This window comes from Pezoporus flaviventris, unplaced genomic scaffold (genome assembly GCF_033815535.1).
Source record: "Pezoporus flaviventris isolate CSIRO_AGI_PZ_B2104156 unplaced genomic scaffold, CSIRO_AGI_Pfla_v1 ptg000023l, whole genome shotgun sequence".
In the NCBI taxonomy this organism is placed as follows: Eukaryota; Metazoa; Chordata; class Aves; order Psittaciformes; family Psittacidae; genus Pezoporus; species Pezoporus flaviventris.
In genome coordinates, this window is record NW_026892571.1 from 18,766,653 (window position 1) to 18,876,024 (window position 109,372).

A 109,372-nucleotide genomic window follows, 5' to 3' on the forward strand; every position below is an offset into this window, starting at 1 on the left:
AACCCGTTTGTAACTATTTGGGTGGTTTTGCCTGCAGTCCAGCTTGTTCCCTCTAAATTGCCATTATAGCTATATACTTACTTCTGTTTTCACAGACTATCATTGAATGTCTTAAGTACATATCCACTGGAGATTTTCCTCCTGGCACCAAAGGGAACTCATTTGTTCACGATCCAAAGGTAAAAGTCACAGTGATTAGATTGAATGTGTGTATATTCCTAAGTAAAATACTTCACTGCACTCAGGTTTGTGATGGAAACGGATGCTCAAGTTCTAAGCAGACATGAGCTGACTGCGTTGCTTCAGGAAAAACAGGGAGCTGGGGGACATTGGAACATTATCCACAGCTGGAATGTCCATTTGCATGTGAGCATTGACAAGAATTCCCCTTACTCAGTATTTTGTTTCTACTGAAGGTTGCCAATGAAACAGATGTTCGAGCTCAGATTCGACTGCAGTTTCGAGATGTCAATGGAGAGCTCGTAGCTGTGCAGCGATCCATGGTTTGCTCCCAGAAAGGCAAGAAACCAGAATTTAAAACCCTTGAATCTGTCATTACTAGAACAAAGTAAGTTGTCAAGGTTTGCTTCCTTACTTTGGCGTGGAGATCAGCTTGGGGTTTGTGTATTTTTGTGTGTAAGACAAGAGAAAACTTAATAATGTATTCATTGAAGTAGCCACCAGTGCTCTTAGATGTAGTTATATCCCTTTATTAGTTGATTAAGAAATTCCTCCATTTGATAGCCACTGCTTTAGGAAATACTTACCTGCTCACTTGCATTTCTCTGAAAATTATATTAATAATGATCATTATCAATGATGATAGAGCTTGAAGGTAGCATTGTGTGGAACATGTAGGCATTGCTTCCTTCAGCACCATTTTCAGTTTCAGATCATTGTGAGCCCACGTTTAACTGTGCTCTCCACTATTTGACAAGTGTGTTCACTGCATTCAAGATCTTTTTTATTCCCTCTGGTGGTTCTGCATAGCTATAAAATGTGTAATGATAGCCTTGGATACAGACTCCGACAGTGTTAAATGCATGGGCTGAAAATGGTAATTACGTGCTTAAAAATGGGAGCTTGTTAAGGTTTTTAATCAGTACGTTGCAATGAGATTACACTGCTTAAAATGCACTTTACTGCTTTTACAAGAACTTGCTAGTAACTGCTTTGGGGGTTTTCTTTACCTGTGCTACATAGGCACGGGGAGAAGGTCAGCCTGAGCTCCAAGTGTGCTGAAATCGATCGAGAGATGATCAGCGCCCTTGGTGTCTCCAAATCAGTGATCAACAATGTCATTTTCTGCCACCAAGAAGAATCCAACTGGCCCCTAAGTGAAGGGAAGGCCCTGAAGCAGAAGTTTGATGAGATCTTCTCAGCAACAAGGTTTTTCTCTTTACTGTAACTAAATAACACCTAAGTAAGAAATTGTCTTCCCTAATAATGTAGCTGTTGACAAAGATGCCTAAGGTGTTGTTTTGTACATTGTTACTCTATGGCCCATAGGATCTGAGATGTTGTTTGGTTTACAGGTATATTAAAGCCCTCGAAACTCTCCGTCAGGTCCGGCAGAAACAAGGCTTGAAAGTAAAGGAGTGCCAGACAGAGCTGAAATACCTGAAACAGAATAAAGAGAAAGCACAGGAAATCCAGGATCATCTGAGCAACAGAGAGGCTCAGCTGGCTGCTTCCAAGGAGAATGTAAAAGCAATTGAGAGTCAGCTTGATCCTCTCAAGGTAGTTTGCATCATGATTACGTTAAGACTTTGACACAAAGCAGTTCATAAGTATAAAGAACACAGAAAAGTGGGAAAGCTCGATGAATTTCTTGATTGAGATCTTAGTCTTTTATATTGCGTTATCTACTCCTTTGCTCTGAGGCAGAATCGAGCATACCTCAACAACCCTGGCAGGTGCTGGTCTAGTCTGTAAACAGTCAATGGAGGTTTATGAGCATCCTTTGGGAAATTCCTGTAGCAGCGTTGGGGGTTTATAGCTTAATTTAAAACCTCTCTTTCTCAGATTTAGCTGGTAACTAGAACCATGATAACCTGTAACTAAAATGAAAACTAAAGTAAAACTTAAACCCCCTACCCTTAAAAATAATAGAATCATAGAATAGTTTGGGTTGGAAAGCACCTTAAGATCATCCAGTTCCAACCCCCCTGTCATGGGCAGGGACACCTCACACTAAACCATCTCACCCAAGGCTTCGTCCAACCTGGCCTTGAACACTGCCAGGGATGGAGCATTCACAACCTCCCTGGGCAACCCATTCCAGTGCCTCAGCACCCTCACAGGAAAGAATTTCCTCCTTAGATCCAATCTAAACTTCCCCTGTTTCAGTTTTAACCCATTACCCCTTGTCCTGTCACTACAGTCCCTAATGAAGAGTCCCTCCCCAGCATCCCTATAGGCCCCCTTCAGATACTGGAAGGCTGCTATGAGGTCTCCACGCAGCTTCTCTTCTCCAGGCTGAACAGCCCCAAATTTCTCAGCCTGTCTCCATACAGGAGGTGCTCCAGTCCCTGATCATCCTCGTGGCCTCCTCTGGACTTGTTCCAACAGTTCCATGTCCTTTTTATGTTGAGGACACCAGAACTGCACACAATGCTCCAGGTGAGGTCTCACAAGAGCAGAGCAGAGGGGCAGGATCACCTCCTTCGACCTGCTGGTCACGCTCCTTTTGATGCAGCCCAGGATACGGTTGCTTTCTGGGCTGCAAGTGCACACTGAAGCCGGCTCATGTTCATTTTCTCATCAACCAACACCCCCAAGTCCTTCCCTGCAGGGCTGCTCTGAATCTCTTCTCTGCCCAACCTGGAGCTGTGCCTGGGATTGCTCCGGCCCAGGTGTAAAATACTTCATAAGGTGAACGTTTCTCATGTAGACTGCTGTGTGGAGCAATAGACTGTGGGATTCATCAGCCGTGAGATGTTTTACTTGCAGCATTCTTCCCTTTGCAGAGTTCTCTGGCAAGAGTCGAGCAGAATCTCACCAAGGTCATGAGGATAGACAACGACGTCAAGGCCCTGGAGAGCAGGAGGCGGCAGATGGAGAAGGATAATCAGGATTTGCAGCAGAAGATGGAGAAGGTTGCCTCTTAAATTCCATGCTATCATCCCTTCTGCTGTACAATCGGTTTGTCTTTTGCTACCCAGTGAACTGAGTAGAATCATAGAATGGTTTGGGTTGGAAAGGAGCTTAAGATGATCTCGTTCCATCCCCCCTGCCATAGGCAAGGATGCCTCACTCTAAGTGTATGTTCTGTTATGCATCAGATGTTGGTGAAGAGTATTTCCATAGCCCATGCAACTCACTTGATATTAGCAGCTACTGCAAATACAGCTCAGTAAAGCTGTATTAGTGTCTGTGTCATTTGGGTTAAATGGCTTTTTGTAACTTTTCCCTCCTCCATCATCTGGCTTGTCAGGAAATAGTGGTGATTATTGGTAACAATGCCCTATGGTGGGTAACAGCGTATTTCTCTCTCACAATATGCTGATGACAGCCAGATTGACCATTATGGGATGTCTCCTGGCATGAATATTGCTCATTTCCCTGGAGATTTTTGTCTTTCTTTCTCTTAAAATAAGAAGCAATGGTCAGTCTTTTGTTGAGATTGTGCCAGGGCATCTAAAACCTCCTGGGTAAATGGGAAGAAATCCTTCGGTGGTAAGAATTTAGGTGAATTTGTTTTATCAGGCTGAGAAAAACAGATCTTTTCCCAGTTTTGCTTGTAGCACATTCGGCTTTTCCCAGTGTATGTCTTCATATGGAACTTCTGGATGGGAGGTGTTTATTTCTTATTTCTTGAATTGTGCTATGGCAAAAATGATATGTTTTCTAAAACATCAATAATTGGCTTATAAATGTAATTAATACAGAATCAAGTTAACTTCTTGTGTTTGTTGTACAGGTGTTTCAAGGAACAGATGAACAACTAAGGGATAGGTACCAGAGCCACCAGAAAACAGTGAAGGAGAAGGAGAAGAGATTATTAGACTGTAAGCGGGAATTGGATCGAGCCACTAAAGAATGCCAGAGGTTTAACAGTGAGAAATCGGAGCTCCTTATTGAACGAGGTATTTTAGACTTCATCTCTACCCTTTTTGTGGTGTTTAAAACATACTCCAGTTTCAAATACTTCCAGAAAATGAGTCACAACTCAGCGTATCTCTTCTGCCTCGGTATTTGGGTGCTTATATCATGTTGTCTTGTGAAGGTCGTCTTCAGCTGGAAGCAGATCGTCACCAAGAACACATCTCCACGAGGGATTCATTAATTCAGTCCTTGGCAGCACAGCTGGAATTAGATGGTTTTGAGCAGACACCTTTTAATGAATGGCACATTACCAGTTTTCACACCTTGTTGAAGGAGAGGCAGCAAAGAGATACAGAAGCTGCGCAACATTTGATGGTGAGAATTTTGTTGGTTTAGTAGTGGGGTTAGTATTGGTTAGCAGTGTGATATTGGTCCGTAGGTGCCTTCACGGTGCTGGGAGGAAGAATGTTGGGAGGGAAATGAAGCTGGTTTTCCTTCTGGAATTCTTTGTTATGGGTTGCGTGAATCTTTCCTTGGAAACGAGTTTTGGAACTCGGTGTGGTCATCAAGTGACCTGATGGCAGTTCTTTGGATAGGTTTTTCTCAGCAGCCCTCTCAGGCAGGTGGATTGCTGAGAAGCTAAAAACCCTGAGGATGAATTACAGTGGGCAGCTGGTTTAAAAACAAGCAACTGTTTATTGAAGTCATCTTCAAATGGAGCTGCTCTCACAGAACACTCCAGTGCGATGCATCTGCATCTTCCTGTCGAGAACTTTCAGCAGAAAATCCCTGACAAGTTCTAGTTATCTGCATATTTCAATGGCTTGTATTACAGTGGTGACTGTTCACAAGCTTGTGTGAAGAAGTGTGTTTAAATGCTGTTTCCCTGTGAAAAAATGAGTGTGTTGTTGCTGACTTCTTTCAGAGGGAATTTACGCGAAAAGAAGCAATGAAACAGAAGGAGATAGATGAAAAAAGAGACCAGAAAACTGGATTAGAAAAAACCATTGACCTGAAATCGGGCATTAAAGATAAGAAACAAGTTGAGCTGAAGAATGTGATACACGAATTGCAGCAGTTGGAGGGGTTTTCAGACAGAATTCTGGAGCTGGAGCAGGAGATTGCCAGGACAGTAAGTTCACCTTTCTAAAGCGTTTATAGGAGTCTGAAGTAAAACCTTTTGGCTGTATCATTAAAACAAACAAAAACCTCTTGACGTTTACTCCATCTGCTGCATTTTTGCCCTTTTAATCCCCTCTCTTATGCTTTGTCTGTTTAGATGGTGAGCCGTCTGGGACAGGGACCGTTCACTGCTTTGTTTTTCTATACTGCATGCGTAGGATAGAGTGATGCTGCTTGGTATAAGCAGGGTAATAGCCACAGCTGGGGAATATCATAAGGTCAGTCAGTCTTAGATTATTGGGCCAGAAAAATATGCCAGCATCACAGCCTTTGTCCTTTTTCATCTGTTCTTTACAAATCTTGTGTCATTCCTGTAACAGCAAATGACACTGCTGCCAGGCAGCTTGAGAGCTCTCTTCTGTTACCTTTAGTTAGGACTTCATTGACTGTGTAAGTCTTCTGGGCTTTTGATTAGGAAAAGGAGCTGGAGAAGACTGAGGGCAGCAGCAATGTGGAGAAACTGGAACTGGAAGTAAGGACTCTGCAGAATGAGAAAATAAACCTGGACAAAGCTCTTAGGAAGCTGGATCAAGAGATGGAACAATTGAATCTACATACCACAACTATTACCCAAATGGAGATGCTGAAGAAAGACAAGGTAATTTTTCTATCATGATCTCATGGGACAGGGACATAAAATGAATACAGGGCCTTGAGATTTGTGTGATTTTCAGGTGTTTATCAACAATCGGACATAAAGCTTCTGTCTGACTGCAGAGAAGCCATTAACTGCATGAACACATTGAGTGACATGGGCTTGAAGATACGAAAAAACTAACTCAAAATGCTTCATTTCGCCAGGCAGACAAAGAAGAGCAGATCAGAAAAGTAAAAGCAAGACATTCTGAGGAGCTGACATCACTGCTGGGATACTTTCCAAATAAAAACCAGCTTGAAGACTGGCTTCATAGTAAAAATAGGAAGATTAATCAGACGAGGGATAATCTTGCCAGCCTTCAGTACGTATTAGTTAATTGATTATGACCCGTAAGTATTTATATGACTTTAAATGTTGGGAAGTTTAATATGCTTAATATCCTTGTTACCTTATGATTGCTTATTTAGCTATCTGCAGACATCAAAGAAAGCATCCTGCAGAATTTGTGCAATGTAGGGCTGCCACAGTTTGTGCTAGTTAATAAATCACAGCATGTGTAGCATGTCAGAGGCAGCACTAAAAGCAGATAGTGGAGACTGCTGCTCTTCTGACCTTCTTGTAAGTCACAGTGCTTGGTGACTGTGTGATTACGTTGTCCTGATTTCGTTTGATCATGTAGAGGAGTTTGTTAGAAAGAATAGGTAAGATCACCACAGTGTGTAATGATGCACGTTGCACCTCCACAGAACAACCCCCCAAGACTTTAAGTACAAGCATATGGCATAATTAGGAAGTGTGGAGCACACATAGAAGGGTGCTAGCGTTCTTTGCATAAGAGGTTCAGTAGTAGCTCATAAGCAGTAATTGTTGTAGGGGGCAAAAAGGTTGATATTGTAGTGCTCTGTAAAGTTTTGTATAGCTTTGCTGCTAGAAATGAGCTTCTCATCAGTAAGCAGCAATAAACCAAAAGAGAATGAAAATGAAGCACTTTATGGTGTACTTCAGTCAATAAAACATTGATGCTATGGATTCCCTGAAACGTCACTAAAGAAGAGCTGGTGAACAGCTCTGTAGTATCAATTTCAGATCAACTTCCCAAGTCTTTGTTTTGGCTTAAGCGGTTTGAAATCTGTGGGGTTTTGTGACAAAAGCATCTGTGCATTGATTGATGTTCCAGCAAGCGACTGGCGTCAGTAGAGTATCAGAAAACCCACATCAGCAGTGAGCTGCGAAACAAAGAAGAGCAGTTGTCCCTTCATCAAGAGAAACTCTCTGATGTGTGTGGAAGCCAAGACTTCGACAGTGATCTGAACAAGCTTCAGGATGAAATTGAGAAGAGCTCAAAACAGCGAGGTACCTCCGCATATGGCTACTTCCTTTCCTAAAGCTTGTTTTAAGTGTAAGCCATGGATACTGAGATGATCTCTTGCTTGTGCAGGGCAAACAGTAGGCACAGAAAAGAGTTTTACTGTGTCTTAACTGTTTTTTCCTAATCACTTCTGTTGATTGCAGAGGGATGAGCATGGTTTAATAAAACACTCATAGAAGAATTCAGGTTGGCAAGGACTTGAGGTGATTCAGGGGGAGCACTGAATTCCAACCAGGTCACTTAGAACCATTTCAGTTCCCTACCTGTGTGATTTATGGGTTATAATGTTGTCTTCTTTTATGGTAAGTACAGATGGGATCTGATTACGCCCTGTTTAGTCAACATAAAGTCTTTTCTTCTTAACGCAGCCGTGCTTGCGGGAGCCACTGCCGTTTATTCCCAGTTCATCACGCAGCTGACGGAGGAGAAGCAGTCGTGTTGTCCGGTTTGCCAGAGGGGGTTTGAAACAGAGGCCGAGCTGCAAGATGTCATCAGTGATCTGCAGTCTAAGCTGCGTCTTGCTCCAGACAAACTGAAGTCAACAGAGTCCGAGCTTAAAAGGAAAGAGAAGAAACGCGATGAAATGATGAGTCTGAAACCACTGAGGTAAAGTCCTTAGCGCCCCGGATTGGTGCAAGCTGTTTGCTTTCACATCCTTGGGTTTTATTGTTGAAAGTAATGCAGACATCGAGGAGGATTGATTGTAGTGCTTGTTAATTCATCAGGAACTCTCAGTTGTTAAGTATCTTCCTAGCGTTTGTTCTCCACTCGTTTGGACTTTAATGTTAAACTATTTTATATTCCTGGTATTTCTGGTCGTTTGGGGTGTCTCGTGAGAGTTAGACAGAAAAAGTAGTTCTGTGCTCATTTTCTGCTGATTATTTACACTATAGAGGCACAGTTTCCCTCCTTGTTACTTATCCTTGTGATTTGAAATGGGCAGACTGGTTTCGCCATTACTGAAATGTTTTTTATACCGCATCACCTTAAATATGTGTCTTAACAAAGCTGAAATGGGAGTTTGTAGAGCCAGAATGGGAGCTGAACCTGTATTAAACACCCTTGAAAATTATCTTGATTCATATCTCCCTTAACAGTAGTTTCATATGAACTGGCAGTTTCATATGAACTGTCCTGTTTTAGAAAGGCATCTCTGGATTTTATAGTGGACTTCCCTAGCGCCATTAAAACATAAATGCCATTTATGTTTCCTTGAGGTTCACTCAGCTGCAGCTCCATTGTTTGGGAATGTCTGCCTCTGATACAGACAATCCATAGATTGGAGTGAATTCTGTTATTGTAGTTACTTAACCTTTTTATGTTGGGGTTTGGGTGTTTGGGTGGTTTTGGGGGGGGGTGTGTTTTGAACACGCAGGGTAACACAAAGTGTAGGTAACATTAACAAGTGCAGGAAAGGCGCCTGCGGTATTTCCCACTTTCCAGGCTGAATTAGTCTGTCTTTTTAAAGCTGTGAAAATACTGACAGGCTCCAAAGCATCAACAAATAACACTTGGCCTAAAGAGGTTTGGTCGGAGTCCTGGTTTTCTCTTCTGTTAGCATACGAACAGCATTCAGAGTAAGGGCAGAGTCTGCAGGTTTCCTGCCCGGAGGTGAGGGTGCTTGAGCCTCAAGAAATCCTTTCCTTCACAAGAGGGCACCCTTGCACAGGGGATTTCATCCCTCTCTTGAGCCCTTGCTGCAGTGAAGTTAAAAACCAAAAGAGATTTTGTTTGCTTGTTTCACCTCACTTACCCAACACGAGGGATGCGTTTCCTTAGCTGGGTGTATAACGTCAGCGTCATCAAATACGGGCAAGGTTAAGGGAATTATATTGTCTAAATTTAGTCTTCTGCTATTAGATCCTGTCACAGACTTTGTGATCTTGAATGTCTTGAACTTATGCTGCTGTTTTGACAAAGGAAATCTGATGGATTTGTGTTTTATTCAAGGCAAACTGTGGTTGAACTCCAAGCGAGGGACATACCGGACCTGAGGAACAAGATACAGAATGCAAACAGGGATTTGACAGGCCTGAAGGGTGAGATAGAAGAGCAGGAATCACTCTTGCAGACAGCTTTATCTGAGGAGGAGGGTGCCAAGGCACGTTTACAGGATATAACTCTAATGGAAAGGTACCAGGTATGTTTGGTAATTTCTTTTACTATATCAAATGGTATTCAAGAATAGGACAAAACCTGGAGGTCTTAAGACCTTTGAAGCAAAGTAAAAATACTTTCAAAGACAGCATAGGAGAGGTGAGCTTGGGGCTAATAAAGCTTCAAGCTTTATGCAATGATTTTTTTCTTCTGAGGACCACAGAGTCCCTTGAGTTCAGTTCTGTGCTATAGTAACTGGGAAGAAAGGCATAATCCAGAGCTGGAGCATGACTGGAAGTACACCAAAGTGTATTTCAGTCCTCGCAGTCGTTACAGTGCAGTGTATTCTCAGCTTTTACTCTATGTACTTCTGAAATCTTGTCACATCTTCCTCATTCCGTGCCATATTCTGAAGGGGAATGGATAATCCTGCACTGTTATGATTCTGACAGTCTACATGCCTGTATTACCAGCACAAAATCTTGGCTTGACCAAGAACCACGAGAGAGCCTGGAGCCAGGCAAAGGACTGAGAGCACTTCACGAGTGGCAGCAGCTCCTGAGGCTCCAATGGTTCTCTTGGCACGGGGATGAGTAGCCCATGTAGCTGTTCTGAGGTGGGCTTGGGGTGTCTAAAGCCTGCCCATCCACACTGGCTGTTTTCCTCTCACAAACAGGAATCCCAGATTCCAGCAGCCTGTGGCTGACAGAACCTTCCTGATAATGATGTGACATTGCTCCAGCAGCAGGGATGAATGTGAACGCATTGAGTCATGTGTGCCTCGCGCCCCAGTCACGTTGTGTGCCAGAGATGAAAAAGACATTGTTAAACACTACTACAATAGTAATAGTGCTTTTCCTCATACTTTCAGACTGATATTAGGGATGTTGAACGTAAAATTGCTCAGCAGGAGGCTAAGCTGCTTGGGGTTGATTTAAGTAGGACTGTTCTGCAAGTAAGCCAAGAAAAACAAGAGAAAAAGCACTTGTGGGATACAGGTAGGTCCTACAAGACTGGTATTTTATTTTTGCATTGACAAGAACGTTCCAAGCTTCCTGCCATTAACATTTTAGTTTAATGATTGCTTTGGCCTAATTTAGACTTGACTTTTGATGCGGAAGATAATGTTTGTAATAACAGATTGTTTCCCTCGGTGTCTGTTTTCGTCTGCAGTCACTGGTAAAATTGAGTTAAACCAGAAACTGAAGCAAGACCAACAAAATCAGATCCAGCAGCTGAAGAGCACCGTTAATGAGCTTAAAGCAGAGAAGCTTCAGCTCTCCAGCAACATGCAGCGTCGTCACCAGCTGCAGGAGCAAACAGTGGAGTTAAGCACTGAGGTTCAGGCCTTATGCAGAGAGATCAAGGTAGGAAATACTCATCATTTAACCCTTAGCGTTGTTGTTCTGGGAGAAAACTTGGAATCCTGTTATATTTAACATTGTAATCCTAGAAAATAAGATGTATTTTTAAGGTGTTGCTATTACGTATCTTTGGGAATGTCCAGAATTTATTAATACATATTTTCATGTTTATGAAAACACAAAAAGAGCTCAATAACCACACACACAAAAAGAGCTCAGTAACCACATGACTTTTTTACCACTTGGAAAAATTATGGCTCTTTAATGGAATAAGAAAATAAAAAGGATTTTCTCCACCTACTTTGCAGGAAGCAAAAGAACAGGTATTTCCCTTGGATGCCACTTTAGAAAAGCTGCAGCAGGAGAAGGAGGATCTAGTGAATAAAAGGACTACAAGTAATAAAGAAACACAGGATAAGGTTTGTTTGCTCTTGGCTTAGCTGGAAGATAAGGTTATATGTTGGTTTTCAGGCATGGATGGAAGCTGTGGCAACAAGTTTGCTTTTAGGAAATGGTGACTTTAGTGAGTGCTTTAGATTGGTGGAGCTTTGGGGATAGAAAAGGAGCATAACTAGGTCAGGAGATGAACTCAATTGTAATTAACCTTTGGCTGTCTTGTTAAAAGGACATTTGCCCATATTTAATGACCAGTGATATTAAGAAGCCCTTCCTAATAGACCTAAGAGGAATAGGAAGGGTGACTCTTAACATGTCCTGGCTAAGAGACAACCACATTTTCCCTAGGTGAAGTGACTCTTGTATAAGCTCAAATGAGTGATTTACCATTTGTTTTGGAAGACATTTGCGTGGTGATAAGGAGCATCTGGCCTTCAGAAGCTGAAGGCTTTATAAGTAAATTAAAGGGAATTACGATAAGGAACTGTATTTTGACAGCAGTGTTATCCAGTATCTAATATTTGATACAGGGGATATCAGTGTATCAGTTCTTGAACAAAAGACTGCATTTCATTTGAAATCTTCTCCCTGCAGATGAATGGCATTAATGAGAAAGTTAAAGATATCAACAAGTACATGAAAGAAATAGAAAACTATGTTCAAAAAGGAAGAGATGACTATAAAAAGGTAACCTAAACCCCAGTCAATGAAGGGTTGACATCAGAAATACTTCTGTGTTTAAACTATCTGCTGTTCTATTTCTTTAGCAAAAGGAGTCTGAACTTAGTGAAGTGAATTCTCAGTTAGCTGACTGGGAGAAACAGAAGGAAAAGATAAGTAAAGAGATGGAAACGATTCGACAGGATATTGACACTCAAAAGGTAGATGTGTTGGTTTAGAGTAAACGTATTTTTGCATAGTTTAAACTGATTTCTGGGTTTGGTTTAAGTCTGCCTATGTCCGTGGTGATGCAAAGTTTGTCTTCTCTTGATTTACTTGAGCAGGTGTTAGTCAGAATAGCTGCTCTGTGTGCATTAGGCTGGAAAAAGGCTTGAGATTTGTATATACAAAAGCAGATGCATTTTAAAAGCCTTTATGTGGAGGATACCTGCCCTCTGAAGTGAGGTACCGAACTGCAGGTACCACAAGCTGCTACTTCCTCCAGGTTTTGTCATGTACCTTAAATTCCTGTGTATGTATTTCAAATGCTGTTTACATTCTTTATAGGAAAGATGTCTTTCCCTGCTCTACTGTCTAACATAACAGAACTGACATGGGGGACTAAGTAACGGCCCCGTTTGAAACACTGCATAGTAGTCACACACAGGATCACTCTGTGACAGTAAATCTGTTCACCTGTGACAATAAATACTGTTATTTCAGATTGAAGTATGAAATAATACTGCTAGTTTCCTTATACCCTATTTCCAGCACAAGATGAGTTCTCACTCTGATAATTTTTGTTGTCACCGGTTATTCTATGCTTGCAGCATGCTTTAGAGTTGTGCAGAGCTCATATTGTGTAACTGGGAATCAATATACTGAAGCATTACACAACTTCTTGCTTTCTGTGGAGACAGATACAGGAAAGGTGGCTGCAGGATAATCTTACTTTGAGGAAGAGGAATGAAGAGCTCAAAGATGTTGAAGACAATATAAAGCAACTTGTGAGGGAGATGGGAGAAATGAAAGTCCCGGAAATGAAAAAGTAAGTGGCTTCAAAACAGCAAGGCATGTTCTGCACAAGAATTCACTGGGTGTCTGAATGTGATATTCTCTGGGTTTTTAGTGGGTTTCCTGGTCCACTTCTCTCCCCATTCATGCAGACCACTTCCTCCTCAAATTCACGTTTGTGTAATGTCCCTGTGATGACAACACAAATGAGTCTGTGAATTACATAGTACTTCTGGCTAGCAATACACACGTGCACTTGTGTCCGTGCCTGTTCCAATCTAAGCCATCTTTTTAATGAATTCCATTGCTAAAGCCACATGTAAAAATAACTCGTGTCTCTGGATCAGATTATTTAGTTGTCATTTACAGCCTGCTTATGTAGGTCTCCGCAAGCAGAAAAGCTTGTATTTACTTCAGTAGTTTAATACTAATTGCTTTGATAATAAACACTTTTGAAAAGGAATTAGCCCTATGCTAGTGCTTAGATGTGAACCATTTATTTAGCTTTCAAGGGGTTACTCAATGAATTCCTCTTATTTTGCTCAGCATCCTAATTTACTTCCACCTCTGAAATGAATTGTATGTTTCTACATACAGCACTTTGGCATCCGACCTCTGTAACTTGCTTCTCCCACCCACAATAGTGATTTGAATATGTTCTTCCCAAAGTTAAAAATGCTTTTATTTCAATTATGTCTTCATTTCAGTGACGTTAGGACTATAATTTTAACTGTAGATACAATAAAATGAGCCACCTGCATCAGCTCCGAATTAGAACCCTGACTGATAAATTGTGAAACACTCAATACAAAAGACTTACATGTCAGTTATGGTTTCACAGTGAACAGAAACATCTAGAGGAGAAAATCGAATCTCTGAAAAGAAACCATCATGTTGCCCTTGGTCGGCAGCATGGATTTGAGGAGGAGATTGTCCGGTTTAAAAAGGAACTTCGAGAGCCACAATTCAAAGATGCAGAGGGAAAATACAGGGACATGATGATTGTCATGAGAACAACAGAGCTAGTGAACAAAGACCTGGACCTTTATTACAAGGCTCTTGATAAGTAAGTACTGTCATCTGAGGGCGATCCTTCAATGTTTTAATCTCTGTTACTAATGATAACCTTGATCCAAAAGCAGCTTCAGTTTCAGACTTCCAGGGGTGACTTACAAATAGGAAATCAATACAAGTCTTGGAGATATTTAATGATTTCTCTTTATAAAATCTGGCATTTAAATATTAACATAACGTGACACGGTACAACTGTTAAAGCAAATTAATGAAAATATGCTACAAACTGCACAGGATTGGTAGGATGTAGGAAATTTGTAAGTTAATGTATCTAATGTACATACAGGGAATGCATTGGTAATAACTGGAGTTTAATAGAGTCATAGATAAGTCTAGTGATCATGGTGAATTTATTCTCAGCTCTCTGTAGGACCTGTTTTGAGTTATGGCCGTACGTGTTAGGACTGACATTTGAGTGGTGGTTGGAGAGTATCCAGACAACAAACACATTCAGCTTCAGTTTTCATATGAGGACACATGGAAGAGGCAGTGGAGCTGGAGGCTGCTCCTCTGTCCCTATTCCTCTGTAGTGTTTTGAAGGCATTTTTAGGATGCTTTTGTGTGTCTCAGTGGTGGTTTTCCTTTCTGCCTGTGTCTTGGTGGGTTTTGGTTGTGAGGGAAGTGAAGTATTACAGGATTTGTGATGGCTAATGTGGAGAATGTGCTCTTAAAAGTCTGTCTCACATTATCTCAAAATGCTCCACAGTACGAATTAAGGCAAGGTGGAATCTGGGTTTAAATCCTTCATTATTAACCCATGTCTTTCTTGCACAGTCTCTCATACTCTTCCGTTTCTATAGCAGTATATTTTAGCATCTTCTGGTCGTATCTTGACACAAATAAGATACACCAGGTAGATTTTTTTTGTTCCCCGTGATCTTCTGAGGTAAACAATTGTGTTTGCATGAAAGAATATTACTATACAGAGGTGGCTTTCCCCTGTTTCCACTGTGGGTGGTTTTGTGCTTATATTAGAGAAGGCAAGATGAAAAGCAGCAGGTCTTGCATTTGATGGAAAGTGTAGTCAACTTTGTGATTGTGTCTGCTTCCTCTGGAAGCTGGTTTTCTAGTCTTGGGCTGAGTGGCCGAAAATAGCATCTCATCAGTTGTAAACATACAAAGTAAAAGATAGGGCTCCCTGAAAACCCCCTGAATGTTCAGTTACAATGGAATTGCAGTGAGGTGCTGCAACTTGGTGGGTGATGGGGAAGGATCTTGGAGTCAGTGCATACGTTTTAGGAAGTACAAACTGGTTCTCAGTGACAGAAAGATAAAGTAAATATTAGGGACAAAAAAGAGAAAAAGAAAGAAAGAAGCATTTGGGCACCGTATGAATTCCCAGCACACCCTTGTCTTGAATAGAGTATGGAACTTTGGTCTCCTGCATTGAAAAGGGTCTGGAAAAAGCAGTGTGGAAGAGCAGTAGTGTGGTTGAGCATACAGCATGACGGTTAAGAAGAGAAACTAAGCAGAGGAGAACTTTCCAAGTTGAAAAGATGGTCTAGAGGAATCCTGTTTTGAGCGGTTTTAATGATAAGATAAAATTAAATGTAGAATTAAAATGTAAGCTAAACCATAATGTATTTTGTGAAGATCTAAATGGTTCAGAGCTTGCATAATTCTTCCCTTTCAGCTTAAATGGAAATGCACTCCAAGAACTTCCCTTTTAGAATTCAGAATCTTTCTGTATGGTATCACATCATCTATTGTTCCTATTTAAGGCAAAACAGGAAACCAGTCTGGTAATTTCAAGAAGAATAGATAAGCATCACTTATTGGTAATCGTCTCAAAGATCGGTGAGACAAAATGTTAGCTCTAATGGCCAGAGATTGAAAGCTGTCTCTGTAGCTGGGAAAGCTGACTTTTCGGGTGTTCTGTGCTATCACTTGATCATCTTTATTGACTTAATATTTAGAGGTTTATGATAAATATTGATGAGGAATGCATTCTTGGGTTTGACAAAGTAAACAGTTGAAAACACGGTCTTCTTTCTTCGGACTTAACAAATCCTATTAGAGTTGATTCTTCAGTATTCCCCAGAAGAGGTAGAAGTATTTCTTGTAAGAGGGGAAGTAGGAAAAGCCTATGTAAAAGAAGTCCATTTCAGAAGTATATTTTGTTTCCACCATATTGTTTCATTACAGAATACTTTTGGCTTTAAAAAACTAAGTTAGGAATCCTGTCCTTTATTGAATGCTTTCATAAGGAGTTTGTCTATTATTGAGCTAAAGTCATGCTGATACATTAAGCAGGGGAATTAAATTGGAAATAGTGACATCCTATGTTCCTCTTGCTGCTGAGGAGAAAGGCAGCTCTAGTCAGAATGTCTCTTTGGGTGATTATAAGTTATAGTCTCAAGAAGAATTCTCCACTCTCCTTTCCTATGGAGACCCAGTTATTTGCATTGCTGGGAGACTGCACCAAGGAGTAACAGTACTGCTGTTTTGGCAGCCTTAACATCATGTTTGTCTCCTTGGTGTCAGTCTTAAATATACCTCACATAAATTATCTCTTGCAAATCTTTTTGTCTTCATGACTCTGCTGCTTCTTGAGACTGAGCTGTTTGTGAGAGCAGGGTTATTTATGCAGTCGTGTGTTAGTCTTTAGATACCTCTGCATTCAGATTGAACGCGTCTTTGTTGTATTTTTAGTGCAAGTATTTAGGGATTGGAAAGGGAGCTGCTGCCTTCCTTAAAGCGCCTCCAGTCCCTGGCAGTCCGTGGTCACACCTTTAACAGTTTGCATTTGTTGTTGGTGTTTTAGAGCAATAATGACATTTCATAGCATGAAGATGGAAGAAATCAACAAAATAATCCGTGAACTTTGGCGAAGCACCTACAGAGGACAAGGTATGTGCGATTCTGACTGTGGTAGCTTTGCCCATAGGTGTCCCTTTGATACTGAGCACTGCAGGTGGAAGAGACTTTTCAAAACCTGGAAAATCCAGGATCTAAACCCAGTTGGTTTCATTCTAAAGGCTGCATCTGTTGTTCACCACAATAATCTTTTTTATTACACATATGCAAGTTAGAGGATAAGTAGGGTTGATTTTCCCTTTTCCATGTTTTCTAAAGGTAAAGTTTTGTTGAAGCAGAGGAACTGCACAAGTTCATTCTTTCCCTTTAGGAAAAACTCCTTTTGTAGAAACAGCTATTGGTGGGAGTTCTGAATTGAGCTTTTGTGGTTGCTGCATAGTGGACCTCACCTCCTGGTAACCTGTGGCATTTTTAATAATGTGAAAACTGTCTCCTTCCTGTTTTCAGATATTGAGTACATAGAAATTCGTTCTGATGCCGATGAGAATGTCTCAGCCTCTGATAAAAGAAGAAATTACAATTACAGAGTGGTAATGGTAAAGGGAGGTACAGCACTGGATATGCGAGGAAGATGTAGTGCTGGGCAGAAGGTAACAGCATTTGCTTTTTAAAATGAACTAAAAACTTGCAGGTGAATGCAGGAGAGGGATGTGTTCTGAGTGACCCTGGAGAACAAGTGGCTCCAGCTGTAACTTACAGTTCTGTGCAGCTTCCCTTCATGTGTCTAGATTTTACTCACTGCAATATATGAGCCTGAACCTCTGAACCCTATTTTGGGGTTGTTTCAGTTGAGGACTGGTCTAAGTCCTGCAGGAGTGAAGAGTTCAACTTCCCTCTCCTCAAGTTCAAATCCTCCCAGTCTGTCTCTTGCTAGTTACCACTAAGGTTCCCATAGTTTTAGGTCTGTTGACTTGCTCCTTATTTTTGATGTCCTGAGGGCTGCCCTCGGTCTTCTTTTCAGAACTGCATCTACCTCTAAGGGTGGAAAAACCTTTTTTTTCTCCAAGTTATGCTGCTGTCTCCTGCTCAACATAACCTTTCAGTTCATGTCACCAAATACCACACCATACCCATTGCTGGGTCGTGTTAAGCTCCTTGTCAACCAGCACCCCCAAGTATTCTTCCTTAGTCTGCTCTCCATCCATTCTCTGCCCAGTCTGTTTCTTGGGAGCCAAGCCTTTCCCATAACCAGATGGTACAGGCAGTAGTAGAAAATGAAATCAAGGAATGAAACAAAATTATACACAATACCTTTAAGTGCATACAGCAGTAGAGTCATGAAAGGATGCTTCATCAGAAGGTGAATAATGTATTGTTGCTTGAATATGAAAAATGCTGTCAAATTAAATCCCACATGAGGGTAGGTACTTACTTGGGTTTGAAAATTCCATACAAATTCTAGGGGAAATCCGAACCTTCTAAAACAGCACTATAGGCAAAAAATGTGTCCTTTCCTAAAGTACTCTAGGATGTTACGTTAGAGTCCTATGTAAATGAGAGTGAAACTTGTTCACAGTTTCTTAGCTTACATTCTCAGAATTCTTTGATCGTGAAGTGTGATGCCAGCAGTTGTGATCACTGGAAAGTATTTTTGAGAGCACAGTTTCCATCGAGGGTTCTGTAGTTTTCACTGGTTCAGGAGATCTCGTAGCAGTGCGATTAGGTATGATAACACAAAGCTAACGGGTAAGGTGGTAAATCCTCCTGTGTTCAGGTTTAGGGCATCGTCAGGTCAGTAACTCAAACCTAGTGACACCCGTACAGATTTCCACTGTCCCTGATGTGTTATGGTGGGGCTTGAACAGAGCAAGGTGTTGATGTGGCATCCTTACCTCAGGTTGGAATCCTTACTTCCAGTATCTCTCCAGTTTTGAGTATTTGACTGCTCTGGTATTTTTCCCAACATCACTTTGCAGAACAGCTCTTTCAGTTCAAACTTGAAGTTTTAATGTAGTTTTTCAGTCACTAATTATTGCCATTTTATGAACTATCAGCACATCGTTATGGAAACTTTACCCATGGTTCGTAGTGGCATTAAGAACAGCATGTTACATGTAGATCCTCTGCAAACACTTTGAAGAGTGAGATTTTGGTGGTGATTTTTTTTCCCCTTAGGTGCTTGCTTCTCTCATTATCCGTCTTGCTCTGGCAGAAACGTTCTGCCTCAACTGCGGCATACTGGCACTTGATGAGCCTACTACCAACCTTGATCGAGAAAACATCGAGTCTCTTGCCCATGCCCTCACGCAGTAAGTGATCCCTTCTTGAGAACATTAAAGATGGGTATTCTTTATACGTTAATAGCAGTTGGCAGAAGTTAATTACAGTTTAAGCTGGTGTTATCTCTGTTAGCATCTGCAAATATACATGCAAAGCAGTGGGTTTAGATTCTCTCTCCTTTATCTGGAAAGGAAAAAGGGTTTCTTAAATAATTTAAGGATTTTTATGTGGGTAAAAAAGTTGCTCGATGGTCCTTGTCATTCATTATCAATAGTTAAACATTTTGATCAACAGATATGTTTATCAATAGTTAAATACTTTTGTTCTGTTTATACAAGTCCTCTAAGACTAGGACTAGTAATTAATCACTAGTACCTCATTAATTACTAAGTAACTAATCACTAGTAATGGGGTTTAAATAAATACTACACACTATCTCTTTGTAGGATAATAAAAAGCCGCTCCCAACAGCGTAATTTTCAGCTTCTGGTGATAACTCACGATGAGGATTTTGTGGAACTTCTGGTCCGTTCGGAATACGTGGAAGCTTTCTACAGGATAAGGAAGAGCGTGGACCAGTGCTCTGAGATCATAAAATGCAGCGCCAGCTCGCTGGGCTCATACGTTCATTAGGAATTTAAGTAATTACATGTTACAGACTGACTTGGCTGCCTGACCCTGTAAGGGGTCATATGAAGGCACCTGAAAATACAGTTCTTTCGTATTGTGTTATTGAGGGTTTGTAACAATTTCAGTTAAAACCTAAAAAACTATTGAATTTCTAAGCTTTTGCATAAATCTGTGTCTGGGTTTTAAGGATCACCATAACCTGGACCCATTAAGCACCACGGACAGAGGCAGCCCCAGCACCCACCTCTGCTGAGCCCCACACTTTCATGATACCATCACCAACACCTAAAGGGTCTGGGCATCTGCACCAAAAGAGACAAAACCCAACAACAGCAGAGGTCTGATTCTGCATCTCAGTAGCTGATGTTTTTCAGTGCCTCCGTGGCCAGAGAGTTAGGTGGACCTGGGGAAAGGTGCCTTAAAGGATAATGACACAAACTGAGCACTTGAGCTAAGGATGATTTCCACCTGAATTTTCTGAAACTGCAAGTCACTAGAACCAGGGTGGCCCCGTCACTGGGAAACCACTCAGGTAAGCAAATGAATGGGACTTCCTAGCAATTGCGTTCTTTACCAGTCCCCTGATAAAGCAATTAACACCAGACCAGGAGGAGGGGGAGGAGAAGGCAGAGGAAAATGCTACACCATGCATTACAGATGCAGTTTTAACTAAGAGTCTTCACTGACTCTAGCACTACTTCCTGAAGGGGAATTTTCTTACAGATACAATCAACAGGAAAAAAAAATGACTTTGAATTTTCAATTTTTCCTGCCCTACCAGTTTGTTTTAGCATGACACATACATCCCAGCTCATGAGCATCGCATCAGCTTCAGAAGCACCTCCTCAACCTCTGTGAATTCCGTGCCTTTTCCCCCCAGCCCCAGGTTAAAGCCATGGCTGGCAGTCCTTCCATAAAGTAGTTTGAGCCACAGGAAGCTGGGCTGCAGATGGGCAGAGTCAGCCACCCCCAGCGCCACGTCAGGGGGATCCCTGCTCCACCACCACGCTTCCTGCCTCAGCGCACAGTGACGGCTGCTGCAGCAGCTGCCTCTGCTCCCGCCTGGGTCTCCTCCAGCCGTGTCCTGTAGGTAAAGGACTGAAGGTGAGGGGGCAAGAGGAGCAGGCTAGCAGGGAGAAGGCGTTGTTGCCCTTACGTGATGCTGCTACACAAAGTTCAACGCTGTTTATAGTGCGGAACCAAGCAGAGGTGTTTTAAGGCAAGCGAGGCACAGATTTATTGCGGTAGCTCATTGTGCAGGTGGCAGAGTGGTGAAGAAAGTGGCTCTGCGCTTGCCCTTGTGGTTTGGCTGGATTTCCAGCAGAGGAACCCCGGCACAGGGGTGGCTCTGATCTCCACATAAAAGCATCATAGAATGACAGATTGGTTTGTGTTGGAGGGGACCTTAACACTCACTCAGTTCCAATCCCCTGCCATGAGCAGGGGCACCTTCCACTAGAGCAGGGTGCTCCAAGCCCCGTCCAACCTGCCCTTGAACACTTCCAGGGATGGGCAGCCACGACTCTGAGCAACGCAGGCACACACCTTCACAAGGAGGGCACAGCTGCAGGCAGACACAGCTCGGATGTACCACAATGTAAGAGCCAAAAGTACCAACTAGAAATACCTTTCCACGCCATCACAGAAGCATCACTGAGTACAATTGCAGCAGGCCCAGGAGTCCAACCTGGCACAGTGATTTCAGAGCCAGGGAGGCACCCAGCACCCACCTGCATGGACAAGTGTTGACAGGGAAGGGTTGGCTGGGTATAAATCCCTTCCAAAGGATGGGGGGCTGATGCAGCTTCAGCTGTGGCCAATACTCTCAGAGCCAGGGATCTGCAGCATCTGGAGGGCTGCAGCATGCACCAATGCACCACTCAATTGAGGGACTTCCCTCTCACAGCCTCCGCAGCACTGATTTCTTCACTAACATCACATTTTTGGTTTATCTGCACTTGGCAAGTTGGCAGCTGTTTTCACTAGAACAAAAAGAAGCTTCAGGACACCCCTGTCTGAGCAGTCTCGTTTCTAAGTGGAATTGATGCTATTTAAATGTGTATTTACAGTTAGTGGAAAACCAACACTTCGATTTGCTGATGTTTCTTTCACTATTACTTGTGCAGCGCAGCACTGCTGCCTGCTTGCTGCCTGCTGCAAAGACAAACACGGCCCAAAGCACTTCAGGTACTTAAAGCTTCAGGGAAGATGAATTTGTGCCTTCTTTTCCCAACCAAAACTGCTTTCTGACCTGCTTGAAGCAAACAGCGTGACTTACAGAACATGTAACTTGCTACTCCCTGGAGCAACCTCTGTCCAGCTTCCAGTGGTGAGGTCCCGTTCTGCTCCTGCAGGCCACCTTCTAGGCAAGCACAGCTCTTGCATGCCCTCAAGGTTACAGCTAACAATGCCAATGCAGTTGTCTGCAAATAACCACCACAAACCAAACCAGTAAACAGAGGCGATGCCTCCAAAAGCTTCATCATTTCACTTTGATAGCATTTAAATGTCACGTTAAATATCATTTCTAATCTATTTCACTATGACAGTTTGTTTACTCCCCTACCCCAGAGACGGTGCCAGGAGCCAGCACTTACTGTCTGCTTCCTGCAAGCTTACACCTTCGGGAAATGGGATGCAATTTCCAGTTCTCCTCCATCACCTTCCTCCTGCTTCTTGTAATCTGGTTTCTGCAGAACTCAAGCCCATGGCTGTCGCTGCAGCGCTGGCTCCATGTCCTGGGGCTGAAACACGCGTCTGCAAAGTCAGCCACTGATTCAAGAGATACCACATTGCTGTAGGCACTGCACAGTGACCCACATTTGGGTGGTTTTTTTCATGTTAGAAAATGCTGTGTTAACTTCACCATCTTCTGAACGTTGTGTGGTGGCTTCTCCATGAGGATTTCCTACCAGGCCAAGCTGGAAGAGTACTGGAAAGAAGGAAACGGGAGGGTTGTCCAAAATTAGGCTCTCAGAAGTGATGGGGGAGACCTGGAGGTGTTTGTATCACCACAATTAAAGCGTCCACTGGACCATGTGAGTTCTGACACTGGTTCTTAATGTCATGATCTCAGTCTCTCCCCTCCACAAAACCTATGGCTCGGTGCAGCCGGGACTGCCATAGGGGTGAACTTGGCCTCCCATTGCCAGGACAAGGCATGCTGAGTGCATTAGGGAACCGTGGGAGAAGGAAAGTCAGCTGTGAGCTGGGAATCCCCCAGGAGAAGTGGGGTACGTGGCGCCAGGGGTGGACAAATGCAGCTGGCTGGGAAACCTTCCACTCCTTGTGCCTGCCTCCGCAATGGTGCTGAGGCAGAGCTGTCACCTGCGTGCATGGGAAGGCACAAATTCAACCCATCTGGAAGCACAGACCATTGCTCCCCTTTCCTACAGAGCCAGGGAAGAGAAGGGGACACTGCCACACGGAGCTGCAGCCCCTGTAAGTCTGAGTTATGGCAATCTATCCCATGCCACACGGGTGGAACTGGGTGATCTTCAAGGTCCCTTCCAACCCAAACCATTCTCTGATCATAGCCATCGGCCATACCTGTTCCCGTTGATTCCATCCATGTCCACTGGTACCATCCTGGGGTGGCCACGGCTCCAGCCTGTCCCTTTGCTCTTCCCTTTGTGTGTGGTGCTTATGGGCAACCAACCTTGGCTCACTGCTGGGAAAGGAGGAAAAGAAGAGGAAAAAGCCGTGCCTTTGGGTGCAGAAACGTGCAGTTTGGTTCTCCCTGGGGCTGTGCAACACGTTGACTTCACTGAGAATTAGAAATAGCGATTAAAACAAGGCTAACATTCAAATTCCTACATTTTCTAAAGGAATTTAACAGTTCACAACTGGTTACAAGCCTCTGACGGGGTACAGGGGGAGGTCTGTGGCTCGGTTTGCCCGAGCCAGGGCAGCCGTGCGGGGTGTTGGTGTGAGCAGAGCCATGGGGTGCCCCAAGCAGTGTCGCCTCTGCTTGCAGCAGTGCTTGGAAAAGGCATTTAGGAAACTGGGGGAGAAATGAGCTACTTTAGAAAGTCAACTTTTTCCCTGTGGAATTCCCACTAATAACACACTTCAGCCGTGGTGATAATTGTCGCTCAAAGATGAGGTGGCTATTGCCGGTTTTCTGATGTCCTCTCATGGTTCAACGTAGGACAGCATGGGATGGCATGGGACAGGATAGGATGACATGGGACAGGATGGTCCAGCATGGGATGACATGGAACAGCATGGGACAGGATGGGACAGTGTGGGATGGCAAGGGGACAGCGTGGGACTGAATGGGACAGCATGGGATGGCAAGGGGACAGTGTGGGACTGAATGGGATGGCAAGGGGACAGCGTGGGACTGAATGGGACTGCATGGGATGGGAAGGGGACAGCGTGGGAGGCCATGGCCCACAGGCACAGCCCTGCGTGGGGCTGGAAGGCGCCGCGCCAAGCTGGGTGCTGCAGGAGCCATCCCCACAGGCTGGGATATGTGCTACAGAGCTGAGCAAGTCCTAGCTAAACCCACACACCCACACGGCAGAAAACCCCCTCAGCCGCTTCTTCCTTTACATGCAAGAGGCTTTTTTTTCTTGTCTCTGCAGATGTTCAGGATCTTGATAAAAGTTTTGAGGTTTCTCTTTTCTCTCGGGTCTGACTTTGGCGACCGGAGCTGCTGCTCCTATGGGCGCGCAGCGCACAGCCCTCCAGCAGCAGCCTGCTCCTGCCCCAGAGTGCTGCCAGCGCTCAGGATGCCCTTTCCCACCCGAGCTGCACAGGGCGCTGCGGTCCTGGAGGAGAAGGAGCGACAAGGGAGGAGAGGTCCCCCAGATCAGGAGGTGGTTGGGGTGCCCTGGAAAGCAGCACCAGGGTGCTCCTACCCACATCCCCTGCTGGTGGAATCCCCAGCGCAGGGCACATTCAAGTGCGAAAGCAAGTAGCTGCTTCGGTGTCACTTCATCCCCTGGTTTTCTAACCTGAGCGTGATCCCTGAGCTACAGCCACTGGACACAGACCCACCTGCATGACAAGAGTGGTCTGGCTCCTGGTGCTCGGCCCCAAACTCAACCATGGGGTCATGTCATCCCCTACAAGTCACTGACATCCAGGGCAGAAGCCCAGCAGACATCCAGCCCCACACATCCCAAGGCCGGTCCTTTTGCCTAACTGCTTGTCTTTTCCATTGAGGAGAAAGGAAAGCTTTGCAGACGTTCACCTGCTCATGGCTTGGCTTTGCCCATGCAGTGTGCATGGTTGAGTCGTGCATGTTCATGCAGCACGTTACAAACACTCAATAGTAAATAGATCCTCAAACATCAAAGAGCAATTCTCAACTTCTCATCCCGGTATCTCTCCATCTATCAATTAGGTGATTAAGATCTGCATGGTCGCTGACACAGATCGCACCGGTGAAGGGCGAGAAGCCTTTGCCATCATTACATAATGCCCTTCTTTGGGGCAAGGGCACTTCCCACCGTCTCGCCCCATCAGCACAGGAAGACACCTATATTTGGCAGCCCATGGAGATGCTGGTCCTTCTCCGCTCTATAAAACCTCGGCTGTGCCCAGCAGCGAGGCAGAGGGGCCCCGGCCAGCCCAGCACACAGCAGCAGGATGCTCCCCTGGCTGAAGGCTGCTCTCGCTGTCCTCTCCCTGCTCCAGCTCGTTTCTTCCAGACCACTGATGAATACCTCTCCCAAGCGCACGCTCTCAGAGATCACCCACCGCATCCAACTGCTCAACTCCAGAGCACAGGTAAACGCTGCTACACCTCCTGGCTTTGCTTTGCTTACAGAGCAGAGGAACATTATTGACCATGATAACGGTGATGGTCCTTGGTGCTCAAGGCACTGCCACCACAAGGACCAGTGCCCACCCCTGGCTCAGTCTGCTGCATCCCACCTCCAGCTTTGGGCACTGGTTTCAGCCTGGACATTGGGTGCTCAGCCCTTGACTTGGTGGTACAAGAGGCTGCTGATACAGAGTATATCAGGGTGACAGGGACATGGTGTCCTGGTGCAATGTGAGCTGCTCTGCTCTGGTCCACAGCACCCACTGAGCACCCAGGCACCCTCCTGCCCCTTCCCCTTTAAGGGCTTGCAAGTGCTGAGCAAGCCCAGGTCCCACCTTCCCAGGAGCCTGCTTTGATGCCTCTCAGTGGTGGCAGCATCCAGGGTGCATCCACACCGTGTCCTGCAGAGAGGGATGGGGACATGGCACCTCTTCCTGGTGCATGGCACAGCTCCTCAGGGATGGTCTCATAACGGTGATCTCCTAATGATGGTCTTGTAATGATGGCCTCCTAATGGCAGTCTCTTAACGATGCCTTTCCCTTGTGTCGCCTCCCCAGGTCCCCTGCAATGACACCCGAGTGGCACAGGTCGCCTTCACGGACCGAAAGGTAAAAGATGCTGGAGAGGTGGAGACCGCAGTTGTAATGAGCACAGACGTAGCCAGCACCATCGTCACCGTGGTGCACAGCCCACGTAGCAGGGGGGCTTGTTTTAGTCACTGAGCAAGAGCTGCTCAAGTGCAGTCACTGGGGTGATGCCGGCTGCACCCTGGGACCTGCCTCTGTCCCCAGCTCCCCCAGAAACCTCCCCCCAGCCGTGGACACCACTCAGTGGCATTGACTTAACTGAACTACACGGTGCTAATGATTGCCCTGGTTTACAGGTGTCGGAGCAGGAGCTGCTGTGCCAGGCTGCCGCGGCGCTCAGCGGCATCACGCGGTGCAGGAAGGACTATGAGCCGCTCATCATCAACCTGCAGAGCCTGCACGGAGACACGGTAAGCAGGACCTGCAGCCCCCAGCCCCGGGTGCCCGTGTCCCCCTTCACCCAGCACAGCCCCAGTCCAGTGCCAGCCCCCCATGTGCACCCCAGGACTGATCAAGCCCATACTGATTGTCTGTCATGGGGCCAGGCTTGGGTGTTGTGCTGCTGCAGGGTACTTTGCCTCCATGGGAAGAGGGTGAATGTCCCCACCAGCCCCGGCCATCCTCACACCAGTGACCATGGGGGTCAAATGCTGAGCACAGGGGCCAGGAACTTGTCCTGAGTGAAGGACAAATTCCCAACCTCCTGGGGCAGCACCTCCTAGTATCTCAGAGCAGCTTCCAGTATCTGAAGGGTCCTACAAGGATGCTGGAGGGGGGCTCTTCATCAGGGACTGTAGTGATAGAACAAGGGGTGATGGGTTCAAACTGAAATGGGAGATTTAGGTTAGATACAAAGAAGCAGCTCTTCCCTGTGAGGGTGCTGAGGCGCTGGCACAGGGTGCCCAGAGAAGCTGTGGCTGCCCCATCCCTGGCAGTGCTCAAGGCCAGGTTGGACACAGGGGCTTGGAGCAAGCTGCTCTAGTGGAAGGGGTCCCTGCCCGTGGCAGGGGTTGGAGCTGCAGGAGCTTTAAGGTCCCTTCAACACAAACCAGGCTGGGGTTCTGTGTCTACAGTTCTGTGTTACTCGTTGCATTGTTCGTATGGAGGCAGAGGCACTGGCAACCAACCATGGGTATGGGCCGGTAGCCTGGCTAAGCTGCTGCATCCTGCTGGCAGCTCTGCAGTGACTCTTTTCCCTCCCCAGAGCTGCTCCCTGAGCGATGAAAACGAGATCTACCTGCGCAACTTCTTACCGGAGCTGGGCAACTTCACCCAGGGGATGTACAGGCACCTGGCCACGCTGGCTACACCATGATACCCGAGCACCGCTGCCAGCCCCCAGCCCAGGGACCGTGCTGCTGGCAGCTCTGAAATAGGGTTTGCAGAGGTTTTTTTGCTCCTCGCTGCATGCACTTCCTCAGCTCTTGCCCCAGCCCTCCTAAACCCAATGCAATCCTAACAGCAGGTCCCAGTGGGAACGCCAGGGACCCGGGATCACACCGCTCTGGTGGGAAATGTTCCCTTCCTGGCAGGCGCTGGGCATCTCCCAAGCTTCCCACCCAGTCCTGTGTGTTAGACCTTACTGAAGCTCTGCACGAGAGGTCTTGTCTGGGTAAGGCTGCCCTTGGTGCTCCCTTCGCAGCCCTGCGGCTCTTCCAGCTGGCACCCGGAGGGATGAGACCCCTCAGGAGGGCTCCCATTCCCTGGGAGTGATAAGATTCCCCCAGCCGGGGGGGATCTGAGCATCATGCCTGGATGGGCCATCAGAGGAGGCTGAGCTTCTAATTCGTTCCTGCAGCAGCTACCAAAACCAAAACCAAGTTATCTGCTTCCTGTTCCTCCCAATGAAGAGAGGTTCTTCGCAATCACCATCTCTTCCTAAAGAGATCGAAATCTATGGCTGAAGTGACGCGTTTTGTCACTAACAGGTTGCTACAGCACACAGGGGGATGGCTCCTCATGGGAGCAGAGCTGGGGAAGGGCAGCATCCGAGAGCAGGAGCCAGGAGAGATCAGCGGAGGGAGGGGGCTTCCAGGGCTCTGCACTCAACCTTGAATGGGTCCTCTCCATCGCGGGTGGGCATTTAGGATCATAGAGTTTAAGTTATTACAAGTAAAGGCTGGGAGAGGCTGTGGGACAGCTCTGGACCTGCCGGGTGCTTATCGGCATCACACTTGTGGGGTTTATTTATTGTTCTATTTTATTTAAGTAACTTATTTTTATACTGCATAATCTGAAGATTAAAGGCCAGAAAAGTCCTGGCTGGTGAAAGCTGTTCTTCACTTGGGACCCACAACGTAAAGGGAAAGACACTCTTCAGGTCGTTTAAGTTATACAAAAGCAGGTCTGTGGAAGAGTTGTATTTGAAATACTGCTACCTCATCCTTAGGGAACTCTTACTGCCCGATTGCCTTTCCACGACAAGGGATTCGTAATTTATTGTTCTTCCCTCTATTTAAAGTATTTGTATTATGACAGAGTTAATATATTCAAATTGCACATATTTGGATGCTTCATTTCAACCTTGCACTGATGTTATTAAAATGTCTCAGGGCTTAAGCAATAAACTACTGACAAACGAGCTCTTGCTTTATGCTGTTCATTCCCCTCTTCTCACCTTCAGGAGTTAATGGAGAGCACCGTGGGGTGCTGCCTCCTTGTTCGGTTGCCATGGGGTGGGAAAGGCTGGCATTCTCCATAGGATCATAGAATTGCAGGCGGGCTTGGGTTGAAGGGACCTTAAAGCTCATCCAGTTCCAACCCCTGCCATTGCGAAGGGCACCTTCCACTAGAGCAGCTTGCTCCAAGCCCCATCCAGGTTTTGGGGTGATAAACAGCAAATCTCCTGTTTGCCACTGAAAACAAGTTTTCAAGAAGGCAAAAGGCACCAATGAACCCAACTGTTCTGTGGGGTGGGAAAACACAGGGAGAGAGGAAGGGCTGGAGGAGAGGGGATGAGCTGCAGCAGGTACGGGGGCACAAAATAAAGGGGCAAAAGAGCTGCTGGAAAGCATTGTAAATGCAGGAAACCACAACAACCACACATGATGGGGTGTTAATCACAGCCTTTGGATTTGCTCTGGATGCCCCTGAGCCCTATCAGCACCAGCACCAGGCGTGGTGGGCAAGAGAAAGGTACGAAACCAGCGGCACATCCCTGCCCCTGCAACCCAAACTTACCTGGGCACAAGTGATGCTCTCTCACAGTGCCTGCCCTGGGATGCTCCAGCTCTGGACACGGAACGTAGAGCTGGCGGTGGCAGCTTTCAGTGGAGCCCAGGGTCGGTGGCTGCGGGGACACGGGCAGGATCCTCTGTGATGGGAGATGCTTCAGTCCACAGAGCACAAAGGGGAGGAGGAAAACAGAGAGCACATTTCTGCAACAAGCATCTTCCTTTGGCAAGGGAAATGGCAGCAGTTTCATCCATGAAGGACTGCTGGGAGGAAGACAAAGCCAGGGCTATAGAAACATCCTCCCATCCCACATGGGCAGAGACGGGGACCACATGGAGCTGGGGCCATCGCCCCTGCCAGCAATGGAGCCATTGCTGCGTCAGCTGCATCCCACCCTCAGGAAAGGATGCGGGAAGAGAAGGCTGCTCCATCACTGCCCCCTTCAACTGGGCAGGGGAGAGAAAACACAGCAAAAGGCTGGCGGGTACAAGATGAGGGCAGGGAGAGATCACTCAGCAGTTACCATCCCAAGGGAAACGTGACGTGGGGGTATCAGTTTGTTGCCATCAAATCACTGCAGGGTAATGAGAAATAAACCCAAATCTTCCCCCCACCCTCCCTCCTCCCCTCCTTCTGCACTGACCCTGAGGTCTGTGGGGCTCTTGCTCTCACATATTGTCAGTCCTCCCTTTGGCTGCTGTTCCACAGGGTTTCCCCCCCTTTCTTACTGTTACCGCAGAGGTGCTGCCACCATCACTGATGGGCTCAGCTGTGGGTCCATCTTAGAGCTGCTGGCTGTAGCTCCATTAGACATGGGGACACTTCAAGCAGGTTCTCACAGAAGCCACCCCTGCAGCCCCTCTGCCACCAAACCCTTGCCACACAAACCCAACACAACTGGTGGCTTTCCCATCACCAGTGATGCGGTTTTCCACCATGATTCAGCCCGAGTAGCTCAAAGGTTACTTTTTTCCTGTTAATTTAGCATTTTTCTGTTCATTTACTCCAGTTTTTGAGCTTTACACCACGATCACTGGGGAAGTCACTGTGTCTGCGGGATGGGACCACGCATCCATCCCCTCTTCCAGCATCCACCAGGGAGCCTCCCACCACCACCCATCCCACTGCAGTGGGGCTGCTCTGAGCATCCCAGCAGTGAACCCGGCCCCATGGCCGCCATCCACTGAGGCCACCACCTCCGGTGCTTATCTGCTGCCCCTCGAGATGGTGCGGGTAGGAAACGTCAGCCCTCCACCGGCAAATCCCTCACAAAGGTCTTTCTGAGTCAGTGGCACCAACTCCATCAGGGGCATTTCAGAGTTAGACAAACACAATCACTCTCAGTCTGGCTGCTCCCGGATCAATCGAGCACTCACAGGCTCTTATCAAGCATCTGATGGCAAGTTGCTATTTGAGTTACAAAAATACCTATTAGTTATTACAAAACTCCAAAGTTTCCCAGCTCAGCTCGTGTCTCAGCGTGATTTCCTGCACTGGTGCTGGCTGGTGGTGGAGCAGAGCCCATGGCCTGAACCTCGCTCCCAAGCGGGGCAGGACGGGATGATGGGGAATGAGGTTCAGGCCATGGAGTGATGCTGCTGCTCACAGAGATGCCGGGTGCTGGAGCAGAGGCACAAACCCCATTTTCCCACGTGAGCACCAGCATCGATGCCACAGGACCACGCTGCACCAGCTCCCTGCCCATCACCACATTGTCCCACATACCGTCGTGCTGTTTTGGGGTCCCATTTGGCCAGGAGGGCCCCCAGCCCCAGCAATGCCCTGCTCCTACCCAGGAGCTGTTTGTGCCCCGGGGCCCTGCAGCCTCTGCTGCGCTTTCTGTTTCTCCCCAGCACAAGGTAAGATAAGCAGAGTCAGAAAATCACATGCAGATGAAGGATGCTTTGCATGATCTGGAGATATTCAAATGAAACACAAGGTGGAAGAGCTCACAGGATGGATAGAGAGGAAGGAAAGGCAAAGCTCCGCTATCGGAGCGTGGTCAGATTCGGTTCAGCTGCTTTCACCTTAGGGCGTAGAGAAAGTGTTGGGATACCTAGAAATGAAGAATCCCCAAACCCGAGAGTTTACACACTTGTCTCGTACGTGACCTGACTCCTACCAGCGTTATCTTAGGGTGGAAATTTCCTACGTTGAAACGTAATGCAAGATCAGAAGAAAAGCTTGACTTTTACACCAAAGACCTGTTGTCCTAATTGGATGGGAGCAGCCTTGGAAAGTGCAGGTCAGAGAAAAATGAGATTTTTCCTACAGGTTCAGCAATTTCACAGCCATAAATTGAGATGGTTCTTCCAGAAAAGCACACCCAGGTGTCGAGCACCAAAATATCCAGAACCTGCAGCACAGGGTTCAGTGCACACAGGCCATGAGCATCCTGGTGCCCCTGCTGCTCACCTTGCTGGTGCTGTCAGGCTGCCACACGGCCACTCTGCTGCACACCTCCAACTTCCTGAAGGAGAGCATCAGGCTGCTGGACGAGCTCCTGGAGGCAAAGGTAGGGCTCGTCCTCATGGATCAGCTTTAGGGATGAGTTGTTGCATTGGGCTGGGTGAGAGCGATGCTGAGGCAAAGGCAGGCTCAGAGCGAGCTGTTCACAGCGCACTGGGGGCATGGATGCATGGATGGATGGACAGACGGGTGCCTGCTCGCATCAGGATGGATCCATGTTAGCCCTTTCTCTGGCCTGATCGCTCCTCTCTTTTCTGTCTCCATAAAGGTCCCCTGTGACAAGATGAACGTGACGAATGTTTTTGCAGGCGATAAGGTAAGAGAGGAAAAGTGGAACTTGTCCTTGTTTGACAACAACCATACGGCTGCGATGGGCACCAGGAGAGGATGCTGGGGCAGAGGAGAGCACGGGGTGGCCAGGAGGGAGGTGTGAAGCCCTAGGAGTCCTGCAGCACCGCATGGGAGTAAGGGGCCCAGCAGTGCATCACTGGTGCCCTCATCCACCTCCATCTCCATCCGGAGCAGCAGCGGCTGCTCCTGGCCATCCCGGAGGCACAGGGGAGGCCGGAGGGAAGGGCAGGAATGGGCAGCACGGGTCTGAGCAGCACGCAGGGGTTCTCAAGCTTTTCAGAAGGGAGGAGAGGAACTTCTTCCCTTGCCTTGGAGCAGTGTGCCACCACCTCAGAGGCACCCACACGCACCTATCGCACACGCTGGTTACACACACTATCCCTCTTTAGCCCTTACCTGGGTAAGGCTCCTCACTTAGCAGATTTAATAGCAGATAGTGAAGCCTAGCTCTGCTCTGAAAATGCTGCCTAAGCTGAGCTCCCCGGCCCCAGAGTTCCTGTTTTCACAGAAAGCCAATGCCCTCGCACTGAGCTGCACCAACAGGCACCAGCCCAGGGCTGCAGCAGCCTCCCTGGGGGGGGGCTGAGCATCCCCTGAGGGTCCCTGCACCCTCCTGCCATAGGGAAGGGTCCTGGGAGCAAGGAGAGGTGCTCGGGATGACCCAGCACGTGCAGACCTGTGCTCATGGGGACAGGGTGGTCACTTACTTGGTGGTGTCACTTGGTTTAAAGCCGAGGAGATCTGAGCAGGCAGGGCTCAGTGAACTTCTCTGCGCTGGGGACATCCCCCAGGGAAGACAGCTGAATAGTTTCCTTATCACCAGTGTTTCATTTACCAGCTCCTCATCTTCCATGTGTCTCTGCTATGAGGCTTTATCCCCTCAAAGCACCCGCTGGAGGCAATGTCCCCTCTTCCCAGGGGCTTTTGTTATTCCCATAGAGCCTCTGCCCCCTCAAATCAGCTCCATTCCCATGGAAGCCACAGGGAACAGCTCCCTGAGCACCAGGTCCGCAACAGGAGCACAATGCTCTAAGCATGAGGGTGCTCACCACTATGCTGAGCTCTGCCAGGACTTGTCACCATCAGGACAGCAGCAGACTGGGGAGCTTCAGGGGGGCTCTGACATCTCCTGCTGTACCTTGCACCTGCTCTTAGGGACAGAAATGTGTTATTGTCCCTGCCTGCGGCAGGGGTCGGAACTGGATGAGCTTTAAGGTCCCTTCAACCCAAACCAGGCTGGGGTTCTTACTTGCTCTGGTTTAACCTGCTGTGGATGAAGCCGTGACTGCACACAAGGGTGTCTCAAAAACCACACGCATCTCTTTCCAGCAAGACAACGACCTGGAGACCTTATGCAAAGCCACCACAGTTACCTGGGAGGGCCGGCGCTGCCACAGGCACCTGGAGGGCATCCACCTCAACCTGCTCAGCCTGCTCCGAAGGAAGAGCAGAGTCTACAAGGTACACAAGGGCCTCCCCTCCCTGCTCACGGCATCCGCTTCTCCCTCAGTCACCGCTTCTGCTTTCACCCCTTCACCCCCAGGACCACGCTGCAGAAGCGGATCCCCCCCTAGCAAACACCCTAATGACCACTCTGCTCTCTCCCAGGCCCCGTGCTCCGTGCCAGGAGGCAGCACTACCTCCCTGGGTGATTTCCTCCTGGACTTGCGCAGAGCCCTCCACCGACTGGTAAAAGGGCAGAGCTTGAAGTGAACAGCCCTTTGGTTTGTGTCCGTAACTATAATGCTGTATTTGTCAGAGATTATTTATAATAACTTCTTTAAATAAATGTATTTTTGCACTAAACTTGCTGGCATTGTGCAAGATGCTTCTTGGCTAGAAACTGCCCAGCGCAGCAGCGTGCTGGAGAGCTTGAAGGTGCCAGGCACAGCGTGGAGACCCACCCCTGCTCCTGGTGATATCAATCCCAGCAGATTGCTGAGGGACACAAGGAGAGGTTACAGCTAGGACAGAGGAGAATGGCAGAGCAAGGAAGAAAGAACAGGTATTTTCTATCCATGATGTTGGAAAGGGGCAACAAGGGCCAGGAGGGGCAGTGCTGGCTCCAGCACACTAGATGGAACTGGGACTTCCCAAATAAGGGGGTTTAAAGCCATGAAGTCCACTGTTTTGCAACCTACTATGGCACTTGGGAAAGCCCCAGGACAGTGCAGGGTTTGTTTTGGGCCAAGTCACTAGTCAGGGGAGCTGCAGCATTACCAGAGCACAACCAACTTATTACCTAGTGCATGAGCAGGCTGGAAGCCTTCCAGAGGAAGCGAGCTGAACATTTCCAGTGGCTGCAGGTGAATTCAGAGCATCCGCAGGAATCCAGGGCGACAGGCTTAGGGTGCAGGACAGAGACACTTTGAGGCAGAACAGTGTGAAAAGCATCTCTGCATGGCATAGGTGGTATAGCTGATGGAGGTGTGCAGGAAGAGGCAGAACACAGGCAGCACCCATATTCCAGTGGACAAGCTGCTGCTCCTGCAGTGCTCTGGCTCAGCTGGGCTCTCCTCTTCCTCAGGAGAGGATGGGCTTGAACAGGGGCTCACCATTTCCTTAGAGCATCCCACACTGATCTCCAGAGTCTTGCAAAGCATCCCCTAAGTCCTGCCCTTTCCATCTCTTCCACAAGAGCTGCGTGCCCACTGCCACAGGGCTTGGCAATGGGGTCCCCACACCCAAACTCCCTTCCCCAACTTCTCCAGTGAGTACTGTGCATCACAGAGACACACAGAGTAGTTTACCCTTCCTGATGCATCTTCCGACGTAGACAGCTGCTGTATGTGTAAAGGTATTTGAGAAACATGCACAGAGGTCCAACTAGGAATCCAGAGTTTTATTTCATGGTATGGACATGCTCCAGGGACACAATACTGATATATACAGTGTAATGAATGAAGTTTAATCATAAACCAAAGATTAACCAGAAATAAACAGTTAGAAAACCAATAAATAGGAAGACAAATCATACAGACAGACTAGTGTTTTATCCTATATACAGGACTGGTGAAGCAGAACCCTTGAGAAGGTGAAAGCTGGACACGTGCAGACAGTGTAGTCAGTGAAAGGCACTAAGGACCATCTTCCCCTCCTCTTAAAGAAAGGATCAGGAGCAAGTTAAATACAAAATAATTCATTTACACAACATTAAACAACATAACGCGCCAAAACTCTCAATGTTAAAGTCAATGGTCTGGAATGAGGGGAATCTTCTGGTAGCAAGATGCAAGGAGGAGCACACACTGTATATATTATGGTAATCTGGGTTTTGGTAAATACTCTAGAGCATGCACTGACCTTGGGATGAGAAAGGCTGCGTGAAGCTCTTAAAGAACCCCACACAAACCAAACTCCTTCTGCATTAAAACCCATCATGGATCCATTAGATATTCACAGCCCAGGGCTAGAGAGGGCCCATGTGCTAACCCTGCAAACCAGACTCCCTGGTTCCAAAAGAGTGCCCAGAATTGCAACAGGTCACACCAGTTAAAGGTGAGCCAAGCTGACAGAGCCTAACCATGATAGAGCTCCACTAAAGTCCTCTTGTAAGAGCAGATAATCTGTTCTCCAAGCCCCTGTAACAGATTATAGCCAGTTTCTGCCAATTAAAAGGTGTGCAAGCAGTTATTGTATTCTCCGGCCCAAGGCTCACTTAACTATGTGGAATACTATTGTTCTCAGCAGCAGGATGGCAACTTGATTAAATTGTAAAGCATAGGCCTTTATAGTTAAGCTCTAAGTATTTTAACTGCAGTGCCATGGTTCACAGTGGCATCTTTAAGCCGCTGATGTCTGTCAGGTAAAAGACTTCTTCATGGTCCCTTAGAAAGCACAGTTCAGCAGAAACTCCCTTATAAACAGATCACTTAAAGCTTAGCACAGCCAGACGTAACACAAGGGGAATACAACAATTAGCCCTGGTTTTGTGAACTAGTACAGGCCCAAACCATGCATCTGTCTGCTTGGAGTCAGAACTGGCACAAAGCCTAAGACAAAACAGCACCGAAGCAGTTTGATGTTGTTTGATGGGAAGTGTGTTACATGAGAGCCCAAGTGTATCCAAGCACTCTCAAAGTAAGGTCAGCTCTTCAAGAGCAAAGCCAAATACAGCTGAAATCCACAAAACCTGTGAGTATTTACCTCTTTCAGTGCTAGGCTAGAGAAACCAAATGCCACGGTTTGTATGTGTAACTTGTATGAATTCAGGCAACAAAGCCTGATCTTGTATGAACGTTGGTGACACTGCCCCCCAAAACAGGGCAGTTCTACATCACTGTCCTGAAACACAGCTAAAACACAACAGGGAAGAGCTTACAACTCATTTAGAATAGGACTGAATACATCTCTAGAGCAAAATGTGCCCTTACAAGACCAGTTTTAACTAGTACAGATCCTGTTACAGACCTGCCAGAGCCACAAGGTACATCCAGTTAAGCAGCATGACCACAAGAAAGGGCTATTGACTTTTAGCTACTCTAAGTACTTCACAAGAACACTCTGGTAATTGCAAACGTGGCTATGTAAGAACTCAGGACACCTAAGGAGCTGTCTCGTGCTTTCTGTCATGCTTGAGGACTCTATTTCTCCTATTAGTGATCACAGCTCTCTACATCTCTAGGTAACATGAAGATCACAAGAAATCACAGCTGACCACCCCCACCCTGGCACAGGAGCTGTTCCAGTGCCTGCAGCTCAGAATGCCTTTTCTGTAGCACAAAAGCAACGTATTAAAGTGATACGTGTCTGTTAGCAGCATAAATATCAAAGAAAAGAGCAGCCACCACAAAGAAATGGTTGTTATCAAGAGACCAGGATTTGCTTCCTCTCATCAGAGCATAGCCAGGAACCAGAGATGACACAGGAACACAAACAGCATCAGCTACTTCAAGGGATGATACTGTTCTGGGTAATTCATGCCCGTTTTAATACGGGAGAGACAAATTCACCCTCAGTGCAGAGCACTGGTCCAGTGCCCTTGGAGCCAGGGATGGGAGAATGGAGCCATCATGCTCAGTCCCATGGCTGAAGCCAAGTCCTAGTGTCACAGCATTCCCCTTAAATAATCTCTGCTGCTGCAATTCCAAAACAATTCACATACATGTAAAAAATTCCAGATCAACAGCACAAAAAGCAGCCAAAGCAACGCTGCCACACAGCCTTAACAGGAGAGTAAACCCAAGAGAGCTCTTTTGCCTTTGCATCAGAGCCCCCATTCCCCACAGTGCCAGATCATGGGCATACAGACAAAGATAAAAGCAGTACTTGGACACGTTTGTTTTCTGTTGCACTTAAACAGAGAATGGTCCCTTCCCAGAAGCCTCAGACTTTTGTAGTGCATGTTTCCCCTATGCAACTACTTTTTCTTTGTACAGCAAGACAGCAAAGGAAGGGAAAAGGACTGTGTATTCCATACACAACACCATCAGGTTAATAGCCACAGTGAGGGGCATTTAAATAAAAGGGTTTGATGCTCCTAAAGGTTTGCAGCAACCACATTCAAACACAGATCAGTGCAACAGAGGACAAGAGTGAAAGCTGCCAGTTATGTGCAAAGCAGGGCATAAATCAGATTTACCTGCCTCTAACTGTAGGATTTCATCAACTGTTTTGAGCTAACACGTCTACAGCACTTAAACACGCATCTAGAACCCTTATTTTCTACATCTCAACAAGGACTGCCAGCAACAGTTTCCCTGCACAACACGTTAACACATAGAATTTCACAACCATCATACATACCAGTTTAATATTATGTTAATATAACATACAATATACGGGCAACTAAGGAAAAATACATTTCTTTAAAATAAAGCTCCATACCAGCAAGGTATGGATTTTATAGCCAAACTGTGCCACCTCTTGAACTCCATATTCTGGCCCAATCTTACACACTCACTGATTTATACGGCAATTCTGAACAGGTCACACCTACTGCAGCAGAGAGTCAATGACAGCTCCTGGCTTTGCCGAACGTTTTCTGTTTGGAGAGCAGAAAGGAAAGGGAAAAATAGCACCATACACACATCATGAGGCTGTCTAGGAAAGACAGGGACCAGTCACATCTCAAGTTAAAACTACACAACGTTACTCTTCCAAGTATTTGTCAAAACCAAAAATAACCAAGGAAACCCATGCTGAAATCTCCCCCAACAGCACGTAACTTTCCAGTAACATCAGTCGATGAGTCAGGTGTCGAACTGAACCACAGACCACAGTAAAATAAAGCAAGGAGCCAGAAGAGGGGAATACAGCAAAAGGGCATCAGAAAAACACCCAGACAAGTCTTTCTGGACAAGATCCTGCTGTGGTAAAGAGACTTCAGCTTGGTTCTGTCATACTCAGCACAGATAAACTTTATACCGCGCAAAATGTTAGCATTGTGTCTTCTCACTAAGCAACCGTTTGAAGATCTATGGTCAGTTTGCATGCACAGACTTAAGCCTTCCCCTGGGTAAATCCCCCATATAGATACTCCAAAGTTCTTCACCTTCTACCCGTCTTGGGCCTGGATCTTCCTTTTGAAGTCCTTGGCCTCTCCAGCTTCATCAGTGATTGCCTCAAGCTTTCTTCAGTGTAGGCTAAGTAAACATGGGAAAGGTCCACTTCAAAGGGCTAAAAAGGCAAAACACCCACAAAACAGGCACATCAGAATCATTTTATGCCCCGATCCACAGTGCTTTTCTAACACTAGGAAGACTGCTCTCTTCCAAAGAAGAAATTGGGCAGTTTCTCTATCAATACACAGGCACAGGTAGCAGAATTTGGCCACACACAGTTTAACACATGCTTAGAAAGAGTCACTCACATCTTTTTCTTTCTTATCCAGGACAGGAGTCTGTTTCCTCATGTTGTTCCCTGTATATGCAACACATTTCTTAAAGAAAGAAAGAAGGTCTGTTAGCAGAGCCTGCTGTGCACAGTAAAAGTGACTACAGCTTTAGCAGTTTACTTCTGGGCTCAATTTAACTCCTTAGAAACTCCTGCTAACACTGGCTTCTACAGCCAGCAAACTTACCAGCTGCCATTCTCCAATGTCTTCATTCCAGTGAACATAGTTTTCAATCATTTCCTAGGAAGAAATTAGAACAGTAATTGTTCTAGACTTCTGATGCATTCTCCAGAACATACATCCCTAAAGGCCTGGACAAGCTGCTTAACAACAGTTTTGATCATTGAAGTTGCCTTTAATCAAGACAAACATATCCTGTTCAAACACACCTATTTATACTTTAAAGCCTACAGAAGAGAAAAACACCACTCCCAAATTGGAATTCCCACAAAAGTATGGGCTTCCCATTAAGCCAGTGCCATCAGGATAGTAATAAACTTCACTTGGAAGCCCACCAGGTTACAAGAGTCACTTGTCAGCAGCATCTTTTCTTACTTCAGCATCACCTGGTTCTAACAACCCAGATAATGACACCAACACATGAATGCCACCACGTTGCTTAGCTGAGCCACAGCAAAGGAAAGCTCACAGCAGCATACAACTAGTCATCTGTGCCACAACCTAACAGACAAGTGTCCATCAGTGCACTGTGAACACCTCATGAAGAGACAAGAGCCAACTCATTCCATTCAGTGGACAGAATAAAAGCTGGAGGGCTCGGCATGCACAGCACAATCTTATGCCACAGGCTTTGGTTCTCTGTCTTTACCTGGTAGTCCTGAGGAATGAAGTTGTCTATGATAAGCATCTGAAGACGAAGTTCCCTGCTCAGCTGCCGAATATTCTCTAGTAATCCTTCAATCTCTCTCTGATGCTCTTGCTGGAGATCTGCCATCTGAAAATAAACCAGATGAGAGCATTTGAGAGGATCAGAGCTAGCTTAAGACATGGTAAAAGCCTAAAAGAGAAGAGTCTTCGGCCTATATGAAGATTTCAGGAAACAAAAGCAAACTCTGGTTATAAGTATAGAATATTTTATCTCTGAAGAATAAACCCTCTGGAAAGTTCCAGCTCAGAGATGGCTGAGAGCAACTTTAAGTTCTCAGCTTCATAAAACTGAAGCTGACTTTCTGCCAACCCAAGCTCTGCACCAGCTAAGAGCAGATGAAGAGTGTGAGCCAAGTTATATCCCTGGCAAGATTTCAAGGAAAACCTCTGATCCCTAAGACAAAATGCAATTTTGTGAAACAGGAGCTCAAGATACCAGCCAAAGGACACTTTCGTCCAGTGACTGAGCAAGAGGTAACAAGGGCAGCAGGGAGAACAGACAGACAGCTAAGAGCAGAGGAGCACTGGGCTGCTGCAAAGCAGGAGATTTGGAAAGCTGTTGGCTGGCAGCTCAAACAAAACACCCGGTGTTTTTCCTTCTGTGTGCATCCGTCTCACACATTGTTCCTTTCAGCCTGGGCTGGGGGAATGCTCTCCAACATGCCCCTGTGAAGCTCTGACACCAGACTTCATTAGATCTTTGTGTTACAAAGCTGATGGCTTACCCCCCTCCCAGCTGTAGTCCCTCATGTGATCCCAGGCTGAGAGCCTCAGACACTAACCTCTGATTTTGCAGCCATAAGCATGGTCCAGACTTTCTTCAGCTTTTTGGTTTTCCCCTGTGCTTCTTCCTGGAGACTGGTGTACTTCTCCTCGATGTCCAAGCGTTCTTGCTGTGTGCAAGATTCAACACAGACATCCATACATCAACATAACCAAAGAAACTATCTGCAATGCTATGAACAAGAAAAGAAACTACTTGAACAAAGGAAAGCATTTGCCAAGGGCCTGGAGCCCTGGCTATGCCCCACAGTGATTGCAGTGGCATTGTGTGGCCTCTGAAGCCATTCACTTCTGCTACATTTTTCAGAGCAGAGCCATGTTTCATGCACAGGAGCAATGCTAAGGCACAACACTGCGTCCTGCCACTGCTGTTTTCAGACAGCTACAGCATATAACCCCACCTCCTTCTCCTCAAGCTCCTTGCGAAGCTGTTCTGCTCTCTTCCTTCGTTCTTCCAGTTCCATATTTGATTCTTCTAGAAGCTTCTCTTGCTCCTCTGCTTTTGCCAGCAAGTCCACTCCTCCTACAATCACTTTCTTCTCCAGTGCAGACAGTTTCTCCAAGAGGGACTGGTGCTCTTGTCTAGAGACAGGCAAGTGTAAAACTTTCTATCCCACAGTGCTCACAAGGCAGCAGGTCCAGCTCAGTTTTACAGCCCAGACGGCATTTGCAGGGCTGGAAAAACTTGTCTTGCTGTCAAGGGTTTAAGTGGGGGTGAGGCAGCGCAAGTGAATGCAGGGAGTTCCCTGAGCTCCAGCTTTCCCACAAGCAAACTGGGTCAGCAGAGAAGTCTCTCTAGCTAAAGCCCCTCTGTGAGGGGCTGGGAGTCCACAGTGACATTGCCTGGATGCCCAAGGCACCCCCTCCCCAAGGGCCCCGCCAGCACAGCAGTGCCCAGAGGCAGCTGCAGAATGGAAGTGAATGAACAGAGATCAAGGCAAGGCAGCTGAGATGCCAACCAGGAATGCTGGCTGCTGCTGAAGCAGCCTCTGGCAGCAGGACTACCCTATTTCCATGGGCCACTGTGATCTCAGTGGCTTTTCAGCTGTTCAGTTTATACAAAGGCACCTCACCAGGCATTTCCAGATATCCAGAACCGAGTTGTAGTTAAAGAATGAAAACCCCAAACTGCTCAGAGAGGGATACTCACTGAGCTTTAAGCAAGTCTTTTTCTCTCTTCTCCAGCTCAGCTCTGGCTTTATTTCTTTCTTCTTCTTCCATGTCAAGCTTAGTTTCAAGAGCTTTTCTCTCCTCTTCAATCTTTGCTTGCATCTCTACCATCTTATCAGGGGAAACTTTCTTTTTGCCTTTGGAAAGAGACAGGGAAAACAAATCAGTTCACAGACAAATAAGACAGTTTCTATAGCATGGCATTTTATTTTTCCAGGTTCAGATTCAATACTTGCATTTAACATATTTAATTAGATGTCAGCTCCAAGCCAGGCACAACTCAGTCTTTCAAATCCCATTTTAACATTGACCAGTTGTCACCAGTTCCTACAGAGAAGGAATGCTGCATAACTAAAACATAATGACCTCAAAACAGACAACACAGAACACTTGGAGAAGGACCACTGCCCAAAGTCTGAGCTGGAAACTCTCATGTTCTGACTGGGTACATTACGGTGAATAAAGGAAAACAAAAGCTGCCTTGACCTACAGCTACGAGAGCCAAGCTATCAAGAGTTACATACTCAAGTTTCAATTGGCATTCCCACTGCAGGAAGGTTTGCTGAGACTTATCAACTGTGCCTTTACAACATTACTACTACTTCACTACTACAGCAAACCAGGTACATTTCACGGAGGGTTCCAAAGGAAGTGGCCAGAGCAGCTCACTGAGCCCATCGGCCTGAAGGGCTGGTCCCAAGCACCTCATTTAGAAACAAAGTGTGAGGCTGCTCCTGGAAGTCACTCTGCAAGTCCTTGGTCAGCTTTCACTGTAATCCCAGGGTAACACCAAGACCCAGCCTACACGCATTTCCTCAGATCCACAGGTCTCTCTGAAATCCTACATCGCCCTTTAGTCACTACAAGCAAATCCTTTGGTTTCTGGTTTTGTTCTTCTCCAGACATGAAAAAAACCCCATAGAATCCAGATGCCTAGAAACTAAGAGAAGCCATTGACTGTCAAGGGAGTGTTTTTGCATGACATAGTATGTATGCTCAGAACATGCTCAAGAAGTTGTTCCCAGAATAGGAGAAAAAGGTGAACTAAACCAAGCTGTAAGGCACTTTCCCAAGCTCTACAAGGGTATTCTGAGGAGGTGGAAATCCATTACACCAACCTGCTTGATCTTGCATTAAGAGGAAGTAGAAAGCAAATCGTGGAGAGGCAGCATACCATAAAAAGAGGAGGAAAGAAAATATATTACTGCTTTGATCATTTTGGACAGAGATCATCAGCATCAGAACAAACAACATTTGTTTATGCATGTTTCTAGAGTAGAAAACACAGGATAATCATCACTTTAAAGAACTCGATTAGAGGCAACATGAACGCATCGTGATTTTATGCTAAAGCAGAGAAAGTTTCTGTACTTCAGAGTGCTTTGCATATCCAGGATAATCTTCAGCTCACTCTTGCATTCTCCTGCCCATTCAATGCAATGCAGAATCTAAGTGTACATTAGGAGCCTGCCGCAAAGATCATGCCCTAAGAAACAATTAGAGGGTGGATTTCTTCAACAAGAGACTTAATGCTTTCCCTCCCACTCAAGACAGCCAATTCTGTTATATTACCTGTAAAATATTAGCATTCAGCAGACACCTTCACAGTTTTAACCAAGGTTTCAAGCCAATTCTTTGCAAGATACATGACAGTTGCACATAGGGAGTCTCAGCACAAGATTTCTCCATTTAATTACACAGGGTATTAGTAGGTTAATTTGCAGTAACTGATGCTTCCATAGAGGTATATAGGCAGGTTTGGTTATTCAAGCAAGGACAGCAAAAAAAGGCAGGACAGGAAGGGGATAGTGAAAGACACCACATGCAAAGGGGTCACACTGGAGGACAGTTAATATCCCAAACCACATATAGCCACACTTATCCTAAGCACCAAAAGCCCAGTGCAACTTCCACAGCAAAGCTCTCTCCAAATCCACAGGAGATGCACTCATCCGTCCACTGCCACAGCAGCAGTTTGCTATTAACTGTCCTCACCCAAATAAAATACTCAGGTTTCAAGCAAGCTTTGAAAGAGCAAGTTTGAAGCAAGCAGATTCCAACCCAACCACTGCAGACCCACTAAGGGTCTCCCTTAGGTTGTGATCCTTCCTAACCTGCTACCATGTTTTCTCTGAGCTGATGCTTTCCACTAATGTAACTAGGGTAAGTGTGATTGAATTACACAGCAATACTTCCCAGACTCTCCACACAGTGGGGAGAAGGGACTGCATCTATTCAGGATAACCACAAAAATGGGTGAAGTCTCTAAAAGCAGAGTCCCAAGATGTGATTTATTTCTTCAGCCATCACTGACTGTAAGGGTTTTAAAGGCACAGAGCCCTCTCTCTGGCCAGAAGCAGACCCGACTTGCCTTCTTCTAGACCAAAATGTAGACCCTTGTTCCTCTGAACTAAGTTCCACAATGACCAATAACTTAATGCCATGGGGCAGTTAAACCCCAACCACCACCAAGCATTAGATGTTTTCTTCGCAAGTATAATCCTAAACCTTATGTTGATTGTTCACAGCTCCATCTGCCTTCTCAAAAACTAAATTTGAGCAGGCAGAGTGCAATGTACCATAGCACAACCCATGTCACCTGCCTAGCTGCCCTTTTAATGAACTCATATTGGAGCAGCTCCCATAAAGTTAGCTCAGACTTTCCTGATATTTTAGAAGGATCATTTAACACAAGTTGCAAACTGGGTTGTTGGTTTTTTTTTTTAACCTATTATTTCTTCATTGTCTTTAAATCTTGCTCAAGCAGCGCACCCAATTGCTTCCTATTCTCTCACATAGCTGGCTAACAAAGTGCACACTGAACAACTGTTTCAAGCATGGAAGCAGCAAAGGAAAGGCATGCTTTAGCAGAGCTGAAGGTTCAGGTTCATCTTTCCAACAGACACAGCAGGAAGCACGCAGCATTGCGAAATGGAGTGTGCGGATTATGAAGAGGCCAAAGCTTAAAGGACTTAAGAGCTCCCACTCACTAGTGAAGGACTTATCCAGAGGTTTCTCTATGACAGAGCATGTAGAGTCTGAACTACTGCTGCTGCTACTGCCTGGAAAACAGAAATGCATCCCACAGAAAGACCCAGAGAGGAAGAAACATGCAGATGGGAAGTTAGTTCTAAAGGGAAGAAACCCAGAAGGGCCAGCAACCTATTTCAGAAAGGCACAAGTTCCCATTAGGAAGCATTTGCTAGGATCCCTCCCAGATTCAGCTTGCAAAGCCACCATTTTCCCAGCACAAAATGGCATGCTCAAAAAGACACTTCAGTTAAAACCCATCTTAACCAGCCTACAGCTTGAATCAACATGCCAAGGCAGCTTCCATCTCAGGCAACAACAGCACAGAAAACCAGATCACAGTGGAGAAGGCTGTGGATATCTGCAGCAGCAGAGGATTCTGTGACCAGGAGTCCTTTACAGTCTTATGTAGATGGCAATGTACATGTTCCCCTCTAGAAGGCAGAATCAGCTTACACGGGGACAGCTACTGTGTGTACTCCTAAGTAGCACCCTTACATAGGGAGCTTAACTAGAGCAGCTTGTTTGGAAGTCAGTTGTTTGTCCTGCTAATCCAAGCAAGATTTTGAAGGCGTTCCCCTCTTGGGAGGAGATTTGGGCAGGGTTTGGTTCTTGATGGAGACAGTGCTCCATCTTTTTGTTTCTAGAAATTACCAAAAGGTGAAAAATGAAGTACAAGTTGTTACAACTATCACCAAAAGCATTAACACCAAAATAGCAAAGGGCATTTACAACTCCACTTGGGCAGACACCAAAATGTCAGTGCATCTGAAGCAGGAATGCTTTAACAGCAATCATTTAAGAGATGCAAGTGCTTCAGGACAGGAAGGCAGTTTGAATGTCAAAATTAGTTTACTAGAGAAGCTGTAAGTTGAGGTGTAGCACTGGACTTCTCTACTCCCTGTGAAGGTTTTAGGGGCATAGCAAGCTCCCTGGAAGCCACAGCATCCCATGGGACACAGTGACCGGCAGTTCTAAGTCCAGCAATATCCCCTGGGGTTTAGATGTCACACAGTAGTTCAGCACTGATGCAGGACAAAGTCCACTTCACCACAGGATTCCCAAAGTGCTCCCAAACAAGGGATGCGCAGTTCCCATTCAGCTTTTCAGCTTGCAGAGATACCCAAAGGTCAGGTTTTTCCTCTATCAACATAAAACAGGACACCAGAAGAGTCAGTTACTGAACATCCATAAGACAGACGAATCCTTTGCCTAAACCACAGCCAAAATTCCCCTCCAACCATTCCCTTGGTTATAAAAACCACATCTGCCTACCACTGATGTTAGGTGCCTTCTTCCTCCCACCTCCATGAGCAGGGGAAGTTCCACACCACCAATCACAAGCCATACACAGCCACCTTGCGGCAACCAAGGAGCCACCACAAAGGAGATGTTACCACAAGCACAGCTACCCAAGTGGAAGCAGATTCTATACAGGTCCAGAGCTGTCCATCTAACAGAGACAGTACCAAACAGCTTGGTTTCTAGGAGAGGCATGATAATTGCAGCGGCAGTAGGGCAGCTTTATACCTCCACTTTTCCCCACCTGGCTCCAGCTACAGTTCCTGGCACCAGCTCCTAGACAAGAGGAGGCTGGTGGCACTGACAGGAATCTCTACTGCCTTACCTCGCCGTTTCTTCCGCTTCTCCCCATCCTCTCCAATCTCCCCTTCATCATCTTCATCCTCCTCTTCAGAGTCACTGCTCTCAGAACCAGATATCTCTTCCCCTAGAACAGAAGAAGGTGCTTTTTGATGTGCTTTCCTTCACCTCATTCAGCTTTTCAGTGTGACTGCAGCATCTGTCCAAACCCAGCAATGTCCAACACCACCTGCAGAAGTCATTCACTGTTGAACACAGACAGCTGGCCATAGCTCAGGAACTTCAGGAAAAATCAAGATAAGCAGTCAATGTGTGTATGTTAAAGCTCAAGTGGGTGTTTTTTATAGGAAATAAATAATATTTGCACTGCTAAAGTGTTAAGCTACAAAGTCTTTCTAGCAGGATCTTCCCATACCCGAGATGGAAGGGAAGACATTCAGGGGAACAAAGTTCACACAGACCTGCAACTTAATCACACACTTGTATACATGAAGTTCAGTGGCTGTTAATTGAGAAAAATATCTAATTTCACAAATGCCTGTCACTGTTGCCATTGCAGACATAACATTCAGATGTTTCAGGCTGAATTTGGAAACCAAACTGAATAGAATCCAATATTTAACACCACAGAATCCCAGACTGGTTTGTGTTGGAAGCGACCCTAAAGCTCATCCAGTTCCAACCCCTGCCACAGGCAGCGATGCCTTCCACTAGAGCAGGTTGCTCCAAGCCTCATCAAACCTGGCCCTGAACACTGCCTTTGGGGCACCCAAGATAGCTGCTCTGGAAATGCTAGTTACATGCTCAGCTACAGCACCTGTCACTGAGGGTAGTGTCAGACCTGAAACCCATTTGATCTAGCCAAGTCTATGCAACACCCTTCGTCTCCAGGAACCCAGTAGGGCCAACAGAACCAGGATACTGCCCTGCACCAGCTACCAAACTCCTGTGACATATCTTACACCAGCAGAGAATGTTCACACTCAAGCAGAATGAGCATTGCCATGAAGAGATACACCAGGAGGAAGGAGAAACTCACCTTCCTCCAGTTTCCTCTTCAGCTCTTCAATTTCTTTCTGAAACTGGCGAAGCAGAGCATCCTTAGGATCCTCATTGATCCTGGCTTTGTTCTTGATGTTCTTGGCTCGGTTTGCATACCTGAGAGTGCTGATAGTCTCATCATAGTTGTAGTCAGCTGGTCCAATGTTTGCACACTGTGACACAGGGAAGACCAAGTTACCAGAGGGCAAAGGGGCAGAGCCCAGAACAGGTAATTTCAGGGACCTATCCCCAACCCTGCCAACCTCACATTGCTACTCTTCCCTAAGCTTCCCTACACCAAAGCTGCTTTTGGCTACCCAAGCACAGCTTCTATTAGATCTTACAAACACATGCACATTTGCACTGTGGTTTGAATCTCGTCTGTACAGAGGCAAAAAGTAGAAAAGGATGCTCAGAATGATCTCTAAGCTGAACCCAGCTCTAAATCAAGAGGTAAATGCCACACTGTCCTCATGGCAAAGTCACTATGCTATCCCTGTACAACTTGCACCTCTCAGCTTACCATCATGGTTTTGGAATTGCCGCCCAGAGAATCCTGAAGGAGCCGTGTAAGTTTGGAGTTACGGTAGGGCACGTGGGTGCTCTTGCCATCCACCAGTGCAGAGATAACATTCCCCAGTGTGGAAAGAGAGAGGTTGATCTTGGTAGCTTCCTTCAGGCGCTGCCCTGTGGCTCCAGTTTTTGCCTGTCTTTCAGAACCCTGGAAAGGGAACAGGAAGCAGGAGTTACAACAGATCATTTCCCTCCAAATAGGATCAACTACACCCGAAGTGCTGCCAGCAGCCATGTCACTAACCACCTCCTCCATTATTAGAGGACCTGGCTAAGCACCTCACACATTGTTAAAGAGACAAGTTAAATAGATCTTAAATGAAGCCTCAGTGCCAGAAAATCCTGGATTGCTCAAATTAATGCAGATTTTGTCTCCATGAACAGAAACATTATGAGAAGCAAGGCAGCAGTTATGAGGCACCTCAGGTGGAGCTGCCAGGCACTACCTCCAGACTTTAACAGCAGATCAAGGGAGAAAAGCCACACTGCAATTATTTTTGGAGAGTTTCCCAGAGTAACCTAAATATACACTATGTAAATAAGGTTAATATGTAGACATTGAATGCCTGTAGCCTCCACTTGCTGCATCTTCTCCAAGGAAAAATACTCCAGTACAAAGCTGGGGCTAAAGACGCATTGTACCAGCACAATTACACTGGTTCAAAGTGAGTGGCAGAGGGAGGGAACCCACAAGTGATGAACTGCACGCTCACAACCCTCTTACAAGAAAACCCCCACTCTTGCAAAGCCCCAGCTCTGCTGCCCAGAGCAATTTCTAATGTAGCTTACCCATTCAATGGTAGCTTACCCATTCACTTATAGAAGCAAGAGAACCCTTTTACTGAGACAGGCTTTAGCTACATTAGAGACTCTTCCTGGTACACTTCTAATTTAAGGCCTCGAATGAATACTTCACAGAAGTCGAGCATCAAACAAGTTGGGCTCTAGCTGCGAACGCTTTCCTGTACCTTCAGCAAGGCACACACGAGCAGCCATACCCACCACCCATTATGGCAGACCCAGCTGGTCCTACTCACGGCGAGGTCCACGAGGTGCAGCTTGCCCATGCGCACGTGCATGTTACCATCGACCCCCTTCTCGCTGCACTCGATCGTGATAGTGAAGATGGCGTGTGAGCGAGAGCTGTGCTCGTTCATGTTTGTGGCACCAACAGAACCTTTCAACAGAGGGAAAAAGCAACAACGCCTTCAGAATTAGTCACATGCTCCTGGAACATTTCCTGCTCTCAAAGGAGACTTATCTCCACCTCTTTACCCAACCCTGGTTTTTCATAAGAGGGATGCTCAGACTCAGCAGCAAACCATATTCTTGGGCACATCTCCAATCTGGACTAGCAGAAATGTTACAGCCTGCTGTAACTCTACACCCACCACAGACTCCCTTCCCAAGAACAGCAGTAGTTCTCATCTGTTTCTTTAAGGCTACGAAGATCAGTAGCCTAAAGGTACTCACAGCTGATCCCTGAGCAATAAGAACACAGCAATCCATGCCAAGAGCAACAGTAGTCAAAATTAGGTCGTAGAAGGATCTGAGCCTAATTAAGAAATCTTCCAGAAAACATAAACCACCTCCCACTGACAGCACAATGATAGTTCATCCTGACCAGAACTGAAGGGGATAAAGGAGCAGGACACACACTAGCAATCCTGACATCACTGACTGCCCTCGCTGCATCCTCCCCTTTGCCACTGCCACTGGCCAATGTGAGAGTCACAGCCTTCTTTACCTGCCCCTGCATGAAAGAGCTCTGGGGGGAGATGTCCTTTTTGCTGTGCTCAGCTGACCAAGCTTTCAAGCATTAGGACTTGGCTCTCTTACTGCAGTCTCATAACCAGACTTCATTCTGACCGAGCTATACACCTGCCCACAGCAAGGCTACGTACGGTTCTTGTGGCCCAGAGTCATGATTCTGTCCATATCATCTGCATTGTTTACGACATAAGCTGAAAGGTCTTTGATATAAACTCCCACATCAGGTCTCTCTTTAACCTAAGAGAGAAACAGTTTAGAATGAGCCTGCTTTGGAGATCCCCAACAGCAGTTTCCCATGGTACAGTGGCTTTTAAAAGCTAATCGTGCTCACTGATTGAAAACTGACATCACACTCAGAACTACAGCTCACCTCTAATCTCTGCGTCTGGTCTTTTCCTAGCAGGTCCCTCACTTCTTCATTGTAAATTTCCAGGTAAGAGACACGAACTAAAAACCTGAGGACAAAGAGTTGGGCAGCTTTCTTAGTGAGACAGCTGCTGAAGTCCAACAACCACAATCACAGAGTGCAAAGATAATGCGGTGATATAAACCACAACCCTACTTCCCCATTGAGAACTGCCTCAGCAGCAGTCTTTCAGTTAGGGTCAGAGATACCATTTCAGTTGCCATTGTTAAGGTCAGGCTCCTGCTATAGACAGACACTCAAGACTGAAGCAGTGAAGAGAAGCTGCTTACCTTGTGTCCCCCTCTGCCTTGGCAATGTGACCAAATATATGGGCAAAGGAATTGGGAATGATGCCTCGAAGCTCAGGAACTGCTCGGACCCCTTCCATGGTGAAGGTTTTGCCTGTTCCAGTCTGCCCATATGCAAAAATAGTACCTGAAGGATAAGAAGATATACAAACAAACTCTAAGAAGTTGCTAACTTCAGTTTTACTCCATTCCTTCTTAGCCTGATAACACTAAAACCTCTGTTGTTACAGAGCTGAAGTTTTCCACCAACTCCAGTAGATGCCGTACAAGGCCAGCAACAAAACAAGTGCTGGGCAACCACCACAAACAGGGCTGAGACACTGGCCTATAGAGCCTGCAAGACACCCAAGAAAAAGCCAGCTTGGTTTAACTCTGCAAAGTTATTAAAGCATGGAGTGCAAGCACTCTTAGGTCTCGCACACAAGTAATTAAGGCAAGCCCAATTAATAACATGGTCAATTAGAGGAAAACCATTATATACCAACTGCAAACCCAACCATTGCTAGCATCTTAGCCACAGCAGAAATAGCACAAGGCTTTTACAGCAAAGGCCACAGCTCAAGCCCAGTTCTAAACCTACCATAATTTGGACTAGAGAGACAGACTGAAACCTTCCTGAGATCCCAGACTCTGCAGAAATACACTGGATCTTACGTTCAGCCTAGCCCTGCTGAAAACTCCAGTTTTCATTGTCAAGCTACTCATGCTGCAGCTCAGCAAAGCTGCATGGATTACTTCAGTTGGAAGAGACCTACAACACATCTCCAGTCCAACTGCTTGACCAGTTCAGAGCTGACCAGAAGTTAAAGCATGTTTTTAAGGCCATTGTCCAAAAGCCTCTTAAATACTGACAGGTTTGGGGCATCAACCACCTCTAAGAAGACGGTGCCAGTGTTTAACCACCCTCTCATAAAGAAATACTTCCTGATGTCTAGTGTAAACCTCCCCTGGTGCAGCTTTGAACCATGAAATTTTGAGCCATGAATTTTCATCAGCTGAAACCCAGGTGTGTTAGCACAAGAGCTTATTAGGCACTTCACAGACCTTTAAGAACTTTGTAATGTGTTGTTGTTTATAGCATACTGTTATGGAAAGCAGTAATTTGCTTCCTTACTAGCATTTGCTTTCCTTTACATACTACATTTACATGCATAAGGACACACACGCATATTCTTCCCAGCACTAGGAAGCAAAAGAGTATCTGTGCGTAGAGCAAATGTGTTTTACTAGTCATCTTAGCTTAAAACAGCAAAGTTCAGAGGAGAAGAGGTAGCAGTTATATGCATAAGCCTGGTACGCATACCTAGTCACTGCAGGACCCTGGCAGCTGCCTGGGGGCTGAAACTGTACAGTGAAGAACCGCTGAGAATTCTGGTAATGAGATAAAGTGCAGATCCTTTGCAAACAAGACACAGAATAAAACCACAGAGCTACCTGACATCAGCTGAGTCTTGGTCATCATCGAACTCCCACTGTTAAATGATCATAGGAGGCACAACAGCTGAGTACTCAGAACAGCAAGTACCTTCAGGCTATTTTAAGTTAGAGGCAACAACAGAAACAACGCAGGGCTATAGCCCTCAGGAGGTGAAACTCCATTAAAGAAGATCAGCAGACACTCTAACAATGCAGAGAACAGCAGGCGGGATCCTTGACAACAAGGGACTTACCATTATATCCTTCTAGGACAAAGTCAATTATAGGTCTTGCAGTTAAATTATAGACATCCAGCTGTTTACTCTCTGGTCCAAACACCGTGTCAAATGTAAATGTCTTGGGAGGCTCATTGGATGAGTCTGTTTTATGAACAGTTATAGTTCCTCTCATTTCATCCACATTCACTGCCATTTTGTAGCCTGTGGCTTTCTCTCGTTCATTAAGAGGCCGGCACCGAACCACGACCTTGACATTATCGCAGCTCTCTGGCTTGTCCAGCTTCTCAGGCTTGTTGATCTGTAATTATTAAAAGAGAAAAGGAAATACACAGGCTGTAACACTGCTGTTAACATACCTGTGTGATTCAGCAGCGTTCGTGCCTCATTAGATGCATACATCTCCTTAGGATCATGAACCTGGGGACTTAAAACCAGAACTGGTTTATAATTAAAGCTGAGAGAACAATGTACACTTAGTGCAATCTTCTTCTGCTTCCTCACACGGAAAATGATTGAGTAAAACTTTAGAATTTCACATTCAGGATAACTTAAGATTTTCTTCAAGGAACAATTTCATGCTTGCAAACAATGGACAAACAGTTTGCTGGAAGTTAAGCGCAGCCATGCCGTTCTCTGACATTAACACTCACTGTGCTCTCTCACTGGAGCACACAAGTCCCAAACCTTACAGATGGCATGAGCAGGCACCAGCAAGCACCGCCAGAAGGGAATTCATTTAAGTGACAAGCTTCAGTGTACCTGCTGAATCTGTGCACAAACCTTTGCTTTCATGAAGCAGTTACAAATTTTGAAGCACCACTGAGTAATTTCACCCAAGAATTGTTTGGGTTGAAGGGACCTTAAAGCTCCTCCAGCTCCAACCCCTGCCACGGGCAGGGACCCCTTCCACTAGAGCAGCTTGCTCCAAGCCCCTGTGTCCAACCGGGCCTTGAGCACTGCCAGGGATGGGGCAGCCACAGCTTCTCTGGGCACCCTGTGCCAGCACCTCAGCACCCTCGCAGTAAGGGTGTCACATAATCAGGGGACTGGAGCACCTCCCGTATGAAAACGGGCTGAGAAAGTTGGGGCTGTTCAGCATGAAGAGAAGGCTGCATGGAGACCTCAGAGCAGCCTTCCAGTATCTGAAGGGGGTCTATAGGGATGCTGGGGAGGGACTCTTCATTAGGGACTGTAGTGATAGGACAAGGGGTAACGGGTTCAAACTGAAACAGGGGAAGTTTAGGTTGGATATAGGGAGGAAATTCTTTCCTGTTCGGGTGGTGAGGCACTGGAATGGGTTGCCCAGGGAGGTTGTGAATGCTCCATCCCTGGCAGTGCTCAAGGCCAGGTTGGGCAAGGCCTTGGGTGAGATGGTTTAGTGTGAGGTGTCCCTGCCCATGGCAGGGGGGTTGGAACTGGATGATCTTAAGGTGCTTTCCAACCCTAACTATTCTATGATTCTATGATTCTCCCGATTAAATAAACCCAAACCCCATCTGATCTAGCAAAGTCTAAGACACTACTGGCAATAGATGCTGTGGTTGAGTCCCTAACTCCTTCCAGAGCAACCAGCTTGGGTGCCCACAGGAAACAAACCGTGTTTCCAAGCGCCTCTCCCACCAGCTGCCATCTGCCTGGACTCCTCCCAGGCCTTGGCAGAGGCCAGGAACGCTTCTGTTGCTGCGCTGGAAGCAGGGGCTGCTTTGCCTCAGCCTGGCGGAGGCGGGATCCTGCTGCACCCCTGCTCCACCTCCGCCCTGCAGAACCCCCGGGATGGGGGTGTCAGGACGGGCCGCCCGCCACCGCTCAGTCCCCGCAGCCTCCGCTCCCCACCCGGCTCACCCGCCCCGCCGCGGGGAGCTGGAGCCGGGCCAGCCACCGCCCCTCGCTGCCTCAGCCGGGGGCTCGCCCCGCCCGCACCCCTCGCCCCACCCAGCCGGACAGGACGGCGCACGGCATCGGTGGGGGCCTGCGAACCGCACGGCTCCCGTCAGCCACGGGCCGAGGAACGCAGCGACGGGCGGCACCGGACAGCGGCTCCCTCCCCTCCCGCAGCCCCGGAGCTCACCGGCATGGCGGCGGCAGCGGCGGCGGCACCGGGCGCAGGCACCCGCCGAGCGGCACAACGGGACAATAACAGCACCGCGCCTGCGCCCGCCCCGCGCCGCCGCGGCCCGCAGCCAATCCCCGCGCGCTGCGGAGGCCGCGCAGCCAATGCCTGGCGAGGAGAGGAGGGGCCCGGCCTGCCCCTCGCGGCCATTGGTGGCAGAACGCAACCAATGACCGGGGCGGAGCGGCGGGGGTGGGCGGGGCGTCGCCATGGGAACGGCGGAGGGCGAGGGGCGGGGCTGGAGGCACTGCGGCGCCATGGCGGCGCTCGGGGCGGGGACGGGCGGTGTCGGCAGCGGGGTTCCGGCAGCGGCTGGAGCCCGTGGGGCTGACGGGGCTCCAGTGGCTCTTACGGGGCTCCAGTGGCTCTTACGGGGCTCCAGTGGCTCTGACGGGGCTCCAATGGCTCTGACGGGGCTCCAGTGCCGCTTTGCAACGCACCAAACTGAGCAGATGAATCCTTTCCGGCTCTCCCTTCGCTCAAATGTCCTGGGAAGTCGGGGTTGGATGCTGCGACATCCGGCGGCAGCACAAGCCAAAGTCACGCTCGGTTCCTGCTTCCAGGGAGCACACACATCCCAGAGCTTCAGCTTTAGAGCCGTTTCCAGAGGGTTCATGCAGCGCCGGGGTTTTTAATGGAGATAATGGAGATAATAGCCTCCAGAAAGCACTGATGTGGAGCCCACATCCATCCCTGCTTACAGAGAGCAGCAGACATTTTATAGCTATAATGTCTTCTTTCTGCTGTCACAGACACCACAACATGAGCACTGAAAAGATCCCTTTCAGGCTGAGATGGTCTCTCTTACAGGGTATTATTTGGAGATGGTTATTTCATACAAACACCTGCCCAGCCCGGACAGTGCCATTTCCGATGCTGTTGTATGCCTTTGATAGAAAGATTGAACTGCTTTAAGGAGAACTGTTAATAGGAATTAATAAACCTCCAAAGAACATTCATCTCTGAGCTGTTGTGCAGAAACAATAGACCCCTGCTTGCCAGAAACTGGCACTGAGGGGATAACAAATTGCAGTTTAACAGCTCTGCAAACGGAGAGCTGAGCGTGCGGAACGAGATAAACCAGCAACAGGCACTGCTTGCCCCAGGGTTACTCAAGCAAGACTTCGGACAGAGCGGGAGGGGAAAGCTGGGCTGCACGGCGCGTAGCAATGGGACGGCTTTCATGATGAGCTGCCCCTTGGGGGAAACGGGGGACAGGATCGCTCTGTGCGCAGCGAACACGTCTGTGGCCGCTCCTGACCTAGCCCCCAGCGCTGAAAGGGCACCGTGAGAGGAAATCACTCTGAGTACGAGGACTGGCATTGCTTTTTCATTCTCTTGGTTTGGCAGCGTCTCCCACCAGGGAAGCTGGCTCAGGGAGCTGCTGTGAAGCGCCCTGGACCTCCAGAGAGCCAGAGCCGCTCACCCTGAAGGTGTCTCCCTGTCCGTTTGGAAGTCCCTAAGGGACCGCAGGGATGCAGTGCTGGCCCTGCCATCCCATCCACCTGAAAGCAAAAGTCATCCTCCATGGCCTAAGCTTAAGGAATGGAGGGGAGAAGGGTCTGTGCTTGCCCTGCTGTACGTCTTTTTAATGCTCTGTATAAACCAGGTGCTTTATGTTTCGGTTTGACTCAAGTAGGTTTGGGAGATGTGGTGGGCAGGTAAGGACAGCAAATCAATGGTAAATACATAAATACAGCACGTCATTAATTGTGCTTGGAGGAAATTGAAGGGCTGTTAAATCAAAACCTGCTCCTGACTCCAGGAGGCTTCTGGAGGGGGAAACAACAAGCAAGCTCAGCACCTTGTCTGCAAGAGCTCAGTCTGGGGCTCACATGCACTGTGCAGGGGGAGGGCTGGGTGCTTCCCCATTCAGTGCTCCTGTACAGCCCAGCACCAAGCCCCCGTGAGCACAGGTAGAGCCTGACTGGGTGGGCAACACCACCGAGTGTGCTGAGCTGCTCCAAACCTTGCCCTTGCCCTCACTCTGTAGACACAGCCAACAGCTTTCTCCATTCCAAGCCTGCAGACATCCGAACTGGTAATTAGAGTGCCTGGAATGAGCTGAGCCTTCCTTTGGAGATTTGTTAACAAAATCATCAAAGCCCTAACTGTGTTTTCCTGCTGACTTCTTCTTCCCCTCAGGGCACAGATATCTCTGGCACGGCACAGGAGAGCAGTTCTGTGGATTGTAGAAATGAGCTCTCAGTTCCACTTCTACCCCAAAACCTTTGCCTTGGCTACCAGCATCTTTAACGGGTTCCTGGCATCAGTAAATGCAGAGAATCCCGGTCCCCTTTTCCCCACTAGGTTACTGACTGGGATGTAAGGAGCACGTAATCAGTTTATACACAAAGCAGGCACTATGTCTGGCAGCAGATTTAGGGAGCAGGCAGGGGCTTTGCTGGGCAGGCTTTGAAGCATATATATTTATATATGAACTGAGTGTTTAATGAGGTTTCACTGATGTGTAGTCCTCGGTAGGAGTGTTTGTGTGAACTGCAGTCCAAACGCTGGGCTAGGCACAAAGAACCCTCCTCTGCCTGCCTCTGCTCAACAGAAAACATTTGCATCATCGCTTTCAGTGTTTTAGTTTGGAAACCACTGTTTTTAACCAATGAGGCCAACTTTTCCTGCCACTGAAACAACAGCAAAGTTAGGAGTTGAGCTGAGCCTTGCAGCTCCCAGTTCTATTCAGATCAATACTCAAGATTAATAGCATATTAATTAGTATCTCAGCTGAGGAGCAACACTGCATTGTAAGTACTGTGGCACTGCATAGTGAGATACATGAATAAAGCTTGCAGCAAGAAGAGGACTTGTTTTGTTTCACCTTGGATTCCTTTGCTCTGTCTCCGGCTTCCAATGAAGCTTTCTGCAGCTAAACTAAGTCAGAAGCAACTGTAACTGAAATGAAGGTTCGAAACCTGCGCATCTATTGTAGCATGGCAATCACTTCCCCCAGCGCTGTCACCTTCCTTAGTCAGTGTTTTCTTCTTCTCCCTTCACGCCCAATTAAAGTATCTTCAGTGCATTGCAATTTCCTGCCTTATCCTTGCAGCAAAAACCAGTGAAGACGATGAGGTCTGTATGTTCAGTTTTAAGCACACTAACCTCATCTCCTGTGTTCAATGTGTTCATGTTTCCAGGTCTTTCAACACCTTGGGCATAATGAAGTGTTGTTTACCCCAAGTAGTCCTTAAGGGCTGGCAGTAACATTTTCAGGCCTGTTTCATCCCTGTTTGGAAGAATTGTGACCTTTAGGGATGAAGGACTTGTGTTTGCTTTTATAATGGATGTGTTTCCCTCCTCCTGCCCTTAAAACTCTCCCCTCTCTTCAGAATGCACAGCTCACAGTAAGGCTTAGTCTGGGGGGAACAGTCAGGATGCAGATGCACGGCTTTGTGTGCACAACATCAGAGTGCTGTAATTCTGTTGCTCTAGGTCCTGGCAGGGAAGGCAGGCACAACAGAACAGAGGTTCTTCAGAGGAAGCTCGAAATAGATGAGTTTGCTCGGAGTCAAAACTAGTTTCTGAACCTAGGGAGGAAATGACTCAGGTCTGCGCCTCGAGGTGAGCACGTAAAATCAGCACCTAGCCCTGTGAGTGTGAGATTACACAGGCTAACCTCTCACGGCAGAAGTGCACCGATAGGCTCCTTCAGTTACAACCACTAGCCACAAGCATTCCACACTGCCTTCCTGTTCATTCTGTTTCGACAAAGAACAGCAAACCCGGGGGTTAGTGTCAAACATGGGTGTCTTCAAACACCGCCCAGGTGAAGTGCTCCTCAGAGCCTTTCTTAGCACGTGTCTTGCTGAGGCTGCTCTTCCTCTCACCTAAGAAGCAGCTGCATCAATGACCACAGGAAACAAGACAAGCACCAAGGGCCCATGGAACAGGCCAGCAGGAAGCCTCCTCCTGGCTTGTCAGAGGAGCAAACCCTGTGACACTGGTAGCAGGGACCGTGCCTCACTGATGCAGTGTTGAGGGAGCTCGTGGGGTAAGCCATCACCTGTGGGGTGAGGGGCATGGTTCATGGCGAGCATCAGTGGCCCTCATTTAGGACAGGAGTTACGTAGGAAATGCTGCATGAGCTTAGCACTCTGGGGGTGTATAAATTTGTCAAGATACAGAGAAACACACAGGTGTAGGACACTGGCTTCTTTATTATTTGCAATGACTTCTTTTTACAGGTAATACCATCGGTGAAGATGCTTGCGATGCAGAGTGCTTGCAAACGCTCTCCAGCTGAGATCTTGCGAATGGGAAGAGTTGTACTAGGTAAGCTTCACTGGGACCTTTACACAGCAACACCAATGGATTTCTTACACATTGTAAGCACTAAGGTTTGCAAATTGGTTTTCTCCAAAGAAACAGCTCCTTATCAAAGAAGACTAGAAAACACAGAGGCACACACATACACACCCCACACATCCACCCCAAGGTGCTCTGCAAGCTCCCTGTCGTTAGCTATCTGCAAGCCTTTTGAAGAATGGTACACTGAGGTTTATTAATTCATATTTAAAAGTTTCTACTATTTAAAACCTTTAATTCTACTCAGAAAATGACTCCCCTCATAGAATCACAGAACGGTTTGGGTTGGAAAAGACCTTAAGATTAGCAAGTTCCAACCCCCTGCCATGGGCAGGGACTCCTTAACACTAGACCATGTTGCCCAAGTCCAGCCTGGCCTTGAGCACTGCCAGGGATGGGGCATTTACCACTTCTTTGGGCAATCTGTTCCAGTGCCTCACCACCCTCACAGGGAAGAACTTCTCCCTTACAAAGAACTTCTTCCTTCTTTAAAGGACAACTAAAACAGACATTAAAAAGATTCTCGTATGCACCACTATATGCCATTTTTATTTTCTTAAATACACACTGCAAAAATATTTCTACCTATTTCCCTCTATTAATACTGTACATAGAAAGCTGTCAGAGTTTTGCTACATTTCACACACAGGTTTTTCTTAAACCATTTTCCTTTTCATCCTGCTAATGATCCACCCCTGGTTCAGGCAATGAGACTACCCCAATCTGGCACTTAGTTCACATTGCAGGTACTAAACATTTGATAGAAACAATTAAATTTTGTCTTCAAGAAACGATCATGTGCAAGTAAGGCAAAAATTATGTGATACAAACACATCCTGGATCCCTTTTCTTAAGGTTATGTGCAAATATTAAGCCATCTTAGGCTGCTGATTGTGAAAACTGCCTTTTTAGGTGCTTGTTTCCTTGGTAAATTCAGAGTGCAGTCGCTGTTATAGGTCCTATATCTGCTTCTATTCATATCTGCTGGCCTGAATTTAATCTTCTGGATAGCAATCTGGAGAACGCAGACACTTCAGAAATCGTTAGGAAACACAGACCTTGTACATTCATTTTAAGCTCAAAAAAAAAAACAAACCCAGTTCAATGGTTGGCAAGTACAAACACAAAACACCCAAAAAAAGTAAGGTGTGGGGGGGAACCCTTTAGGTTTCCTGATGTGAAATGAAATTAGTCTGTACTTCTGATTGATAACATAGGAAAACATACAAAGTCCACTGACCTCGGGGAGGGGTAATATATATACTTTCTCTTCTCTCCAGTTCCATGCCATGGTGATGTCCAACTGGCCCCAGCTACTACAGGGGCTGCCTCAGAGAAATCCTTCCCTCCACGTCGCGCTCTTGACCAGACAGCTACAGCACTGTATGGCGTGCCACCAGCTATTGCAGTTTAAGGGCTCCACATTGGCCTTGGTGATCATCACCTTGGAGCTGGAGAGGCAGGCTCCTGATTGGCTTCCTGTTATTACTGCTCTGCTAAAGAAAGCACAGGTAGGAATCAAAATGGCCTTTGGACATGGAACTTGAGGCTGGGACACTGATTAATAAAGCACAGGTGTATTTACAACCAACATTGCACTTTAACAGCCTCCTGAGCATCACGTGTGCATGTTCTGTTGCTGCAGACCTCACCAGTGCTAACAAAAGGTGGAATGAAACCGCAGTTAAGGGGTGGGAATGGGAGAGAGCCCTCTCTTGGGTAGGGAAGGGAGGCTTCCAAACTGTTTGGCCGCAGGTAGCCCCTGACTCCCATCCTCCTGCAGTGGGAGTGTCTGAGAGCACCTATAAAGCTGCCCACCATGTCCCAGCCTCCCACTGAGCACTGTGGAAACCTCTTCAGTACAGTTACACAGCTTTCACAATACAATCAGTTTGGCTTCTGATGACCCACATTAGAGGCAAACCCTGGGCTTTGGTCTTTTAAAGCTGTTCTCCAGCTTCATCAGACACATGCCTGCTGAGGCACTGTACCTCGAAGGCTGAACACCGCGGCTGTTGGGTTTATATCCACCCATTTGTGGTCTTGCATTTGCCTGGCGTAACCCAGCCTCCTGCTGCCCTCCTGACCAACGGCACCTCCTAAAAGGAGGCAGAGCTTACCCACCTTCTGTGCAGTGCTTCAGGAGCTCCTGGTGACGTGGTCTGCAGCAGGGCCAATATGCATGTTGCTGACATGAGGCATCAATGCAGCCTGTCGCTACCCTCCCCATAACCCCATAACTACAGAGTTACAGGAGCAGCAGCCAGGAGACAGCTGAACTTCCACAAGGTCTGCATCTTTCCTTACAGGTTAACAGCACTGAGTTCAGCTGAAGAAAGCGTGTGGATCAAGAGCTCATGTGCCTGCAGCCACCCAACACTGTTTGCATTGTCTACCCCATCAGCCAAGCCACCCAGGGCCATCCCAAGGCAAGGCCACTGTACCACAACCCTTCCGGACTGAAGAATGCCCATCAAGCACGGCTGAGGGTTGCTGTAAACCACCTGGGTTTAGCCCCTTGCACACCTCCTACAGCCCAAATTGCTGATGACACCACGGGGACCGATGGATGCTGCGGTGGATTCAGGCCCCTGCACAGTGAGGATGTGGGAGCGAGTGATGGGTGGGTGCACACGGGTGGCTGGTGCCTCAGCAGAGGGCTGGGAGAAAGCTCCCTACATCCTCCCCCGAGAGGGACCAGTGGGAAGTTACTGCCTTGGAAGCAGCAACAGCAGAACCTGTCCCAGAGAACAGAGCAGACAACGCAACACAGTGGAAGCGCTGCTGTTTCTCAGAGGCTAATGACACATTGGTATTATCTCCCTATTTCTTATGTCCTTCCTGAGCAGTGTGTGCTGCCTCTTGGTTTTAACATCACGTAAATTCAGAGAGCTGGGGGAAGGACTTGGTCACGATCCTGCACCTCAGGGACCAAGTTGGCAGAAGGCTGAGAACTGCACCAGAGAGACTCAAAGGAACCTGAGACTGTTTTGGAAGCAGCTGTGATGAAGTGTGACAGGCTGAGCCTTTCATCCAGCTCACTGCATTGTCCTCTTATTAGAGCTAATCCCACTTGCCCCATGGGAGAGCCACAGGAGCTGCTTTCGAGGAAGCGGGAGCTCCCAGTGCTGCTCTGAGAGCAGTTCTCAGGTGGAAGCAAGGTTTTCATTCAGCAGCGAGAAGGCTGCGAATCAAACCTCCCCTTTTCCTTCAGGCTTCCCCTGGAATGCAGGGCTCTGAAGTCTGTGCCCCTTCCTGGTGAAGCCATTAAGGACCCAGTCCCAGTGCCTACAAGGTGTGGGAATAGTTACTTGGCCCCAAGCACCGTTACCTCGGGCCCTCACCAACCAGCGCGTGCTGCTCAGGGATTGTCAGAGCCAGTCAGGTTTACCACACAATACAAAACGTCTTTGGAATTCCAGCTCAGAACCCACGGCTCCTCAGACCCAGTCCGGCCAGGCCCTGCCTGCTTCTCCCCTGGTCCTGCTGCCACTGCAGCCTTCCTCACGCACTGCAGGGATGAGTGATGTGGGGTGAATGTGCTCGTCACAGGGTTCAGTCCCTGCTGCCTGCAAGGGGTGGGAGTCTCCAGAACATCCCCATGGGCCCAGTTTGGTTATTTCACCCCACGTACTTGTTTGATGCTGAGATATATCTCCCAGTTCTAGTCTATGTCAAGGGCATCCAGAGGTTTCGGTGACTGCCACGTGCAACGCACCCAGGGGACAAGAGCTCAGTGCCTGTGGCTGCCAGTGCCTCGACACCATCCTCTCCATCCCAACTCGCTCCTGGGTGGTGACAGCACAGCCTGCTCAGGGGGGAACCCTGTGGGGGTCCTGGTGCAGCCCGCTCCAGTCACCCCATCCTGCTTCTGTCACCCTGTCCCACACAGGGTGCAAGCTGCCCTCAAGCATCCTACCAAGGACTGGTTTTCTGCTGGTCCAAGGCCGGAGCAGCTGGAGAAGGGGAAAGAGGCTGCTGGCCCCAGATGTGTGGGGCTGCACAGGGGACATCACACTGCAACCCCAGATACACAGGGCAAGGGGGTTACAACAGAGGGAATCTGGAGTAACTTTGAGGGTGCTGAATTCGGCCACAGCACTCTGCCGTGGCAGGGACTGTAACTGATGCACAAAACATGGTTTTAACAGGTATTTGTTAAATAAGTCAGTTTTGGTTTTATTAAACCCAACTTTGGTACAAGCAGGTCGTTCCTGAGATTCATTTACAAGGTTTGGTTTAAGACAAAGAGGAACTGGGGCCTCTCCCTGCTCTGTGTGGAGTCAGACTGGGGCACAGACGTCACGCTTCGGTTTAACCTGTTGGGCTTTTTAAACAGGTATGTGTGTAAGGGGAAGTCAGTCTGTTACAAACACAGCTCGCAGCCAGGAACACCCGCTCTCCAGCTTTAAACCATTTCCGCCTCCGTTAACACAAAACCTTTAGCTGTCCTTTGAAACAGCTCCCTCCTCACCCACCGCACCCCACCGGTGTTACCCATCCCGAAGCAGCGGTGGGAGGTGGGCAGGGTTAAGGTGTGAGGCACAGCTCTGCAGCCCTACAACAAAGGCTGGTTTGGTTAGAAACCTGTGAGTCCAAGGAGAAAAGCTACACGGAAGAGTTATTGCCAAGAAACATGAGAATGCAGCGGGAAGGGATGTTAGGAGGTTCCCCAGGTCCATCCCCAAACCAGAGCGAGGGAGGACACACAGAACCCCCACTGCAGCAGCAGCAAAGCCGAATGCTCCCCTCGCACTATCCCGCTTTGTCCCCCGTCCCCATGGAAGCTGGGTCAGTGTTAAGTGCTCTGTGCCCTCACCCGGAGATCGGAGCTGTGGGTTTAGTGCAAGCCATGCAGCAGGCTCCATTAGCAGGTTTATCTTTGGGCAAGTTATCTTAGATTTCAACTTTATCAAGAAACCTGATGGAGCAAACTGTTCCCAATCAGAAGGCACGGTGCATCTTAGTCCTTGCTATAAAATCTCTTCAGTGCAATACAGTGCAAGCTTAGAGGTGAAAGCACCAATTAATTTCTTCTGCATGAGATGTTTTGGCCTTAATAAATCTTCTAATTAACATATCTTCCCGATGCAATGGAGCACGCACTGGGCAGACTAAAAAAGCTACAGAAAGAACAAGAAGAGAATCAGTGTTTGAGCTTCAGTTACTCACATTAAGACAGCATGAAGGGTCAAGGTACGGATCTAACGTGTGGGGCTGGGTGCAGGCGTCTGAATTTAAACCATCATGACCCAGAGGAGCTCTCATAGCTGCCAAGACCTTGTCTGGAGCCAGTAACCAGAGGATGGACTGGAAGCTGGAATGAGGAATGGCTGCTGGAGCAGACATCTGAGGAGCTGTGGGCTGTGATGGGGTGGGAGAAGGACAGAGCTGTCCCAGCCTGGCCAGCACACACAGCCTGGGCCAGTGGCTTTGTGCTTGTCCTATAGAACAGCCAAGGACAAGAGGACCAGGATGGGATTTGGGCTGTCTCCTGAAGGGATAGCACCGTCCTGGGGCCTCAGTCACTGGGCTTCAGCTCTGGAGCTGCAAAACATGGTCAGGACCTACCTCGCTGCTGAGTTTAACACCCTCTGCATTCCTCACTCTGTTGTAAGCATCTCTAGGGGCTTTGCATGGATATTAATGAATAACCTTAACATTGCTCCTATGGAAGATCACTTGCCAGTGCCCATCATCCTGCATCACCAGGTGGCCCAGCTTTAAAATGACTCATCTCTGCCACCTTAATTCCCCAACTGATTCACTGGGTCGGTGATGGCTACAGGCAATGTCCCACCAGCTCCAGCCACCACTTCTGGTCACCTCAGTACCAGAGCCTGGCCCGGTGCAAAGGTGGGATTCCAACAGGCAGCACACAGGACACACAGAACTGCCCAATGCTTTTAAAGCAAGCTGTGTATTAAAAGCAGGCAGCAGAGGTCTCTCACACCAACCAATTCCTGCAGCAACAGCACAGTCCACCTGCACATTCCTAAGATGATCTTGGAAGCAGCCAGGATCCAGCCAGGATCCAGCCAAGATCACTGACTTGCTTTTGTGCTTGGAACTGGGGCTGCACGAAACACTCCATCAGCAGCAGCCCTTCAGCAAACACTGCATCAGCCAGCTCCACTTGTTGGCTTGGTCTGACTGCGGCATTGATCTCAGTCCAGTAACAAATAAAACCCAGAGAGACCCTAAATTACCCCAGAATAACTTTATATGTAGCGATAACACAGAACAGACTCCAGGGACAGGCCTAAGGGTAAAGCTTCAGCAGCAGCACTCTGAAAAGGAGCCCCAGCCTAAAGCTGGGCTTAGTTTTGGCTTTAACCTAAGTGTACTATGTGGAAAAAGCATCCAGCTTTGGAAGTACCACTGGGACACCCTCCACCTCGCTCCCCTTTCACCCCACCCTTAAACCACCTCTTTGGGCAGCATCACATCAGCCAACCTGCTGGTACATCTAAGGTACCCAGATCTCCCATCTACCCAGCCACCGGATCCCACAGGAGTCGTGCCAATGAGCTGGAAGGCTCCTTTTGCTCAATTAGGGATGGCATTTGAATGAATAGCATCACATCTCCCCCCAGTTCCAGATGAGGCGCCTTTCCGCACGCTGCATGATTAACTAATTGTTAATGAGCTAGCTGATTTCAGTTTGGAATGCTCCCAAGAGTCACAAGACATCCTGTGCCTGGTGACACTTCCAACCGCGCCACGCTGTCCTTTCAACAGAGACCCACAGGAAATGCGCCACTAAATAAACGACACCACAAGAACTCAAAATGCACGTGACATTTAATAACAGAAAACAACGTACAAAGTGAGGGGAAAGAAATGAAAGTCAAAAAAAAACCCACCCCGAAACCAACCAACAACGCCCACATTCGGATGGCAAAAGGCAGGGATGCTGCAGGTCGCCAAGGCTCTGAGCCAACCTCTCCAGCTCCACCCTGGGGCATCCACCATAGCCAGACATGAAGCCTACAGAGCTCAGAGCCCCACACAACACGTTTTAAATTAGAAAGCAGACAACATACATGATGGTAAATGGTTAAATGATAAAAACAATGGATAGCTTTTTCCCATTAATACCAACCTTTTACAGATAAATGTATAAACCAACTGCAAGATGCTTAACCGAACAGTTCCGGTCAGTTCTGAAGGGGTTTTCTTTCACTTCTTTTAGCCTACAAGATGTAAGTCTTGGGACTGGATCGAGATTAGCATCACCTTGTATTTGTAAGTTGTTAAATAAAAACAAGATCAGAACTACTCTACATACCACACTGTCTCAACTAAAGGGAAAACCAAGTACTAGAGGAAAAAGTATGACTGAGTCCCATTGGGGAGATTATGGTGTTAAGCGCTCTAAAGAACAAGTAACTAAAAGGAAAAGGGATGTCTGTCACAACATAAAGTCAATGTAATATAATAATCATCGTCATTAAAATATTGTTACATACATTCTGAATGTCTTCATCAGAAAAAGCTGGGAATTTCTCCACAATGCCCATGGACTTGAAGGGTTTTCCTCTTTCATCATTGCTCTACATAACCTAATTTCCTAACGCTAGGACAAAAGGATCGATCTCTGATGAGCCAGGGCAGTTAAAATCATTTGCATAGATCTTGCTGGCTGCAGCATGAGATCGGGAGAGAACGACCGACTGGAAAAGGCTCTTTGCACAGCCAGGATCATCGGATGTGCTTTTATCCCGGCCTGCACAGCAGCAGCCTTGAGAAGTAAAACTAACAGTAAACCAAACAGTGCTGCTCCCTCGTGCAATCAGTGCACCAGAGCTCCCCTCACCAGCAAAACACCAACGTCCTGCCCATCATTCGCTCCGTGGTTGGACCGTGGTCAGAGTGAGCCGGAGTTGTCTCCTTGCATGTAACAACAGGTTGGGGTCCTCGTCCATCCTTGAGAACAAGACATGACCCCTCCTATATTTGACTCTTTAAGACATCCACCTGGAGGCACAGCCTTGAACATGAATGCTCAGCTTTCAGCAGACTCCTAAGGAGCACACACAACTCTGCCTCTTTGACAAGCAGCCTGTTCCGGAGGGTACCCGTGAGATCTGTGTGAGGATCTTTCTCCAGCCTCCAGTAACACTGATTTGCAGTACATCCAAATGAAAGGCCGTATGAAAAGAGTTTAACACCTGAGCATGTACTGAGAAAGGAAAATGAACAAGAAACAGCCCCTGCTCTACTGGGATATGCAAGTTAGAGAACCTCATCTTAGAATGCAGCAAGGGCTGCCCTCACACAGGCTGTAACAGCTGAGGCACGAGGCTGCTCTGTACCTCAAAGAAGGAATCTGCTGACAGCTTGAAGACAAGCCTTTAAGGGAGAAAGCATTGGAAAAGCCCTGTAACATGGATAACTAGATGAAAACGCACACCCTCACAACTAACAGCCAGCCAGTGCTCTCATACACTCTCATAAAGACACTATGTGGGGCTTAATGGAAAAGATTTGCTTTCTTTTAGCCCGTTACCTGTTGGATGGATGGAACTGGGTCCAACTGTTTTTCCATGACAACAGAGCCAGTAAGCCTCTGTTCAGCTATTGTCCTGCCTGATCACACAATGGTTTGAGTGGAAGAAATTAACATTGATCCTAACTTTCCCTCTGAGCTGAGCTGCCCAGGAAAACCAGGCTGTGATTTCCAGGCATGAGGAGTGTTAAGGGAAGCACCTTCCAAGAGGAATAACGCCTATCCATATAAACAGGGTGCATAGCTCAAGATTAGGGGAGTTTCCTTATTAGGCACATAGTAAGTTTAAGGTTAAAGAGTAAAAGTAAAGATGACTGCTTAAATAGCTTTGACACACAGTAAAGTACATTGGTAAATGACAACTGCTGCACAAATCCTGCAGCTGCACATTATACAACACACTCTTATGAAGAATCTTTCTCTATAAATGTTCTACTTTAGCAGTAAACTCAAAACGTCCCATGGATTTTATAACCACTCTCCTTACATATATATATATATATATTTCTTATAAATGATGTAGAAAGTGTTTAGAGTAATTCAGGAGTAAAATACAGAAGTACTGGAATGAGGGTTACTCTGAGCAGGGTTCCCAGGGCAGAAGGTCTGAGCGCTGTGTTTGAACTGACTCAAATGGAGGGCTTTGTTAGAAAAACAAAGGTTCGAGCATCCTTCACAGCACTCCTCCCGTTTGTGCACGTACAGGGGGAGGCCGATGAGCCTCGAGCAGTCACCAAGTGAATTACAGAGGAAAAACAAAGCTAGAAAGCAATGATTTAGCTGGTGGTAAGATGAGTTCAGACAAACAGTTACGGTCGCTGCATACACGGCTGCTCGACCCCTGGGTTTAGAACAAAACACCTGATTTTAGGGATTAGTTGCCTTTGTTTAACAAAAGGTAGGTGGTTACTTCCTCAAAGCCTCCTGCCACACTCTGCACGGATAACAGGGAGTCCTTACACCGCCAGCACCGAAGATGCTCATTTTCTCTTTCACTTTGGTCCACTCACACAATGTTATGAGAAGGGTCACAGGGTGGGAAACTCAAGCAACTTAACACATGAAAGCACCAAGTCCACTCTTGGCCTGAAAGTCTGTGTGTGATTAACTGAAAGAAACAAAGCATAAAAAAACAAAAGCATAAATTAAAGTTATGAAAACGAAACAAAAAGCAAAATGCAGCGAAATATGTTAAAAACAAAACAAGGGGAGGGAAGGGCAAAGGCTGCTCAGGCACCTGAAGACCAATGGGAGACAGCAAATTCCACACTGGAGCGCAACCTGCCTGGCACAGGGAAGCACAAGGGGGAACCTCAGCACAAACACTTGCATTTCCCCTTGACACCTGCAATTCATCTTCATTTCGCACTGATTAAAGCCACTAAAAGCACTGTGTTGAAACAGGAGATGATAAAAGCTTTGACCAGCTCTAGTGAACACAGAAACAAAACCACCCCCTCTCCAAACTCCCGATATACTCCCAGTTCCTGCAAGCTCCCAACGCCTTGCCCATAAACCCAGGATACTTTTCCAGCTCCATCGCATCCATACAGCGCCAGAAACTCACTGCACAAAGCCACAGCACAGCCCACACCGTGCGCTCGGCCGGGTGAAGCCTCACGGGCTCCACAGGACCCCCTGCTCCTTTAGATACCTCCCAGATGAAGCCAAAAACCACCCAACCAATAAAGCTAAAAACCCAAATGACCCAAATCCCATTAAAACCACATCTCCCTAAGTTACCGGTTTTATTCCTGGTGATGGTGCACCCCCTCCAGCCATGCTCTGGAGAGGAAGAGAGCCCCAGCACCAAGCAGGGTCCCACCATGCTGTGGGTGCCCCTTGGTTCTCTGTACACCCCCCGAGCTGCCTTCTCCCGGCCCTGCTCCTGGCCATGGCTGGCTCCTATTCACCACCAGAAGAAGGGGTCCAGACTCGCATCTCAGGTGGGATAAAGCCACAAAAGCCCAGGAAACCCATTTCCCTCACAGGCAGATGGAGCGGAGGGGCAGCTGCAGTGTTCCAGCCTGGCCAGTGCACAGCACAGCATCCCCAGAGCATCCCAGCACCGGCATCACTCTCCCAAGGTACCAGTGTGCAGCTCAGCGTGCTTGCCTCTTTCAAAGCAGGCCCAGCCCCAGCCTGGCCCAGGGTTCAACCCCTAATTCGTGTGCGAGTTCAGCCGGATTAAACCCTGTTTTCAGCAACATAGTTTACAAAGTGTTTTGGGTTCTATGTGTGAGGTGGGCCATGCCCAGAGGATGCTGAGAGGGCTGCAGAAAAGAGTGGGTTTGTGTCTTTAACACCATAACACATTCCCAAGGAAACAGGTTAAAGAATACACACTCATCTTCCATGGGAAGAGGCAAACTACCAGCGTGTCAGTGCCCAGAATGAGCTCTTCTCGTGCTGCAGCTCACAGCAGAGAAGTGTCAGAGCACAAGGTCTCATCAGCCACGTGAAGCTGAACGTTGTGCTGCCAAGAGCACCTCGGGTGTTGCTACTCTCGATGGTCTTGTTTCAGCTGCCATCACTAGAAGGCTCAGGAGCACTGCCACCAGCCTGTGCTGGGTTTGACAGGATGCAGCTCAGACTCTCAAGCTCCTTCACACAAGAGGAAGTAACAAAAGATGCTGGAATAACAGAATTCCCAGCTTGCGTGATGGCGCTTCTCATTTTGCTCCCTGGCCAGTGTTCCTTGAAGACTGGCTTGAATGCAAGCAGGATCACACATGCCCCTTTTCTCTTTAAACCTGTTTGCCCATTCCTGCTCTCTTTACACCTTCAGGTGCCTGAAGGAGCATTATTTACATGCCCTCCTCCACACTGCTGCTGGCTTCAGCAATGTGCATTAACTTGCAGCAAGCTGAGATAAGAATTCTGCCTGCAGGGGAAAAGATCTTTCTCTTGAGCAGAGCTGTGTCCTGGAGCCCTGCTTCACATGGAGCCCTCCTGAATTCCCAATGCATTTTCTCACTAAGCTGCTGTTTCCTTTACAACTCTGCTCCTAAAAACAACTGCCGAGGGCCCCAAGCCTACAGATGACAGGGACCACATCTGAGAGACGTTACAACCGCGCCAAGATCATCCCACGCTGGGGAGAAGATGCAGCTTGTGCTGGTCCCCAGGAGCGGAGGAGCTGCCTGCCACAGAGGTAAGGGCAAACCCTCGCGACTCTCGGCCTTCAGAGAATGGCCCCAAAGTGCAAATCCCTCTCCCCTGCAGCCACCACTTCCCCAGGACCCCGTCTCTTGAAGCAGAGTCAGAAGAGCAGGAATTAGGATTCCAAAATCCCCTTTTCCATTTGCTGCCTAAAGCACTGACCAACACTGAAGCACCCCAGGAGCCGCTGACCTTCCAGGCAGCAGAGGAGAAAGACTTGAGCTCAGTCACTTACTTTTTCTTGTCTTTGTCCTTCTTCAGCGGCTGCTGTGAGGTAGCCTGCAAGGATTGGGACTGCAAGGTTTCCACCGCTACTTTCCGCCGGTTGAAGGCGTTCATCTCCTCCTCCAGCTCCCTCCTCTTCTCCTCCACCTTCCGTTTCTCCTCCTGGTGTATCCTCTTTAAATGCTCAAACTTCTCGTGCAGCTGCGGGGAGACAAACCCTCTGAGCATCGCACCCACACAGCCATGGGGCTGTGACCCCCTGCCCTGCTTCACTCCACACGAATCCCCACCACCCCACAGACACGGCTGGGTGGTGGGGTCCAGCGGTGCCCCTGCACCGGGCCAGCCCCCAGCAGAGCTGGCCTTCACCAAAAGCAGTGAACACACAATGAATTCGGGGCTGCTGCGAGCTGAATATATCACATACATCAAAGCAGGAGAGAGCGTGAGCCCAGGTATGTGCACTGAGGCTCCCTGCTCCGGGGACCCTGTGGGCTCTTTATTCCTCACCAGTTTTGAAGATGGTTCATTTATCTCCTCCCCAGTCCTGATGGCTGCCCATGGCCTCACAACACTGACCTGGGGATTCCAGCTCCCCCCTTTACTCTGCTGCCCAGTGAGCCATCCGACACAGATGCTCACCAAGCAGCATCCGAGTCTCCTACACCCAGCACAGGATGGGGAGAGCTGCTGTTTCTGAGGCACTTCAACCAGGGATGCTGTTGTGAAAACACTGCCCCGTGTCCCCTTCTCCGAGTGGGGGGACGTGTGTGCCTGTGTTTGTGCTTTGGCTGCTGTGCTCCAGAGCTGTGCATGCTCTCCAGGATTCACGGTGGCCAGCCCCAGCTCCTATGCTGGCTGCATTTTGGGCTCCTCTCCCGGGTTTTTGGCACACCCACCTCTCTCTCCTTCTCCTTCAGCTCTGCCTCCGTCTCCTTGACTTTGTTAACAAACATTTGTCTCATTTCTTCCTCTTTCCTCTGGAGCTCTCCCAAGAACTCTTTCCTTTTGGTCTCATACGTTTCTTGGAGGCTGGGGAAGAAAGCAAACAAAATCCAGACCCTCTGGCCACCGGTGAGTTAGGGATGGGGAAATGCATGCCTGCCTGCATTGCCTCAAGACAAACAGGGGAGGGAATGCTTAAGTCAGCTGCAAAGTTCAACCCCAGTGCTAGCTCCTGCCAGCCCAGCATTGAGGATATTACCTACAAGCCTTCCTGTTTGGAGTGTCAGTAACAAGCTACTGCTCGGTATGGATGCTGTAGACATGAAGGGCGCTCACCTGAAGGGCTGGCTGTCAGGATCTGTGTCCTTGAAGCCCATCTCCTCCAGCTTGCACCTCCTGTAGAGCTCGTAGTGGCGGGTGTGAGTCTGCTCCCGGAGATCCTCCATGTTGACCCGGATCAGCATCTCCCGCAGCTTCACGAAGTCGCAGTGACTTTCATTCTCAACTGATGGAGGCAAAGGGAGGACTCAGCCAACCGCACACACAGCAGAGCACAAGCACAGACTGACTCCAGGCACTGCCCTCCCAGGGACTTCCAGCTGTTGTCCCGCACAGAGCACAACACAGCCCCTTGGACGCAGGGATTCCCATCGACCATTACTGCCTGCTGGTAGGAATGGAATGGGAATTCAAAGGGAAGGTTGGCCAACCCACAGAAGGCTGCACAGGATGTTTCTGCAGTGCTCAGCACAGGGCACCTCCACACACGTGTGCTGGCAGGAGGGCAGAGCTGGATGGAGAGGGTGCCCTGCATGCACAAGGCAGGTCTGCGGCGGGTGCCTGGCAGGCAGCACCTTACCTTGCACCACTCCCCATGGGTACTGCCGAGCTCTCACCAGCTTGTTCCCAACCTTCACCTCCTCTGTGCTGCCGACCACAGCAAAGGGCAGATGAGCCTGAAACAGAGCCAAGGAGAGATTGAGTGCGTGAGTCCAGAGATGAGCCTGACCGCTGGATCCCCCTGCCCCAGGATCTGCTCCAAGAAGTCCTTCCTCTGAATCTAACCTCCAATACCCAGAGCAGCCTCTATTGTGAAATGGGATACTGCAACAGAGAGTAGCATAAGGCTGCAGCACAGCTTATTGGCACTGCTGGCTGGACTGGATGGGGAAATATTGTAGGAACACCATGATCATCACTGATGTCCCTGTATCCATTTGTCAGGTTGTTCTCTCAGCTCTTTCCCCACGCCAAGAGCGGGGCACTCCCTGCCTTGCAGAAAGCACAAGCAGAGACATCCATAAACAGGCCTTGGCAGAGCAGTTTGTGTGTGGGCACTGGAAGGGACGTGAGCAGGATACAACATGTGCTCGCTGCTCCCCAAGCCTGCAACGCACGGAGCACAGCGAAGGAACAGGGCACTGTCCTCAGCACCGCAGGAGCCACGGAGCCGGCGCTTCAGTTGGATGAGGCTGACAAAACCCTTCATGTTTAGGAAGAAAGGGATCCACAAGTGTGGAAGTGGTAGAGAAGTGGCCAAGAATATTTTCACTGGGGCAAGGACCAAGCAGCCCCGGCTCCCCTTTCAATCCCCAGCGCACACAGCTTGCGATCGCTTTAGAAAGATGGTTGTAGCCTCCAATTTCTTATGAATTCAGCAAAACCAGAGCTATTCTGGTGAAAACACCCATCTACTTGACCCAGAAATCAATTGGCTATTGAGATTTAAAGTAAATTTAAACAGGGGGGCAGGGATAAAAGACAAAGCATTTAATCAGAAGCAGCCATGCAGGAAGATGCTCGTTCTGATGAAAAAGCTGCTTTTTAGTTAACAAATCAACATGGAGGCATCTCAGCTGCTCTGACTGCAGTAGCTACACTGTGGTCTGGGAGATGGGAAACCTGAAGGTGTTTTGCACTTGTTCTGAAGTTGATCTTTGAATCCCCAAAAAACAAAATAGAGTCAAATCATTTTTCTTCTTTAGTTTAAAACGGATTTTTTCTCTGCTTGGCCTTAAGTGGGGAATAACATACATCTTAACTGTAAGAGTTTCATTCCCAGTTTCCCCCTCCTCATGTGAGGGGCAGCCTCAAAGGCAGAGAGAATGAATTTTAATGAAAGTATTCTTCAAATAGGCAATAAAACAAACTTTGGAGCCGTTTCTCCAGAGAGCCCACAGATTCAGTCAGAGCCACGCTGTGATTAACTCTGCACACAACAGCCCTGGGCACCTCTCGCATCCTCAGCTCAACTGTCAAACAGATTCAGTGCCCAGACAACCCCGCTGGAATTGCCTTTTAAATACTGGTTTGTGCAGCAGTTCAATCTGTCACAGCTTTTGGTGCCCTCAGTGTGACTGGAACCAGCACTCACATTCATCACCGAGTTGATCTCAGCGACCGCTTCATCGTCCGTGGGGAACTGGTAGATCTGCACCCCATTGCTGACCAGCTCGCTCATCACCTTGATCTTGAACTTGTGCAGCTCGCTCTTGGAGATGGTGTCCGCTTTGGCAATGATGGGGATGATGTTCACCTGCAGCGGGAGGAAGGAAGGAGAAACAAGCCAGGTGAGCAGCAGTGGCGTGAGCAGCTCCATGGTGCCCATGGGTGACCCGGGTCTTACCCCGGTGGCTGCTTTGCCTTTCACACAGAGGTGCTGTGCTTTGCATGCGCTGCAGCACGAACCCAGCTGAACACTAGAGGGAAGAGTTTTCCAGGCCTGATTTGGCTACGGATTCCCGATAAAGCAAAGACAAACATCCTGCAATAAATACACGAGGAGCAGATCAAAGCCTCTGCTCGTGCCTATGCGTTTTGTTGTTACACGCTTCGAGGGAGGCAGAGGCTGCGTAACTGTCACATCTCCAGTTATCACCTCTCGCTTCTGGCTGTGCTGACAGGCTGGTTTAGAAGACAGGCATAAGGATGACAACGCTGCAGTGAGCTGGTGGAGCCCTTCCCATGCCTCAGCAGGAGGAGCAGAGGCTCCTCGGATGCTTTTACAGCAGCTACAGAACCTTTCCGAGGACTCCACGCGGATCACAACTCGGGCGCGCTGTGTGGATGACACAGACCCCCTGGGAGAGGTGCAGGGTGCAGCACACAGGAGGTTGGGGGTCCTGCTGGTTTCACATGGCACTCACCAGCACAACACCCCATGGAGCTTCATCAGCCCAGGGTTCAAAGCCACCCACAAGCTGCAGCGTGGGGAGGTCCCCACCGTGCTTGGCACCCATCAAGGTCAAGAGCAAACAAGGGCCACACACCCCACGCTTCAGGAGGGATGTGGTTCGCTGTGTGGCCTCGTGCTTGAGAGAGCTGCACCAGGGCAGGATCTGTCACAGGAACCTCTATTAGATTCTGCTGCGATGCCCGGAGAAGCCAAGTGCCACGCTGCAAACCACTGCTTAAACAAACAACAGCACAACTCTGAACAGCAGCCAAATTCACAGCAGCGACACGCACGGGCTGAGACAAACGAGGGGAAAGCCTGATTTGCCATCTCAGAGTTCTCAACAGCCAAGGCTTTTTGTCCTACAGAGCACAGACTCAGAGCAGCCATTTGGGCTCCAGTGGGTGCCATTCGTATAAATAACCTTGCTTTCCCAGCTCAAGCTCTCTTTGTGGCTCAGTGGTTTTTCCATACTTCGTGTTCCTCCCTCCTCCCTCTGGTTTAGCACCCACTAAATGCAAGAGCATTTACTCGCTCCAAAAGAAAATCGTCTTAATTTGCTCATTGCAAATACATCCAAGGGGATAAAATCCCTCTTTTTCGCAGCCACTGACCTGGCCTCTTTACCAAGGGCCACAAACCCACACAGAACAAGGTCTATTGCTCCTCAGCAGGTCAGTGTCCTCATTACCCACGTAAAAAGGGCCATGACCACAGCTGGGTGCCTCACTGACCTGCTAAGAGCAGGGCAGCCACAGCTTCTCTGGGCACCCTGTGCCAGCGCCTCAGCACCCTCACAGGGAAGAGCTTCTGCCTAAGAGCTCAGCTCAGTCTCCCCTGAGGTTAAAGCCATTCCCCTTGGCCTGGAATTATGACCCAAGGAAATCTGTGCTTCAGACAAGACAGTGAACTCAATGCACACCCATAAACCCCACCTCCTTCTCAAGTCACGAAGGGCAGGCAATTATCTACAGCTCCTAAACAGCACTGGAACCCATCCAGGACAACAACAGGGAGCCCCGGGATGCCCACAGCTGGGCATCACTTCCCAGGGCAGGGCTGTTTCACATCAGTACATCACCTCCTCATCTGATACAGAGGCAACTTCATCTATCTTCTTTCTCCACATTAAACCCAATGGAAAGCCAACCCCTGCCAGGTCCTACGTGCTTCCCACCCAGCAGCCATTCCATCGACCCAGAACCACTTCTGAAGATGCTTCTAGCCCTCCGGCTGTAACTGAATACCCTGAGAGCAGCTGGCCATGAGCTCAGCCAAACAGATGATGCACCACAGCACAATGGAAGGTTCTGTTTACGAACCAGCTTTACTCAGAAGGGACTTTGTAAACTTTACACTGAAGGCAAGATGTGTTATTGAAATCATCACCCACATTCAGAGGCCTGCCCAGCACCTGGTGCCGTGCCATGGCGCGCTGGAGCGAAGGTGGAACCGAGCCTCAAAACCCCTGCTGAACTAGCCCCAGAAGCTGAGTCAGCAGAGCACACCACAAAGCCCAGCCCCTGATGCACCTTTTGTCCCCATGGGCCCCGTTCTCCACCAACCACCCACAGCTTCCCAAGGGGAAAGCCAGGTTCAGGTGTGCTGCCAGGGCTGCAGACCCGAGGCAGAGCACATCACCTCCCTGTTACCGGTGTGGAGCGGGCAGAAAGCTGCCTGGGGCTTGCTGACACCCACTGCACTCCGCCCCATGCACAGCCATTCAGGTGCACTGGGAAGGGGGCTCAGCGCTGTCATGCACAAATCCTGGAGCGCCTGGAGAGCACCTTGATGGCCTGGGATGGCACTGATGCAGAAACACAACGTAAATCCCTGACACCCAGGAAACATCAATGGTCTCGGGTCGCTTATTCACGTCCATGTGCCTCCTTGCGCAAAGCCACCACACCACCAAACCCAAGATGTTCTCACACTGTGGTAAGAAGGGAAATGAGAGCAAAGGGATTAAAGGACTCCAGGGAGGACAATTTAAGTGGAAGTTTAGAAATATAAAAAGCCTGCGTGCGCACAAAGTCCTCAGCTCTGCACAAGTACAAAGGATTTATTTTGGTACTACCCAAGGACCACATGAAAGGCAACCACGGGGAGATGTGAAAAGCAGGGAATGGAGAAGGAAGGGAAGGGAAGAGCTTTGTGGGACCACCAGCACCAAGGGGAATCGTGCAAAAGCTTTCCTCCAAGCATATTTCTGGGGATGTGTAATGCTGGCAGCACACCAGGAGACAAGGGTTTATTGAGGGAAAGTTTCTGGATGCCTGATGAAGTCAGTGTAACAGCTACCAGGGTTACAACAGCCACTGCAATGGGAGGGCAGTGCCTGCTCTGCAGCAGGGCCAAGGGAAAGCAGCCCTGAGTGGGAGGGCAAACAGCAGGGACCCTGCAAGGGGGACTCTACCCAGGGTCCCCCTGTTACTGCAGGGTCCCAGCACCTTGCCTGTCCCCTCTGCAGGCTCATCAGCATCTGCCCCCACCTTGCTGCTAAAGCACTGCTCTGAAAGATAGGAAATGCTTGCAAAGAGGAGATGCTGCTGCCACTTGTGACCTTCGAAGCCTCCTGCAGCTCCCTGGAAGCCAGAAGTGTGTCAGAAACCTCCTCTGAGCTGCAGAAGCATCAGTTAAGTAACCCACAGTTAAGTTAAGTTAAGTTAAGTTAAGTTAAGTTAAGTTAACCCATCAGTTAAGTAACCCACAGTTAAGTAAGGAGCCAGTTAAGTAACCCACTGCTGCCTTAGGCAGAATAGCCTGTGCACAGGCAGACCCTCTCACGACCCACTTTTCAGATTCTATGACCTTGAGGATCTCTCACCATGCTTGAACATCTTCAGGAGATACTGTGATCTCCTGTGAGGACCACCTGGCCCTCAGAACACACCCTTACCTGCACACGTGTAAAGCGCAGGTAAGGAAGTTGCAGCTGATGGCTTTGGTAAAGATGAGCTAACCTGGGTAAGATTCTTATAGTGAGGGACACTCCAGACGGCTGGGAAACAGGTTTTGCACCTGATATTCTTCAGGCAAGGCAGTGAGAAAGCAAGCACAAGACCTCAGCAACCACCAGGACAGATGAAGTTTGATCAGAGTCCTATAAATGCCCCAGCTACCAGGCAGGAAGGGGTCCAGCACTGACACAGAAGCAATGAACCCTTCCAGGAAGATGGACCATGGTGTCCAGCCCCTCACCTTGCTATCGAGCTTCTTCATCGTGACCAGGTCCAGGGACTTGAGGGAGTGGCCGGTGGGGGTGATGAAGTAGAGGCAGACGTGGATCCTGGTGTCGTGGTAGTTGAAGAGGGAGCGCCGGATCTTCAGCTCCTCTTGTAAGTAATTTTCAAACTGCGTATCAATGTACTCAACTATCGGCCTGTAACTAAAACCAGACCATTAGCAAGCCAGGCCTGGGGCACCGGCACTGCAAAGGCTTCAGGGGTTCCATCACTGTAAAAGCAACCACGAGACTCAAACGATGTAGCCTCACAACAGGAGGAGTGTGGCATTTACACACAGACCCTGTAATCCAAAGGAGTCTCCTGAGGCTGCACTGGAAAATAAGGACACTGGAGCATGGAAACACAACTCCCTCCCCAGATCTAACTCTGCCCAGGTCTCAGGGCTGAGCCATCTGGCTGCAGCAATGCAGCGTGACCAAGGAGAGACCTTGGAGTCCCAGAATGCCTTCACCTCGGGCTTGAACAAGATGTCTGTGCAATTAAATGAGACAGGTCCAGCGACACTGGTCACTGTCAGAACAGATCATTCCCAACCCTGCACCGAGGGCAGCCTGTCAACCGCTCCCGCTCCTGGAGGACACCGTTCTCTGCGGGACAAACCTCCTATGACCCCTCTTTTTGGCTCCTCACCCAATTCACTCAGTCCCCAGAACCAGAGCCGCTGCAGGGAGCTGCTCCATGAACAGAAACACGGGCACGCAGGGCTGCAGGCACTTTGCGTCTTAAGCACCAGAGGCAAGCCCGGGAAAGCCAAGCAGATGGCGCGGAACCTGCCTTTCATCCTTATTTATCTGGTCCCCGAAGCCGACGGCATCCACGATCGTCAGCTTCAGGTGCACGTTGCTCTCCTGCAGGTCGTAGGTGCGTGGCCGCAGGCGGACCGCGCTCTCGTAGTGACTGGCCTCCTCCGTCTCGAAGGTGGTGTTGAAGAGGGTGTTCATTAGTGTGGATTTCCCAATGCCGGTCTCACCTGGGAAGGAGAAACCATCAGCTCCCTGCAGCATGAGCCTGCCACAGGTACTTCAAAGGACATTAATTACAGAGCACAGTAAATTACACTGTGAGCGGTTACTACAAATTGCTGCGCACGGACACGTAATTCTCACCCCAGTCACTGCATTCTTGAAGGCCTCCCATGCTTAATGCAAAGCTAACACAGAGCTCTCTGCCCCCATCTCCCCAGCGAGCATCACACAGCACAGCAAAACACTGCTTTCCTCTGGAGAGAATGCTCCTTGGAGAACCAGCAAGGGCATGCTCAGGACAAGTTTCCCATCCGCAGCCCCGCTGTTCCAACAGCCACTGAAGGACACCTGGGATGCATCACAAACCAAGCTCTATCCCCGGATATTTGGCTCAAAGTCATCCGTGATGCAGAAAGGCTTTGAATGGCTGCTCCTGGTAACTAAATGAGACTGATGTCTTCCAGAGTGGCCTACAAGGGGCTCCATTTAAACTCCTCATTCACTACACGCAGCCCTATTGGCCAAGGGAGTGCAAAGAGGCAAAATCCCATGCAATAACCTCCTCCTTGCTCATTCCCAGGCGGTCTCCTGTGCTACACCTTCAGCACAGGCAGCCACTGCCCCCTGAACCTGCGAGGAGCCCTAAGGTGCACATGGCAGAGCAGGAGGGTGAGCAAGCGTCTGCTCAAGGGAGGTGCCGTACCTGCTGCCAAGGGGTTGGGGCTTTTTTGCTTCTCCAAGCACTGGATTCTGCTCTCCAGTGCAGGATAAACACCTCGTGGTGCTCAGAACAGGGCAGAGGCACGCACTGCATCCTACCCGCTGCGGGCAAGAGTTGTGCAGGGCAATAAAGCAGCCTGGTGCTCCAGACTGAGCTGAAAGGAGTCATGCGGAGAGCTCACTACTGACACAAGCCACATTCTCCAGAGCCATATTCTCTTTGGGCAGATTGAGGGCCAGGCAGGGAGCTGCTGTCTCTGGATGCATTTCTGCTGTTCTAGCAGGTTACAATACTGCAGATTCATACGCAAGATCCAGCCAAAGTAAAACTAATGCTCGTCTCATCTCTGGAAGGAACTGGTTCCTAGTGCTCCAGCAGCATCGCCTGCTCACCTCAATACCGGAGGTAAAAACCAAGCACATAATGAGGGTATTTCTTCTCACAACCGCTCTCAAGCTTCCAGACAAATACTGTACAATCAATAAAAGCAGGAACACTCCCTCTCCCTTTCCAAGCACGGGGGGGTCACACTTCCAGCCCTTTGACTCACCTGGGACAGCACCAGCCAGGCACAAGCCTCATGCCAGCCACCCCAGTGTGCAAACATTTCACTTGCCGTTTCTCTTAATCCTTCCTATTGCAGAGGAGATGAGCACCACCTCCCTGATGATGGGACTCTTCTGGTTTCAGCCACTGGCCCTCCCTGCCACCCTGCAGCTTCCGCACCAGAAGCCGAGCTCAATGCAGACCTGGATGGCCCCACAGCCGTTTCCTCCCCCTCTTCCTCACCAAAGCACAAAATTGATGTGTTTAAGCTTTCCCCCATATTCTCCCTGATTTTGGGCAATGGGTCTCCAACAGCCACATGCGAAAGCCCCAGCTCAGAAGCACCAAGCTCCAGAGAGCTCAACTCCACTGCAATTAAACCCCATTTTTAAAGACTTGGGCATCTTGGGTTTGCTCGAAGTCAGCGCCGAGGCTGCGGCACGGCACAAGGAATGAACCCTGGTCCCAGCCCGTGTCTGTGTGCAGGGGCCAGCGCTCACCCACGCAGAGGATGTTGAAGCTGAAGCCCTGGGTGACGGACTTGCTGACCAGCTGGTCCGGGAGACTGTCGAAGCCGACATGGCCCCCCAGGGAGAGGTTCCTCTTCTCTTCATTCTGGGAGGGAGAAGAAGCCAGGTTAGCCAAGTGCACCGGGCTGGGAAATCAGACCGGGGAGAGGGACCACCAAGGCCAAGAAGCGCCCACCCCCTGTGCACAAACCCTGGTGCTGCCCGCAAGAGCTTGTGTCTTGGCACAGCACAAACCCCGACGGCCACCAACAAAGAGGAGAGAGGGGAAATACTGATCTTAGCAGGGAGCGGGGAGAGCTGACCCAACAGAGGAAAGAAAACACGAGGGCATGAGCTCCAACTGCGTGCAGCTGGGAGAGATTAGCAAAGGAAACCCCACCAGCCCGTGTCTGAGCGCTCATTTCTTCCCCTCCTTTGGACTTGTGTTTTGTTAAACCTCCAGCGCTGAGCACAGCTCCACAGACTGCATCCCCCCAAGCGCTCGATCATTTCCCTTTGCTATTGCCATGAGCAGTGTGAGGTTGTTCGCTCGGCCATTCAGGGGTGCTGCTCGCACAGGCAGGACAAGGAACCCTCTTGCTTTGCCATCTGTGACTGCAGCTTTCCACCTTTCCTCTGCTGTTCCTCTTCCTGTCTCCCCCCATGCACATGATTCTTCCTTCTGTCTCCTCCCTCCCCCAGAGGAAGCGCATCACCTGTAGGAAGCTTTGCTTGGAAACCAAGGCAATAAACATCCGAGGAGACAATAACAGGTCTGTGCCCTGCGTTATAGAGCAAAGCAGACCAGGTCAGCTGCAAAGTGCAGAAGAGAGCTCACAGAAGGGCAACTTCTGCTTCTAATGGTTAAGAACGGGGGAGTTTGGATTTCAACAGATATTGCCACCTCTCTGCAAAACAAAGCAACACCTCGGGGGTGCAGCCCCTCAAGCACTCCCATCCTTCCACGGGGAAGCAGAGATATGGGATTTCAGAGCACGATTCAGTCACAGGCACAGGCTCCTTGGTAAATGACCCTTTTTTTCTTAATCCCCAGCACACAGTGGAAGATGGGGATGGGAAAAGTGTCTGCCCTTTGCCTGGCTTTGGTTCTTCTCTTTGTCCCTGACAATGTGGACTTACAGACTGCGAGACAAGAGCCTAAGCTGGCTGTCAGACTTTAACTCGAGAGGGAAATAAAAGTCAGGCCATGATAAGCCTTGTGCATCGCTCTATGCCTGCAGCAAGAAGCTCAACAAAACGCAAACCTCTGTTCATCTGCGTCTCCAGTCAAAGCCTGCCTTAGTTCTGCTGCTGGGAGAGCAAATATTGCCAGCTCTGTAAAATAAACCGCTTAAATCACAAGGACAACCCGTGAGCAGCCGAGGCAGCTCCGAGGCCCCATGCACAAACCTCCCTGGTTAGCATTTGTTACCAGCTTCCAGCTGATTCCAGCCCTGTGCTTTCCCAAGGGGCTCCCTGGACACAGGTACAGCCGAATCCCAGCTGGGTTCCTGCAATCAATTCTGCTCCATCCCACCGGGATCGATCGCGCTAAGAGGAAATCGCGATCACTTAAAGTTTTCCTAGGGGAGAGGTGGCATCAAGTAAGGTTTTATGGTGGCCAAGAGTTGAGGTGAATTAAAAGGGGGCCCGAGGACAGGGAGACCTCAAAGTTAAGCTTTCTCCCATTCATCTGTCACCACATGGAGCTGTTAAAGCTCAGACTGACGCCTCTGCAGGGATGGAACCCAAGGGCAGGACGAGCCTGTGCTAATCCAGGCAGCCCAATGCTGGCCCATGGATCCAGCACAGGATGGTGCAGCCGCATGTGGATGGGGAGTTAGGACACACGGGGGCTCAGCATTGCTCAGGTTTGCTTTTCCTTGTAGGAGGAGGCACTGCAGGGCTGGGGGGGGCTTCCTCAGCCCCCACTTGTCCTCCTCTCCCCTCTCCAAGCCACCACATGGGGAGCTCAGCGCGCCGGTTCCCAGCACCGCGGAGCAGGGGACAGCCAAGCTGTTCCCACAGAAAGGCACCGAGTTTGACAGTGACACTTTTGTGTCTTTTCACTGTAAATACCAAACAAAAGCAAGCAAACAAAAGCCCGAAGCGGAGAGCCCGCGATGACATTCTGGATGGCAAATAAATCAAGGCTGCCGGTGGCTATGATTAGGCTGCGAGAGCCCGAGGCTGGGAGGAGGTTTCCAGGCAACAGGCAGCATCGCTGCTCCGCAGTTTAAAATAGGCTCCAGCTCGGCAGGGCTGCATTGAGAACTCAGTCATGCCTCGGCCGGAGGAAACCCAAATGTGCTCACACAGGGCTCGCTTTTCTCCTCTCTTCTGGCGTTCGGCCGCTGCTGGGTCAGGACAAGAATACCCTGAACTCCGAACGGCTCCGCTGCTCTTAGAGCTGCTGAGGCAACCGGGCAGCTCCAGGGACAGTCTTTGACAGTGACCTTGAAATGCAGTTGCCTTTTATTTCTATGAGCAGCAATAATGGCCTGGTTCAAGTTCAAGATGCTGCCGATACCGAAGCACAGAAGCAGTTGCTGTGCTTGCAGGGCCTTCAGCTGCCACTCAGCTCCAAAGGGTTTTGCTGTTGTTGCTGTGTTAGGACAAACAACTGCTGGGAAAGAGCGAGGCCAACAAAAGAAGCCTTAAACCCCAGGTTTTGTTGGTTTATTCCTTCTCTCCAATCCATTGAGCTCACAGAATGGGCAGCCCTCTGAATACAACCGATGCTTCTGCTCCCTTGTGCTGTTTGGTGCTTTCCCGGAGCAGAACCTCCCCACCATCCTGGTGCCACTTACCCCTGCACTGAACTGCAGCCAATCTGAGTCTCCCCCCCAATGACCAACCCTTTAGGGTAGCTCCAGGACAGCCTGACATGGTTCACGTGCTAGTGAAGACGTCAAGGTCACACTCAAAACTGAATTCCTTCCAGCAGCAGCAGCCAGGCTGCAGCGCTCAGCATGAACAATCAACTCAGAACACGGATGCTGCAATACACGAGGGCAGCAATAATGCAGCAGTGTAGGGCTTGGTTTAGACAAAGAATTTCAGCAGGACTCTTCCCTGTCTGGTGTCCTGCAGGACAGGAGCAGGCAGGTACGTGGCAGAGCTGGATGGGATCAGCCATGGCGAGAGCCCAAACACAGCCCTGCCCTTTCCAGTTGCACTGGTCTCTGCCACGCTCCCACAATGCCCAATGAGATTCAGGTCTCTCACAGCCTGGAGAGAGGAATCTCCTGCTTCTCCCCAGGCAAGACCCCACCCTGGGGCTGCAAACAGCCATGAGGCAGCCGAGCTTCCATGAAGCCCATTTGATCATCTCACAGCATGGTAATTACGAGCTTGTGACGGCTCTGAGTGCCAGCTCCCACCATAAACAGCCACTGCAGCCCTGAACATCACTTCTTGGGTCCCTAATGATCACGATGTGATGGGCAGCTACCAGGGTATCACTTCACAGGGAGGCTTTGTACATGCTCTTTGAAGATCTTCTGTGCCTTGAGCTGGGTTTGAGGCAGAGAGACAAGGGGACAATTTGTATTTTAAACCTGGAATTTTGTGGGGAAACCGAAGAGCAGGATTTGTTAAGCTCCAAATGCAGTCCTTTTAACCATTTCACTGATGCTCTGGCTCCAGAAGCAGAGGCTGTGAAGGCAACAGGCACACAAATGGCACGGCCAAGGGAACAGCCGCTATCCCAGAGGGAAATCGATCTCTGGCTCTGTCTGACAGCCACGTCACAGGACCCTTCTCCTGGCACGCAGCGGAGCCGCAGCCGTGCCTTTGCAGGCACAGATGGCCACGCTCAGCTGAGCGCCACGGAACCAAGAAGAAACCTCCAAACACAGTGCTGCAAACCTGCTCCGAGGCACCAGCCACCCCAGCTCCGGGACGCGCTCCGCCAGAGGCTGGGATGCTCTTGGGATGCACAACGTCATCTGGCCCACTCCTGTGGCCACACCAGCATGAAGACACCCAGGGAACCAAAACAGCACTTCCAGCCCACACCAGCTTCCTAAGCCCATCCACAGCAGGGTCCCACAGACCGTGCTGTGTAGTGGGACTGTGCGGTGGGAGGAAGCAGAGGCAGCATCACTGCGGGCAGCTGGCCACAAACCAGACCCATAAAAGATTATGTGTTATTTGGCCCTTTATTGCAAGCGAGACAAGAAAAGGCATCAGAGAAACACAAGAGACACCAAATCCAGACCCCTGTAAGAGGGGCAACTCGGTATTCACACATTCATTAGGCTCTTCCTAGTAGACAGAAGGATTAAAGAACCCTGTGAGGCTGCAGCATCGAGCACTGTGCCTACGATCCTTTAAAAGCCAGCAGTCTGATCGCAGCTTCTCTTCATGCCTCACCTCCAAATTAGCATCGGTTTCACTTTGCGTCATTACATTTTCAGCAACCTCCCAGCAGAAGTGGCTCTGTCACTTGTGCAAGCCATGGGGGATGGCAGCAGCGAGGACACCAGCTCCATACCCAGCTCCAGATCTGGCCTGGCTGGGGCTCCTGGTGCAGAGCGGAGCGGCTCGCTCTGCTTTTAGATGAGCTGCCCCTGTCGTCCTCCCTCGCCCACCAGGAGCAGCATGAACAGACCGTGACATCAGTTGTTAAAATAAAGACATTGGGAAGTGCCATCTTCCAGCTGAGCCCCACAAGGAATGCTCCTGCTGACGTGTGCTTGTGCTCTGCGCTCCAGACAACCCCAGCTTCGTTTTCCTGACCTTTTTCCGTAATGTTTTACACACACGCTTGTAAGAGAGCAAGAGGCAACAACACAACCTGTGCACAGCACTCTGCCACGGTGCCTCAATTCCCACTAGTGAGGCACACTCCTGCATAGAAATTCCTCAGTCCTGGCTGACATCTTGACCTTTAATACCAGACCCTCCAGGGCTTTGCAGTGTGAATCCCATTCCAACCTGGGAACAGCCCGTTACCCCCCCACCAATGCCTGGACACAGCACGGGCGCATCACTCCGCACTGGCAGCCGGGGAGCCAGGGCGCGCTGCGCCGGGCTCCCTGTGAAGCGCAGAGATCCCCTCCCCTCCCCTCCAGCTCACGATCAAACCAAACACAGACAGAAGCCAGCGCTCCCGGCCTGACTCAGGGAGCAGCACGAGGAAGGGCAGGGAAGGCTCCCATGGGCCCCGCGTGCCGTTGGCAGCGCTCCCGTGCTGGGATGGAGCAGCCCGGGCTCTGCAGGGGCCAGCTCGGCTCCCGGCACCGCTGGGGACCGCTGCTGCTCACAAACAATGACTTCACCTTCCTGACTGCCCTCCGCAATCACAGCAGCGCGAGCAACGCAGAGATTAACACATACACCAGCGGCGTTTGGGGGATGCTCTTCCCTTGGCTCCTGAATGGGAACGCATGGAATCGGGGAACTGTTCAGTCTGGATGCAAGGAGTTCGTTTGTAACTGAGCAGAGAAAGGACTGTATGAGATCCAGCTGTTAAACCCAAGCGGAGCAAGCTGGTCCCATGTCAGGGCTCACGCATGCTGGCATGCAAGGCGTTGCCTGACCCCTCAGAGCGGGCAGTTCAGGCAACAGGGCAAGACAAACTGCCCACAGACCATGGACAGAGGGAGCTGCTCTGGGGTACAGCACACACAGGGTACCAACCCCAACCCCACAACCATGGGTGCTGAGGGCACCCAAACACCCATCACTGCAGGATTCCTTACAGAGGCGCTGGTGGTTTCACTGTCATTCACAAGTAAACTGAGTCATGGAGCAGTTGAGTACTTGCCTAGAGACCTTTGGGCAAATAGTGTTGGAAGCCAAATCCAGCTTCTTTGTCCAAGGCGGCACTCCCTGGGGCTTGGCCCAGTTTCTGGATCAATGCAGAATGCTCCGGCTCTCTCAGGAGATCCCACCCCAGCTCCAAACGCCGGCTCAACAAATGGCACTTGACATCTGCAAGGGACCAGCAGCAAGAACGGACTCAAGTTTCCATGAAGGAAACCTTCCCCTTGCCAAGCTCTGCAGCAGAGGGACTGTAACAGCAACACCTCCTCTGGCATCTGAAAAGCACCTTCGTGGTGCTGGCAACGTTCAAAGCAGCCACTAGCACACAGCAAAACGCTCTCTTGTACACACAGAAAGAGGGTTATTAGGTGTATGACAGCATCAGCGGCTGAGCTGGCACTTTGCTGTCTACACAGCAGAAAGAGGTGGCCCAAGACAGTAACAAGACCAGATTTGAGGTTTTCTGACAACAGCCAGGGGATGCAGAGCATAAGAAGTCTTAGCAGAGAGCTTAGGTGTTGTAAGCCTGTCCTCATGGGATGAAGGGGAGCACCCTGAGCTGGGGCTGGCCAGTGGAGGTCTCAGCACCTCTCAGGCTAAAGTTGTCACATCTAACCACCACCTAATCCCAAGCAGGTTCCCCAGTGCAGGCACGGACTCAGCTGAAGGTTTCAGATAATCTTAAGTGTGTACTTAAAATTCCCCATCCCCATTGTGGAGCACTTCATAACAGGCTGGGGGAAGGAGAGAGGGAGTGAAAATAAGGCCACGGAGGAAACCTTAGCAGTGGGGTTTATGCTGGTTTACCACTTGTCCTACAACAGCAACCTGCTGTGGTGGTACACAGCCAGTCCCACACATCTGAGATGGGGTGAGCCCCTCTGCCATTGCTACGCCGGGAGAGCAATGGTGTTTTCCCTGCTGTGACAGCCCTAAAGAACTGTAAATGGTGACACTGTGATGCCTAACACTGCTCTTCCCCCGCCCCACAACAGCACCGCAGAGCCCCAGGGGCCTTCATTCACCTCCTTCCCTTCTCCAGCACAGCCCACCGGAGCCATCCCTCCACATCACCCCCTCATCCCCAGTTGCTGCATGCTCCCAGCCCACACTGACGTCCCCCAACAAAAACCTCACACTGAACCAACACAATTCCCAGCCCCCCTTTAAACCGCTCTCCTAAGAATGCCAGGAATTTTCCCAGACACTCGAGCTTTTATTCACATCCCTCCGGCTCCCAGCTGCACTCCAGGCAGGCAGAAACATCGCTGAAGAAACCAGATATGGAGTCACCAGCAAGACAACGCCAAATACAAATGAAAGCCTCTTTACGCTGCAGAGGTGAGAGGACTCAAAGCTGAGGTTCTCTCCTTTGGGGCTAACTAAAGGTTATGCTGCGTGAAGTGATGCTTTCTTGAGAGCTTTTGGACCTGTCTTTCAGAGCAATTCATAAAGCCCGAGAGCAGAGAGGGCATTGAGAAGAGCAGCGCGCACCATCCTGGGAAAAGAAGCCAGCATCCCACATGCCCAATGCAATCGCTCTGGGGCGCACCTGCAAACATCCTAAACATTCACCGCAGTCACCTGCCCATAGGAAGGTGTTCAGGGATTCAAGTGAGAAACTCCTTTGAAGGGAGAAACTCCTTGGGCAAACTCCTTAACTGCTTCCCTGAACCGGAGCTGCTGGTGCCAAAGTGGAGCTTGATTCCTGCGGCACACCTTGGACTGATATCCCAGCAATGCACCGGACAGAGGATGCTCCCCAGACACACTGGACATATTCCCCCTGGGCACCAGCCTGCCCACTGCAGCCTCTGTGAGTGAAGGGCTGAACCTCAGGGGCTGCCTTCAGCTTTGCTTCAGCCTTCCCTCCTTTAAAACCAAAACAACAACCCGTGGAACAGCATCCTACACACGTCTCCAGCACCCAGTGAACTGGCACAGGCTTGAAACAGGAGGTTCTGGGGATGTTCAGAGCCGAGTCTGATGGGAGAGTAAAGCCTCTCATCACTTCCTATACGACATGCATCCAAGATGATACATTCACAACCTGTGAATGCAACATCAGCTTTAGTGTTCTGCAAGCAAACTGTTTCTGGCTTAAATTCCTCTCTTTCTACACTGAAAGCAGAATTCCCACAGGCTTCCTTCCCTGAAGCTGTTATTTAGTGATTTCCCTATAACATTTATGGAGCCTAATTAATTAATAGTGAGGTCTTTCTCCGTTAAGAAAGGATGCATTTTGTCCTGCTCACGAGTCCTGGAGGAGAGCTCACGAAGGAGCAAAGCAGGATTTGCCGGGCATTATGCACAGTGTTTTGCAAACATGAATGTTGCCTTTGAGAATAAGGGAAGTTGGTTAAAACAGAAAACTCTGGAACCAAAAATGAGAGACATTTCCTCCAAGCTGACCTCAAAGGATGAGAAAGTTCAGCTTTTCGTCAGCCCAAGAATTCCAGCCCCCAGAAGCTCTTCAAAACCAAGAAAGCAAAGCCCAAAACACAAACACAACTTTTCCTGCAGTCTGTTCCAAAAGAACCCAAAGTGCAGACAAACCCCATCGCACCAGAGTGCCCAAGCCCCGTTCTTTGCCAAGTTACTTCTTCAGAAGGTGCTGAGGCTTTTGATTTAATGGAACTTCCCAAGAACCCTGACAGGATTAATCTTATCACCTTAAGATAAGAAAGAGACTTTCCCAAGTTCACCCAAGGCAGCAGATGCTTCCCAGCTTGCACTCCACTGACCTCATCAGCGGATCCCTTCCCATCCCCATGCTACCACGAGGAAGAGGAGGAGACACTTGGCAAGGGCAACTTCTGTGGGACAAAGCCGAGAAGGAAGCTCAGTGCCTGCCCCTCAGGACTGGCATGGAAAAGGGTTGGGGCAGTTGGAAAGAAGCGCTGAAGAAGGGCCTGGATCCCCACCGTGCCGAAGGAGCCATGCTGGATACCAGCCACCGAGATTGCTTGTTTTAGTTACCACTTAAAATAAACATGGCTAATTCCCACAAACGTGTCCAGAATTTATTGCCTGATTACAATACATGCTATTAGTCAGGGTATTTTTAGATGAGGGAACAGGGATATAGTGGGAACCCAAGAGTTCTGGTCACCACTGATGCTCTCCTCAGTCTGCCTTACGCCATAAGCGTCCCCACAAAGAGCTCTTCCAGCTCCTGGACAAGTCTCCCTGTGCTACTGCCTGGGAGACACCAGAAAGAGAAGTTTTATGCATTACAGCCACCCAGCTCCATGAGCTTTAGCAGAGCCATCGTGCTAATAAGCCGATTGCTATGTATCCACCTGCCTCCAGAAAGCCTCACAGCGTATTATCACAGAACAGCTTTAATGTGAAGACTTGAGGCAATAGAAAGCAAGAAGAAAAACTCTATCTGAGAAACACACACAGCAAAGAGAGAAACTGAAAGGGCTCTTCATTCTGTATGAAAGTACAGAATTAATCCATGTTCACAAACAGGAGCTGGAAACACCTTTGCTGCAGGAGATGGGGGAAGGAGAGCGTTACGGGGAGGCTGGCGCTAGCCGCTCTTCCACTGTGGCAGAGCTGAAAGCTGCGATCAATTGGATTAGGAACCAAAGCCTGCAGCAGCCTCTTGGAAGCAGGGTCTGGACCAGAGGCCCAGCAATGCCCCCCTGCCCCGGTATCTCAGCCTCACACAGCCTGAGCACCAGGAGGACCACACATGATACCTAACGCAGCGTCGTGGGTCTCCTCTCCCACCGACCGGCCGGAGCAGCCCTGGATGCTGCTGCGGGAACGTTCGACTTCCCAGTGAGCCCCAGGATCGCTGGGCACACGCTTCCGCCCGGCGGCAGCTGCAGACGTGCCTGTGCGCTGCTCCCCAGGGGCTGAGGGATGCGTCCTGCCCCGCTGTCACAGCCAGAACCAGCCGGAACGCGCGGTGCCCGCGGAGGGCTCCGGGTGCATTCCCCACATGTTTCCCTGCACACGTCAGGCAGCGGTGACGGGCTCATGGCAGCACCTCATGCACAGCACTGGAGCAGCCCCAGGTCTCTCCAGGAAACCCATCCAGGCTCTCTCGCTTCCACAACAATCTGGGTTGGAGGCTGCGGGAGCCGGAGAGGGCAAGAGCCCCGAGGCAGCGCGCTCCATGGGAACCTTCTCCGGCTCTGACATCTCTGGAATTCCATGTGTGTGGGAGACAGACGCTTCCTGGCTTCACAAAGGAATCTGAACATCCAAACAGAGCGGTGCCTCCACAGGGCTGACCCCGCGGGCCCTGCTCAGCCCACAAGCAGAGCCGTGACTGGGGATGTACCCGAGGAGCCCGCAGCTCTCATGGATACTGTTCTGCCCCAGCCCTCTAAAAATCCCCACTGGCACCCCATTGGGGATGGGGCCAATTCCAACTGGCTCCACCTTTTGTACCCAAATGTCACAAGTTGGAGGCGAGCACAAGTGCTTACATCAGAGAAGATGTTCTGGAAAGAAAGGACACGGCTGGGACTGAGGAGAAGCGACACCTTCAGGATTCTTACCTCGCTTGAGCTGCTCTGGGAGCAGAGATGGGATCTCTTGCCACCCATCTGGTGCTTTTACATGACATGAATACAAATGCGAAGCTTCAGATATAACTCCAGCCATGTGGATGTGGAGAAGGGGAGAAACAAGCAGTGCATGAGCACACAGGCCCCACCTCGTTAAAGCACAGCACGGGACAGGACAACATTTCTAAGGCTTGCAGCAAATCTGAACCAAGCAGAGCAGCTTCTCCCATCCACAGCCTCAATGTGCCCGAGACATGTAGTGAGTAATCACAGTTAATCGCATAACCGTGCCCCTGCCCCACGCGGGCGGGTGGAAGCAGCGTTGCCCACACCCTGCACGTCTCCCTCTGCCCCGTCGCCTCCCAGATTCCTCCTAATTGCACAACGCAGGAAGAGCTCATCCAGCATCGCGCTGCCGCCCCTCCCGAGCTGCGAGCCAAGGGAGCGCAGGGAGCACCCGCAGCGCAGAGCGCTGGGCCCGGGCGCTGCCAGGGCTGGCTCCTGGAAGGGAGGCGCCGGTTTCGCTTTGCCGCTGCCGAGGGCACGCAGCGCCCGGCAGCTCCCATCCTGGCACCCACCGCTGCCGCTCGGCGCGGGCGGGAGCAGCGCCCAGGCTCCCACGCACCGCACCGCGCCGCATCCCTGCTGCCGTGGGAGCCGCCGGCACCGAGGGGCGCAGCCCCAGGACGGACCCGTCCGTTCCTGGGCAGCGCCTGCTCCCGGCGCGAACAGCAGCGAGAGGAGCCGGAGCCGCGATGGGCTGCGGCTCTGCTAATTGCTGCTGTGGTCCGAGCAGGCAGAGCCGGCTTCCTGCGCCAGCCTCCCGGGGAGGGACTGCAGGGCTCGGAGAGGCAACCACCAATTGGTCTCCTCCCGTGGAAGAGCGTTTTCCCCATTCCTCCTTCCCCAAAAAGCAGGCGCTACGGGCAGGAGGCGGCCGCGGCAGAGGGAAAGGGCTGCTCCCGCTGGGCTCGCTTCCTGAGCCTCCGACCAGCTTGGGGAAAAATCTGTCACTTCTGTTCCACGCTGCATGGGGCATGGCCGGGTTTTCCAGGCTAAGGGAGAATAACTGAATGGCGAAAACAGGCAAGGAAATTTAACCCTGGAGCTTCCGAACGGTGCCACTGGCTGGGAAAGAGAGAACGGGGCAGGGGGATGGCTGGATCCAAACAAACCCCGGCTTCCACCGGAACTGAGCCATGGAAATGTTTTCCTTGAGAGTTTGATTAAAAGAAAATGTAAGCCTATGCTAAGTGTGAGACTTCTGCAACGGCTCTGGTTCACAGAGCTGTTCTCAGCTCGCTCCTCGTGCCCGCCTTTCATGGACTAAGGTGTAACACGGCCCCTTCACACAGAGGATCAGATTTAGGCTGCACACGACCTCACAGCAAACAGCAGCAGAAACGCATGGAGTTTATCAGAGCCCTGCAGCTATGGCAGGAACAGGGTTCAAAGGTCCCTCTGCTCTCACAGGGCTGGGAGCAGGCCGTAAGAAGGCAGCGGTGTGAGAACAGGTAACGCTCACCCCAAGCTGCAAAGTGGCCAGCCCCCCCCGCCAAGAACCACAACACCGCCTGTTCCCAGTGAGGAAGATGGGGTTTAGCTTTCTCCATGCAAAGTGGTGCTTTTCTGGCAAGATCTTCCAAGGAGCACTAATTCTTAAAGCTCCTCCAGCCCCAACCCCTGCCACGGGCAGGGACACCTTCCATAGAGCAGCTTGCTCCAAGCCCCTGTGTCCAACCTGGCCTTCAACACTGCCAGGGATGGGGCAGCCACAGCTTCTCTGGGCACCCTGTGCCAGCGCCTCAGCACCCTCACAGGGAAGAGCTTCTGCCTAAGAGCTCATCTCAGTCTCCCCTCAGGCAGGTTCAAGCCATTCCCCTTGGCCTGTCCCTCCAGGCCCTTATGCAAAGCCCCTCAGTGTGTTAATGCAGATAGTTAAGCAGGAGGTCAATGGGGTTTACCTAAGAAGAGAAAGGAATCGATCTGGGGGGGGCGTTGAAAAACCTTCTCAAAAGCAAAACAGTTGGAGAGCCTCAGTCTCACATCTCATCCGTTTATTCACCTGCACATCTCTGGTTGCTTCTCCTTCAGCCTTCCCAGCTCCCCCCCGAACTTCTGCATTTCCCCAATGGATTTCATGCGCTTTCTGCCTTCCTCTTGCATGCATTGGTTGGGCTGGTTCCCACTCAACGTACCAACACCCAGCTACTGCTGCCAGCGTCTGCTCCAGCACAGAGCCACATGTGCCAGCTCAGCACCAGCCAGACCAGGCCACGGAGAAGCTCTGAGTTTGATGACAGACTGAAGTACTTCATAACATAACTTCATAACTGAAGAAGGCCGATGCCTTCCTTCCACTCTGGTTGTTAACTGTGATGACAACAACTGGCCTGGGGGTCTAGAAGCAATATTTGCAGACCAAGCCCTGAACAGGGTCTCTCACAAGCACTGCATTCACAAAAACAAAGGTTTGGGTGTGATTGTGCTGCCTTACAGGCAGCTTTCTATGGGTGAGCTTCCTTTCATTTGCTTTTGTTGGTCATTTCCAACAGCAGTACTTCAAGGGAACTGCTTTGTGCTGGAGACAGAGGCATTCTGGAGGACTGCACAAGGGGAGCATGCATCTGGGGAGTTCTGAAAACACATTATCCAAACCCAAGGGTCATCAAAATCCAGGATGTCAGTGTCAGCTGGACACTTAAAAATAGCTTCACCCATCTGAGCAGCGTGACCTATTGTGTACCAGAGCCCTCCTTCAGAGGCTGTTTCTTTCATCACTGCTTCCTACTGTAGATACAATCAGCTGGTAAAAATAAATCAGTTTCTTATCACCTCTTGTTGGCAGCATTGAGCTGTTCCCACACAGGAAACTGAGGCACGGTGACATGAAGTGGCACCAAGAGAGCTGTGAACCCTGCAGAGAGCAACCCAGAACACCTGAATCATGAGGCTCCACGCTAGAGGAACAGCATCAGAGCAGAGATATACACCAAGGATAAAGGAGGCAGCAGCTGGGACCATCCTGACTCCAGATCAAATGGAATCGAGATGCTGCTCTCCCACCCGCCTCTGCCAGATGCCAAGTTCCATGACCCGATCACCACATCCCCTGGCCCTGCAGGTCCCTATGAACTCACCCAGCACCTGCACAAAGCAAGCAGGTTTTATCCTTATGGAGTTGGGCACTAAAGTCATGTTGGAGCCCGGCCACTTCACTCTGGTGCCCAAATGAGAGCCAAGCACCTTCGGGAGCTGCCCTCCTCCCTTCTGTTGTAACTAAAGTGATAGAGCATTGACGCAAGCACAGCAAGCGCTCAAGTACACACCGAAGAAGGTTTAAGTTTCTCCTAGGGCATGGCAGTATTTTAGGTTCCTCAACACCTCTGAAAGCCCGCACAGGCACTGCACACACCCCAAATTAACACTAAAACTATTTATTATACATGATGCAAATGCAGAGAATTGCAGTGAGGCGGCTCCTATTCCCTGCCACGGAGGCTTCCCCTCGATCCCCTCTCCCAGAGCCTGGAAGCGTTTGCTTTCCTAAATAAGAGCCTCCAATCAATTTTCCTTTCTGCAAGCTCTATGCCAGTCACAGTCTTGCAAATTCATTCTCGAGCTGGAAACTTTTGGGCCAGGATTCAAAGAAATGAAGCAGAGTTTGAGATTCTTGGCAAAAAGCAGTTTAGAGAGAAAACAGCAGCAGGGGCTTGTTTGTGCTCCAGTGGCACGTCCATAACCCAGACAACCAGCGCTGCTGTGCCCAGTTTGTTCAGCAATATCACACCAGACATTGCTGACTTTTGAGAGCTACGCTGTTCAATGTGAGGAAACGCTTTCAGCTCCGCAAGGCTGCAGGATGCGTCTCCGAGCTGTTTAATTACAACAGCCCCTCCAACAACAACACCACAACCAAGCTGTAGACAAAGAATAGTTTTGAGCCGACACAGATTTTGGGCAGATTGACTTCCGACAGCAGTTATACAACATGTGAGCTGCAGAGGCGGCGGTGCAGGGGTCACGCTCCATGTTTGCTGTACAGCCTCCTTCATACACCGGCTCAGAGAGCAGCTCGCCTCAAGAGTTTGCTTTGCCCGTGTCTGAACTGCCGTGTCCCTTGCAGTATTACATATACACACACACCCCGTTAAGTTAACTGGCTGCTCCAGAGTGTTTGCATACCGGCGGGATGTAAATAATTCTTATTGAGGAAGCTCTGACCCCATTTCTTCCCGCCCCGCTTTGCGGGGTGCTCCATGCCTGCAGACACACGGGTATCGGATAGCCCTCCCGAGCATCCTGGGCATCCAGGGCGGACTCGCCACAGGCTTTCGGTACCGGCTGCAGCATCAGAGCGCGCACCGAGGCCTCGGAGCTTCCCTGCTCATGTACCCTCCAGCCCTCCTTCCCGCAGGACTCTCCCCACACCCTGCCGAGGGCACCGGCTGCGCCCCGCTCCCGAGAGCCTCCTGCAGCCGGGTCCTGGTCCCGACATCCCGCAGCCGGGTCCGGGTCCCCCCCAGCCCCACGGCCGGGTCTGGGTTCCCTCATCCGCAGCCGGGTCCGTGATTGCGGGTGCTGGCCGGCAGCGGCCGCGCACACGGGTCCAGCGCCCGGCGCATCCACCCGGCTGCCCCGGCCCCGCCATCGGCCGGGTTATTCCCCACCACCGCCAAAGGAGGAACCCCCCAACGAGTCCGTGCGAGCGGGGCCGGGCCCCGCCGCTGCTCACCGAGAAGCGCTCCAGGTCGGTGGCGGCCATGGCCGGGGCTGGCGCGGCTCCGGCGGCGGGAGCGCGGCTGTCCCCGCCGCGGGTGGATGCGGCTGAATGGATCCAATATGGCCACTTCCTGGAAACTCCCCTCCGCCCGCCACAGGCGCCGCCCGACGGGACCGGGGGGAACCGGGGGCCGGGCACCGGCACCGGCCGGGGGCGGGAAGGGGCGGGGGCAGCCCGAGCCCGGCCCCGGAGCCGTGCGGGGGAAGGCCCCGGAGGTCCGCTCCGTGCCCGCCGCAGGGTCCGCTGCGGGCGGCGGGTGCGGGGACGGGGACGGGGACATCGCGCTGAGCGCGGCCCGCGGCCGGGAGGACGCCAGTGGGGCCGTGGAAGCGCCGGGAGCATCCTCGGCGGGGCGCGGGGGATGCGCGCAGGGATGCGGGGACCCCTCTCCCCCTGTTCCCAAGCGTTCGGCGGGCTGGGAGGCCGAGAGACACCCGCGGCGCCTGTCACCCACGGGGGTTACACCGAAGTTGCAGCCACGGTGTGGGTTTGAGCCTGGATGCCAACAGCTTGCAGCCATCACGCTGCCTGTGTAAGCTAACACACGCAGCAGAGGACCGTCGAGTCTTTCTTCATCATCGCTTCCCACGTAAAGCGCAAAGCCAATCCCGGCACCAGCACCCACAAAGACGCTGGTATTTTACCAGCTGCTAGCGCAAAGTTTCCCTTGCTTTCTGGTGCCCTCTGCTGCAGTGCACCTATGAATGAACAGCTCTCCAGAGCCGCTCTCCTCTCGGGCACACAGCTGAGTCACTAAAGCAAACCTACAGCCCACATCCATCCCCTGCCCAACAAATGCAAGTGCTTTGGTGGATCAGAGGTTAGGAAGAAGGTTGTATCCTCCCTTTAAGCAGTTCCAAGGCATTTTCTGAGGTGTTACCCAAGTGATGTGCTTCTTGCAGTGACAGATCCACGGCAGGTCACAAGAGGAGTTTTTCTGTCCTCATTGAGTGGACAGCCTGTAACCAGGTTAATTCTGCTAATGCATGCATTAGTTCTGCCCAGAGATAGGTTGCAAAAATACCGCATTTGTGTGAACAGGCCATTGCTGAACACCATCTCTTCATCTATTTCCTTAGGCCACCATAAATGACCAAATCCCCCCAGCCTTCTTCCTGTCACAGCCCCTGCTCTTCGTACTATTTTTTCCCTCCTTTCTTTACAGGCAAGCTTGGGAATCCTGATTGAAGACAATGTAAAAGTCTTGTTTAACACACGTTTAAATGCCATTACGGCAGGTGCTTTGGGAGAAGTGATTGACTTCTACTCATTAAAAGCTCTTTTCCTGCCAATGAAGTGCAGAATGTAACGACAGGAGGCTCACAGAGCTGATTCCCAGGCAGCTACTGGCTTCTGGGAGCAGATGCAAAGATCCATGGCATAACGGGAATTCTGAGCCATTGCAAAGGCTCAAAGGCCAGCATTGATGCCCCTGGCTGGGCTGAGCTGTGCAGCTGAGAGCTTCTCTTCCCTGTGTCCCCCAGCACGGGGCAGGACCTCAGTGTGTAGAAGCTCGCAGGTATCTTCAAACAGCTCCTTATTTCAGAAAGCACAATGCTAATGCAAATTCAAGAGGAACCTGCCACTTTCAAAAGCTTCACATGCATTGAAACAACTGCTTCCAGCCGAGGGAATTTGATTTGGTGGCTCCTTTAACTGCTAAGGCATCAGTTGTTATGTAAATTATTCCTAGTGGCTCAATGTAATAGACATGTATTACAGTGATGGATGCTCCTGCAAGGATTTTAACACTGTGGAATATTTTACCTGCTAAATGCACAGTGAATGTAGGATAAACTGTGAATTTTCTACAGGTAAAGTGCTGGGGCAGACAGTACAAAGGACTGGAGAGGCGCAAATGTGTCCCTGGAACCTCTTTGTCCTGAGGAGAAGAAGTAAAATGCCCCTCGCTGTGTAGCATTGCAGTAGTTGTGGTGATGGGGAGATCAGCTTTACCCCTTCATGTTGTGACCCCGGGTACAGGCAATGAAGGTAGAGAGAAATAAACGTTCTCACAGCCCCTCTTACTTCACACACAGCCACAGGGATTGAGTGATCATCATACCTGCCACATGAATGCAGCATCAAGCTCAGGGCCTTGTGAAGCCGCTGCATCCTTCAGGGCTGAGCAGAATCCTTGATCTTCAAACCAGGCAGTGCAGATCAACAGAGTCCTTCATGTTTTCAGTGCAGGCTGGAGGAAGCAGCTTGTTGGTAACTATTCATTTCTTGCAGTGTGTCCTCCTGGGGATTATCCACAATCAAATGGTGATCAGATGGTTTCATAGCTGCTCTTTCAGCAGCCCTCCCACCAAACACCTTATTAAACTTTCATCGGTTATACTGACAATATATGGCACTTAAAAGGTGTTTCTATGTAAGAGTTGGAAGTCAATAGGAGCTGTGGGTCCATTTTCCCTGTGCACACTGAACGTCCCAGTGAGCGTAAGTGGGATGGCTGGAAACAGGCTCTGAACTTCCCTGCTTCCTAATGCTAAGGGGCAGCATCACCGCACTGTACCTCATGACAGGTTTGCATTGTCCTGCTAGAACCCCATCAAGCTTGCAGGCACCACTGAAAACCGGGGGATGCTTGGGATGGGTCCTTGCCTCATCCGTGTGGAATGAGCAGGATTTAATAAATACAGAGCCTGAGACACGTGGAAAACTGCAGCTGAGTGGTTGCTGTTGAGGAACGTCATCTGAGCCACTTACTGAGGTCCTTGAGTCAGAGCTGAACCTTGCTCATGTATGAGAAATGCCTCTTATCTGCAAATAACCTCCCCCCTGCCCCTGCCCCTTCTCAGACTTGCTCGATTGTTTCTCTATGGAAGGTTACTGCATTCCTCCATGGAACAAAGGAAGAGCTATTTTCCTTCACAATGTGCGCCCTTTGTTTCACATGAAAATATCAACAAGGAAAGTGGAAAATCCTGGGCTTTGTCATCCTATTTATTCTGGGAACCCTGATTTCAGTTGGAAGGAAAATAAGTTTTCCTTGCGGAACAAATGCTCTGTAGTCAATAGCACCTCAGCTTCACCCTTCTGCAAAGCAGAGACACCCCGTCTGACCGAGACTATCCCCCAGATTCCCTTCTCTTCCTCTGTTGCTTCCATCCTGGCACCTCACCTTCCCCAGGGAATGTCACACGGGAAGGAGCAGGACCTCGGCTACCATCTCCTTCAGTCCTGAAGTGTCACTAGAAACTTCTTTGCTCTGACTGAATGCTTTCCTTGAGCTCCCACTTTATTTCCTGGTTGGGTGTGCTGTGCATAATTACTCAGTTAACCTTTACCTCCCTCCCTGAGGGGGTGGGAGAAGGCTGCAGGCTCCGCGCCACTTACTACACTGGGATGTTGATAGTCTGCAAGCTTGTGGAACTTCTTCACCACAAAAGCAACTCTCCCCAGTGCCACGGTTATAAATAGGGGCCCTGCAGCTCCCCGCAGCCTGTGACGCAGAGCCAGCACCCTGCCATATTTGTGTTCAAAACCGTAGTAGTAAATGAATTCAATCACGGGCTTCTGTGCATTGTTTGTGCCCCAGCCAGGAGCTTAAAAATACCGAGGCAGTTGGCTTGAAATCTCCCCCGAAGCAGCCCACAGTGTTCTGCAAATAGCCTGACAAGAAATACTTTGTAGGTTTTGGTGACACAGAAAAACTTCTGCTTTCTCAGGCTGGAAATCTCAGGGGACGGATGAGCACCGCACCCAGGATGCCCCAGGCTTTTGTTGTCTATGTTAGTAAAATTCATTCAAACAGCTTCATTTCTGCTGCACAATCTGATCAGAATGAGATTGATGTTCAGTAAACTGAAAGGAGCTCACTGGGGTCTGGTTCCTCGGTGCTTGGCACTTGGCTGAAAGGTAGGCAACCAAAAGGCACCGATTATACCATTCATTCATCGTCTAGTGTATGGTGTCCCTGCCCATGGCAGGGGGGTTGGAACTGGATGATCTTAAGGTCCTTTCCAACCCGAACCATTCTATGACCCTACGATTAACAAAGGCAAAGGCTGGCAAACAGGACATGCTGGAGGATTAGCCACAATGGTGCTTTCTAACTAATTACAGAAAGTACAGGCCTAACCTAGCACCCACTGACAGCAAGACTGCGCAGAGGAACGCAACCACATGGCACGGGCTGCACACAAAGGATGGAGTGAGTGCACGTGGGACGGGCGGGTGGGAAAAGAGCACCTTGGTCAGGCAGTAAAACGAGAGCAACCAGTTTGTGGTTGGCACAGCATGAGCAGCACGTGCAGACATCCTGTCTCCTCTCCTATGGCCTCCCAGGCCTGTCCTTCTGCTCTGGGGCCACGACGAACACCAGGACCTGCAGTGGGGAACAGTGTTGGTAACACCCCTCCTTTGGGTTCTTGACCCAGCACAAACCCTTGGAGGGGTGACGGGATGCCCGTGCAGGCAGGGAGGGAGCACAGCACCTCTCCACAAGCACCCACAGAAACACCCTCAGCGTAGGGGTGAGCCCAAGGACATACCCTGCTGTGCTTGAACCAACTCAAGCAATAGGAACAACTTGTCCCTTAATATTTGTAACATAAGAAACCATTTCCTATAAGAGCCTATTCTTCTGTTTCCCTCCTCCTCTCCCTCATTTGCAGACACAAACTATAATCCAAGGGTACACTCAAAAGTTTGCAGTGCAGCAATCACAGACTGCTGAGATTCTCTTACGCCTGCAACGGATTCCAGTAAGGAAAAGAAATCAACAGTGAAACCAAAGTATAGCAATTAATGTTTGCATGCTCTGCATTAGCTCTCTACAGCAGGCCAGGCAGAACCATGGTGATGCCACGAGCAAAGAAGGCGTTGCTAGCACAGAACACTCACCACCAGCCGGTGCCTGAGCAGAGGGTGAGGCTGCTGCATATGTGTGTCAAAAGGCAGTAATAAGAGGTGTAGAAATCCACAGAAATACTGAATTGCTACACGCAGCATGAAGATTACACACTATTATGCGACAGAATGTTACAGCAGCAAAGCGGTTTTGAGGAACTGGCTCAGCACCAGGTTGTTAGCAAGAGATAAAATGGCTTTTCAGAGCTTTGCACAAAGATGGAGAGAGAAGGGGAAGGGCCTCCAAAGGAATGCTCTGAGCAGTGTGTGGGAAGAGCCTCTTCCACCACCAGTATGAGGTGTGAGGAGGCAGAAGGGAGGTCAGCATCAGCGAGGAGGGAGATGCACTGCGCGGGGATCGACGTGCCTCCAATTGCCTTCAAAACAGAGACTGAGCACAGGCTGATAGTCCATTTTATTGAGTTCTAAGGCAGTGAAACTGAAAACGCATCTATTTTCTGGATTCTTACCCACCCTTGTACAGACAGCCACTTTTATCTGCCTTCATACCACGCTGATGCTCATTCGGCACTCGGTCTCTCTCGCTGTTTTCCTAGACAAGCTGTTCAGCCACTCAGGAATCAATGCAGTGATCTCAGCTGCAACACTCTGTGTAGGAGAGCACAAGTTTGCAGGCTGAACGTCATCCCTCGGAGAGGTCCTCAGCCCCACTCCTCCGCCTGGGGAAAGGCATTTGCCTGGGATTTCTTTTTATTCCCTGTAGAAGAGAGAACAATAATCATGTTGAGTGCTTAAGCAGAAGTAATTGATACGGCAGCAGACACAGCTTCTCTCTTTTTAACAGTGAAGCTCTCTTCTCCAGATGTACATGAATAGATGCGGGGATGTTGTTAATCATCTATGTAGATACACGTATGTACATTGTAGATAGAAAATAGGTAATAAATATGGAGGTAAATATAGGTAATAGAATCGCACCGCCTGCAGAACACAGTAATAAGGGACAGGACAAGAGGAAACGGCCTCAAGCTGCACCAGGGGAGGTTTAGATGGAGATGAGGAACAATTCCTTCCCCAAAGGGTGCTCAGGCACTGGAACAGGCTGCCCAGGGCAGGGCTGGAGTCACTGTCCATGGGGGTATTTAAACGATGTGTAGGCGAGGCACTCAGTGCCACGGGTTAGTGGTGGCCTCGGCAGTGCTGGACTGGATGAGCTTAAAGGTCTTGCCCAACCAGGCTGATTCTGTGATTGTGAAGAGGCTTCTCAGGGAACGGACACCTGCCTTTGCAGAATGATTTCTACCCAAACCTCATTCGCTACCACTTACTCGCTGTGGAAACGAACACACAATCGCTTCAGGAAGCCGCCAGAGGAGTGAATCAATGCAGCGTCTGCCGCTGCCTGCGGAGGCTCCGAGCGCGGACTTACGGGTGCCCTGACCGACGCTCGGCTCCCTGAGGGAGGAGGCATCAGCGCGGCGGGGCCGGGTCAGGCGGGTGCGCTCCCCGCTCCCCGGAGCCGCGGGGCAGGTGCCTGCTCCGGGCGCGTCCCTCCCCGCAGCACCGCCCCGCGGGTGGAGACCGGCGCCGGTGCCGCTCCGCTCCCTCGGGGAGGCGGCGGCGCGGGGCGGAGCGGTCCGATCCCATCCCATCCCATCCCATCATCACCTCACCTCCGCGGGGGACGCGCTCGCTGCCGCCGCAGGTGCCTCCTGCTGTGGATCGCGGCCAGCCCCGAGGCCTCAGGGCTCAGCTCCGGGGCTGGACGGCGGCGACTCCATCACCACCACCTGTAGCGGCGGGATGGAGGAGTCGGACCTCAGCGCCGCGGCCGTGCTGGGCTTCCTGCGGGAGCGCGGCGGGCGGGTGCGCAACACCGAGCTGGTGAGCGCCTTCCGGCCGCTGCTGGAGGCCGGCGGGGACGCGGCGGCGCGGCGGGAGCGGTTCAAGGCGGCGGTGAACGCCGTGGCCGTGGTGAAGGAGCGCGACGGCGCCAAGTTCGTGGTCCTGCGGCGGGAGCTGCGCCGGGACCCTCCAGCGGGGGCCGCGCTGGCGCCGGGGGGCGATGGCGGCGGCCCCGACCCCAGCCCCGAGCCCGTCCCCGGGGGGCGGCTGTCGCCGGCGCCCCCCGAGGAGCTGCCGGGGCCGCGGGCAGTGTCCGAGCTGCGGGGTCTGTTCCAGGGCGGCGGGGGAGCGGTGCCGCTGCCCGGCGGCGCGGCGGGGGCCCGGCGGGAGCCGCTGCCCAAGCCCTGCATGCTGCCGGTGCGCTGCGTGCCGGCCCCCGCCGCCGCGCCGGGGCTGCCGGAGGCGCTGGGGTCCCCTCTGTCACCCCCGGAGGTGGAGACCGGGTCCCGCTCGCCCTACCTGCGGCGGGCGCCCAAGAGCCACCGGGCCAGCGAGGAGACGTCGGCGGTGCCCCTGGAGCAGGCCGAGCACCAGTGGCTGGTGATGGCTGCGGACGGGCAGTGGACGCAGCAGCTCCACGGGCTGCTGCTGGGCGACGCCAGCTTGGCGGACAGGAGGGACTTCATCTCGGGCTTCACCGCCCTGCACTGGGCCGCCAAGAGCGGCAACTGCGACATGGTGACAAACATCATCAGAGCGGCCGAGAAGGGGGGGACCCGCGTCAACGTGGATGCGAGGTCGCACGGAGGCTACACAGCCCTTCACCTGGCTGCCATCCACGGCCAGGAGAAGATCATCACCATGCTGGTGTACAGCTACCACGCCAAGACCGACCTGCGGGACTACAGCGGGAAGAAGCCGCATCAGTACTTAAAGGAAGGGGCGTCCTCTGTGGTCAGGCGCTTGCTGGGGGATCCCAGCCTTCCCCACAGCACGGAGCCCTCCGCGCCCATCAAGAAGAGCACAAAGCTTGCAGCTTCCATCTTGAGCTCCACGAGCACTTTCCTGGGGGTGATATCCGATGACATGGCTTTCTACGATCTCACCAAAGGTTTAAGGAAGCCTTCGTCTTTAAACAAGCTCCTGGCTGCCACTACGGGCCCAAGGAGGAAGCCAAAGACCAGAGGGGGCTTCCCTTCATATTCCTCCCTCTCCGAGGTAATGGAGGAGGAGGAAGAGGAGGTCGTTGTGAAGCGCAGACCTGTTTCTGAGCTGTTCTTTGGCCACTAGCCGCTGCCTTCTTGGGATCCAAATTGTTTAATAATGCGACCGGGGCCTCAATTTCTTCTCTCCTGTCTGTCTTTTTGGATGTTGGACTAAGCCAGTGATAGGGGCCCCAGAGGCCACTGGCTGAAACCTAACTCACAGCCACCCATGGAGAGGGAGCTACCCCGGGAGCACTGCAGATGCTGTGTGTGCCGTCCTGCTGATGCGTTGGTGGAGACTGCCAACTTTATACTTAATGGTTGAAAACCTAAACCTCTGTGTGTGTAGACAGGTTAAAATGCTTAAGGTACAGCCTTCCTGATCTGTGCTCCTTGGCTGGAGAGCAAAAGTAAGGTAAAGGATTGCTTATTTTACACTGTGAACAGCAAGCTGGTAGCTGGCTACTTGAATGTGGCTTGTTACACAGGCTTCAATTCTTAGAGGAAAGATGCATAGTTTTCTATGATGTTTCTGACTATTTTGGTAACAGAAGAGGAATATTTCTATTTAGAAACAAATTGTGTACTTTTTCAAAGCAAAGTTTCTCACTATCACAAATGCTAACATAACAATCGCAGTTTTTGCCTAAGGTGGTTTAGTAGGTGAACTACTTTACAAAACTTAAAACCCCACCATCAGCACCATGACCCGTCTACCTCAGCCTGGAAGCAAGGTTAGCATTGTAATTGTGGCTTTTCCTCTTCCTGAAAGCCCTTCTGACCCGGTGGTACCAGCCACATGTCTTTGATGATACTGTGAATGCTTAAACTTGACTGGAATTCAGTCACTTACTCTGAATAAAACCCTTGTTGATACTTGATAGTGAAAAACTGAACTGAAAAACTGGGAATTGGATCCTGCAGTTTCCGAGTAGCCAAGTGGAAACAAAGGCTCCTATGTCTGATTCTTCTTATTTAAAGCTTGGCCTTTGATTTTGACCTACTTACAATAAATGTTTATAAAGTTTGGGCTTTATGTTACATTAGGTGTTTCATGATGCAATGTCTGCATGACCTCTTAAAGCAGAATTTGGCTCAGCAGCATGAATCATGGACCTAAAACTAACTCTTATATTAGAAACAGAATTGTTCTATCTATAGAGTTCCATGTAGGTCCCCAAAGCATGCTAACTGCAGGTTAATGCACTGCAGTGAGATGGTTATTCTTTTAATTGCTGTTTGCTTAAAGGTAATGCAAAGGGGCAGAGCTAAGAACAGAATCTGCCCAGCTCCTGGGGCCAGCCTAACCATGTAACCGAAACCCCTGTGTGTTTCAGAGGTGATGAAGGGGATGGTGGTACTGCGCTTGCTTTGCTTTTCAGCCCCATCAGGTGCTCCTGTCCCCACACTGAAACACTTGGTTGCATGCTTTGCCTTTCTTTCCAAGCCAGTGACTTCAGGAATGTTTGTTTTTTCAGCCTTGAATTAAGCCTCCTACTTCTAATTGGCTGTAATTGGCTTCTCCTGAATGCTCCTACAGCAGGGAATGCTGTAGGACAGTGCTGAGGGGAGCACTGCCCTCTTTTACTTTACTGTGTTCTCCCTGAAGTTGGTGACATTGGAGTGGTTGGGAGCCTACCTGTGACTGCAGAGGGGCTGCTCCACCTGCTCCCGTAGGAGCCGGGGTTCCACTGCACTGCTCTGCTTCCGTGGTGAACTGCTTAAGCTGCCAAGGGAACGCCGGTGCTCCGGCCCCTCCTGACTTCTATATCTGGAGTAGGGTTTAAAGAGAAATAAAATCCTATTTGCTGCATAGCTGTCGCTGTGACCAGTGCCCAGCGTGCTCATTTGGAACCTGGATTTGTGCTGCACGGGGTCAGCTCACAGGCTTCCAGGGGAAATAAAGGCTGGCATTAAACCCCTTTTCCCCCTGTGTTTTCTGGAACCACAGCAGTGTGTGTGTGTGTGTGTTCACATTGTGTTTCTGCATGAACTGAAAACACTCCCCACTTTGACTCAGCCTCATGGGGAAGTCTGCCCATTGGTTGTGGCTCTGAGCTTGGTACCTCTTCAAATAGCTGAGATTTCAGTGCTAATTCAGAGCGAAGCCTACTTGCGTCAGAGGTGAGGTTCAAGGATGGAGGCTTTCCTGGTTAAAAAGCAACCAACCAACCCGTAAAGCGTGGCTGTGACTTCACCATAAGGAAATGAGGAGGAAGGCTGTGGTGCTCCTGTATTGTTCTGTCAAAGGAAAAGCAAGAAATCACAGCCAAGATAATACTTCATTGCAACAGGTAGCATCAGGGAAAACTGCTACTCCTTCCTGGGAGGCACGGAAGAGATAAGGTGCTGTGATAGAGAGATCCAGCAACACCAGCCCTGTCCTGCAGCATTCCCAGGCAGTGCTCAGGGGCCTGGCAGGAAGGTTGCAACACCGAGGTGTGGAGCTGGCAAGGTCGGTGCTGCAATGGGGTGCACCCAGCTCTGCCAACACGCTTGTGCGGTGACTCAGCTCCTGCCTCCTCCTTGTTGAGCAGACCGAGGATAAGGGAGTGCTTAGGCAGGCGGTGATGAGTGTACCCCGTGCTGTACAACCTCAGGGGCAAACACGTACTGAGAGGTACAGAGAACAGGGCTGCAGTGTCAGGAAGTACACATTACCTTTGGTTAGAGGTTGAACCGGTCCCTCAGCTTGCGGGGTTTGTGTTCCTTTGTTGCATTTGGGCTCCAGAGGGGCACCAAAGGATGATCGTGGGAGCCTTTTGCTGGCAGAGACCAAGGCTGTCACTGGTTTAATGGTGGGTCCTCATTAAGTTCACTGCTTCAAGCCCAGATCTGGCTGGACACGGGATGATTTTCATGTACAGAATGAGCTGTGCTTTCAACAGCACCAGAGCTGACAACCGCAGCTCCCAGCCACGCTGGCCCGGGGCAGGGGCTGTGCCACAGCGAGTGCCATGGCTGGGCAAGCAGCCTTCTGAACCTCTGGCACAGGCCAGAGCTGGAACCTGCCTCCTGTGTCATCACAGCTGCTTGCAGGAAAGGGAAAAGCCCAAATCCTCCATGCCTGCCCTGTGGGCATGGCTTGTGTAGTGGGGGAAGGCTGGGAGCTGCAGATGGAAGCTACAGATAAGGCACAGACCAGGACTCAGGAGTTTGGAGTTGTATTTTCAGGCCAAAGGAGAATGGCTTTAACCTGCCAGAGGGGAGACTGAGCTGAGCTCTTAGGCAGAAGCTCTTCCCTGTGAGGGTGCTGAGGTGCTGGCACAGGGTGCCCACAGAAGCTGTGGCTGCCCCATCCCTGGCAGTGCTCAAGGCCAGGTTGGACACAGGGGCTTGGAGCAAGCTGCTCTAGTGGAAGGGGTCCCTGCTCGTTGCAGGGGTTGGAGCTGGAGGAGCTTTAAGATCCCTTCCAACCCAAACCATTCCATGATCCTACGGTATTACTTGGTTACTGCCTGCCTGCTTGCCACATCTCGGTTTTCCTGCTATAAAATACAATCACTTTGGTCACTTCTTTAAAGCACACAGTACGGATAATCCACATCAAAATCAAGATAGTGTTTTCAGACCTGGAGGCAGCACCAGCAGCACCTGCAAGCTGTGAATGCTGCACACTCAGGGGAGCGCCTACACAAACAAAACTGGCTGGGGCTGTAGCTCAGCAGCATCGGAGATGAGCAAAGCTGATGTTTGTCTGACCTTGGCTCAGGCCTTCCTAATGATAACTCAGCTCATCCATTCTTCGGCACCCTTTGTTCTGAGGGATATCAGCTCGTAAACCTGCACTGAGGAGGGCTGCAAACAAGCTTCAAGCCATGGTTCTACACAAAGGGATGGACTTTGTCCTGTCTGCTGTGCCTGCTGGAGCAGCACGAGGTCATGCAGTGATGGACAGGCTCAAACAGATGTCTTGGGTACCTCCATTCCCTTGTGAGTGCCACACAGAAACCCCTGGTCTGTGAAAGCCCCACTCCTGCCCTGCCATGGAGCCCTTTACAAGGTTCTGGCTTCATCACAAAACCAAGGTACAGCAGAAGAGTCACTGAACGACTCCAGCAGAGCCATGGGAGTTCCAGCCACCAGCTGAAGGTAGAGGAGGCGTTTCGAGAGTCTCCTAACTCCCCATTGCTTGTCCCTTCTGTTCCACACATTTCCACTGTGACCTACATTCCTTGGATGCATTTGCCTCCTGATTTGCATATTAATCTGAATAAAATGGCAACGTGGCAGCTTTTGAGTCATTTGGACTAATGTGGGACCCCCCAGATTCAGAGGTTGTTAACAGGGACTTGGCCGGCACACAGCACAGGCATCAACAGCGCGGTGGGTGGTGGTTGGAGGGGGAGAACAGGGGCACAGCAGGTCAACGCAGATCGAAAGCTCTGCACTGTAATGAGGAACATTCATTTCCTAACCCAGTTCCAAGGTTTAGTTCACTGATTTCTAACAGAAAGCAAATAACTGCTCCCATCTCACCCCTACACCGTGTGTGCAACCCTGAACGAAGCATCGCCAGTGGCTGGGTACCTACCGGTCCTTTGGTGTGCATTGCCAGGGAAGTCCCATCAGGAGACACTTCCTCACGGTGATGCGGCTGCCTGCAGCAAGAGTGTCTGTGCCAGATAACCTAGAGCAGGTCAAAAAAGGCATTTAGAGAGAGATAGTGTTCTGCCCCGCTCATTCCACTGATCAACACCATTAGACCTGCAGGGATTTCTAGAACAGAGCTGCTGCACAAGCACACGGTGCAGCCCCATCGGAAGCAGCCAGGTCCTACTGGCTGCCCTGAAAAAGTGATAGATCCAAATGCATCACGAAGCATTTTGGGGTAAATCTGTCTCAACAAACCCTTCTGGTAGCAATGCAGGTCATACAGATGAGGGGAGAACTGTTTGTGCAGAACTCGCACTGTTCCTCAAGGGTCATGAAGTATAGCAGCAAAACAGATCCAGCCAATCCATCTACCCAGGCCAGGATGCACTGCGGCAGCTCTGCCACTTAACAGCCCCTGAGCCAGCCCCAGCCTTGGTGACTGCTCTGAAACCACACAGGACACACGGAGCTGTACCCAACCAACCACTGCTCTTCAGCTCAATGATGAAAAAAAGCTCTGATCTTACATTGCAACAATGATGTAGCCTCTGAGCCCAGGCAAAACAGACCCCTACTGTTAATACTGGTGCAGCTTCAGTATCTCTTCTTCCTTTTCTGTGAAGGAAAAATGCTGGATATGCACAACAAAAGCGATGCTGACAGCTCTCAGCTTCCTTTTCCTAGGTAGGAGTTCTGCTGCGTTGCCTCAGGTACAGAGTTACACTGGTAAGGTGATAGAATGGTTTGGGTTGGAAGGGACCTTAAAGCTCCTCCAGCTCTAACCCCTGCAATGGGCAGGGACCCCTTCCACTACAGCAGGTTGCTCCAAGCCCCTGTGTCCAACCTGGCCTTGAACACTGCCAGGGATGGGGCAGCCACAGCTTCTCTGGGCACGATGCACCGATAGGGTCACAATGACAAACCACCCGGGGACACACAGACTTTCTCACCATGCTTTTGGGTTACATTTCCTCCCACCACTCTCCTGCAGTGCTTTCCCCCTTTGCAGCAAAGCACAACAGCTCTGCTCCAGGCTCAGGGCTGGACCAGCTCACTCCTCCCTAAGTGGCCATCTGCCCACGTGCTCTGCACTCACCTACACACTTCTGCCCATCAGCAAGAATTGCTCAGGCTTCTCTTTGGGGAAGCTCTTGTCCATGTGCCATGGGCTGAAGGCCATTAGGAAGAACTCTGGCTGCCCCTGTGCATCCTATTCTCTAAATCAAGACTATCAGTTCAGCCCATATTTTCTCTCCATGGATTTATCTATGAGATGACTCAGCTCCAAGGCTCATGCGGTATTTTAGTCACTCTGATAACCTTTAATTCCTCTTCATTCAGCAGTGAAATTCATGTGCTGCTTCTTGAGCGCGTTTTGTGAAACCCAGAGGTTGCATGATTCCTAGAGCCTGATGCTTCTCCAGTGCCCACATGGGCTCCCCAGGCACAGATCTGCTCTGCAGTGCTGCTCATAGTTTATTTTTAAGGCTTGATTC

At 49.7% G+C, this 109,372-nt stretch overlaps 5 protein-coding genes across 8 annotated transcripts in view; 3 read left to right on the forward strand and 2 right to left on the reverse strand.

Annotated features, from left to right (window-relative positions):
* Positions 1-20,847, forward strand: part of RAD50 (RAD50 double strand break repair protein) — a 22,465-nt gene extending 1,618 nt beyond the window's left edge. Inside the window, exons 3-26 of one of the 2 annotated variants that reach the window (XM_061457110.1) lie at positions 96-179; positions 417-568; positions 1,204-1,389; positions 1,536-1,740; positions 2,970-3,098; positions 3,923-4,088; positions 4,229-4,422; positions 4,973-5,179; positions 5,645-5,827; positions 6,031-6,188; positions 7,005-7,180; positions 7,565-7,802; positions 9,147-9,336; positions 10,165-10,291; positions 10,467-10,660; positions 10,966-11,076; positions 11,648-11,740; positions 11,821-11,934; positions 12,634-12,761; positions 13,569-13,793; positions 16,566-16,651; positions 17,066-17,208; positions 18,734-18,867; positions 19,285-20,847. In XM_061457110.1, the coding sequence (XP_061313094.1) occupies positions 96-179; positions 417-568; positions 1,204-1,389; positions 1,536-1,740; positions 2,970-3,098; positions 3,923-4,088; positions 4,229-4,422; positions 4,973-5,179; positions 5,645-5,827; positions 6,031-6,188; positions 7,005-7,180; positions 7,565-7,802; positions 9,147-9,336; positions 10,165-10,291; positions 10,467-10,660; positions 10,966-11,076; positions 11,648-11,740; positions 11,821-11,934; positions 12,634-12,761; positions 13,569-13,793; positions 16,566-16,651; positions 17,066-17,208; positions 18,734-18,867; positions 19,285-19,471 (3,810 nt within the window). In that variant the 3' untranslated portion in view covers positions 19,472-20,847. The remainder of the gene's footprint in view (positions 1-95; positions 180-416; positions 569-1,203; positions 1,390-1,535; positions 1,741-2,969; positions 3,099-3,922; positions 4,089-4,228; positions 4,423-4,972; positions 5,180-5,644; positions 5,828-6,030; positions 6,189-7,004; positions 7,181-7,564; positions 7,803-9,146; positions 9,337-10,164; positions 10,292-10,466; positions 10,661-10,965; positions 11,077-11,647; positions 11,741-11,820; positions 11,935-12,633; positions 12,762-13,568; positions 13,794-16,565; positions 16,652-17,065; positions 17,209-18,733; positions 18,868-19,284) is intronic. The other variant, XM_061457111.1, reaches the window with a different exon arrangement.
* A 16,703-nt stretch (positions 20,848-37,550) lies between these two features.
* On the reverse strand, positions 37,551-53,982 carry KIF3A (kinesin family member 3A). 2 transcript variants are annotated; one of them, XM_061457112.1, is made up of 19 exons: positions 53,959-53,982; positions 51,906-52,188; positions 50,218-50,362; positions 49,892-49,976; positions 49,653-49,758; positions 48,786-48,925; positions 47,699-47,896; positions 47,174-47,348; positions 46,160-46,261; positions 44,493-44,564; positions 42,621-42,629; positions 41,483-41,639; positions 40,734-40,914; positions 40,332-40,442; positions 39,491-39,616; positions 38,848-38,901; positions 38,638-38,706; positions 38,320-38,444; positions 37,551-37,809 (listed from the first exon to the last, which is right to left on the reverse strand). In XM_061457112.1, exons 1-19 carry the CDS (start codon positions 53,962-53,964, stop codon positions 37,761-37,763), a joined length of 2,193 nt encoding a protein of 730 aa, XP_061313096.1. In that variant the 5' UTR covers positions 53,965-53,982; the 3' UTR covers positions 37,551-37,760. The 2 variants fall into 2 exon arrangements, with proteins under 2 accessions (XP_061313096.1, XP_061313097.1); XM_061457113.1 differs by lacking the exons at positions 42,621-42,629; positions 44,493-44,564.
* CCNI2 (cyclin I family member 2) lies at positions 53,963-60,650 on the forward strand. The gene is made up of 6 exons (XM_061457218.1): positions 53,963-54,321; positions 56,146-56,276; positions 57,008-57,084; positions 58,197-58,337; positions 59,598-59,828; positions 60,627-60,650. Exons 1-6 carry the CDS (start codon positions 53,963-53,965, stop codon positions 60,648-60,650), a joined length of 963 nt encoding a protein of 320 aa, XP_061313202.1.
* A 1,821-nt stretch (positions 60,651-62,471) lies between these two features.
* SEPTIN8 (septin 8) lies at positions 62,472-95,539 on the reverse strand. 2 transcript variants are annotated; one of them, XM_061457114.1, is made up of 10 exons: positions 95,362-95,539; positions 80,317-80,431; positions 78,359-78,554; positions 77,538-77,724; positions 73,536-73,697; positions 72,021-72,117; positions 71,498-71,666; positions 71,116-71,248; positions 70,227-70,417; positions 62,472-63,440 (listed from the first exon to the last, which is right to left on the reverse strand). In XM_061457114.1, exons 1-10 carry the CDS (start codon positions 95,389-95,391, stop codon positions 63,386-63,388), a joined length of 1,335 nt encoding a protein of 444 aa, XP_061313098.1. In that variant the 5' UTR covers positions 95,392-95,539; the 3' UTR covers positions 62,472-63,385. The 2 variants fall into 2 exon arrangements, with proteins under 2 accessions (XP_061313098.1, XP_061313099.1); XM_061457115.1 differs by lacking the exon at positions 62,472-63,440 and adding an exon at positions 65,663-67,937 and having other exon boundaries at positions 95,362-95,538.
* Positions 95,540-101,965: 6,426 nt separating this feature from the next.
* On the forward strand, positions 101,966-103,421 carry SOWAHA (sosondowah ankyrin repeat domain family member A). Its single transcript, XM_061457116.1, has one exon. It carries the CDS (start codon positions 102,034-102,036, stop codon positions 103,363-103,365), a length of 1,332 nt encoding a protein of 443 aa, XP_061313100.1. The 5' UTR covers positions 101,966-102,033; the 3' UTR covers positions 103,366-103,421.
* The last annotated feature ends 5,951 nt before the right edge of the window (positions 103,422-109,372 follow it).

Coding starts and splice junctions, on each gene's coding strand:
- SEPTIN8 (XM_061457114.1), bottom strand. CDS start 95,391: ATGGCCGCCACCGACCTGGAGCGCTTCTCG. Junction 80,432..95,361: donor CCGACCTGGAGCGCTTCTCG/GTGAGCAGCGGC, acceptor TCTCCCTCCCAG/AATGAAGAGAAGAGGAACCT. Junction 70,418..71,115: donor TGAAGGAGAAGGAGAGAGAG/GTGGGTGTGCCA, acceptor GTCTCCCCGCAG/CTGCACGAGAAGTTTGAGCA.
- SOWAHA (XM_061457116.1), top strand. CDS start 102,034: ATGGAGGAGTCGGACCTCAGCGCCGCGGCCGTGCTGGGCTTCCTGCGG.
- CCNI2 (XM_061457218.1), top strand. CDS start 53,963: ATGGCGGCGGCAGCGGCGGCGGCACCGGGCGCAGGCACCCGCCGAGCG. Junction 56,277..57,007: donor CGGGTTCCTGGCATCAGTAA/ATGCAGAGAATC, acceptor TCTTCTCCCTTC/ACGCCCAATTAAAGTATCTT. Junction 58,338..59,597: donor CAATGGATTTCTTACACATT/GTAAGCACTAAG, acceptor TCTTCTCTCCAG/TTCCATGCCATGGTGATGTC.
- KIF3A (XM_061457112.1), bottom strand. Junction 48,926..49,652: donor GACTCTGGGCCACAAGAACC/GTACGTAGCCTT, acceptor CTCTGTTGAAAG/GTTCTGTTGGTGCCACAAAC. Junction 40,443..40,733: donor AGGAGCTTGAGGAGAAGGAG/GTGGGGTTATAT, acceptor TCTTGCACACAG/CAAGAACGCTTGGACATCGA.